The sequence below is a fragment of the Larimichthys crocea genome, chromosome XI (assembly GCF_000972845.2).
Source record: "Larimichthys crocea isolate SSNF chromosome XI, L_crocea_2.0, whole genome shotgun sequence".
NCBI lineage: Eukaryota > Metazoa > Chordata > Actinopteri > Sciaenidae > Larimichthys > Larimichthys crocea.
In genome coordinates, this window is record NC_040021.1 from 1,174,665 (window position 1) to 1,302,095 (window position 127,431).

General features: G+C 41.0%; 8 protein-coding genes and 1 long non-coding RNA gene across 13 annotated transcripts; 4 read left to right on the top strand and 5 right to left on the bottom strand.

The window, feature by feature from the left end:
- Positions 1 to 6,944: 6,944 nt before the first annotated feature.
- On the top strand, positions 6,945 to 14,452 carry unc93a (unc-93 homolog A). Of its 2 annotated transcripts, none has more exons than XM_019265741.2 (9): positions 6,945 to 7,229; positions 8,505 to 8,633; positions 9,749 to 9,930; positions 10,181 to 10,410; positions 11,927 to 12,058; positions 12,237 to 12,448; positions 13,355 to 13,490; positions 13,582 to 13,713; positions 13,796 to 14,452. In XM_019265741.2, the coding sequence occupies exons 2-9, from the start codon at positions 8,544 to 8,546 to the stop codon at positions 14,095 to 14,097; spliced, it is 1,416 nt and encodes a 471-aa protein (XP_019121286.1). In that variant the 5' UTR covers positions 6,945 to 7,229; positions 8,505 to 8,543; the 3' UTR covers positions 14,098 to 14,452. The 2 variants fall into 2 exon arrangements, with proteins under 2 accessions (XP_019121286.1, XP_010748142.2); XM_010749840.3 differs by lacking the exon at positions 6,945 to 7,229 and adding an exon at positions 7,458 to 7,551.
- Positions 14,453 to 15,825: 1,373 nt separating this feature from the next.
- LOC104934225 (serine/threonine-protein kinase D3) lies at positions 15,826 to 48,200 on the top strand. Of its 3 annotated transcripts, none has more exons than XM_019265751.2 (19): positions 15,826 to 16,088; positions 18,100 to 18,687; positions 30,947 to 31,085; positions 33,052 to 33,183; positions 35,242 to 35,399; positions 37,802 to 37,991; positions 38,081 to 38,158; positions 38,693 to 38,876; positions 38,953 to 39,076; positions 39,686 to 39,763; positions 41,500 to 41,776; positions 43,774 to 43,826; positions 44,793 to 44,865; positions 45,006 to 45,112; positions 45,196 to 45,357; positions 45,969 to 46,067; positions 46,150 to 46,417; positions 46,494 to 46,579; positions 46,846 to 48,200. In XM_019265751.2, the coding sequence occupies exons 2-19, from the start codon at positions 18,373 to 18,375 to the stop codon at positions 47,017 to 47,019; spliced, it is 2,697 nt and encodes an 898-aa protein (XP_019121296.1). In that variant the 5' UTR covers positions 15,826 to 16,088; positions 18,100 to 18,372; the 3' UTR covers positions 47,020 to 48,200. The 3 variants fall into 3 exon arrangements, with proteins under 3 accessions (XP_019121296.1, XP_019121297.1, XP_027140455.1); XM_019265752.2 differs by having other exon boundaries at positions 18,103 to 18,687; positions 46,846 to 47,019; XM_027284654.1 differs by lacking the exons at positions 15,826 to 16,088; positions 18,100 to 18,687 and adding an exon at positions 30,313 to 30,417 and having other exon boundaries at positions 46,846 to 47,019.
- Positions 48,201 to 49,223: 1,023 nt separating this feature from the next.
- On the bottom strand, positions 49,224 to 56,749 carry ndufaf7 (NADH:ubiquinone oxidoreductase complex assembly factor 7). Its single transcript, XM_010749843.3, has 10 exons — positions 56,493 to 56,749; positions 55,998 to 56,164; positions 55,427 to 55,507; positions 55,082 to 55,192; positions 54,791 to 55,004; positions 54,636 to 54,694; positions 54,386 to 54,499; positions 51,941 to 52,084; positions 50,236 to 50,409; positions 49,224 to 50,051 (listed from the first exon to the last, which is right to left on the bottom strand). The coding sequence occupies exons 1-10, from the start codon at positions 56,551 to 56,553 to the stop codon at positions 49,827 to 49,829; spliced, it is 1,350 nt and encodes a 449-aa protein (XP_010748145.2). The 5' UTR covers positions 56,554 to 56,749; the 3' UTR covers positions 49,224 to 49,826.
- Positions 56,750 to 57,565: 816 nt separating this feature from the next.
- cebpz (CCAAT enhancer binding protein zeta) lies at positions 57,566 to 65,148 on the top strand. The gene is made up of 17 exons (XM_019265762.2): positions 57,566 to 57,763; positions 58,430 to 59,910; positions 60,532 to 60,763; positions 60,850 to 61,015; positions 61,104 to 61,192; positions 61,306 to 61,359; positions 61,892 to 61,994; positions 62,078 to 62,128; positions 62,220 to 62,286; positions 62,365 to 62,471; positions 62,653 to 62,713; positions 62,800 to 62,996; positions 63,089 to 63,115; positions 63,195 to 63,284; positions 63,380 to 63,447; positions 63,702 to 63,783; positions 64,943 to 65,148. Exons 1-17 carry the CDS (start codon positions 57,581 to 57,583, stop codon positions 65,107 to 65,109), a joined length of 3,225 nt encoding a protein of 1,074 aa, XP_019121307.2. The 5' UTR covers positions 57,566 to 57,580; the 3' UTR covers positions 65,110 to 65,148.
- LOC113746941 (protein CEBPZOS) lies at positions 64,753 to 66,039 on the bottom strand. Its single transcript, XM_027284685.1, has 3 exons — positions 65,925 to 66,039; positions 65,795 to 65,839; positions 64,753 to 65,229 (listed from the first exon to the last, which is right to left on the bottom strand). Exons 1-3 carry the CDS (start codon positions 66,037 to 66,039, stop codon positions 65,147 to 65,149), a joined length of 243 nt encoding a protein of 80 aa, XP_027140486.1. The 3' UTR covers positions 64,753 to 65,146.
- Positions 66,040 to 67,979: 1,940 nt separating this feature from the next.
- On the bottom strand, positions 67,980 to 73,845 carry LOC109140071 (protein CEBPZOS). Its single transcript, XM_027284684.1, has 4 exons — positions 73,711 to 73,845; positions 69,148 to 69,262; positions 69,018 to 69,062; positions 67,980 to 68,452 (listed from the first exon to the last, which is right to left on the bottom strand). Exons 2-4 carry the CDS (start codon positions 69,260 to 69,262, stop codon positions 68,370 to 68,372), a joined length of 243 nt encoding a protein of 80 aa, XP_027140485.1. The 5' UTR covers positions 73,711 to 73,845; the 3' UTR covers positions 67,980 to 68,369.
- Positions 73,846 to 78,081: 4,236 nt separating this feature from the next.
- Positions 78,082 to 80,406, top strand: LOC104939834 (forkhead box protein A2). Its single transcript, XM_019265735.2, has 2 exons — positions 78,082 to 78,308; positions 79,196 to 80,406. Exons 1-2 carry the CDS (start codon positions 78,213 to 78,215, stop codon positions 80,294 to 80,296), a joined length of 1,197 nt encoding a protein of 398 aa, XP_019121280.2. The 5' UTR covers positions 78,082 to 78,212; the 3' UTR covers positions 80,297 to 80,406.
- A 12,590-nt stretch (positions 80,407 to 92,996) lies between these two features.
- On the bottom strand, positions 92,997 to 106,683 carry LOC113746943 (uncharacterized). 2 transcript variants are annotated; one of them, XR_003463250.1, is made up of 3 exons: positions 106,352 to 106,683; positions 105,949 to 106,023; positions 92,997 to 93,264 (listed from the first exon to the last, which is right to left on the bottom strand). It is a non-coding gene; the product is annotated as an uncharacterized LOC113746943 (long non-coding RNA). The 2 variants fall into 2 exon arrangements; XR_003463249.1 differs by lacking the exon at positions 92,997 to 93,264 and adding an exon at positions 97,376 to 97,437.
- Positions 106,684 to 116,031: 9,348 nt separating this feature from the next.
- Positions 116,032 to 123,798, bottom strand: pax1b (paired box 1b). Its single transcript, XM_019265743.2, has 5 exons — positions 123,728 to 123,798; positions 121,771 to 122,361; positions 120,086 to 120,219; positions 118,289 to 118,517; positions 116,032 to 116,905 (listed from the first exon to the last, which is right to left on the bottom strand). The coding sequence occupies exons 1-5, from the start codon at positions 123,729 to 123,731 to the stop codon at positions 116,838 to 116,840; spliced, it is 1,026 nt and encodes a 341-aa protein (XP_019121288.1). The 5' UTR covers positions 123,732 to 123,798; the 3' UTR covers positions 116,032 to 116,837.
- Between the last annotated feature and the right edge of the window lie 3,633 nt (positions 123,799 to 127,431).

Sequence of the window (127,431 nt, forward strand, 5' to 3'; positions counted from 1 at the left end):
AAGAGAGGTTTTCCCATGACTCGGACAGGTCGGGGTCTGCTGGGATTACAGAGTGTGACCCGGCTCCACGTGGAGGGAGGCGAGGCTTCAGAGGAGAGACAAACATCTTCTCCTTACTCTACAAATGTAACGCCAAAGTTTGAATCTGCAACATTTCTTATGAATAAATGTATTATGATGATATTTATAACATATATCCACATACATACATAGAATTCTGATGCACATGCAAGATCTACAGTGCGTTCTCCTCAGGAAACGTTAAATAAACGGCGTAAAATCGCGTTAGCTGGTTGCAGCTGCTGGTGATCCTCAGTTCATAAGTCATTCAGTGTCGAACATCGGACGTCTAGCAAAGGTTGGAGCAAGTTACGATAAGTTACGAGCGAGCGGGAGAATCCCAGACGCTAATGTGCTGAAAGTTCATCCTGTGGGGGACATGAATGTTTCATAACAATCTAATATTCTAATAATTCTAATATTTGTTGGTACATTTCCATTTAAAAACCACAAAAATCAACCTTGGAGGATCACTAAAGTCACTGCGGTTCATCCTCTGGGGATCATGAATGTCTAAGTGTAACATTTTAAAGGTCCAGTGTGTCACAATAAAGAGTATCTACTGACAGAATGTTAATGAGTTTCAGTTTAAAGGATGATTTAAGTGTTGAAGTATGAGACACAGTTAATGATTAATATTGACACACCTCTCTTTGACACACACACACACACACACACACACACACACACACACAGGTGTATTATTAAAGTAAGCCCGCGGAGCTCACGGAGCTTTCAGCTCATATGTGAAGCAGAGCAGACATACCTGTCTGTCTGCCACTCTAATACCTGTAATTCTCCACCTCGGGGTCCGACAGTGTGTTTATGTGCAGGAGGGTTAACTCTTCCTTCCCATTGGTCCGTTTATTTGGCCAATAACACTTGAGTAAACTGTAGTCAGAGTCAGAGCAAGCAAGCAATGAACCACCTGCTTCACTGTGCAGCCAGCTGTCTGTTGTTGTTGTTTGACTGTTTGACTCCAGTCATTTAAAAGGAATGTGTGTGTGTGTGTGTGTGTGTGTGTGTGTGTGTTTGCTCTGTTCTCTCTGCACAGTTTGTAAATGTTTGTACAGTGACGCATCATTAATTTCAGCTGATGAATAACTCAGATCTGACATCAGCTTTACTCGTGATCATGTGATGAGTATTAAAGTGTAACTAAACCTTTAAGACACTTTATGTGTTGTGTGTGTATGTGGGTATGTAGCAGTACTGTTGATTGATTCAGGTCCAGTGTTGACAGTTTAAGTCTTTGTACATATTGTGCTGTACAGATGTACAGGGAGCTCCCTCTGTTGGTTGAAATTGGGGTATTGCAATTGAATTTAGCGATTGGCTGATTTTGGAGCCAGATGATGTGTATGGTAGCTTGTCGTTAGCTTGTTGTTAGCTTGTTATTAACTTGTTGTTAGCTTGTTGTTAGCTTGTTGTTAGCTCATTGTTAGCTTGTTTTAGGTTGTTGTTAGCTTATTGTTAGCTTGTTTTAGCTTGTTGTTAGCTTGTTTTACCTTGTTGTTAACCTATTAGCTTGTTTTAGCTTGTTGTTAGCTTGTTATTAACTTGTTGTTAGCTTGTTGTTAGCGCATTGTTAGCTTGTTGTTAGCTTGTTATTAACTTGTTGTTAGCGCATTGTTAGCTTGTTGTTAGCTCATTGTTAGCTTGTTTTATGTTGTTGTTAGCTAATTGTTAGCTTGTTTTAAGTTGTTGTTAGCTTGTTTTAGCTTGTTGTTAGCTCATTGTTAGCTCATTGTTAGCTTGTTGTTAGCTCATTGTTAGCTTGTTGTTAGCTCATTGTTAGCTTGTTGTTAGCTTGTTGTTAGCTCGTGGTTAGCTCGTTGTTAGCACAGTACAGTTGTCATGAACGGGGAAATTAGCTACAGAGACCAAAACTGTTTTTTGTACCAGGCTGTAAACATGTTTATTTCTGCTGTGAAGTTGGACATTTGGACATGGGGACTTATGGAGACTGACTCACTTCTGGAGCCAGCCTCAAGTGGACGTTAGAGGAACTGCAGCCAATGAGGTCGTCTCTTGGGTTTCCCATCAGTCAGGTCTCGGTGACTCTTCTTTAACGGCGTCACCTGACGTGTTGTTCACATGAACACTTCAAACCGAACGTGCGGCAACATGAAACATAAAGAGTGAAAACATGGTGGAAGATGAGGAGCTGCAGAGACAGATGGTAAATAACACATAGATGCAGAGTGTCTGTTTCTGCAGAGGATTTATACAAGCTGGAAAAAAGATGTGTGTGTGTGTGTGTGTGTGTGTGTGTGTGTGTGTGTGTGTGTGTGTGTGTGTGTGTGTGTGTGTGTGTGTGTGTGTGTGTGTGTGTGTGTGTACACTGACAAAGAATACTGATTATTGCAGGATGACGTCTGGAAAAGTTGCAACACTTCAAGAGAAGCGTTCTGTTATCTGGAGCATTTTGGCTTTGTTATCTCACTCCTGTTATTTATATTATTTTACATCTGGCAGGGCGAGGTCTTCACACCCTGTTCTTGAGTAAAAGAAGCAATAAAAAAAAGTCAAAGTTTCCAACTTTAAACTTAAGTCGTGCAGAACGTGAGAGTTATTATCCAAGACGTGTCGTAGCTGGTTGAAGTGGAGCTAATTTATACACTCTTAAATAGTTAAATCTTTAACAATGCATCATATATATTTGTTGTAAAACATAAATCTGCCAAGTGGAGTAGAACGTCCAATATGTCCAGTACAGAAATACTTTACTGTACATAACTTATAGATATTTGAGCACAGGCGTTGTTTCGCTGAAACATGTTTCATGTTTTCATGTTTTTGCTGGAAATCCTCAGTGTTTCAGGCTTTATTTGTGGACTCTGACTCCATCTACAGGTCAAATAAATACTTACAGTAAATAGTAGAACATCAGAGTCTATTTATATCAATAAAGAAGAGGGATGTCTACATGTCAACCCGTTTCCTTTGGCTGAAGTTGAATATTTTTACTTACATGTCTCGTCTTGTCTGGTTGCGGTTGCGGTGAGAATGCGGTTTGTTCCCATCACCTACAAGCCTAGACTAACTTTGCATGATCTATCTGGTCTATCTGGTGGAAACAGAGGCTCTGACCTTCTGGTTTGAAGGCAAATACCAACCCCCTGAATGTCAGCAAGACTAAGAAGGAGATGGTAGTGGACACTTGCTGGTAGGCCTAACCACAGAACTGGTTTCAAGGAGCTTAGCTCAGTTGGAAGTGTGAACTATGAGTTAAACTCTGTATGACTAAGAAAGAGTTTAATATGTTTCTTTATAAATCATCAATCTAGGAATTCAGGATACACCATCAGTACGACCCCATGTGACCGCGATTAACCTTAAACTTGACGAGAAACCTTAATGATGGAGGATGATGTGCATATATCATAAAATAGATAAACACAAGGACCAGCCTAACCAATCTGTATCTTAACAACAGGGCGGAGAAGTCTATAAGAAGTCTATAAAATATAGAAATGATAAAACCGCACCCCAACACTGCTTTCAAACTGGCCTTAGACCGTTAAATAAGAGTTTCTGTATGTACGTAAGTCTAAAATCATGTTTGGTCTAAGTTTGATTTTAGTCCTAGACCAAATGGGCTGTTTATTTTACATCATCTATATAAACCATCATTATAACCTTTTATTGTAAACTGTCAAAGATGTCGTCAGGGTGAAACACGTCATCCTCATAGCTGCTATCGTTTTATGGCCCTCAATCACAGCTGAGTATGTTTCTTTATAAATCATCAATCTTGATGATTGCTCAAGTCTGTCACCACTGTTTTTAAAAGACATCGCTGTCCAGTTGATGTCCAATGTAACCGACCTAAAGTTCAACTGTCACCACTCCAAACAAACCTGTATCCATTCTGTCATGTTCACGATGATTTATTGTTTTGTTGATTGTCACTCAGTGTCCTAATGGCGTTTTTCCATACATGTCCCAGTCCAACGTCCACGTTAGACTGGAGTTCTCTTAGTATCAGGAGGCCGAACGTACTGAGTGAGTTCAGGGTAGAAACAATGATGTTTGGACAACCTCTCCTTATTTTGGGGTTGATGATTACTAAATCTCATGTTTGAAAAAAATGACTTGTCCAACCATGGTGGACATCAAAAGTCTGTCTTTCTGCCTTCAGCCCCGGATTTACTCTTGTCCAATGTCAACGTCCTCTTCACTCTCTTCTCCTCTGCCATTGTGTCCATAGAGGCTGCTGAGCCCGGCTACACTGCCCACTCGCCCAGCTCCGGTTCTTCTTCTTCCCAGTGGTCCAAAACGCCTGCATTACAAACACTAACACTCCCCGCTGGCTAACAAACTGAACATTTAATTTATATTTTCAAATGTAGTCTAGTTGTGACTGTCACTGACATAAAAGCATGTACACCAATCAATAATTTATCTGGAATATATGGCTTTTCTGCACTGATATGGACAGCTCCACATAGTAGTCTTACATGATAGCACAGTTTTTTGATCTGTTGTAACATATTTGTTATCTTATCTGACTATCCATTCAAAGAGCTTTAAAGAAACATTAAAAATACAAGACTGACATCTTTCAGGTTGACATTAAACTTGAAAAGCCTCGACACAAACACTTCAGTCTGAAGTTATTTGGCTTCATTCTGAGTGCAGCTGAGACAACAGAGAGCGTGGGCTGCTGTGTCTTTGTGTTTTTGCCATATTCTTTAAATAGCAGCAAGCTATCGCGTTGTAAAAAATGACAAGGCACCGTCGTAAAAGTGAAGAATCAGCAATAACACGCAATAAACCTTTGCTCAGTGCCGCTGCTTCTTGATTCTATGTAAATGTGAGGTCCCATTTTATGTAATTTTGTTTGTTTTATTTTGAAAATATTATTTCTGTGAAAGAAATGTGTTAATATGTGCCAAAATGGTCAATTATTACCTCTTGGTAAAAGCAGAAGTAAAGAGAGCTATTCAGTGTTACCAGTAGGAGGCGGTGTGGCGACTTGCTTCTCCTTTTGGACCAATAGTGGGCTTCAATGGGATCAAGGAGCTCATCCCAGGGCAGGAGAGTGGACGGGGTGTTGTCAGTGGTATTGCCAAACTGCTGGAAGATGCCATGCAAAGCGACAAAACAGAGGCAACTGTGAACTTTATACAAACCCAGGAGCCCACTCATGGCCATGCACTGGTGAGAGTTGGTCAGCATGAAGTCATCCTGGCCAGGTGCCCCGCATCAAATGTAAGGTGTCGGCTGATTTTACCTCACCTGTGGCGCTGTTCGTGGTCAGCCATCCGGACATAAAACTGGAACGGTTACACCTCGGTGATGGCCTGGTTGAGGTTCACCACATTTCCGCCTCGTGGAAATCCCCATACCCAACATAACATCACGCTGGGCCCCTTCACTGTGTTAGGCAGGATCCAGCCCATTGACAAGACAGTGGAAACAGACCAAGCAGACAGCATTGAGGTCAACAAAGTCGACTCACCTGTTCCTGACTGCGGGGGAGACAAAAGTGAAACAGAGCAGCCGCCCCAGCTGTCGCAACCCCGCCGTCAATCTAAGCCATTTAAATGAGAAACAACAAGAACTGGTGAAAACGATGCTCTCTGAGGAGTCAAATGCATTTGCTCGGGGTGATAATGATATAGGATGTTCCAAGCCTCCAGATGAGTATAACGCTGAAGTATGACATCCCAGCACAGCGATCCTATGCAGCAGTCCCCAAACCCCTCTACCAAGAAGTTAAGGAGTATATTCAGGACTTATTGTCAAAGAAGTAGATAGTAAAATCAAAGTCCTCATACTCTGCCCCAGTAGTTTGTGTTCGCAAGAAGGACGGGAGCTTGAAGCTGTGAATTGACTACAGGCTTCTGAACCAAAGGACGGTCCCAGATGGACCGTATTCAAGATTGATACGCTTAGTGGGTACAGCTGGTTTTCAATTTTGGATCAGGGAAAAGCCTATCATCAAGGGTTCATTGCTGAGGGGTCACGGCACCTGACACCGTTCATCACTCCATGGGGCTCGTACGAGTGGGTGCGTATCCCCTTTGGACTTTCGAATGCACCAGCAGCATTTCAGAGGAGCATGGAGGAGTGCTGTATCTACTACTTGGACGACGTCCTCTGTTATGCTAAGACATCTGAAGATCATGTTGAGGTTCTGAGACGCATCTTAAGGGCTCTTCAAATCCACGGTGTGAAACTCAGGCCAACCAAGTGCAAGCTCTTAAAAAAGAGTTTTGTTATGTGGGAAAGCTGGTCTTGACTGATAGAGTTAGGGCTGACCCCAAAGACCTGGAAGCCATTCAGGCACTGAGGAGCAAAACCCCCAGCACTGTTGGAGAAGTTCGAAAGCTTCTTGGATTCCTCAGATATTACCGGACGTACATTCAAGACTTCTCTAGAGTCGCCAAACCGATGCATGAGCTCTTACAAACCAAAACCACTGCCACTGTGATGCCTCAGCCCAAGCAAAGGAAAGGGAAAGGGGCACAGCTGACATCCAGGACTCCAGAACAGGGGCTGGGTGCTGTCCTGTACCAACGCCAGGAAGGGAAGCTCAGGGTGATCGCCTACGGGTCCAGAACAAGGAAGAACATTGATGCCTGCAGAACGAAACTACAACCTCCACTCAAGCTCAAATTTCTGGCCTTAAAGTTGGCCATAAGTGAGAAATTTCGAGATTATTTGTTCTTTGCACCCCACTTCATCGTCCACACGGATAACAATCCGTTAACCTATGTGATTTGCACCGCTAAGTTAAATGCTGTTGGCCACCGATGGGTGGGTGAGCTTGCTGACTTCTGGTTTGAGGTGAAATATCGACCAGGAAAAGTAAACATTGACGCTGACGCTCTTCTACAGTATGTTGCCCTTAGACACTGACAGTTATGTGAACTCAGGAGCTGCCCAGAGAAACCATTCTGGCAACCTGGGAAGGCAACGACAACACTTTGACCAGCGACATGAGAGGGGGAGTTAATGGTCTGACCAGGAAACTTCTGCATGAGTCGGGAAAACTTCATTTCAAAGATGGTCTGCTATACCAGCTATAAACCAGTCAAAGGAGTCAACTTGTCCTGCCCAACCAGTATTGGTCCTGAAACACCTCCATGATGACATGGGTCATATGGGGACAGAGAAGGTCTTGGGCCTAGCTAGAGATCGTGTGACGTCCATGAAATGTAAGGTCCCATTTTATGTGATTTTGTTTGTTTTATTTTGAAAATATCATTTCTGTAAAAGAAATATGTTAACATGTGGCAAAATGGTCAATTATCACCTCTTGGTAAAAGCAAAAGTAAAGAGAGATACTCAGTGTTAGGAGGCAGTGTCTCCTTTTGGACTCTCCTCATGAACAGACTTTTGTTTACTTCCTGAATCTACTGAGTGAAGCTGCACCGAACAGAAGCAAACAGTTAATAAAGTTTGGAAAAAAAGAAAAAAGAAAAAGAAAAAGCATAGAAGCAAACGGTTGTATGTCTCATTCTGTCTTCTGTTTTACAGGTTGGTGGTGTTTTTAGAAAACGTATATAACTTCCCACATTTGTGTTATAAATTTAAATACGATGTGAGGTCGGTTTTGTTCTGAAAATGTTTGGATGATTTTCGGAAAAAGCAGCAAAACTAAAAAGTTTGGTGTTTGACCCAAGATGGCTCCGCCGTATACTTGTTTTTCTGTTGTGACCAAACCATGTCGTAGCTTCTGGCTCCAGCACGTTTCACTTTGGGTTAAAAACTATTCTTTTGGGTACAGTCTTTTGTTACATGTGTATATAAACTGAATGTTACAGTTATAGAGATACATTTGGTTAATATCGTCAGCAAACCTTGCAAGTCTTCAGCTCAGGCATTTATCATGAACCAACAGTTAAGAGCAATATGCAAGTTTCTTTTCATTGGCACTACGAGTGGGGTTACATAAGGGAACCTGTGAGGGCCTGTATATTTAATATTTCTGATATTATGGATGTTGTACAGCTGCACTGAACAGAAGCAAACGGTTGCCTGTGTCATTCTTTCTCCTGGTTTACAGGAACCCCTTATCTGCATACAAGTACTCAACATGGGATTATAAATCTTAAGTAAATGGAGGTTAAGTGAAAGGTTGTATAGATAAACACTGAGGAGGAAGAAGGAAACAGATGGGCTGAAGAAGAAGTGTTGAAATATGTTGTTTATGGTGACGAAGAGGGGCGTTGTTCAGCCTCATATATGACCTAATTATGTCGAAATTTTACATGACAGAGGCAATTCACAGACCCAATGATAAGAGATCCTCCATGTAACATTTAAAAAACTGTGTGTGAGGGCTGGACTTTGCTCTCAACGAATTCCAGTCCAGGAGTTTATCACTTCCAGCAGAAAGAAACTCATCTGACTTTACTCTGGAGCTGTACAGCTGCTGTATGAAGCCATTCATCCTGAAATAAAGTTATTGTTTTCTTTTTTATTTTAAGGTAGAGAACCCGTGGAGGTTTTCTTCTTGAGAAGCAGCCATGATCAGCCGCAACTTCAAGAATGTTTTGGTGGTTTCTATCGGGTTCCTGTCTCTGTTCACAGCGTATGGAGGCCTGCAGAGTTTACAGGTAGGTTTATTATTTATTATATAGAAGAAGTATTGGTTAGTGTTCAGCTTGAACTTTGAATTGGAACAACCTTCAAATCTTTCTTTTGGTATTTTTCAAAAGTAAATGCTTAAGAGTATTTTTCTTTCCTTAATCATAAATACAGAGAATGTTTTAATGTATCCTTTGTACTTTCACGGCGCTTTTCACACTACGTATCTCATTCACCCATTTACACACTGCTGGCATTGGCTGCTCAAGGTGCGGACTTCGGAAGCAATTCGGGGTTCAGTATCTTGCTCAAGGACACTTTGATATGAATGGAGGATTAATGGATGACCTGCTCTACCTCCTAAGCCACAGCCAAGGCCACGGCCAAGAAGGTTCTTGGTTTGGACTTTCTCGGCCACCGCGGCCAAGAAAGTCCAAACCAAGAACCTTGTTGTCCGTGGCCTTGGGACTTTCTATATCTGTTTGTTCAGCTGGATGCATGTGACACAGATAACTGAAAAACTTCTGTTTTTAGACATGGTGCTGATCATACTGCATATAACCCTTGTGCTTAAAAACAATGACTCACTAACTTTAAAGATAAAGCGTTTACTCATTCCACCATATTCCCATAGCTTACTTTCCAATCTTGCCCATAACGAATGAAGACAGTGTCACTGTTGTTGTTGGTATTGGAAAGTTGGCTAAAGAAAATAGAGACGTCTTGATTACAATAAAACTATTATTTTGGTCCATAACCTCACTAGTGTTAATGTAACTAGTCCAACAGCAAGAGTACTGTTTTAAAGATAACTCATCATGTCTGTATTTCATTGCAAATCCACTCGTTCCACCACATTTCCATAAACGTCCATTAAGAACTTTGCTACCTACAGAAGAAATTTTGTAAACAATGAAAGTACCCTTTATTTTTTATGTTTACTTAACCACAAATGGTCCCATTAAGAGCTCTTTTTCAGAGCAGTTCTGGCCAAGACAGGCAGCGGCTCAAACTAACTAAACTTCTCTTTACTAACACTGGGTTTCATGCAAAAACCACCTTAAATACCTATAACAGGTAGGAAACTGTTCTTGCATGAAGCCTTGTTTGTCCTCTCATGGAGTGCCTGTCCCTGTTTGTACAGAGCAGTCTGAATGCAGAGGAGGGGATGGGTGTAGCGTCTCTGAGTGTCATCTACGCCTCCATCATCATCTCCTCTATGTTCCTGCCTCCAATTATGATCAAGAATCTGGGCTGTAAATGGACCATCGTTGCCGGCATGGCCTGCTACGTGTCCTACTCCTTTGGAAACCTGTACCCCGGATGGTAATCAATCAATTAGGTTAATGGTGGCTATTGGATGTGTTATCGCCTTTTATCTTATTATACCTTTGCATTACTAATAAATTCCTGTTTGTCAGAGTACCAAGATACGAGAGATGCATGACACATGCTGGAGATATACAATAACTTCATTGCAAAACAAATTAATAAAATAAATATTGGTGAAAAAAGTGGGTTAAGGTTGATTTGGGTATATGTTAAAAAGTAAAATGCTCTATGCTCTCACACACAGGTACACCCTCATGCCCACTTCGGTGATTCTGGGTTTGGGTGGTTCTCCTCTGTGGTCGGCTAAATGCACCTACCTGACCATCGCCGGCAATTCTCAGGCTGCCAAGGATGGAAAGAAGGGCTCTGACGTCATCAACCAATATTTTGGCATCTTCTTTTTCATCTTTCAGTCGTCTGCTGTGTGGGGAAACCTCATGTCGTCGCTCATCTTTGGGCAGGACGCCAATATAGGTAGGAACTGGGACTGAATTGTGTATTTATTTTACGTTAGTGCACTGTAAACTGAATTTCTAGTGGTTTATTTTCAGTGAGGGCTTTGTAGAGAAACACCATTATTTACAGTGTTCCTTGAATTATTATGATCAAAAAAGTGACGATAGTGCGGAGAAACACTTAATTTTACAGTTTCTCTAAATCAAAATAAAAAATGTAATAATGCCATAATGTTTAAAGTAACAGATAATGTCTGTTATCTGTAATAATATGATTTAACTGTTGTTGATGTTTACAATAAAAAAACAAAAAAAATGAAAACCACTGTAATAATTTAGAGTTATTTTACATAAATGAAGTTAGAGTTTGAATGTAAAGGTAATGAGAATAAGAAAAACATTATATTGTTATGAACATAAACATTTATATAATAAACCATTTACTTTACTTCTTTATTTTTTATGTACATTTGTATGTAAGTTCAAGAAAGCATAAGAAATACTGTATAAATAATATAATAATTATCTGTATAAAAATGAGGAATAACTGTAATTTGTCATTATTGGCATAATACTTAAAATAATAATAATAATGTCTGTAATTTTAGTTGTCTAAACAATTTAAAAAACAGAATTGTAAAATTTAGTTATTTTTACAGTGGTGAAGTGATAAGTTCATACGCTTTAATATACACGATAAATTATTTTTTAAATTATCTGAACTCGTACTGAGGAGCTGGTTTACTGGTTTAATCTACTTTACTTTCCTCCACCCCGATGCCGTCTGTGTTAATGTGCAAGGTCTAACTCAGAAGACAATAAGACAAGGTGTGTGCTAAGGTGTGGATGATGTTGCAGAGTATGTTTTATATCATTTTATTGGTGTTTTTTATGCACTTCAGGTTATCAGCATAGAAGATGATTTCTCCGAAGGACAATATGACACTAACGATTTATCACCTTCTGATTTCCATACTGGCTGTTTAGATGGAAATGGCGTTTAGTTGTTTTATTGTAGATTTGTTTTATTTGAGCTCTCCAGTGTCTGTGAAATGTCTTGTTTATTATAAGTGTTTTCTCTTTTAACTGGAATAAAGCATTACACTGTAGCACCGTTTACAATAACAATAACAATGTTCATTAAAGTTTATGGGAATCCAAACAAAACGATCACTTGAGATATTCATATCCAGAGGAATATTTTCATTTTGAAAAATTGTTTTGCTTATGAGCTTAACATGAACGCCTATCATCCTTTACAAGGGTCTGCATATGTTTGGATTTTGTTATAGTTGTTTTGTTTTTATAGTTGTGTTTCCTCTTGTTTCTTGGGAAGGAGTGGCAGTGGTGGACGAAATATTCATATATTTCACTCAAGTAACAATAGCACAATTTAAAAATACTCTGTCTGTAAAGGTCCTGCATTCAAAATCTTATTAAAGTAAAAGTCTGTTTTATATGCTCCTTATATCTTAACCTGCAAAGTAACATGTAACATGAATTTTGATGTTTGATTGTTGATGTTTTTCTGACAGTTGACATCCCAGAGGAGCAGCTGCAGACCTGTGGAACGGCCGATTGTGGCCTCAGCATCAACAGCAGCAGCAACAGCACCACCACGAGACCTGAGCAGAAACTAGTGTGGACGCTCGTCGGATGCTACATCGGTAACGCCAAGCATTCACTTTGGTATCACTACGAAGTCTGAAAGGCTTCATGAGGGTGTTCTTCCACAACAGTGATGCAAAGATGAACACATTTCTGCAAACAGACACACACAAGATGCAAGCATCTACCAAAGTTACCAAAGTAACTGTCAGTTATCTGTCCTGTGTTGTGTGGTAGGCGTGGGTGTGCTGGCCATGCTCATCGTGGCGGTGTTTCTAGACAACATTGACCGTAATACGACGAGTGAGTTTCGTGGGAACCGGGAACCGTTCTGGCACACGTTCCTGGCCACGTTTAGACTGCTGAAGGACTGGAGGCTGGTCACCCTCATCCCTCTCACCATGTACAGTGGTTTTGAACAGAGCTTCCTCTCCGGGGAGTACACCAAGGTAAGGTATTGTTTAATAACCATGCCCCTAGCTCACAACATAGCTGCCAGTGTGGTTCTTGTGATTGCGTGTCCTCGTAATCCTGTAGGTCCACCTGCCGTGCACGGTCAGTAGTCCTCACAAGGCCTGTAAACATACTTTAATGTGCAGAATCTGTGCAGCTCCCCTTTAAATAATCCATCGAAGAATCGTGCTATTATCTGAACGTCCTCTCTCTCATTGACGTCTGAGACAGATGACTGTACTAGCAGGAGATAGAAGCTCCGTTCAGTCTCTTCAACTTATCCGGGGTCGGGGCGCGGTGGCAGCAGGTTTAGCAGGGCGTTCCAGACACCCTTCCAGAGGCGTTCCCAGGCTAGATGGGCTATGTAGTTCCTCCAGCGGGTTCTGGGTCTGCCTCGGGATCTCCTCCCAGTTGGACATGCCCGAAACACCTCCAAAAGGAGGCAGCCAGGAAAGATCCTAATCAGATGCCCGAACCACCTCTGCTGGCACCTTTGGACGTGAAGAAAGCTCTACTCCGAGTTCCCCCCTCAGTGTTTCCTGAGAAAGGGTCTTCCCTTCTTTTGGAAGCTCATTGCGGTCGCTTGATCTCATCCCAAAGCTCATGAGCATAGGTGAGGGTTGGAACATAGATGGACTGGAAATTGAGAGCTTCACCTTCCAGGTCAGTTCCGTCTTCCCCACAACGGTTTCCGGAAATAGAAGCTGCTGGTTGATGCTTCAGCGGTTCGACCAGATTTATGGACAGCAATAAAATCAAGAACATTAGGAACTTTTCAAACACCCGTTTCAGAGCGACCTTCAGCGTTCTCGTTGGCCAACTCCTGAGATGATCTTTTACAAACTATAAATCTCTAATATTCGATATATATCAAATTTGCTTTGTTGTCTTTGTCTTTGCAGAACTATGTGACTTGTGCTCTGGGGATCCATTTCGTCGGCTACGTGATGATGTGTTTCGGAGCCACCAATTCTCTCTGCTCGTTTCTCTTCGGGAGACTCGCTCGGTACACGGGGAGAGCCGCGCTCTTCTTTCTGGGTCAGGATACTGTTTGTGTCTTCTCGAGTCAGATCTTATGGCTGTCTTGGAGGATTTCGTGCATTTGATTTGCATATCTGTTTATTTTCAGCTGCTCTCACCAACTTTGCGTGTATCATCGCTCTCTTGTACTGGAGACCTCATCCCAACCAGCTTGGCGTCTTCTTCGTCTTTCCCGCTCTGTGGGGTATGGCGGACGCTATCTGGCAAACTCAGACCAACGGTGAGCTTGATCTCTTCGTTAACGTTAGACACAGATTGGACGTGATTGCACCTGAACTCTTTGTCTGCTTTCTGTCGTGCAGCTCTTTACGGCGTCCTTTTCCCCCGGGAAAAAGAGGCGGCATTCGCCAACTACCGCATGTGGGAGTCGCTCGGCTTCGTCATCGCCTTCGCCTACAGCACCTTCTTGTGCCTGGAATACAAACTGTACATCCTGCTGGCCGTCCTGGTGCTGACAGTTATCACTTACCCCATCGTGGAGTACCGCGAACACAAGAATCCCACGCTGCCCGTGATCGACGGGACCAGCGACGACTCCGAGAAAGCCTACGAAAAAGGACAAGAGGAGGACGAGAAGAACGTCATTCGTCAGACACAAATGTAGAGACTGAATTTTAAAAAAGGTTTTTCTGTTGGATTTTTTTCACATCCTGATCCGCCGAATTAAATAAATAACGCGACACAGAATGACGTAAAATGAAATAAAACAATCACACGAGATGTTTCGGGATCAGTTTGCACACAGACAAATGTACGTTCTGACTTACGTACACGTAACTTCTGGATGTGGTTATCAAACCGACAGATTTTTACAGCTACAAAGCAGCGTTGTTTCATGTCTGTACTGCAAGTTACAGTTGAGTAGAAATGTCAGTTACGGTCTGTAACTAGCTGGAATTATATTACTTTAAATTTTAAGAGGCTGAAAACTGTGAAATGCAAAATAAATGTGTTAATGTTCTAAAGTTCTGTGTCAAAATACTGCATGTACTGCATGTATATATGTAATATACAGTACTACCCCACAATGACCCTGTAGCTGAATTGCACTTTGGGTAATGTAGTGTTTCCATCGGAAGATGGCGCCAAAGATTTATCATGGCACGGAGCAGACAGGGATCGTCTATAAGGCTGAAGGATGACTCACTCTCACATTAAAAACTGTCCACAGGAATTTGAAGAAACGATTGATCAGAAAAGTTCCTCAGTAGTTTGTGTTAGCTAAAGTTAGCTTAGCATTAGTCTGTGTTAGCTAAAGTTAGCTTAGCATTAATCTGTGTTAGCTAAAGTTAGCTTAGCACTAATCTATGTTAGCTGAAGTTAGCTTAGCATTAGTCTATGTTAGCTGAATGTTAACTGAGCATTAGTTTGTGTTAGCTAAAGTTAGCTTAGCATTAGTCTGTGTTAGCTGAATGCTAGCTAATGTTAGCAGAGCATTAGTTTATGTTAGCTAATGTTAGCTGAGCATTAGCCTGTTAGCTAATGTTAGCTGAGCAGTAGTTTGTGTTAGCTAATGTTAGCTGAGCGTTAGCCTGTGCTAGCTAATGTTAGCTGAGCGTTAGCCTGTGTTAGCTGAGGTTAGCAGAGCATTAGCCTGTGTTAGCTAATGTTAGCTGAGCAGTAGTTTGTGCTAGCTAATGTTAGCTGAGCGTTAGCCTGTGTTAGCTGAGGTTAGCAGAGCATTAGCCTGTGTTAGCTAATGTTAGCTGAGCAGTAGTTTGTGCTAGCTAACGTTAGCTGAGCATTAGCCTGTGCTAGCTAATGTTAGCTGAGCGTTAGCCTGTGCTAGCTAATGTTAGCTGAGCATTAGCCTGTGTTAGCTAATGTTAGCTGAGCAGTAGTTTGTGCTAGCTAATGTTAGCTGAGCGTTAGCCTGTGTTAGCTGAGGTTAGCAGAGCATTAGCCTGTGTTAGCTAATGTTAGCTGAGCAGTAGTTTGTGCTAGCTAACGTTAGCTGAGCATTAGCCTGTGCTAGCTAATGTTAGCTGAGTGTTAGCCTGTGCTAGCTAATGTTAGCTGTTGTTAGCTTGAACATTGATAGCGAGACAAAAATGTTCTCTTGATTGAAGATTTTTATAAATAAAACATAATTTATTTATTATTTTGACAGCAGCCAAAAACAAGTTATTGATATTTTATTTACATTTCGTGTATTTATGATATTTATTACTCTACATTATGTTTTTCTGTGGTTATCCGGTCTGTGGAAAGGATGTCAGAGTGAGACCTCCTCCTGTCGCTCCTCCTCCTCTCCGGTGTGTGTGTGTGTGTGTGTGTGTGTGTGTGTGTGTGTGTGTGTGTGTGTGTGTGTGTGTGTGTGTGTGAGCGGCACTTTGTTTCTGCGTGCTCGTCTCGGTGTTAATCAGATCCGCATGAAGCTCGAGCTGCTCGGTTCAACTTTGTTCCCGCTTCACTTCTTCTCCCTCCAACACACCGAGGAACCGAGCACACGGCAGCCGACCGACGGGGGACTGAGCTCGGGCAAATTCAGCCCGTGGAGCCGGTCCGAGCTGCCGCCGCTGGAGGAAGTTTAACGGGGAGTTTTCTGCTGGTTTGTCCGCCGATGGAAGCGGAAAAGCCGCCCTGCTCTCAGAGGTAACGGTGCCTGGAAGTTCCCTTCACATCTGCGGAGGACTAACTTTATCCAGTCTAGATATAAACATTTATTTATTTGTTTATTTAGATATGATCAGCTGTTATTATTATTATCATTATCATTATTATTATTATTATTATTATTATTATTATTATACATTATGTTCTATGTGTTTGTCAGCTGAGTAACATGCACAAATATGACTAACATATATAAATGTAAATATTCAACATGAAGTCATTTCTGTTCATCATTATGACTAAAATACATTTTAATGTGTATTATTGAACTAAAACTGATCAAATTAAATGATCCAGGTGAGCTAATTTCATCCATCTTTAAAGGCAAGATTCTGTTTATATATTTATTTTAATTTCTTTTTTAAATATCTGCATTTATGAAGGTTTATATATCTTTAATTTCTCTAATTTTGTCTCTAATTTATCTGTTGCCGCTCGTAAAGTCTACTTTAACTTATTTAATATTCATATTTATGATAGTTAATCTGGATTTTATTGTTTTGAAGCCTCAATTCACCCAAATTAGCCTAAAAAATGCTATAAAATCTGTTTATTTGTCTTTTTTCTTTCAGAGCAGAGGTGTAAACACTTTATGTTTTTTTTATTTTTTTATTTGAATGTTGAATTTATCCTGAAGTCTCATTGCAGTGTTGTAGTCAAAGGTCACCTGAATGATGATGCAGCTCACAGGTGAACTCTGTGTGGCGTTCACTGTCTGTGGATGCACGTGGACAGATGTGGAGGGGCGTTCACTGACTTAAAACAGAAGAATGGTCACTGACACGGGACCAGCACGGCGCTGAAGTTTGTGGTTTGAAATCTTAGAAATGAAGCAAAACGAATGAGGCGTCAGGCCTGAGTGATGTTTTGATATTTATCTTTTTAATATTCATACAGCATTCCTGAGATTACTACAAGTGTTTAAAGACCTTTGACCAAAGTCCAAAAAAACACTGGTGTACGTGAATTTATCATCAGTGGACCTGAGGTGGACTGAATGACACCTGGTTCTTCAAACAAGCCACCTGTAACCACACCCACCTGTCAGTCAAAGCGTCCACGCTCTTAACCCTGCATAACTTTAAGTCTTAATATAATGTGAACAGGTGAGTTGTATATAAATTCACCCTCAGTACAGTTGTCATGCACAACTTTTTAGCTTGTTGTTAGCTTCTTTAAGCTTGTTGTTAGCTTGTTGTTAGCTTGTTGTTAGCTTGTTTTAGCTTGTTGTTAGCTTGTTGTTAGCTCGTTGTTAGCCTGTTGTTAGCTCGTTGTTAGCTTCTTTAAGCTTGTTGTTTAGCCTGTTGTTAGCTCGTTGTTAGCTTCTTTAAGCTTGTTGTTAGCTTGTTTTAGCTGGTTGTTAGCTGGTTGTTAGCTGGTTGTTAGCTTGTTTTAGCTCATTGTTAGCTGGTTGTTAGCTTGGTGTTAGCCTGTTGTTAGCTCGTTGTTAGCTTCTTTAAGCTTGTTGTTAGCTCGTTGTTAGCTGGTTGTTAGCTTGTTGTTAGGTGGTTGTTAGCTTGTTTTAGCTCATTGTTAGCTGGTTGTTAGCTCATTGTTAGCCTGTTGTTAGCGCGTTGTTAGCTTGTTTTAGCTCGTTGTTAGCTGGTTGTTAGCTTGTTGTTAGCTGGTTGTTAGCTGGTTATTAGCTGGTTGTTAGCTTGTTGTTAGCTCATTGTTAGCCTGTTGTTAGCTCGTTGTTAGCTTGTTTTAGCTCATTGTTAGCTGGTTGTTAGCTTGTTGTTAGCTTGTTTTAGCTCGTTGTTAGCTGGTTGTCAGCTTGGTGTTAGCTGGTTATTAGCTGGTTGTTAGCTCATTGTTAGCTTGTTGTTAGCTGGTTGTTAGCTCATTGTTAGCTTGTTGTTAGCCTGTTGTTAGCTCATTGTTAGCCTGTTGTTAGCTCGTTGTTGTCAGTTTTTGGGACTTCGCAGGACATTGTTGCTTTGTGCCACAGTAATCGACGTCACAGTAAAGTGTTGTGTTTGTTCCTCAGCAGATGCAGTCGGTGAACTCGTCGCAGATCCAGCCGGACGCCTGAGGACTGAACCTGAGCAGGTGTTCGTGGTGTTTCTACCTCAGAGATGCTCGGCGTTGATAGGAAACGTTTCTCGCTTGGTGATAAACGTGAGTCGAGACAAACGAGTGGACCCGAATCGCTCTGCTGACATCGAACCGGAGCAGTCGACTCTCCTTCTTTTTGTTTTTTTGGATGTCGTTCACCCACGACGCCTTTCTCCCGCCCGGACGACGTCACAGATAACAGCCAATGTCGGCCGACAACAGCCCGCCGCCTCAGCTGCCACCGCCGCCTCCGCCGGCGTCCCCGCGGTCTTTCTCCACCCTCCCTCATCATGCAGCACCTCCCACCCCATCGCCATCCCCGAGCCCGCCTGCTACACTCTGCAGCCGGCTGTCCAACGGCAGCCAGACGATCTCCAGCCGCACGAACTCGCGAGGCTCCATCCACGGAGTGTCCTTCCTGCTGCAGATCGGACTCACCAGGGAGACCGTCACCCTCGACCACGGAGACCACTCGCTGTCGGCCGTCAGGGAGCTCGTCTGCTCCATCGTGGACCAGAAGGTATGTTGACCTCTCTGTGATCTTCATGTTGGCTACGCTTTGAGAAAAAGAGATCTTTAACTCAAAATTCTGAGATATTTCTTACGTAATTATAGAAGACGCATCCGAAAAGCCGCGGGGTATTTGTGGCATGAACGGCCCTCCATACAAACTGAATGTGGCACTATGAACCTCCCATACTGCGACTCATACGGACCAAATCTGTACAGTTCTGTCGTTGTTGTTGCTGTCATTGTTGCTGTCATTGTTGCTGTCATTGTTGCTGTCGTTGTTGCAGTTGTTGTTGTTGCTGTCATTGTTGCTGTCATTGTTGCAGTTGTTGTCATTGCTGTCAATGTTGCTGTCATTGTTGCTGTCGTTGTTGCAGTTGTTGTTGTTGCTGTCAATGTTGCTGTCATTGTTGCTGTCGTTGTTGCAGTTGTTGTCGTTGCTGTCAATGTTGCTTTCGTTGTTGCTGTCGTTGTCGTTGCTGTTGTTGCTGTCATTGTTGCTTTCGTTGTTGCAGTTGTTGTCGTTGCTGTCAATGTTGCTTTCGTTGTTGCTGTCGTTGTCGTTGCTGTTGCTGTTGTTGCTGTCATTGTTGCTGTCGTTGTTGCAGTTGTTGTCGTTGCTGTCAATGTTGCTTTCGTTGTTGCTGTCGTTGTCGTTGCTGTCAATGTTGCTTTCATTGTTGCTGTTGTTGCTGTTCCTGTCATTGTTGCTGTCATTGTTGCAGTTGTTGTCGTTGTTGTCATTGTTGCTGTCATTGTCGTTGTCGCTGTCGTTGTCATAGTTGTCGTTGCTGTCGTTGCTGTTGCTGTCTTTGTCATCATTGTCGTTGTTGTTGCTGTCGTTGTGGTTGTCGTTGCTGTCGTTGCTGTTGCAGGTTGAGGTGAACTTTGCTCTCAGGCTTCAGATGTATTTCAGCATCTGTTCTCAGGTTTATCTCTCACCATCTACTGGTTTTTACCGCTCGCACTGAACGCACCACCTGTCTGTACTGCACGAAACCAGTTTCCCAGCCACTGACACGCACACGCACACACACACACACACACACACACACACACACACTTTGCAGCAAACCAAACAGGTTCACCTGTTTTGCAGAGCATGACAGCGGAGAGAGGAAACCCTGAAGATGCTCTCACTTCCAGTAACTCTGTTAATACTTTTCCCGCCTTTCGGTCGATTGATCGATTAATTGATTGATCGGTGGATTGATCGGTTGTTAGGACGGGTCATTGTGTCACTGTGTCGTTGATATCTCACTCAAAGTTTTGCTCAGTCGTGGTCGGACTTTCACTCGTTGCATCTCGTCACCGGTGGAGGAAAAAGTCTTTTCACATGGAATGTCACTTCCTGTTCGGTGTTGCTGTGTCAGCGCTCTTCACTTCCTGTTTCACAGCTGTGTGCAGCATGGGGGTCAGTGTGTGTGTGTGTGTGTGTGTGTGTGTGTGTGTGTGTGTGTGTGTGTGTGTGTGCGTGTGTGTGTGAGCTCCAGAAGAAGTCGTTTCACCTCCAGACGTTTGAACTTTGTGTTTTCCCGTTCACTTCAATGTGTGTGTTTCCTGGTGGTCATCAGAGGAACTGCAGCTCAGGTGTGTGAGCAGGTATCAGCACAGATTTAATATTTCCCAGCGCTGATCTGATGAAATCAAAATCACGTTTGAAAAAAGTTTTAGTTAATATTAAAACATAAATTTCACATTATTACCACACAGATTATCGGCCATGATGTTCCTCCTTAACGTGACGTTATGAATCATCATTGATTAATATGAAGGATAAATATATATAAATATAAACATATATTTCATTTCCTAACACCAACATGTTTGTCTGTAAATGTCCAAACAAACTGTCTAAACAAAGATAACAACAAAATAATCTTTATTAATAGATATTTTAAAGTTTGTCATAAAATCATGAAGAAAAGTAAAACAAAAGAAAAACATTTCAACTGAAACAGTTTATTTTATTTAACTGTCCTGATGTTTGTTCCAGAGCCAAAGTATTAATACCTAAACATGAAGATCAATGAAATGAAACAAATAACAAGCGTTTACACCGAACCAGAAAAACAGCATCTCTCTCTCTCTCTCCGTCGTCCTCGGCGATGATGATGATGATGATGATGCGAGGCACCTGAATCCTCCACTCCAGTGGTTTCCACGGTTACCAAGGCCAGGTGGCGATTCAGGTGGAGAAAGTGAATGATGGAGAGAGAGAGAGAGAGAGTTGTACAAAAGTATTAATACCACCTTATAAAGAATACTTAAATACTCAGTAACAAGCAAAATGTACTTGAAGTATCAAAGAAAAGTAACTGTATATATTATATATATATAGATATAATATAATATATATATAGATATAGATATATATATATATATATTATATATAGATATATATATACTAGGAGCTCTTTAAATCTGATGTTGTAGCTTTGAGGTGGAGCTACAGAGTGGTTCACAACATGAGGGGTCGGCCACTTAAAAGGGTCGCCAGATGAATGTAAAGGTTTGATTAATAATTAATATTTAAGTTTTTAAACTTATAGAAGCCTGACTGAACTTTGAATGTGCTGTAAAGTAACTGAGTGTTTGAGTCAAAGTACTCAGTTACTCTGAGCAGTGCCAGATGTTTGTCTGAGCGTGGAAATATCACGGGTACGAAAACTTCCCAGAGTTCCCAGCAGTCGGACAGTTTGGCCTACAAAATGACATCATCACTGGAACTTTTATTTATTTTCCTGCTTTTGTGTGAACATCACGGAGCGAGCGAGCGAGCGAGCGAGCGAGCGCTGTCTGTGGGAGGATGGAAGCTTCAGGTCTGATTTACAGCTGTGTGTGTGTGTGTGTGTGTGTGTGTTGTAGGGAGGTTGTAAGGAAGTGGGGAAGTTCCCCTCCCCTGTAGGTCGCCACATTGACCACCCCCACCGTACACACACACACACACACACACACACACACACACACACACACACACACACACACACACACACACACACACACACTCAGTCCCATCCTGGGTTGTGTAATGAAACTCTTCACTCACTGTTGACTCAGATCTGTAATGTGAAAGTGGAACTGATGAAACCAGCTCTGCGGAGCCTTTCAGCCTGTTTTAGCTCGTTGTTTTGGAGACATGTGTCTCCATCATCTGCACCGACAGTGACAGAAAGTTCAAGTTTCACGTGTTAACTATGAGCAGCGAGCAGACACCGTGTGTGAAACCTGGACGTAGTCTCCGTGACGTCGTCCACGAGTTTCTGAACGTCATAAAAAATATCTTTTAAAATGAAGTGATGGGCTCTGAGTTCCAAATAACAGAGATCACTGAATGTCTGTGGGATTAAATGACTTTTTAGGATGTTTAATAATGGAATAATATAGAAAGACAAAAACTCGGATCATTAAATTAAACATGAAGATCAACAAAATGAAACAAATCCAGAGATAAATGGAAATAACTCTCTCTCTCCGTCGTCCCTGGCGATGATGATGGTGATGATGATGCGAGGCACCTGAATCCTCCACTCCAATGGTTTCCACGGTTACCAAGGCCAGGTGGCGATTCAGGTGGAGAAAGTGAATGATGGAGAGAGAGAGAGAGAGAGAGACACTCGACCCGCCTACAGAAGTTTTAAACGCTCTGCGAATGTTTCATGGAAACGTTGTGAGGACGTTTCAAACTGGATCATATTAATGACAAAAATATGAAATGGGACCGCTAAGCTCGTCCAGAATGAATAAAAGTAACGTGCACGTTAAGTGAGGAGCTTTGATCTATTATCTCAAATGTTCAATTATCAACCATTAAAATTCTCCAAATCCGGCTTAACTTCTCAAACTCCATTTGTCGTCTCGTCAGACAAAAAAAAAAAAGCCAAACAGCTGCTGTCTGAAACTAAATCCTGTCTCATTTTGGGTGAATTAGTAAATACACAACCAGTCTTAACCAGTCTTATCAGTCTTAACCAGTCTTATCAGTCTTAAAGAGTCACATGTAGTTCCTTTTTCAGCCACTAGACGAAGCAAACTTTAGGTAGAAAGTCAAAGACGGCAAAATCTTTATTTCTTCCTGCTCAGGTCGTCGTCCTTACGTCAGCTTTTGGTTGAATATATTAGATTTTAGTTTCTTTGTTTGAAACAGCTCTACAGGAATATGAATACAAGCTAAAACTGGCAAATGTTTTGTTTCTGTTGACGGGGCGAGACTTTAATAATAATAATAATAATACATTTTATTTGGAAGCGCTTTTCAGGGTACTCAAAGACACTTTACAGAGAAGAACAATAAATCATCATAACAAACAAAGACAGTGCACTAAAAACATATTAGACATTTAAACATTAAAAGCAATTTTAAAAAGAGAAAACTTTAAATTGTAAATCTATGGGCTAAAACAGAGGTAGACAGAGCAAATATAAAATGTGGTGAACTAGACTAAAACCGATCAAATAAAATGATTCTTAAGTGACTAAAACCAAAGACTGAATCTACACTGAGTGACAGGTTGAGTTATTATACCACAGCATCACTGAAGCATTTACAGCGCCGTACCTTCATTAGGAAAAGTTTCAAACCGCTCCACAGGCAACGCAACATTTATTCCAGTTGAAGAACTGATGCTCTTTTTTTGTTTTAGGATCATTTCAAAGTTTCTAAAACCTGGTTTCATGTTGTTCTCGTTGATTGTACAGTGAACTGGTTGTAAACACATTATCATGACTTAAAAAGATCTATCAGAACTTTTAACTTGAAGCTTTAGAAAACCTTTGGTTGGTTTTAAAACTTGAGCTTTTTGCAGGTTGTGTAACTTTTTTTTTGGCGGCAACACAAACGGCGTGCAGCTTCCTGAAAGTCGCCTCCTTTCTGAACGGCAGCGGTGACAAAGTGACATTTAAAAGCCGACGTGCAGCCTTTGAATGTCGACGTTTGAATGACCTCTGGCCTCGCTCCTTCCTTCACCTGCTCCCGCTCTGCTCGGGGTTCTGATAAGAACCAGGAAGCTGATGTCATCTCATCGAAACAGGAAATAAGTCGGGGTTTAATATTTACTTTGCTCGCCTGACGGGTCGAATCTAATCAGGATCTGATGCTCATTTACATCCAAATTGTCAAGTGGAGTGATCGGTCACCGTCTGATGTGGGTTAGGCAGCTCTCTTCTTGTGGTCGACCATGTGGGCGTGAGAGGTCGTCACTTCCTTCATTAACAATGTCGTTACAGAGTTCACACAGAAGTTCTTTATTTCTTTAAGCTCCATTCTTTTATCCTGAGTGTCTTATGATAAGAAAACAATTAAGAAAGTCTTTATTTCTAAATTTAAGAATCACCTTTTTACGGCTTTTCCACTGAAGTCTTTAATTATGAGTCATTAACTTAAAAAAACAATAAAATTTAATTAATTTAAAATCATTTATAAATGTCAAACTTGTCAGATTTTGAGGATAAATAAGTTTGAGGGTCAGTTTCTGCTGATGGAAGCTTTTCCAGAGATAAATCAGGTAATTAAGAGTGATGTCTTTAAGAGTGGGCAGGCAAACATGGATGTAAACAAAGTACAAATATTATAAGAAAAGTTGTTTTGGTAAGAAATATACCCATATGTTGTCAGTCATATACGAGATAAATACTATCTGATGCAGTTTAGTCACAAACCATTAAAGTCCATATAGAATAAATATCACACTGGATGTCCTGCTGTTATACTGAATATCAGCACGGCTGTGATTCGGTCATAGATTATTACAGCCATGCTGATATTCAGAATAACAGCACAGCCTCGAGTTTGATATATCTTTTATACAACAGTTCTACAAACTCCAGTGGAAATATCAGTCCGTTTCTTGTCTTCACGTTCTGATAAAATCAAACTTGTTTAATATCATCAGACAGTCGGTGCGCTCTCTTCAGCACCGAACAGGAAGCTGGCAACCAGGTAAAAAAAAAAAGTGTAAAACCCGTCACACACACACACACACACACACACACACACACACACACACACACACACACACACGCACAGTGAATTAACAGTGTTCAGTTCGGCGTGTCTCTAATCCACCAGGCAGTTCTTATTTTGGAGAGAAATCTTCATATTTGAAACGGTTCGCTTCATTCCTATTATCGCCTAACACTGAAATAACGTTCGCCTAACACTTAAATAACCCTTGTCTAACACTAAAGTAACGTTCTTGATTTGTGTTCTTTTTGTGCGCAAACACAGTTTATCTTTGTGGATTATATTAATGCTGAATTGACATATGACGTCCTTTATCTCGTGTTTTTACGGACACGTAACGATTCTGTCAACGCTACAGAAACACCAGGTGACTGTTAGAGCATGACAGGGTTGTCTGAGTGTTAGTTTATGGTTTGATTAATGGTTGTGTATTGATTACTGTCGGTGGCTGAGCAGGTTTATTATCAGCTGATCGTATTCAGCTGTGTGTGTTTTTAAACTACTCGTAGAAATCTGTTCATGTTTCTTTAAGACAGACGACGACTGTTAATGTAACGATAATGGAACGGCTGCACCTGCACAGTGTAGTCAAAGTACTCAGTGCCGTTATTCTCTATATCAGCACTCATGGAACGACTCTCAGAACTCTCAGTCGTTTACTGACTAATAACTTCAGTAGTGTGCTAATACAACATAATAACAGGATCCTGTTGGGAGGTTTGGTTTACCGTTTGCATGAATCAGTTAGTGTCACACCTGTCAGGAGTCTCTAACGTCTCCGTAAACTCCTTTTCTTAAACGGAGAGACAGTGTAGCTGAGGTGTGGTCGAACAGGGTGGATGCGTCTTCCCTTCAGCTGGAGTCTGCAGAGCAGTTTGTTTTCTTCCTCTGTGGTTTCTCGTGCAGCGGATGTGTTGTTAGTTTTGGTTCCCTGTTTTTTTGCTCCGGTTCAACCGACACAGTTGCAATAGTTTGTAATTATGATAATGTGTGATAATGTGTTTTTAGATTGAACACGGTCAAACGGTCACAGTTAGGAAATCAGTGTTGTTGCTGAATGAATCCAGAGGAAACACTGAGGTCACTTTAACACACACACTGAGGTAGGTCTGTACATTGTTGTGGTCACAGTAACAGATGTAGAAACAAAGCACTGTGTGTGTGTGTGTGTGTGTGTGTGTGTGTGTGTGTGTAGTCAGTGATTTATTCAGTGTGTATTATCCTGATACTGATGTTGTAACACTGAGATGTTTCCTCTCTGTGAGTCGCATGTTCTGGCTCACCAGTCGTTGGATGGTTTCAAATTGTACGTTCGTGTTCCCCTCAAGACGGATTGTAATGACTTTGGTGATCCTCTGACTTTTTGTTCATTTCATTGACTAATAATTAAAAACATTTTCTGCTGGTGAAATTCATAAAATGTATTAAAACCTGGACGTGACGTCACCCACTCTAAAATCTAAAATATAACTGATGCCATCAGTCGGTCAAAGTTTAATCAAATACCTGCAGAACTAAATGTCTCTAAGTGCTCAGGTTTGGATTCAGGTGTGTGTGGTTTCTCAGCAGTGATTTCAGCCTTTTTTTTTAAACGAGTGGATGAATGAAACTCCCACACACTCACACTCCGACAACCTTGACCCACTCAGCGCCGCTTCCTGTTGTTTCCTGAGCGAGGTGGCAGAGCGAGCGGATGCTCTGAAAACAGGCGCTGCTGTTTGCCTCCATGTTTCCCCCGTCAGTCCCTTTCAGCGCTCGTCCCTTCGGGCTAATTGCACGCGTACGACGAAACAGTTGAAGAGTTTTATTGCAGCTGAAAGCCTCTCGGCTCTCCGCGGCAGGAAGAGAGCGTCTGTTTTATCTGTTCGGGCTCTCCGGGGTGTTTTAATAAACTGCTGTCAGATGTGTGGGGAACAAATGAAATGAGAAGCTGCTGTTTGTTCGACTCTATCCAAAGAAATGAGCCTCACAGAGGGTTTTTCTACACTGTAAAAAAAAACAGGAGAATTATACCACGATAAATAAGGTATAACTTCTTCTAATATTACGGTACAAGGATGTTAGTACTGTTGATTTCATGTCATATTTTAAAATGTGCAGATTTTACAGTGAAACTGTTTTACTGTACAATTAACAGTCTCTAATATAAAGTTTGACTTTACTCTATAAATTCCCTTAAAATGTCATAAAATTAAAGGTTTTTAAATATTTTTTAACGACCTTTTACTGTCATGATTTGGCGTGACAGTTGTTTTTACAAATAAAATAAAAAACTGGCAGAATTTTACCGTAATAAATACGGTATGACTTCTTCTAATATGGATGTTAGTAATGTTGATTTCATGCTTATGTGAAATATCTGTACTTACTGTACGCTAGATAAAATATACCATTTAAATATTACGGTGTTTTAGTGTATACAGTCTCTAATATAAATTATGACTTTATTCTCTATAAATTCAGTCATATAAATAAAGGTTTTGAAATATTTCATGGCCTGTTTTACTGTCATGATTTTCATCACCTGCGTGAATTGTTGTAAAACTTGGCAGCCGTTAAAGAAACGTGCACATGGTTTAACCTAAACTTCGGAAGCAGTTTCATGTGTTTGCGTCCCCCCCCTCTTCAAACCAGGATTACTTGGCTCCATGAACACTTCGCCTCCCTGATAATAGCAGGAGTGCTGCACAGATTAAGACGTGGCAGGGATCCTTCCGGCCTGAAGTTAGAGATGGAGACGTCTTTCTCCAGGTCCTGCATCGGGGGGCAAAGGTCACGACAGGGCCTGGAGGTTTTGACCTCTTTGACCCTGAAGACCCAGAAGTAGACGGCGGAAATGTGGATTCAGTTTGGTGAGGCGAGTTAGAGAATGTGGAGGGATTGTGTGTGTGTGTGTGTGTGGAGGTTAAGCCTGGTTAATGGAGGATTAACCATAAAGAGGGGATGAGTGTGTATTAAACACACACTCTTGTTGTCCATTAACAGAACTCTTAGTATGTTTCTCTGTTCACCTCACAGCAGCCCACGACTCCCTCTAACGTGATTGGACGGAGCCCGAATGCGTCGTCATGGCAGCTGAAGTGTTTTCACTTCTGGTTCAGACCTCAGCGAGTCCTGACGGTGTTTATGTGTCTTTTTTTTTTCAGCTTCCTGCTTTGTCATGGTTTCATAGCTGCTGCAGAATGAGGCGACAGACTCAGGACCGTTTGTACCCGTGTAGTTTTTATTTACTTACTTCTAAAATTGTCCTTTAATCAGGCAGCTGTGGTTGATGATTAATACTGAAGCAGAAATGACTCCTTTGCATGTGTCAAACAGGATAAATGATAAGATGATGGATGGTAAAAGTTTGCTGGAGGAATGACCATAAAAAGACACAAATCCACAGAGTGATGCAAAATGACTAACGATACAGAACGACCGCAGAGATGACCACAGATGACCACAGATGTAGAATTACTAGAAAGAGAAACAAAATAATCATAAAGAAACTGAAACACAAAACGAAGGAAACATAATAACAAGAGACACAAAACAACCACAAAGAGACACAGAACAACTACAAAGAGACACAAACAACTACAAAGGGACACAAACAACCACAAAGAGACACAAAACAACCACAAAGAGACACAAACAACTACAAAGAGACACAAAACAACTACAGAGACACAAAAAACTACAAAGAGACACAGAACAACCACAAAGAGACCCTAACAACTACAAAGAGACACAAAACAACCACAAAGGGACACAAACAACCACAAAGGGACACAAAACAACCACAAAGAGACACAAACAACCACAAAGGGACACAAAACAACCACAAAGAGACACAAACAACCACAAAGAGACACAAAACAACCACAAAGAGACACAAACAACCACAAAGAGACACAAAACAACTACAAAGAGACACATAACAACCAAAAAGAGACACATAACAACCAAAAAGAGACACATAACAACCAAAAAGAGACACATAACAACTACACAGAGACACAAACAATCACAAAGAGACACAAAACAACCACAAAGAGACACAGAACAACCAAAAAGAGACACAAACAACTACAAGGAGACACAAACAACCCTAAAGAGACACAAAACAACTACAAAGAGACATCATATCTACAGATACAAAGCTCCTGTCATGTTTTGTAGCCGTGTTGCGTCTCTTACAAACACAGCCATGTTGACGTTTGTCGTCGTCTCTTTCAGTCTAGGTGTCTTGGTGCTCGTATGTTGGGGGGGGGGGGGCCTTCGTGCATCCTCACAGTCCGTCCATGTGCTGTAGTTTGAAGGAGGACACGGTCACAGAGTCCTGGTCCTCCTGGTCACACTGTCCCCGTGTTTCCTTCTGTCATTGTCTATTTGTCTGAGCGGTGGTGTGTAGCCACATGGCTAATGACTGCTGGTGTCAGTGACAGGACCTCAGCCATAATTCATGACTGTGTGTGTGTGTGTGTGTGTGTGTGTGTGTGTGTGTGTGTGTGGTACGTCTAACGTGATCCTGTCACCTGATTTCCTGCCCCGGCGTGCGCTGCAGGATCCATGCTGCATGCTACCTGCACACTGCTACCATCCTGCTAACATCCTGCGAACACGGAGAGCGGCTCAGGCAGGAAGCTGCCTCGCCTGCCCGCCCGTGTGCAGGCTGCAGAGGCTGCAGAGGCTGCAGAGGCTGCGGAGGCTGCGGAGCCCGCGGAGCCCCAGATCCAGTTCACACACTTTACCATAACAACACACACTGCTCAGCATGCCAGAAAAACACATCCTCTTCACTTCAACAGTGTTCATGCTGACTTATTTATGTAGATGTTTAAGTTTAGTGGAAAAATCTGAAATATTTTCAGCAGTACAGACATTAAAGCAGAATATTTTTCACACCGAACTCTCTGAATTGAGGATTTATGTTGACCGAAGCAGAGCTGGTGACTGTTGGTGGTTAAATAAAACGTGTTTTAAGACGAGTTAACGAGCTAATAAAGCTGATCTTAGTTCTGTAAAAGAGAAAAACTTTCATCCGGAGGTTGGTCGTAGGAGTATTGTTATATTTTTTTATTAAGAATGAAAATATATTAGCTCCACATTTTGTGGAATGAGGCAGAAAACTTGAAGTGTCGGCTCTCTGATGATACAGTGAGCAGTTAATAAACACAAAGACGAGACATGTTACGCTGCTGTCTGTTTCCTTTCTTGATAGTTTATGACTTTATTTATTACACTGAACGCAGTAAAGGCTCCGGCTGAGGTTTGGTTTGTGGAGGTTTTTCACGAGTGGTTCGCAGAATGAATTGCACAATAAATGTTGCAACCACGACCGATTCAAATCAAATATCAGGAAAGCTGACAAACTCTGACCTGAGATAAGTTTACGGATGTAACACTTCCATTCTTGGCATGTACTTTGCTACTCCTGGTTATTTACAGGTCAAAATACATCAAGGATACGACGTAGGTTACATGAAACGTTTGTTTTAACATAGTTTGAATGTTACGGAGCTCCAAAAGTCCAAACTGAAGCCAGATTTCAGGATAATTCATGAATATTTCAAGTTATCTTCCATGTTAAGGTGTGTCTTCATTAAACTAGTTATTCCCTCATTGTAACCAAATAATATTAACCTAAAATATTTAAGTGTTGGTCGACTACAGGCTGAACCTCGAGGAGTTTCAGATCCAGCTGCTGGGAAGCCGTCATGTTTTGGAAGCTGGTGTCGCTGCGGCCGGTTCCTGCAGTGGAAACTGATTCAGCAGCACACACGAGTATTCAGTGTGCGTGTTGTTTCATCACACATCATGTGTTCCTCATGTGAAAAGGTTAGGTAATGGTAACTGTGGGAACACGGACAGAAAACTGAATTTATTTAAACTGTGCATCAAGGAGGCGTCACTTTGAGCTTTGGGAAACATTTTGGACCAAACAACTGAAAGATGAATTCAGAAAATGATCGACAATGAGTGTAATCGATAGTTGCAGCTCCCGTTGGCTTGTGATGTGATTTTTGTGCTGCATAGATATAAAACTGACTTTATTAAACGTGCAGAGAGAAGAGATTCCCAGAGGATGAATCATTTAGAGTTTTATTGGCGTCACTGAGTTTTATTTCAGTTCAAACAGAGATTTGCATCTTTCTTCTTCTCAAAGCTCAGACTGAACATGAAGCCACATTCTGTGTTTGTACAGTGTTATTGTACCAGTTAATCCTGGCTATCACATGCTTTTAATATCAATGGATGAAATAAAACTTTGTGGACAAAGCTCTGACCTCCTCCTCCTCCTCCTCCTCCTCCTCCTCCTCAGTTTCCTGAATGTGGATTTTTTGGGATGTACGATAAGATCCTGCTCTTTCGCCATGACCTGAACTCGGACAACATCCTGCAGCGTCTGACCTCAGCGGAGGAGATCCACGAAGGCGACCTGGTCGAGGTGGTGCTGTCCGGTAAGACGATCTTTCAAAGTTTTTATGAAGCAGAACTCATCAGGAGTGACGATGGAGGTCAGAGAGCGAGGCTCAAAATCAAATTCAGTCTGTGGCATTGTCTCCTCTCCTCTCCTCTCCTCTCCTTGTCTCCTCTCGTCTCCTCTCCTCTCCTCTCCTCTCCTCTCCTCTCCTTGTCTCCTCTCCTCTCCTCTCCTCTCCTCTCCTCTCGTCTTCTCTCATCTCCTCTCCTCTCCTCTACCCTCTCCTTCTCCTCTCCTCTCCTGCGCCTCTCCGTCTCCTCTCCTCTCCTCTCCTCTCCTCGCCTCTCCTTGTCCTCCTCTCCTCTCCTCTCCTCTCCTCCTCCTCTCCTCTCCTCTCCTCTCCTCTCCTCTCCTTGTCTCCTCTCCTCTCCTCTCCTCTCCTCCTCTTGTTTTGGTTTGTACAAACTGAAGCTGACACCTTAAACAGCTGAACGCCCGGACGCTGAGCGGCAGCGGCAGGTTTAAATTACACGAGAGGAAGAAAACAAAGTTGCACCCTGAAACCACACCGGGCTCAAACCCACGACCACTTCCTCCTCCTCTTCCTCCTCCTTCTCTTCCTCCTCCTCCTCTTCCTTTCTCCTCCTGCTGCAAACTGCTGCACAGCTCAGCCAGTTTATTTCTCAATTAGAGCGTCTGTTATTAGAAGAACTCAGACCTGACTCTGAGAATCAAAAAGAGGAAACCAGCTTTAAATGATCTTAGTCATCGAGTCACGTTGAACTCCTCTGGTATAGATATTACAGTGAAACGTATGGGCGTCACTCTGTGGCCAGCAGGCTTGAACTGGATCTGGATGTTCAGGTCGGATAACTAACCTGGATGAACTGTCTGAGCTGAGGGCTGCTGTGGCCGTACGCATGGATCCAGAAATATCTCAGCTGTTAGATTTCCATTCAGTTTGGGGTTCATGTTCCCTATATGATGAACCCTAATAACTCAGCATGATGTTAGCATCGAGCACAGACTCTCTGGTTTCTCGTCCTGATGCTGTTCGTTTCCTCGTCTCGCACCCAGAAGCGTCCTCAATCGATGCAAACGTACAACCCACATGAAAACATCCTCAGTAGTTCTGATCTGTGGGACGTCCTCAGGCGATGTGCAAAGGCTGGGATAAGGATCAGAGCCGACCCAGAGATCACTATCGTTTATGTAAAACCGGATCATGTTTGTCTGCTCGCTGCAACGCTCGTCTGGATTAATCAGTTTAATTAAAAGGCATTCACTGTTTAAGGATTCTGTTATTAGGCCGTGTTGAAGTGAGGTCGTCTGCATTTTGTCTTTCCTTTACCAGCTGCAGTTCCTCAAACGTCCACCTGAGGCTGGCTCCAGAACTGAGTCAGTCTCCATAAGTCCCCATGTCCAAATGTCCAACTTCACAGCAGAAATAAACATGTTTACAGCCTGGTACAAAAAACAGTTTTGGTCTCTGTAGCTAATTTCCCCGTTCATGACAACTGTACTGAGGGTGAATTTATATACAACTCACCTGTTCAGGTTATATTAAGGCTTAAAGTTATGCAGGGTTAAGAGCGTGGACACAAACTAAATCTGAGGTCAGGTCGGGAACTGTTCTTTGTGTTTTCGTTCATCCTGAGGACGAATGGAGGCGTCTGACCAAACTTTAACAGATCATAATAAATCTTTGGAGTGAAAGAGAAGCTGGCACAGAGGTTACTTCTTATTTCAGGACTCTGCTGGATTGGCTTGTAACTCATTTTATCGTCTTTTTTTAGAAGAAGCGTGTCCCAGATCAAAGTCGGTATCAGCTGATGCTGAAGATTAAAGACTCTGAAATGAAGTCCGACTGACTCGCGGGATTGGTCTTAAGTTGATCAAGGCGCTTTTTTAAATGAATCAGCGGCAACAAAACTTGGTCGGTGTTTCCAGAATGAGCTCTGATTTCATCCACGTAAAACACAGTCGCTTCTTTTTTCTTTCAGCTCTCGCCACAGCCGAGGACTTCCAGATCCGACCGCACACCCTGTACGTCCACTCCTACAAGGCGCCGGCGTTCTGCGATGACTGCGGGGAGATGCTGTGGGGGCTCGTCAGGCAGGGCCTCAAATGTGAAGGTAAGAATGTGGTAACGAGGTCGACGGCTGGGTGTTGTTTTTACTCCTGCCGGGTTATTTAAGGTCATGTTGACTCCGAGCTGCTGCTGCTGTGGTTTACACCTGCAGTCACTCGCTGTGAACAGACTTTATTCAGACTCAGATTAAAGACGTGGAATCGATCTGAGATGCTTCTGGTTACGTGAGCGGAAAGAGATGTTTTATAGTTTTTATCGAGCTGTAAATCAGGTTGTTGTGGTCGACGCTGTAATGCTCATTTAACAAGTTCAAGTTTTTAGATCTTCACCGCAAGTCGAGTTTGTTCTTGAAGAAAGGTCACGCTGTCTCCTGAAACAAAGTCCACATCAGAGCCAGACGTTTTCTAAGCAGGCCGTAAATATTCAGACATAATTAGCACAATATTGTTTTAATATTTCTTTCAAAATCAGTGTGAATCATAAAAACACTGGAGATCAATCACAGTAATTAACCAGTGACGACGTGAAGATTAAAATCTGTAATTCTGGAAACTTAATCGCTGAATGTCGTCCTGATATTATTATATTAATCAACTTTAAAACTTCATGTTGCAGCACAACAACCTATTTTTATTAAAGAAGCCTTTTTTCCATCATCAGCTGTAATCGTTGTTTCATCACTCCCAGAGCTGCTGTCGATAAATGTCTTATTTTGTAGACGCATGCTTGACAAACTTCAAAATAAAAGTCAGCTTGTGAGTTAAAGATTAAAATACGTTCATCAGTCTGCGGGCCGGACGGGAAACTGATCTACGCTGACCACGAATAACTCAGATAGCACACCAACATCGAATCACTGTCTTTGAATTTAGCACTGATTCAATGTTTTATTGAAAAAGACTGATCAGCATTGATTCAGTGTTCTCTGTCCTTGAATATTCGCCCTCAACCAAAACAATGATATCTGGGAAGTTCTTCTGCAGCTGCACTTTAAATAAAACATCGTCTGAAGATGCTGCATCGTGGCGGTTGCATATAAAGACGGTTAAAGAAGCCGTCTGGAGGAAATAACAGAAAGATCTGGAGTTCCTGGCGAGTTTCGTAAACACACACAGCGGTCACTGCGCCGCACACACTGCACAAACACTGAAAGGGTTAAATCAGCTGAGATCTCTGACAGAAATCAGAAGCACACCTGCAGGTGTCGGCTGATCCGATAGGGATCTGTAGACTGTCAGGATATCTGGCTGTTTAAAACAATTCAGACGAGCTTCCTCTCAATTAAACTTTATGAGAGGAAGTGATGTGCGCTGCCAGTGTTTCTGCGGTGATGTAAGACGAATCAAATGTTAACGAGTATAACAGAGACGAATAGGAAGCGGCGCGATGACGAGGGACTGAGAGCCGACCTTCACGCACATGAAGCCCGACCGTTCTTCGACAGATCTGATGGTTTTATAATCAGGTTTTTATTTCACGACCTCGGCTTCGGCTTCCGGCCACGTCCGAGCTGACCGAGCCGTCACCTCCAAACTCCAGGCTCAGGCTCACGTCCAACACACACACAACCAGATTTTCACACACTTTGGTTGTTTCAAGCCTTTTAAAAGCTGCAGCGACTGTACGGCAGGATGTCTTCATTGACTCTGCGACTTCCTGACACTATTTTTCACATCTTTCAAGTCCTCGATCTCGGCGTTTTGGAAAACCTCAAATCTTAACTGTAGTGATGCCAAGCAGAGAAGAGAGGGACGTTTGATGTCGTGAGCAGAAATGCAGCAGCTTCCTACGGCTTATGTAACCTGTGTGGAGCTTGACATGGTTAAAAAGGCAGGAGTTTTAATAAAGACGGCTCAGAAGACTTTTGTGTAAATCTGAGCTTTGTAAGATTTAATTTGGTAAACAACCTGAGGCCACATCCTGAGCTCATGTACTTTACCTGCATGTTCAGTCACTGCTGCGGTTTCCTCGTAGATAAAATGTCTGGGGTTCAGATCTCGGTCTCGAACAAACCACTTTATTTATCTTCATATCTCAAACATGAACGTCCCTATTTAGACTCATTAGTCTGCTGTCGATTAACGGTTTTCTCCTCCTTTAGGATGTGGACTGAACTACCACAAACGTTGTGCGTTCAAGATTCCCAACAACTGCACCGGCGTCAGGAAGAGACGGCTGTCCAACGTCTCGCTGCCGGGCGCCACCTTGTCCATCGCTCGCCCGCCTTCCACCGAGTTTACGCCGACGCCGCAGGAGGAGGTATGTTCAGCAGCTGATATCACTGACTAGTCCAGCAGCAGTCAGCCCAGCTCGGCGTCTGTCTTTCAGCCTTTTATTTCACCAAGCTCTCACCAACCACTAAAAGTCAGTCCCACATTTACTCTTCTCCTCTGCCATTATGTCCATAGAAGCTGCTAAGCCTGGTTACCTCCTCTTCTTCTTCCCGGTAGTCCATAACGCCTGTTGGTACAAACACTCAGTTCGTCAGCTCACTGCCAAGTTGACGGACTGAGCTAACAGCAGCTACAGCTGTCAGCAGTTTACTTCAGCCCAGCTCGGCGTCTGTCTTTCAGCCTTTTATTTCACCAAGCTCTCACCAACCACTAAAAGTCAGTCCCACATTTACTCTTCTACCTTTTCTCTTCTTAGCTTCCTCTGTCTGCGTCCTCTTCACTCTCTTCTCCTCTGCCATCATGTCCAAAGAGGCGGTTGCATTGCCCAGCTCCTGTTCTGGCATGACACTGGGCCTGAAAACCCTCCTCTTCTTCTTCCTCCAAAACGCCTGTGGTACAAACACTAACCTGACCTGAGTCTTTTGCCTTCTGATTCAGTGTTTTTAAAGTTCTCCCCTCCAACTAAAAGTCAGTCCCACATTTACTCTTCTCCTCTGCCATCATGTCCATAGAAGCTGCTGAGCCTGGTTACCTCCTCTTCTTCTTGTTCCTGGTCGTCCATAACGCCTGTTGGTACAAACACTCAGTTCATCAGCTTGGCGGTGAGCTCAGAGCGACGGGTACCCGTCGCTCTGAGCTCACCGCCAAGCTGACGAACTGATCTAACAGCAGCTACAGCTGTCAGCAGTTTACTTCCAGCCCAGCTCGGCGTCTGTCTTTCAGCCTTTTATTTCACCAACCACTAAAAGTCAGTCCCACATTCACTCTTCCACCTTTTCTCTTCTTAGCTTCCTCCGTCTGCGTCCTCTTCACTCTCTTCTCCTCTGCCATTATGTCCATAGAGGCGGTTGCATTGCCCAGCTCCTGTTCTGGCACGACACTGGGCCTGAAAACCCTCCTCTTCTTCTTCTTCTCCCCGGTGGTCCCAAACGCCTGTGGTCCAAACACTAACCTGACCTGAGGCTTCTGCCTTCTGATTCAACGTTTTTAAAATTCCCCCCTCCGACTTTAAAGCGACTGACGGGAAGCGGAGGAAACAATCCGGGTTCAGGAGGTTCAGCTGAGACATCAGATTTGCAGGATTGTTTCGCCGGTCGTGAAAGTAGAGCACAGATGAAATCTTTTCTATCCGCTGGAACAATGGCTGTCCTTGTACGGCAGAGCGGCTAATAGACCGCGGTGCTGGCAGGAGCAGGAAGCATGTGACACAATGGGCCTGAATAAAGAACACAGCGGTTTGATAATCCACCTCCTCACAGCGCGGGATGATTTATCGCAAACCTCGTGACGCCTGATCAAAAGTCCAGATGACCCGCGAGGAGCCTCTGACAGGAACAACCTGTTTTTGTTTACATACGTGAAATGCCGGCAAGTGGAACACGCCTGAGCAGGCACCGTGTGCAGGCTGACAGTTTAAAGAATGGACAGCGTGTCCGTGACGGTACCCACAGGTTTATGAAGCTCAGTGTGGTCTGCCATGTTTGTAGTCCTGCTCCTTCCACCTCTCGGCTAATTTAAAAATCGGCAAACACGTGGATCATCGGTGGAGCCGAGGCTCTAATAAGTCACCTGTCAATCAAAGCGTTCTATTATCAACATACCGGGAACTTAACCGTAGTTTTACTGGAATATTTCAACAAGATGTGATTGGTTGTGTTTATAGGAATGTGTGTGTGTGTGTGTGTGTGTGTGTGTGTGTGTGTGTGTGTGTGTGTGGATAACAGCGTGATGGAGCTGATAAAAGTCTGTTTGTTCCAGTTAGTGTGAAGCAGCTCTGACTGTGACTCATTTTGTTATAGCTGCTTTGAACAGGATGGAAAATCCAGTGGTTCGCCTCAAGGCATCAGAGAGTGTGTGTGTGTGTGTGTGTGTGAGAGAGAGAGAGAGAGAAACTACTGGAAATGTGTCGCTCGTTGCACAACGTAGACGGTGCAAGCGTGGAAAGTGTGTTTTCATCCACGTCACTCGTCGCCTGTCAGAAATAAATCAAACCGACCTCTGAACGTCGGTTCGCTGTCGCTGACACGCGTCTGTTATTGTCTGAAAACCACAAAGTTCCAACAAACACTTATGAGCCCAAAACTTGTTATTCGATATGATGTCGAATGTTGTGTAGCTTTGCCTGTCCAGTGTGTCCTGACAAACATTTAGGTCGACACAATCACAGCTTTCGTGTTTGGACGAGTTTGTTGGAGGAAACACGAGAACATGTTTCAGGCCGATGTTCGACCTCTGCTCCAACTCTCTGCCCTCCTCTCTTCTTTACAGCGCCCCCTCCTGGGCGCCGGGAAGCGCAACTCCCTCCTGAGCGGCCGTCCCATCTGGATGGAGAAGATGGTCCTGGGTCGGGTCAAAGTCCCTCACACCTTCTCCGTCCACACCTACACCCGTCCCACCATCTGCCAGTACTGCAAGCGTCTGCTGAAGGGCCTCTTCCGTCAGGGGATGCAGTGCAAAGGTGAGCGCGAAAAACCGATCAACGAGTCGCTCTCTGACTTAACGAACCAACGTTTGGTGACGTTTTTTTTCGTGTTTCTTCGACTTCAGATTGTAAGTTTAACTGCCATAAGAGATGTGCGGCCAAAGTACCTCGAGACTGCCTCGGTGAGGTCGACTTTAACGGAGGTGAGTTAGTTCCACACACCTGAACACCTCTTATCCTCACTGTGAAGGCCAATATACATATTTATACATATCTTCTATTAAAGTTTGGTGAAATATGTACATATAAGGAGCCATAAATGTGGTAATAAAAACATCAGTCTTATATATTGAAGCCGTAAAATCCACTTTTGGGTGAAGAAGGTGGAGTTAAAGTGGGATGACATCCACTGTGGCTTAGTGTGAATGTTTGAGTCATTTTAACCTTTGAAATTTGTTATTTTTAAACATTTCTAACACCGGAAGTGAAATTCAGCCCTAAAAAACAATGAATCTATCATATGTCCTGCGTTTTATTATTGTTTTATTATCTATTTTATTAACTGTTTATCAAAAGTTTATTATTATTTATTATTTCTGGAGGTTTTCCCATTCACTTCAATGTACTTTCTTTTGGGGGTTGATTATAGCCACACCTAGTGGACGTTAGAGGAACTGCAGCTTTATAAAAAAGTCTGTCAGTCTTGAACTCGTGTGGCTTTGTGTCCGTCCTTGCAGAACCAGCCAGTCCCAGCCTGGACTCGGAGGCGACGATGGAGGTCGACAACTGTGACATCAACAGCGACGGCGGTCACAGCATGGACGAGCAGGACGAGCTGTCCACGCCCGAGGACAAACTCTTCTACATCGAGGGTCCCTGCACGGACGCCGACAAGGACGACGAGACGCTCAGAGCCATCAGGTGAACTTGGACTGATGGATTTGTGCATGGAGACACTTGTGTGTGTGCACGTTATTAACGTTGTCTCTTTGTTCAGCCCGTGCACCAGCAGTAACATCCCCCTGATGCGAGTGGTTCAGTCCATCAAACACACCAAGAGGAAAAGCTTCACGGTGGTCAAAGAGGGCTGGATGGTCCACTACACCAACCGGGACAACCTGGTGAGGACGAGTAATGAAACCTGAAATCAGGGCGAGGACGGCGGACTCTGCCACCAACAAACTACACAACCTTTATATGAACGTAACTGGACGGCTGCTGCAGAACAAAACATAAATAGTATCTTTATATCTCAATTTTTGACCCAAAGCTGCTAATTTATAGATCATAAATGATCCTTTTTAATTGTAATTCATGTATTATTGTTTACAAACGCATGAAATTCATTCAGGAATCAAAAAATCTGTTATAAATAAATAAATTATGATAACGCCACGCCTTTAAAAACGAGGTTAGACGTCATGAAAATCGATTATTTATTGATTAAAACTTTAAAGTGTACTCACTGTGCAGAATGCCTCCCATAACTGTTGTTTTATATTTATATATTATGTGTTTATTATGTATTATTGCATTGTTATTATTGAGGTATTAATACGTAGGTGGTACTTTGATGATGCTGCTGGTGGAGTTTTGGTACTTTACGTAGTGTCGGGTGGTTAAAAGTACAATATTTAAGCAGTATGAATGAAGTAAAAGTACCTCAGACTGTGAAAGCAGATCTCTGTCTGTGTGTATGTGTTGTAATAAGACTTGTTCTGTGTTCGCAGAGGAAGAGGCATTACTGGAGGCTGGACAGCAAAAGTCTGACTCTGTTCCAGAATGAAAGTGGAGCCAAGTTTTACAAGGTAGGAGAGCGAGCGAGGGATCGGATCTGGTTTCAGCCGCTCGGCCAAACAAAGCAGCGACACTGACGAGAAGAGTGAGAGGGGAGGGAGTCGGGACATTAACGCACATCACTCTCTAATTATTCACCGTAATTATTCGGATCAGGTCTGGATGTTTGCAGGAAGATGTAACCATCCTCTGAGGACAAACTTGAGAAACGAAAAGTTTCAAACACGTGTGACAGTTTTCTGTCGAGGTTTTTGAACGTGCAACGTCAAATTTTACGACTTCATCTCCCTAAAAACACCAAAAAAACTGAGTTCATCAGCTGCAAACAGGAAACAGTTCTGCAGGATTATCGCGATGCTGAATTCGTACATTTATCTCGTGTTTTTCGGGTGATTTTTATATGGACACGTGAGGAATTGTTCAAATGTTTAAAAATCATATTTCTTAAAGGGACATAGACTTTTCTCTCAGTGTGAATACACAGATAAACAGCTAAAAACAAAGAGGTGAGCATAAAACTGCATGTACAGATACAAAGATATATAAATATGTAGATCTATATATATTTATAAACAGTGAGAATAAACATTTACAGGTACAGTCAGTGTTTGTTCCTGATAAATGATGTTTCAGGGTAGCTTGCCTCTCTCTCTCTGCTTTGAATGTCCTGTCCGTCTCTGAAGCTGTCACTGTCTGATAAAGCATAAAATGTCCCCCAAAAAAAAAAATCTATAAAAGAAAAGTGACGTTTCAGGAGCTCTGTATAAAACAATGTGCAGATTTTCACATTTGAGCAGCTGAAAACAAAAAACAACAAAGTATTTTCTGACGTTCTCAGCAGGAGCATCGATCCTGTCTCTGTACTTTCCTGTAGTCGACTCTATATCGAACGCTCGTGATCGGCGTGTTTTTTAGCCGTGTTATAAGGCGACATCAGGAATCAAACAGAAGATTTAAACTCCACAAAGGAGAATCAGTTTCCTCGAAAGTATCAAATGATCACATCTGAATTCAGGTCAGCTCGGCTGCAGCTCTGTTCACCCTCCATCGTTTTCCTCCCTCGTGCTCCACCTCCTCCTTTCATGTCGTGTCTGCCAGCGACCTGTTGCCCTTTCGCCACAAAGCGCTGCAGAGACCTTCCTTTGAAGAGAAAGTGAGAGGTGGGCGAGGCAGAAAGGGGGGAGAGAGATTTGTGGAGTTTTCTGGGACCTCGGGTCGCTTCCCTGCCGTCTCTCTGGCTTGCCGCCACGCTGCCTCGTGCCCAAAGCGGCTGAGGCACGTCCTGCCTTTTAATCAGAGCGGCAGGATGAATGGATGCTGATCGGAGTTTGTGGTCTGGGCCGAGGAGGGAAGGGGAGGGAGAACTTGGCAGAACACAAAACGTTCAGATGACACCGAGGGGGCATGAAGACACCACTGGACCGATCATTCTCCTTTATATGTTTGATCTGGCAGGGTGCAGGGTTTTTTCTGGGGAGGAGGAGGAGGAGGGGGTGTACTGAGGAAGGAAGGGAAGTTTCAAACACTGAAACTAAGAGAGTGTCTCGCAGTTCAGCAGAGAGAGGAGAGGTGTTAGGATGGAGTCCTGTGGATCAGTTTAAAACCTTCTCATTGGCTGAAATCACTTAAAATGATTCAAACAAGTCGAGTTTGAAGAGAGGAGATGTTTTACTTGCACAGATGTTTGGGTTTCTGAGCTGAAAGTGGAGCTACGTCCAACAAGAGGAACTTCTTTTACCACCCACAGGAGATCCCCCTGTCCGAGATCCTCCAGGTGGAGCCGGCGCAGGACTTCGGCAGCCTCCCCCAGGGCAGCAACCCTCACTGCTTCGAGGTGATCACAGCCAACATGGTTTACTATGTCGGGGAGGATAACGCTGTCCTGCACCACAACCCGGCACTGGCGGCGACCGGCGTGGGACGGGATGTCGGCCAGAGCTGGGAGAAAGCCATCCGACAGGCGATGATGCCGGTCACACCCAAAGCCAGCGTCTGTGCCGGGCCCGGCCAGGGGAAGGACCACAGTGAGTAAACATTTGACTAAAAACATTTGCATGCATGCTGCACCACGTGATGGTTCAAGACTTTAACGATGTATCGCTGAAATGTGGAGTCAGAGGTTCAAACTGTTTTCAGGATTTTGTGGGCGGTCCTTAAAGGGTGGCTCGATGACACGCTGAGGCCGCCCTGAGCAGAGAGACAGAGATGAATTCATCTCAGCTCAGAGTGTTTCAGAGTTAGTCATGTTCATTTTCTGAACTCATCTGACTGCTCCCATGAGTGGGCGTGGCTTCAGCACATTCAGAGGACACGCCCCCTCAAAAATCAGGAATATTTCCATCTGGCAGCTGTACTACAGGTTCTTAGAAATCCATAAATGTGACGTGCAGCTTACAGAAAAGACAGAAAAGACTAAAACTAACTATATGTTAGTCCGTCTCTCAATACTTTGACTTCTCTACTCTTCTCCTGAAGACATAAATCTGGTCACAAATGTTCAAATATTCATTTTTTTTAAAAGGTTCAATAATTCTCTAAAACAGCTGGTCGCTGTAGTTTTTTAGCAAACGTTACCCAAATCTGTGTTTGTAGGGACTTTTCCAGATGCAGATTTGTTGCACTAGTTATTTATTAGGCAGAACGACGGTGTTGGTCTTGGTCTTTGATTTGTTGACAATAAGAAAACATCATCAGACTTTTAACTTGTAATAAATAAATGTTATGCCTACATTACGACACGTCCTTCGGGAAGCATTAAGAGAATAAGAATGGGCCCAGGATTGATCCCTGAGGAACTCCAGCAGTCTGTTAAAGTCTATCATTTATATATGCACATGACAAAAGTCAGACTTTGTCTCCCGCTCATTAGAAAGCACTACTTATTAAGCTTAACGAGGAATTGAACCCACGACCCTGTCAGCTTTATTACACTTTGACACAGTAATGGACTCAAATCAGATTAGACTCCTGTGTTTTAATGGATGTGTGGATTTATCTGTGAAGCGCTTCCAAATATTGTTTTACAACCCCACCACCTCCACACACACACACACACACACACACACACACACACACACACACACGCTGACATTTTAACCTAATTGAAGGATTTCAGAGGATTTTCCGTCCTCAGGTTAAAATGTCTTTTTGTCTGAGTTTTAAGCTTCATCCCAAAATGAGATCTCCAACTCTAAAAACCTAAAACGGACGATTAACTTTTAATGAACGAGCCTCTTTATTATAAAACGGTTGAATAAAAATAGAAGTTAATGGACAGATGACAAACGAGGCTTCATGTTTTTTATCATGACGGTGATGATGGTTAGATTTTCAAAGTAAAAGGGTTGGGAGTGGCTTCTGTTCTTTGAACCGTTGGAAGTCTTTTAATCTGAAACTGTTTCACTAAAATCTGATTATATATAAAATGTGGAGTAACTTCCTGTTTTTAAAATAAAAAGATCAATAAGTTTTTGCTATTTTTAACCCACTGAGTTTACATTTCTGTCAATGCAGTGACATAAACTCTCTACCGGTGACCTGAATATCAACAGGCTGCCTTCACCACAGCAGACTGTCGGTATTGATCGCAGAGAGGTGACCCGGTCAAACGCTGGCCGGCGATCTGAAATCGATGTCAGCTGATCAGTGGAAACAGAACGCGCCCACGGCTTTTTAATGTCAGGTTACATGAGCAGCAGTGTGCGTGGGAGTTTCCTCTACGCATACGCATCCTTAAACATAAAGGAAATAAAGGCTTTAATTTGAAATGTGGAAAATGACTTGGATGGCGGCGGCGGCGGCGGCGGCCCAGCTGGAAACATCCTCAGCGTTCTTTCATCACGTGTTGAACAAACAAATCGGTTTGATCACAGCTGGAATTCTCCTCCGTCATCTCTTTAACAAACAAGGAAACGTAGGAAATGAGATTTTAATGATTTGAAGGTTAGAAAAATAAAACCTTGCATGTGTCGCGCTGTAAGCGAGGGGCTTTACGCTCACACGTGTTTTTTTGTCTCCTCAGAGGAACTGTCCATCAGCATATCAGTGTCCAACTCCCAGATACAAGAAAATGTGGTAAGTCCTCATGTGATAATTACTCTCTGTCTCATGATGAACCAAACCCAACATGTTCGCTGCTGAATTTAACCACACTGGAAAAATACTCTACTTTAGTAAAAGTACACAAGTAATGCCAGGAAAGTGTACTCAAAGTATCAAAGGTAGAAGTACTCACAGTGCAAAATGTAATTAGCCTTCAAGGTCCTAAAAATTATTATTTCATTTTCCACTCTGTATGTGTGGTTCCCACTCTGTGTTGTTGTTCTTTTTGTACATTTATGGTTACAGTCTCTCTCTTCACCTCCCTACACTCATATTTAAAGTGTAATATTTGATTTTACCCAAAAAGTAGAAGTACTCACAACGCAAAATTTAGGTCCCAAAAATAATTTTGCATTGAGTACATTTTCCTGATTTAACAAACAAACTTTTATTTGACGTATAACACAAAATGCTTTATTGGAGAATTACAAATAAAAAGTAAAAAATAATAACTACTTACATGACATCCTGTGTGTCCACATAGAGAGGAAAATAAAATAAAATAAACACAAATACCTTAAAACCTCGAACTGTCACGTGTAGAACTGGTGGAGGAATTTAAAAACATAAACTACCAAAATACTACTCAATTAACAAGTTTGGCATTTTCTGTAATATTTTATTTCAGTAGCAGAGATACACACTTAAATATTGATATTATGCTCCTAACACACATATAATAATAAGTAAGTAAGCAATCCGCCTCTTTCCGCTCTGTATGTGTGGTTCCCACCCTGTGTTGTTGCCTCCATACACTCGTATTCAAACTGTTAAATTTATCAGCCAGAAAAGAGACAAAACAATAAAAGTTAAAGATGAATTTGACTTTATTTTCTGTACTATAAATAATCTCTATCATGGATTCTTTTGTCCTTTGTTTTTATTGGTTAAATTAGTCGTCACGTGACTCCTGTCCTGCTCTGATCTCTTTGTTTTCAGGATATCAGCTCGGTGTATCAGATCTTTGCCGACGAGGTCCTCGGCTCCGGACAGTTTGGGATCGTCTACGGAGGTGAGTCACGTGGTTCAAAACCAACGAAAACGTCAACCTGAGACGATCACGTCACCGTTAAAGCTGCGGGAAAATAAACTGTGGGTGGCTCATCGTCGTGTTTCAGTTCCAGGTTAATAAAAATATCTCGCTGTCTGCAGGTAAACACAGAAAGACGGGCAGAGACGTGGCGATCAAAATCATCGACAAGATGAGGTTTCCCACCAAACAGGAGAGCCAGCTGAGGAACGAGGTGGCCATCCTGCAGGTACGACACGCCGACAGTAAGCAGATCAACACAACGCTGAATGAAATGATATAAAATCTGATCTGACGGTGCTTCTCCACCAGAACCTCCACCACCCGGGCATCGTCAACCTGGAGTGCATGTTCGAGACGCCTGAGCAGGTCTTCGTCATCATGGAGAAGCTTCACGGCGACATGCTGGAGATGATTTTATCGAGCGAGAAGAGCCGACTGCCCGAACGCCTCACCAAGTTCCTCGTCACACAGGTCAGGTTTGATCAGTGTCTCGAAACTGACGGGGATGGAGCTCAATGGTGATAGAGCCCATGACCCTCTGATGAAGACAGACAGCATTTTGTTCGACAGAGAGAGGAACGAAACAGACTCGATCTTCAGCTCACTGACTCATCGACTTGTTACTTGTAGCTCATGTTAAAGGGTGCAGTCACCCTCAGTGGTTTAGCGTTTTTTAGCTCTTTATTTTGTTTTTTCGAGCAGCAGATAGCTCAAATAAACCCGACTGTTCACGACCCGTCCAGCACCAAACAGCAGACACACAGTTAGAGAACAAGTGGTGAAACATTTATCAGCTAAAGAGACAGATATCTCTCTCAGGAGGTGGAGGAGACCAAAAACAGAGCAAAAACAGGACGCTAACTGAAAGATAAAGTTGCCATAACAACTTTATAAAGTGATTAAAAACAATTATTGTTAATTGCATGCCTAATTAACACAGTTGATTTATAGTTTTATCTATAAAATGTCAGAACATTTTCTAAGACCAAACCGTCACAGATCTGTATGATGAAGCAGAGAAGTGTTGCAGGTCTTTGCAGCTTGTCGAGTGTTGAATCATCTCGTGCTTGTCGTGTCCGTAGATCCTCGTGGCGCTCAGACATCTTCACTTCAAGAACATCGTCCACTGCGATCTGAAGCCTGAGAACGTTCTCCTGGCCTCAGCAGAACCGTTCCCTCAGGTCAGAACTCGTCATCAGTTTCTTTCTGTTGCTTTAAAATGTTTGTTGGACATCACAACTTTTAATATTCGCTCTTCTCCAGGTGAAACTCTGCGACTTCGGCTTCGCTCGGATCATCGGCGAGAAGTCGTTCCGGCGCTCGGTGGTCGGGACTCCGGCTTATCTGGCGCCCGAGGTGCTTCGCAGCAAAGGCTACAACCGATCTCTGGACATGTGGTCGGTCGGCGTCATCATCTACGTCAGCCTGAGCGGGACGTTTCCCTTCAACGAGGACGAGGACATCAACGACCAGATCCAGAACGCCGCCTTCATGTACCCGCCCAACCCGTGGAAGGAGATCTCAGAGGAGGGTGAGTGGACGGCGTGGACTAAAGTCAAATCAAAGATTCAGATTTCCTGATTTTAACGTTTTGTTCTTGGTCACAGCCACAGACCTCATCAACAACCTGCTGCAGGTGAAGATGAGGAAGCGTTACAGCGTGGACAAGTCGCTGAGCCACCCCTGGCTGCAGGTGAGCAAACCTGGAAACACTGCAGCAAGTGTGCGACACCCTCGAGGTTTTAAAGTGCTGGAAGCTGATTTATTCAGACGTCTAGAGCCGCTGCTAATCCTAATCCCTGTTATGGAAACCTGATTTTTACACAATGTGAGATCGGCCGATTACAAAATCTAACGTCCGTAACAAATAAATCTGTCACGTGAGTTCGCTAAAACGATTCAAACTTGTTGCGTTCATGCTCGAGCTACGTACGATTGATAATCTTTGTTCTCGTGCAGGATTACCAGACCTGGCTGGACCTCAGGGAGTTCGAGACCCGGCGCGGCGAGCGCTACATCACCCACGAGAGCGACGACGCCCGCTGGGAGGAGCACGCCGACGAGCGAGGCCTGCACTACCCCAAACACTTCATCATGTCTCCCAACCTGGACGACATGGAGGAGGACCCCTAAGAGCCCCCCCCCCCCATCGCGGAGGGTTAACATTCCCTCGGAAAGGAAAGCAGCGTAATCCCTCGACGGCTGTCACCGTGGAAACTGTCACCATGGAGACCGTGAAAACGCGTCCACGCGTCGGCGGGACACGGCGGTCAGTCGGGTCAGCTGTTTGAGGCTCACTGCGGCGATAATTCAGGTCCAGAACATTTTAAAATTTCAACACATCTTAAACTTTTATTCCTCTTTTTTTTTTTTGACGTTGACTCTCTTTTTCTTTTGACGTTGACTCTCACGCGAGTCAACGTCAACGTCTGCAACCGCCAACCGAGCCGCAGAAGGGCTAACGAAGAGAATCGACACTTTTTCAGCTCACATAGAATATTTTTATGACGTTGTCGTTGTTACGTTTTAGATCTGACGTGAACTGGAACTCTTGATTATGTCTGATGATGATGATGATGATGATGTTCTTTCATTCCCTCGTCGGGATGTCTTTGCACTATTGGGAACTCTTTGAAATTTCACTGATGACTTTTGGTTTGTTCGTCTGCAAAAGTTCTAAAAAACAAAAAACTTTATCTGTCCTGAGGATGGCACCAACGTTAAAGTGGTTTATCTTCTGACTTAGCTCGTCAAATTTTAGATTTGACTTTTCAGGTAACGTTAACACAACACAGGACAGTTCTGGTATTTTTCAACGTCGGTCTTAGTTGTAGCTGTTTTAGTTAACGTTGCACTCAAAGATTTGGGAAACACGACTGGAAACAGAAAAACCAAACATATCATCAGGTCCAGCAGCGTAGTGATCTACATACAGGACGGTTACACGTGTCTTTTGTTACATTTCGTCCTCTGAAGATCAAATAATTCATCTCATCCGACTAAAAATCCAGATGTAAGACTCAGGACTCATCAAACTTTGGGCTGCCGAGACTTTTGCAGAGGAACAAACTTTTAAAAAGTTATTCTCAGCGATTTTCTGAAACTTTGGATGAAGACGAGCTGGGAATTGAGCTGCTATTGTCTTTCTGTGGAAACCTGCCTGAGAAAAGAAAAAAAACAAAAAACTTGTTTGACTCGTCGTTGATCCTGATCCGACTCCAGCCTGAGAATTTATTTCACATGTTTTATATTTTTGCAAGAAATGTCATGTCATGTGATTTTATGATGGAAAATATTAAAGCTGAATAAGTTTACTTTGGGAAAATCTGGTTATTCAACATAGCAACCTATGGATACAACAACAGAAACACGTAGAAACTCTGTCACACAAATGAAATCATGAACTTCAGATGTGAAACAAATTCACTCCGTTGTTATTCAGTCACACCTGTTGAAACAAATAAACACATTTTAAGTTTTATTTAATTAACCTGTTGTTAAAATAACTTTAAATTTAGTGATGAGTGTTGTGACTTATTTAGGACTGGGGAAAACTAAATTGCCAGTAGGGGGCAGCCTTCCCTCCGTCCTGTCCTTATAAATCCAAATGTCCCCGTAACAGTAACGTGGATCCTCATTGCGGTCCCTGCTCTCTCCATCCGGCCACCTTAATCATCTCCAATCTTCTCGACCTCGAGCTGATTACGGAGATTACGGAGAGCCGTGCATCACCCAGGTTGGTGGTTGAGGTGATTTTCACAGATACGTGAGACAGTTATTGGTAATTATAAAAATAACAGAAATCAAAATTGCGCTGACCAGGATAGAGAGAAACATCGATGACCGACTCACCTTCTCTGATCACGCTGCAGTTTCCCAGTCGTGTATCGAACCAGCTCGCTGTGCAGCTTTGCATTAACCAACACGGTGTCAAAATATTGATTTTAAAATGATTTTATTGAATCCGTTCTGGTCCTCCAGAGTTTGTCTGTCTTGATCTTGAACTTGTGTGCACAGAAACGCCTCGTTGCCACCTCAGTGACTAAAATCAGGAACCAAAAGTTCCCTCTGTAGCCTGAAAAGGTTCCTGTGGTTGGACACAGGCGATAACTTTTGGCCTCATAAAGCAGAACTGACTTTTTAAGTCTCAAACCTAAAACGTCAAGTGGTGCAAGTGAGAGAAAGTTCCCGTTGACATTAATAAAGTCTGGAAATCTTTCAGCTCCGTTGTTGCGCTGCAGTCTTTTGTTGTGGAGTTAATAATTCACTCATTATGTCACACAGGAGTTTGATAGTTAACGTGCTGCTGAGTTACAAACAGACAGAAACTCTGAGAAATCTTTATTAAATCGTGTTTAATCTCAAACTGAAGTCGTGCTTTCAAACAGCGGTTCAGTTAAATTCTCTAATTTCTTCCAAATGTCCGAGTCGGCTCATCAAACCTGGTCAAGAAAGAACAAAACACCACGACCCTCCTGAATCAAGGAAACGCTGATAACGATCCTCGGCAGGATGTTTGGAAACGATCATTTAATTACCAATCCTGAACATGATCGCCTCGCTCCGCCGCTCCTCTGGAGGACGGCTGCTTGTCTTGGCAGCGCTGACCCCCCCACATGTGTAACCCAATCTTTTAATTGCTACCGAGAGGAGCGGCGGGCCTCGCTGTGAATGGCTGCTGCACAACTAGTGAGCTCAGCTAACTGCTTCAAGATGTGGACGACGCAGGCCGACGGCCGAGCGGCGGCGAGGGAGCAGGGGAGGGGCGGGGAAAGAAGAGATCCTCCTGCTGTGGGATGACCTCCGACCTCGAGCAGTGTCACAGTTTGCACCAGCCGCTCGGTATCAGGTGACGCAGCGGGCCGGGAGAAAGGTGGATTTGAAATGTTTTAAAGACAGTCTGACTTCTTATTTCACTTCATGTTGAAACCTCGCTCCCGTCAGGAGAAGCTGAGCTCGGTGAATCCGGCCACAGGCAGCGGCGCCGGGCTTTTCTTCTTCTCCAGCTTCAGCCCGTCTGGTTTCTTGGGTTTGGCCAGCCGGCTGTGGTGCAGCAGGCTGAAGAAGTGGAAGCGCTCGCCCATCTTGGCCGGGTTGGTCAGCATGTCGTAGCTGCTTGTCAGCTGCTTCCTGGTGGTCGGGTCGCTGCAGTTTCTCAGCAGAACCTGCAAAGAACCACAGGGCGGTTTAAAAACCTCTGAAGGAACCAGTTTGAGTGAGGACCTCGTTTGCATCTCTGCACACTGCAGCAGCTTCTAACTCTTTGTTTAACCACGCTTCGTTAAATCAGCTTCAACGAGTCCAAAATAATCCTGGTCACAGCATCTTAACGTCCCGAGCTGAACTCACCTGTAGTCGTGAGTCGATGCCCATGTTTTTCAGGAACGTCCTCTGAGTGACGGGTCCCAGACAGGCCACGCCCCCTCCGGCCATCCTCCGCAGGTAGCTGAAGTCCACATCGGCGGTGAGGTCAGCCGAGCCCGGCGAGGACAGGACGTCGTGGAGCTGGTGACCTTTAAAACCCTGAAGAAGAGGAAAGAAGTGAAGCCTCAGATGTTTTTATTTTCTCTCTCTCGGCCTGGATCCGAAAAGATTCAGCTGAGCCAAGAAACGCTCAGACAGCGACCGACTCTGTGATTAAAGCTCCATCAGCTTCATTTCATATTCACATACTTCAACTTAGATTTACAGCATAATGTTCGAATAATAAGAACTCATTTCTTTTAGTAGTACGGATGTGGAAAATTATTCCTGATGTCAAAGAAATTTATTCAGATTTAGTCAAATTAATTTAAAATCATGAGGTGGAAACTGAGAAAATGAAAATATCAGAAGCAGAAGAGAAAAAACTCGAGCCGGGTTTCCTACATCTGTTTCCTTCAACTGTGAATGAAGACACGACCGGACAAACTGTCTAAAAACTGTCCAAAACTGTCCAAAAACTGTCCAAAACTGTCCAGAAATGTCAAAAAACTGTCCAAAAACTGTCCAGAAATGTCTAAAAACTGTCCAGAAACTGTCAAACTGTCTAAAAACTGTCCAGAAACTGTCAAACTGTCTAAAAACTGTCCAAAACTGTCTAAAAACTGTCCAAAACTGTCTAAAAACTGTCCAAAACTGTCTAAAAACTGTCCAAAACTGTCCAAAACTGTCCAGAAATGTCAAAAAACTGTCCAAAAACTGTCCAGAAATGTCTAAAAACTGTCCAGAAACTGTCAAACTGTCTAAAAACTGTCCAGAAACTGTCAAACTGTCTAAAAACTGTCCAAAACTGTCTAAAAACTGTCCAGAAATGTCTAAAAACTGTCCAAAACTGTCTAAAAACTGTCCAAAACTGTCCAAAACTGTCCAGAAATGTCAAAAAACTGTCCAAAAACTGTCCAGAAATGTCTAAAAACTGTCCAGAAACTGTCAAACTGTCTAAAAACTGTCCAGAAACTGTCAAACTGTCTAAAAACTGTCCAAAACTGTCTAAAAACTGTCCAGAAATGTCTAAAAACTGTCCAAAACTGTCTAAAAACTGTCCAAAACTGTCCAAAACTGTCCAGAAATGTCAAAAAACTGTCCAAAAACTGTCCAGAAATGTCTAAAAACTGTCCAGAAACTGTCAAACTGTCTAAAAACTGTCCAAAACTGTCTAAAAACTGTCCAAAACTGTCTAAAAACTGTCCAGAAACTGTCCAAAACTGTCTAAAAACTGTCCAAAACTGTCTAAAAACTGTCCAGAAATGTCTAAAAACTTTCCAAAACTGTCCAGAAATGTCTACAAACTGTCAACAAGACAACAAAATTATAAAATCTGCAGAGAAATCTGGTTGATTTAGATGAAATCTTCTATCTTTAATGTCGTTTAAGTCGTTTTTTATTTAATTATTATTTAGGTATAAATGTTCATCATAGTATTCAACGTTCCATGACTTTAGTATGTACACCTGTACAGTTTTAATGCCATAAGGTTCTATGTTATGATGAACACAACGTATTCCAGTGCAACCACGACCTCGTTTAAAGCTCCAGGTGTCGTGATCAGCTGTTAACAAAGCGTCCGTCTCACTCTGAACGTGTCCGTCTTCGTCCCGTCGTGGCCGTAGTCGGCGATCAGCGCCGCGCCGCCGTCCGCTGCGATCCGCCGGGCCAGCTGCTGGACGATGACTCCGCCCTCTGCACACACCTCCACGTGACCCCGCCTTTCATCTGCCTGGCACACACACACACATATATAAAATACACAAGTACCTGAGGGTTACACACTCATCTTAACCTTTAAACAATCGATAGAGCGTCCCCGTAATTCAGGAACGTCCTCTCTAACGCAGAGATGCAGATAAGTCCTCGTTACGATGGACACACACACACACACACACACACACACACACACACACACACTATAACTCGATCAATAATGAATGGCTTCACTCTCAGTTCATCTCTGCTGGAGACTCCGACCTCAGTCTGACTGTTGTGAACCCCCCGGCCAGGTTTCCACCTTTTTTTTTTTTAAGGTGGACTGAATAATTCAACATTTCAATCACGCTGATTTTTTAATAAATCATTTAGCGATCGGTTATTTATCGAAGCACAAATGTCAAACTGGATTTTCTCTGTTTCATCTGAGTCGACTGAACAAATTTTAGACGATCGTCATCAATAATGAAAACAATCATCAGCTGGAGCCTCGATTCATAATTTATGATCCATCGATTTAAATGTTTGTGACTGTGTTTGAGTTTTATTTCAGTATTTATTAAAAAGTCTGTAGCTGCTCCTCGTCTCTGCTGGAGGCTCAAGGCTATATTAACTACTAGCGAGGTGCATTGTGGGTAATGTAGGCGCCAGGAATGAGTGATTTTTCTTCTGTAAAACAGCGAGTGATTGTCGTTTGATTGAGTGTTCGTTCAAGACGGCGAGTCTGGATGAACTTTTCACTCCACGTCACAAACTAACGACCTCTTTTAGAAGCTCAGTTAGAAACGAATCCGTCTTTTCTTTAAACTGCTCTCTGAAGTTTCTGGTTTGATAATACGGAGGCTGAACTCTCAGGTTCTTCATCCAAACAGACTGAAGATGATGATGAAGATGATGATGATGATGATGTCAGGCCTCTGGCAGGACGTTCAAAGTGTCTTAAGTGAGCCAGAGAGGCCAAATCAAACAGGCTGTGAACGTATAGATGGTATAAACGTGGGCCATAAAAACCAGATGGAGGCTATAAAACAAACCGCAGAGTTTATCTGAGGAGGATTAAAGGTCTCCATGTTCTGCAGAGTGAACGTGAAGCTCGTCTGCATGTTTGAAACTTCTTTTGTGTTCGAGGACGTCTGTTTGTATTTCAGATTATTTCTCCACCTGCACACAGAAACGTCTGAATACAAGTTTATTTATTTAACACGGCGCTCACGGGTCCTTGAACCCGTCATTCAATAGAAATAGTATTTATGAAGTTATTCTGTCACTGGCTGGAACGCGTCATAGATACCGTCCACTGATTGGTTAAAAAAGAAACGATCCCGCCTAGTAACGTTTGTCCGTTCGTCGACTGGTCGGTCTTTTTTACGCGGCGGAACAGAACAACAAGGAATCGCTCTTCCTGCAAAGCCAGCGGCGGGAAAAAAAGGGCGAGTATCGACGTGTTGATGTGTTGATACTCGCGGCTGAAAAATCTAAACAAAATATCGATATATATCACAGGGTCAGCCTTAATGAACACTAGTTTAATTACTAGTAAAAGTTTTTTTTTTTGCAGGTTCATTAACCTCAATCCGTGTCTCAAACAAAGCTGTGCTGGGGCCTTGAATTCCTTGAGGGAACTGGGTCTGGAAAGCTGTTGGAAAAGTCCTTAAATTTAAGAACATGTGGGAAGCCTGATTTGAAAAGGTGCGTTTCAAAACATGAGTTCAGTCAGAAAACTGATTTTTGATCATTAATTATTGGAAAAAAAGCCAAATATTTTCTGTTTTATAACACTGTGCATTAAATATGATGAACTTCAGACTGTTCATCGTTCCTCTGTATCATCTGATTGTTCATGTCTCCGTCTATAAAACTGTTTTAAACTACAAAACGCGTGAACTGGACTGACTCGTGTTTGTGTCGGGCCACTGCTCGTCCTCATTAATCAGCCCAGTGAGCTCCGATAAAGCTGCTGCTGCTTTTAACGCCGTTTAACCGGAAATCTGTTACACAAGTTTGCACTCCACTAATTGAAAATCCAGACAGACGGCCTGATCCTGATCCTGATCCTGATCCTGCTGGTCTGCCCGCTTCTATTTCAGAATCTTTGACCTGTCAAATGTTCTTATTGGATCTTTTAGAGTTTTGAAGTTAAACTATAAACACAAAGTTCTAGGTTAGAAGAAGATGCTTGATGAAAACTTCCACTCAGTCGTGGTCGTTATAAAAATAAAACATAATATTAATTATATAAAACATATTTTACTTTGTTTACACATGATGCCAGCTGTGCTGGGTCACATGACCGAGTCGCTCAGGTACTACTGACCTGTACGAGCGTGGACGAGGCCGGAGTGGGAGACGGTGCCATGACGAACCTCAGCCGGTCCGGTTTCTCCGGGTCGATGTCCACCATCACCTCCCTCCAACCTTTCGGTGTCCGCTGCCCAAAACAAAGAAAACTCAACTTTGATTCTTCAGAATCAGATCCTCACTCGGCTGCTGCTTCTTCTTTCTCTTCACGTGGCCGTGCTGCCATCTGGTGGTCGTGTTCATAACAACAGAGACTTTAAACTGACCTGAAACTTGTGGATCGGCAGAGCGTCGAAGAACTCGTGAGCGAGGAAGATGCTGAATCCTGCAGAAAGAAATTAAACTAAGATCATTAAACTCTTTAAGACGATGAGGACGTGTGTGCTCTGTGATTCAGGTGTGTGCACGTTCGTGTCCGTACCTGCAGGGACGTCGTCTAAGCGGCGGTACCAGGACACCGGCAGCCCGGCTGCAGTTTCCCCGTGGCGGTAAACGGGCTCGTCCTCGCTGTCGGCCTCCTGGCTGCTGTTCCCGGTCAGACTCTGGGCCTGAAGACGACTCAGCACCGGACTCACCTCGACCAGGTGGACGGACACCGAAGCCCCGCCGAAGACGGACCGCAGCTGACTGAAGACCTGAAGACAGAAACAAACACGTCACTGCTTCATTCTGCAGACGACACGATGACGACTGAAAGAATAACTGCTCGTACTCTGAGGACGTCGCTGGACAGAGATCCTCTTCCAGGCCCGAGCTCCACCAGCTGCAGCTGTTTGGGTTGACCCGCTCCCATCCACTCACTGATGATCCACACGCCGATCAGCTGACACAGACAGACACGTTCAAGTTTTCCAGGACTTTGCAGGATTTCCATGTTTATTAATTAACCATCTAACAGTGACGCGGAAAACTGAATTAACTGTAGTGGGTTGAAATCAAGGATTTTTCAAGGACCTTGAATTCCCTTACATGCATCACCTGGAATATCAAATTAACTTAAAGTTCTCAAACTCACAAACTTTCAAGGATTTCAAGGAGCCGTGTGTTCTCGCCTCACCTCTCCGAAAATCTGACTGATCTCAGGCGACGTGATGAAATCTCCGTCCGGTCCGAGCATGTCGTTCTTCACGTAATAACCCTGAGGGAGTCGTTCACGTTAATAAACTTTTTACAAACTTTTATTTTCTATATTTTACATTTTAATCCGGATGTGATGAAGCTGCCGGTTGGTCGCTATGGAGATTTGTTGCTAGGTGGTTACTAGGGTATGTGCAGTGGTTGCTATGGTGATTCTTGGTGGTTGCTAGGGATTGGAGAGTGGTTTTCAAAATAAAAGTGTTTTGACAAAATTTAAATCAATGAACAATGATTGGGTTTGTTGCTAGGTGGTTACTAGGGTACGTGCAGTGGTTGCTATGGTGATTGCTAGGAATTGGAGAGTGGTTTTCAAAATAAAAGTGTTTCCACAAAATTAAAATCAATGAAATATCAAACAGAGGGCAGACAGGACGGGGTATCTGTCTGTCGCCCCCCAGTGGCCAAACTCGATAACGACAGAGGGGGCATTAAGCTTAATCTATCATTAGTACTACAAAATAAAAGTCAGGAGGACGTCCCTGCAGACTCACCGTCACCGGGTTGGTGAGCACCTCTCTCATGTACTCCGCCACTGTGACTGGACCTGTGGCTTTTATTTTGGAGGTCAGGTGTCTGAGCATGGAGGCTCTGGGCTTCTCCTGGTCTGATGATGATGGAGAGCTGCAGAAGAGTCTGGACTGAGCTGCTCGCCATCGCCCTGACAACCACACGGACAGGAAGCACAGAGATTAATGATGATGAAGAAGAATCACAGTTTAAAGAGTTTAAAGTGACTTTATGATTATTTGAGTTTTAACATTTTAATGGTGATAATTCAGTGTTAACAGGAGTTATAATTTAGTAAACAGACTTCATTCTTCAACAAAACGTGAAATTATGTCAAAACATCACAAAAAAACATGAAAACATCACGTGACATTGAGGCTTCACAGCATGGACAGTGTGTCTCATGACACGTGGACACAGATGTGACTGTTGTCATGACAACCTGAGCTCAGGGGACAGGTGAGCTGTGCTGCACTCACCTGCTGCAGGTAAACTGATGAAGACTCTGCTGAGCAGCTGCGTGTTAAAGCTGAACCTCATGCTGCTACCTGTGCACGTGCAATAACAACAACTACACTTTCTACCGTTTCCGGTACAGACGACATAAATAAATAGATAAATATAAATAAATATATTAGTGTGTGTTTGTAGTTTGAAGCAGCTACAAACTACAAAGTCCTCGTGAAGGAGACAGATGCTAACGCTAACAGCGACAAACGTCACGTGAAGTCAGTGAGACGAGTTTCCGGCTTTTAACCTTTCACAATAAAATTATTTTGTCGGCCATATTTGTAGTTTTTTTACACTGAATATCAAACAAATCAGATTAAATCTGAAAGTTTTTATATTTTTCGTTTTATATGTGTGTTTATTCATCAACAAGACGTGATTGTAACGTGTAATCCATAGAAATCAACATTAAATGGGTGTAATTGCAAAATGTAAATAGTAAAATTTTATTTTTGATGTATTTTTAGTACAAAAAAGCAGAAAAGAGCAGAAAATATAAACAGCAGTTAAAACTACAGACATTAAGTACGGGAACAAAACATATAAAATAAGATAATTATCCAAATATTTTGTTTCATGTGTAACATTTCAAATAAATTACAATTGATTTTCTTGTTTCTAATCTTAAATTACAGTAATTAGGTGTCATATAAATAGAATTATTTTTTTTTTATCTTATTTTGAAAGATGTTTCATGCATTTCCGGTACCATCCATTCAGAGACGTTCTTTAACGGCTCGTCCAATCAGAGAGTTTGTTTGTAGCTCGGGAGCTACAAACAAACTCTCTGATTGGACGAGCCGTTACAAAGTCACGTGTTCCGTCACCTTCTCGTATATCTGCTGTACGACATTTAAATTTTAAAAACGTTAAATAAACAGATTCACGGTTCACGTGAATTTATTATTATTCATTTATCTATTATTTATTTATTTATTTGTTTATTATTTGTCCACGTTTTATTAAAAAATTTAAAAAAAAAAAAAAAAACGGAAACCCTGACGTGACGTCTCCTTCCACATCCGGGTCACGTCTTCCTCATGCTGTAGCATCAAGCATGGCAGCCAAGAAGAAACAGCGACAGAGACTGAGAGAGACGAGGAGGCCCGAGGAGGAGGACATGGAGGAGCAGGAGGAGCAGGAGGAGCAGGAGGAGCAGGCCGGGGGTGGAGGCGGCGACAGACCGAAGAAAGAAGAAGAGTTCAGCCTGGAGGAGGTGCTGCGACTCGGAGGAACTCAGGTGAGTTTGAGCTCAGGTAACAAACATGACGCAGACACAGGTAAACATCTGAGAAACGTTCAGGTAACGTTAGAATAACCCATCCACAGTGCGCCCATCACCAACATCGATCAGCTGATCAGTTTACCTCAATGATCGATTTGAATTTCAAAATAAAAGCTCATAAAACTGTGAAAAATGTCAGTTTTTAATAAGAAAAACAGAGAAAGTGAAAGTTTCTCTATTTTATAGATTAGATTAGATTAGATTTACTTTATTCATCCCACCATGGGGAAATGTACGTGTTACAGCAGCAGAGGAAAGTGAAGCAAACACTACAGAGTTAGAAACAAACACAATAAACAGACAGAAATATCTATAACCTACAATAAACAGACAGAAATGTCTATAACCTACAATAAACAGACAAATATCTATAACCTACAATAAACACGAAAAATAATCAACCTTCAAACAGACAAGTACTGAGGATAAAAGTGGCATGATGTATAAAAAGAGTATTGCGATGTAAAGTGACCATAGTGTGAGAAACATTGCAAAAAAAGTGACCATGATACAAATAATAAATATTATTGCAGGAGTAGTAGTAGTTCTAACTTTTTTTGTAGTAAAAAATCAATAAATTTACAGTTGTATCATCTTGTTTGTGTTTGTTTTCATCCGCAGGCCGATTACGTGATGCTCGCTGGTCTGGACGACTCCAACGAGCTCGTGGACGGAGGCAAGAAAGGAGCGATAGACGACCTGGAGGAAGGCGAGTTGGAGAAGTTCATCACCAAGCTGGGCATCCGGGCGTACGGCGGCGTGCAGGTCATCGCAGACGAGCCCGAGCCCGAGGGCGACCGCGGCGAGGAGGAGAGCGAGGAGAAGAAGGCGGCGCAGGCGAATAAAGAGGAGCAGGCGGCGAGCTCTCAGCAGGAGGTGAAGAAGAAGCAGGAGGTGGAGGTGAAGAAGGCGAAAGACGTCGGGAAGAAGGCGAAGCAGAACGTGAACGTGTTCGAGTTCCAGCAGCGGCAGGTGCTGCTCATCAAACCCGGGGGGAAGTGGTTCGACCTGGAGTACACCGCCGAGGGCTCGTTGGCCCAGCAGGACGCCTCGCTGGTGACCCGGTACAAGGCGCTCGCCCAGCAGCTGTTCGACGCCGAGGTGGCGCTCTACAAGAGCAAGAAGAACCTGCAGAAAGGAGCCAACTCCAACTGGATGAAGACGGTCGTCTCCTCCGGCGTGCTCGCCGACAGGATGGCGGCGATGACGGTTCTGATCCAGGACGCTCCGGTGCACACGCTGGAACACGTGGAGAACCTGGTGGCCATGGTGAAGAAGAAGGGCAGCCGGCGGATGGGTCTGATGGCGCTGGACACGCTGCGAGAGCTGCTGCTGTCTGACCTGCTGCCGGAGAACAGGAAGCTCCGCACCTTCGCCCAGCACCCGTTCGACGAGCTGGAGGAGAAGGCGAGCGGCAACCGCGACTCCCGCGACCGCCGCCTCATCCTCTGGTACTTCGAGCACCAGCTGAAGCACCACGTGGCCGAGTTCGTGTCGGCTCTGGACACCGTGGCTCACGACACGGTGGCGGCCACCAAAGCGAAGGCGCTGGCCACCGCCCACGAGATGCTGTGCAGCCGGCCGGAGCAGGAGAGGGCGCTGCTGATCCAGGTGGTCAACAAGCTGGGAGACCCCGAGTACAAGACGGCGGCCAAAGCGTCGTACCTGCTGGAGACGCTGCTGCACAAGCACCCCAACATGAAGGTGGTGGTGTGCTGCGAGGTGGAGCGCCTCATGTTCCGGCCCAACATCAGCCCGAAGGCGCAGTACTACTCCGTGTGCTTCCTCAGCCAGGTGATGCTGAGCCACGACGAGGCCGAGCTCGCCGCCAAGCTCATCACCATCTACTTCTCCTTCTTCCGCGCCTGCGTCAAGAAGAAGGACGTGGAGTCGAAGATGCTGAGCGTGCTGCTGTCGGGCGTGAACCGGGCGTATCCCTACGCCGGCACCGGGGACGAGAAGGTGAAGGAGCAGCTGGACACGCTGTTCAAGGTGGTGCACCTGGTGAAGTTCAACACGGCCGTGCAGGCGCTCATGCTGCTCTTCCAGGTCATGGACTCCCAGCAGACCTGCTCGGACCGCTACTACGTGGCCCTGTACAGGTAAGACCGCCCTCACCTGTCGGATCAGCAGTGTTTGATCAGAACTGTTTTAGATCTACCTGACGACAGGTGAGCAGCCTGAGACAGGAAGAGTTTTTAATAGGGTTGCAAGCTCGGGAATTTTGGAAGTGATCAAAGTTATTATTCTGAAATTTTATAAATTATTTATATTTATTGTTTTATTTGTTACATTATTTTTTATTATATTGATTTATTTCTTTTTATTATATTTATTGTTTTTGTTTATTATCTGATTCTCTTTTATTCCTTCTTCTATGTATTTCATTTTTTGTTTAATTTTTATTTATTTATTTAGTATCATTTATTTTATTATTTTATTTGATTTTTTTCTTTTATTATATTTATTGTTTTTTTGTATTTTTATTTTATTTTTTATTATATTGTTTTTTTATTTATTGTTTTTAATTTTATTTCTTTTGTTATTTCTCATTTCTTTTTATTATTTATCTATAATTAATTATTGTTTGTTATTACATTTATTAGTTGTATTTATTTATCCTTATTAATTATTTATAATATTATTTGACATCATCTTACGTTTCATAAAGTTCTAACTCCAGCTGATGACTTCACTTCCTCTTCCTCTTCCTGTTCCTGCAGGAAGCTGCTGGACCCCGGCCTGTCCTCGTCGTCCCGTCACAGCATGTTCCTGAACCTTCTGTATAAATCTCTGAAGGTGGACATCGTGCTGCGGCGGGTCAAAGCCTTCGTGAAGCGTCTGCTGCAGGTCAGCGCCGAGCAGAACGCCAGCTTCGCCTGCGGGGCGCTGTTCCTCGTGTCGGAGCTGATGAAGGCCAAACCGGGTCTGAAGATTCTGCTGCAGGAGGACGCGGTAAGACGGACGCAGCGCGGCGAGTCCCGGCACAGACGAGCTGCTGGAGATCGCTTCTAAACGTGTTTTATGTAAAATTCACACAGGACGGCGAGGAGGAGGCGTTCAAAGACCTCGCCGAGGAGAAGGACGATGATGACGACGATGATGAAGAGGAGCGCTTTGTGGACGCTGATAAACAGGAAGGAGTGACGGCTGAGACACAGGAAGCGAAGCCCGCGGCATCATGGGTACATCACCAGAACCTGGAAGGTCCGTGAGACGATGCAGAACGTTGGAAACATTTTTAATGTTCAGATTCATATTTTCTGCTGAACATTAACTTCCTGTTCACCTCCAGGAGGGAAGAGCGTGCAGAGCTACGACCCGCTGCACAGAAACCCGTTATTCTGTGGCGCCGACCACACCACGCTGTGGGAGCTGCAGAGGGTGAGACACACACACACACACACACACACACACACACACACACACAGTGTGACCTCATGAGAATCAAAAGATCAAATCATAAAATAAAGTTTTGTTTGTCTCTGTTTCTGCAGCTCGCACTTCACTTCCACCCGTCTGTGTCCCTGTTTGCCAAAACCATCCTGGAGGTAACATTACCGTAACTTTACTGTAACTTTACTGTAACTTTACTGTAACTTTACTGTAACTTTACTGCAACTTTACTGCAACTTTACTGTAACTTTACTGCAACTTTACTGTAACTTTGCTGTAACTTTACTGTAACTTTAGAAGACGAAAGAAGAAAAATGATTGAACGAGTAAATGAACGCTCAGTGTTTACTGTCGCTGCCTGACTGTACTTGTACTTCTCTCGCTCGAAGCATCGTCTCGTTCCGCTTCACGTCACTACATGGCCGAACTATAACACACTGACAAGTCCAGTCACGTAGCGACAGTAAACATTGACCGTTCATTTACTTGTTCGTTCGTTTTTCTTCTTCTCTCACATAAAAAACACTGTGCACCGGCATTAATAGTCCCCGGTAATTCACTTCCATTATTTGCATTGTTGTTTTATTTGCAGCAGCGTCTCTTTTGTTTGCAGGCTCCCGGCCACCGTACTTTTTAATTTGAAGGTATTTTTTGTTCTATATAAAGACGTGTTGGTGTGTTTCACAGGGAGAGTTCATCTTGTACTCCGGGGACCCTCTGCAGGACTTCACCCTCATCAGGTTCTTGGACAGATTCGTCTTCAGGAACCCGAAACAGCAGAAAACCAAACGTGAGACAGATTCAAACATTCAAACATTTCCTGACGTAATAATTATTATCTGTTTATTTCATGTTCATGTTTGTTTGTTGCAGAAAACGCAGCGTTGATGCCCAAACAGAGGTTACCTGGCAGCTCGTTAGCAGGTGAGTCTTTATGTTGAATTCATATTTCATGGTCACATTAAACATGTTTTTGTTTTTCATGATTTTTTGACGTTATGTTTGTGTCCGTCAGTGAACAGCGAAGAGTTTCTGTCTAAAGACGAAAGTCAGATCTCTGTGGACGAAATCTTCTTTTACCGGTGAGAACAAACTTTTTATTTATATGTTAACACGTTAACGAGCAGCGAGCGTGACGAACGTGTGATTGTGTCTGTCAGATTCTTTAAGAAGCGTCAGCAGGAGAAGCAGCTTCGTCGGCCACGACGGGACGGAGACAACGACAGCGTGGAGGACGTGGACGATGACGAGTTTGAGAAAATACTCGGTGAGTCAAGACGCTCAGACAAAACAACGTTTGAACAAATAATCAATAATAAACTGAATCAATCTATGCTTTTATTTTGAAATTTAAGGATCAAATGAGTCCTTTGGGTCCTTTCTTTAATTTCTGAATGAATAATAATGATTTTCTAAATGTTTGAACTCATCGTGGTAACTTTGTTCAGATTCCTGTGAGGGAGACTCGTACTTCACTGAGATGGAACCAGGCGATCTGGACTTTGCAGGGTGAGAACTGACAGACGATCAGCTGCTTTTCACTCTCATGTATTGATCAGTGATTAATTAGTGCGATTCCCTCGTCGTGTCTTCAGGAACGTGAAGAGTAAAAAAGGGAAGAAAGGCGACAAGGACTCGGACGATTCGGACGACTCGGACATGGACGACCTGGACGACGAGGAAGTGTCTCTGGGCAGCATGGACGAGGAAGACTTTGGAGACGAGCTGGAGGACGAAGGAGGGACGTTCATGGACCCTGACGGAGGCGGAGACGACGAAGATGATGATGAAGGTTTGTAGTTTTATTTTGTTGATTATTATTAAAATCACTGCAAACCTAAAAACTTATTTAAAAGGTTTTTAATGTTTTGAATCTTGTTTCAGTTCCAGAGCTGGACGAAGACTTTGACGGTGAGTTCCAGATAAATATGACGTGTATGTGATCGAACCTTTAAATCAAATATTAAACCTTCCGTGTTTCTCTCTGCAGCTTCAGACGACGACGTTCCCGACATCACGCCTCGAGCCAAGAAAGGCAAACGGAAATCCTCAGAGGAGCTCGACTTCTCTGGATCTTTGGGTCAGTCGAACTTTTCTTCACATTTATTATATTTCAGTTTTCTGATGTTCCAGCTGTTTTAACGTCGTCTCATTGGTCGCTACTCCCTCTCTCAGGGTCCAATCAGGGGAAGAAGAAGAAGAAAGGAAAGAAAGACAGAGCCGCATTCGCTTCAGCTGAAGAGGTGAGAGCGTGAAAAGACTTCTGGAAAAACATCAGACTGGCTCATACTTCAGTTTAGGGCTGCAACTAATTATTCATTACACTAGAAATTAATCTGTCAATAATTTCTTGTTGTCTGTAAAATGTCAATTTTAAAGTTTTGCTACTTCCGGGGCGTTTTGCTGAAGTTTGGATTAATCAGCTGATGCTTTTGTCTCTTTAGTTGATCAGATTTTTAAACCTCAGATCAACTAAAATGTGTTTGTTGTTTTTCAGTTCGGCTCTCTGCTCGACGAAAACGCCGGCTCGAAGTTCGACAACATCGGGCTGAACGCCATGGCCAACACCGACAAAGCAGGTCAGTGACCGCGACCTTTGACACGACACACAAACAAACAAACAAACACAGACCGTTTTCAGTTCAAACTCTGACTCTTTTTTCCTTAAATTTCTGATTTTTTCCTTAAAATATAGATTTTTTTTTTCTTAAAATACTGATTTTTTTTTTCTTCAAATTCTGATTTTTTTCCGTCAAATTCTGATTTTTTTTCTTCAAATTTAGATTTTTTTTCTTCAAATTCAAATTTTTTTCCCCCCTGAAATTCTGATTTTTTTTTTCCCCTAAAATGCTGATTTTTTTTTTTTCTTAAAACATTGATTTTTTTCCTTAAAATTCTGATTTGTTTTCCTTTAAAAGTCAATTTGTTTTTTGAACTTTTTTCCCCCTAAAATTCGGACTTTTCTTCCACTGAAATTATGATTTTTTTCCTTCAAATTCTGTTTTTATTTTCTTAAAATGTAGATTTTTTCCCCCCTAAAATTCTGACTTTTTTCTCTTAAAATAATGTTTTTTTCCTTTAAAATTCTGATTTTTTTCCCCTTAAAATTCTGACTTTTTTCACCCTACAATTCTGACTTTTTTTCCCCCTTAAAATTCTGACTTATTTTCTTAAAACACCGATTTTTATCCTTTAAATACAGATTTTTTTTTCCTAATTCTGTTTTTTTTTTCTTAAAATTTAGATTTTTTCCTCCCATAAAATTTCTGACTTTTTTCCCCTCAAAACTCAGACTTTTATGACCTTTTCAAGCTTTATTGTATAGAGACAGCTGAAGAGTGACAGGAATGTAGAGAGAGAGACAGTTGTGAATGACATGCAGGTCAGATTTGAATCCTGGGCCGCTGCAGCACGGACGGAGCCTTTGTACACAGGCCGGACGCTCTATTGACGCGCCTTAAACATATTTTCTTTCATAAATATTTTAAGTGTAATATAAATGTTGTACGTGTCAGTAAATCTTAAAACTGAAGAAAAGACGAGATGAATTCAGACACCTTGACGTTTTATTCAGTTTGCTGGATACCAGCTTCGTTCAAACTTCTCCACAGAGACAAAAATCATTTTTCTAAATAACCGTCTTCAGCTCAGTAGCTTCAGATCTTCTCGGCCGTTCTCTGTAGAGAAACATGAGGACGAGCGTCCTCGTCTGTTAACTCTTCCTGTCTGTCCCTGCAGGCCTGAAGCAGCTGAAGTGGGAGGCTCAGCGTGACGACTGGATGCAGGACCGCGACGTGAAGACGCTGCGCAGGAAGAAGACGATGTTCAACAAGAAGAAGTCGTTCGGCCGAGCGAGGACGGGAGGAAGAGGAGGGAAGACGTTCGGGAACAGGAAGAGGAAGTAGCAGCCGTCCGTCTGTCGTGGGTTTCTAACCACCGGCTTCAGTCCTGTTTGGACGCCCAGGCCTCCTGGTCTCTCTCTCGGATGCCGTAGACGCCCGCCCACTCGTTGGACTGGTAGTAAACTGAGAGGAAACAAAGAAGAGCTGCTTCAGATCAGCTGTTTGACTCGTTAACCATCTGAAGACCAGCCTGTTTGGACGTTGTCATGGTTACATGTGTCTCATGTGTACAGATTATTCATATTCAGACACAACAATAACAAAGAAATGTGAATGTTTGTTTAAATATGTAAACAACTTTTTCAAATCTGATTATTAAACAAAATGTTTTCTGTCTTTACTCGTCTGTTAATTATTTCCAAATGTTTTAGTTCAATGTTTAAATTAAAGATGAACTATTTTTAAAAATCTATGAAACGTTTGAGGAACAAAAAATAAAATAAAAATCAGTTCGAGCATCTTAACTATGACATTTAGTGTTTTTATGTTTTGGACTTTTTTTTAAACATTTCAGGGGTCAAACTATAAAACTAAAATAATCATTAGTGGCAGACTGATTTCTATTTTACAGCTGACAGAAAAAACAACATCCTGAGAAGATTTTCAAAATAAATCATAAATCAGCAGATTCAGGATCAAATCTGCCTGATGGTTGAAAGTTTTATAAATTTTAACAGTCTGTGCTCACCTTCCAGCACTGATGGAAACTTCCTGCTCATGGTGCTCCTGAACTCTGCAGGTCGGGGAGAAGAAACAGGAACTTTTAGAAACATTTAACAAACGTTTCCATAACCTTCAGCATGTCATGTCTTGTTCACCTGGACTGTCGTTCATCTTGTGGAACAGACCGTACACGCCGAACACGCCCAGCAGCTCCACGGCGATCACGGCCTTCATCAGCTTCTGGGCCAGAGGAGCCAGAGAGGAAGACATCTGATACAAACACAAACAACTTTATTTACACACACACTGGTACAAACACAACTTTATTTACAAGCACTCATATTAACACAACTTTATTTACACACTTTTCAATTTATTTTAGCACGTGATGAAAGTAAACACGTCTACTTTTGTCTCAATCCAACTTATAAATATATTAATAATATATGTTATATATAATTTTGACTTAAACTGACTTTTAATCAGATTTTTTTTCTTGAAACACCGATTTTTTTCCTTAAAATTCTGATTTGTTTTCCTTAAAATTCAGGGTTTTGTCCCTCAAATTCAGATTTTTTTCTTAAAATTTAGATTTTTTTTTCTTCAAACTGATTTTTTTTCTTAAAATTCTGTTTTTTTTCCTTCAAATTCTGACTTTTTTTCCCCCTAAAATTCTGACTTTTTTTCCCCTGAAATTATGATTTTTTTTTTCTTAAAAATTCTGTTTTTTTTTTCATCAAATTTAGATTTTTTTTCCTTCAAATTCTGATTTTTTTTTCTTAAAATTCTGTTTTTTTTTTCTTAAAATTCGGACTTTTTTTCCCCCTAAAATTCTGACTTTTTCCCCCTGAAATTATGATTTTTTTTCTTGAAACACCGATTTTTTTCCTTAAAATTCTGATTTGTTTTCCTTAAAATTCAGGGTTTTTTCCCTCAAATTCTGATTTCTTTCTTAAAATTTAGATTTTTTTTTCTTCAAATCCTGATTTTTTTCCCCCCTAAAATTCTGACTTTTTTTCCTGTGAAATTATGATTTTTTTTTCTTAAAATTCTGTTTTTTTTCCTTCAAATTTAGATTTTTTTTTTCTTAAAACAATGATTTTTTTCCTTAAAATTCTGATTTGTTTTCCTTAAAATTCATTTTTTCCCCTCAAATTCCGATTTTTTTCTTCAAATTTAGATTTTTTTTCTTCAAATTCTGACTTTTTCTCTTAAGATTCAGATTTTTTTCTTTCAAATTCTAAATTTTTTTCCCCCAAAAATTCTAACTTTTTCCCCCCTGAAATTATGATTTTTTTTCTTAAAATGCTGATTTTTTTTCTTAAAATTTTGATTTTTTTCCCTTACAATTCAGATTTTTTTTCTTTAAACACCGATTTTTTTTTCCTTCAAATTCTGATTTTTTTCCCTTAAAATTCAGTTTTTTTCCCCCTCAAATTCTGATTTTTTCTTAAAATTTTCATTTTTTTTTCTAAATTTTTTGCCCCCTGAAATTATGATTTTTTTCTTTGAATTCTGTTTTTTTTTTTTTCTTCAAATTCTGACTTTTTTTCCCCCTAAAATTTGGACTTTTTTCCCCCTGAAATTATGATTTTTTTTCTTCAAATTCAGTTTGTTTTCCTTCAAATTCAGATTTTTTTCTACCTAAAATTCGGACTATTTTCTCTTAAAATGATTTTTTTTCCTTAAAATGCTGATTTTTTTTCTTAAAATTCAATTTGTTTTTCTTTCGATTTTTTTGAATTTCTGATTTTTTTCCTTCAAATTCTGACTTTTTTCCCCCTGAAATTATGATTTTTTTTTCTTAAAATTCTGTTTTTTTTTCTTAAAATTTAGATTTTTTTCCCCTTAAAATTCAGTTTGTTTTCCTTCAAATTCTGATTGTTCTCTTTCAAATTCTGACTTTTTTTCCCCCTGAATTATTTTTTTACTTAAAATTTAGATTTTTTCCTCCCATAAAATTTCTGACTTTTTTCCCCTCAAAACTCAGACTTTTATGACCTTTTCAAGCTTTATTGTATAGAGACAGCTGAAGAGTGACAGGAATGTAGAGAGAGACAGTTGTGAATGACATGCAGGTCAGATTTGAATCCTGGGCCGCTGCAGCAAGGACGGAGCCTTAAACATATTTTCTTTCATAAATATTTTAAGTGTAATATAAATGTTGTACGTGTCAGTAAATCTTAAAAGTGAAGAAAAGACGAGATGAATTCAGACACTTTGACATTTTATTCAGTTTGCTGGATACCAGCTTTGTTCAAACTTCTCCACAGAGACAAAAATCATTTTTCTAAATAACCGTCTTCAGCTCAGCAGCTTCAGATCTTCTCGGCCGTTCTCTGTAGAGAAACATGAGGACGAGCGTCCTCGTCTGTTAACTCTTCCTGTCTGTCCCTGCAGGCCTGAAGCAGCTGAAGTGGGAGGCTCAGCATGACGACTGGATGCAGGACACGTGAAGACGCTGCGCAGGAAGAAGACGATGTTCAACAAGAAGAAGTCGTTCAGCGGAGCGAGGACGGGAGGAAGAGGAGGGAAGACGTTCGGGAACAGGAAGAGGAAGTAGCAGCCGTCCGTCTGTCGTGGGTTTCTAACCACCGGCTTCAGTCCTGTTTGGACGCCCAGGCCTCCTGGTCTCTCTCTCGGATGCCGTAGACGCCCGCCCACTCGTTGGACTGGTAGTAAACTGAGAGGAAACAAAGAAGAGCTGCTTCAGATCAGCTGTTTGACTCGTTAACCATCTGAAGACCAGCCTGTTTGGACGTTGTCATGGTTACATGTGTCTCATGTGTACAGATTATTCATATCCAGACACAACAATAACAAAGAAACGTGAATGTTTGTTTAAATATGTAAACAACTTTTTCAAATCTGATTATTAAACAAAATGTTTTCTGTCTTTACTCGTCTGTTAATTATTTCCAAATGTTTCAGTTCAATGTTTAAATTAAAGATGAACTATTTTTAAAAATCTATGAAACATTTGAGGAACAAAAAATAAAATAAAAATCAGTTCGAGCATCTTAAATATGACATTTAGTGTTTTTATGTTTTGGACTTTTTTTTAAACATTTCAGGGGTCAAACTGTAAAACTAAAATAATCATTAGTGGCAGACTGATTTCTATTTTACAGCTGACAGAAAAAACAACATCCTGAGAGGATTTTCAAAATAAATCATAAATCAGCAGATTCAGGATCAAATCTGCCTGATGGTTGAAAGTTTTATAAATTTTAACAGTCTGTGCTCACCTTCCAGCACTGATGGAAACTTCCTGCTCATGGTGCTCCTGAACTCTGCAGGTCGGGGAGAAGAAACAGGAACTTTTAGAAACATTTAACAAACGTTTCCATAACCTTCAGCATGTCATGTCTTGTTCACCTGGACTGTCGTTCATCTTGTGGAACAGGCCGTACACGCCGAACACGCCCAGCAGCTCGACGGCGATCACGGCCTTCATCAGCTTCTGGGCCAGAGGAGCCAGAGAGGAAGACATCTGATACAAACACAAACAACTTTATTTACACACACACACTGATACAAACACAACTTTATTTACACACTTTTCAATTTATTTTAGCACGTGATGAAAGTAAACACGTCTACTTTTGTCTCAATCCAACTTATAAATATATTAATAATATATGTTATATATAATTTTGACTTAAACTGACTTTTAATCAGATTTTTTTTCTTGAAACACCGATTTTTTTCCTTAAAATTCTGATTTGTTTTCCTTAAAATTCAGGTTTTTTTCCCCTCAAATTCAGTTTTTTTCTTCAAATTCAGTTTTTTTCCCCCTAAAATTCTGACTTTTTTCCCCTGAAATTATGATATTTTTTTTTTAAATTCTGTTTTTTTTTCTTAAAATTCGGATTTTTTTTTCTTAAAATTCTGTTTTTTTTTTCTTCAAATTTAGATTTTTTTTTTCTTAAAACAACGATCTTTTTCCTTAAAATTCTGATTTGTTTTCCTTAAAATTCATTTTTTCCCCCTCAAATTCCGATTTTTTGCTTAAAATTTAGATTTTTTTCTTTCCCCCTAAAATTCTAACTTTTCCCCCCCTGAAATTATGATTTTTTTTCTTAAAATGCTGATTTTTTTTTTTTTAATTTTGATTTTTTTTCCCTTAAAATTCAGATTTTTTTTCTTTAAACACAGATTTTTTTCCTTCAAATTCTGATTTTTTTCCCTTAAAATTCAGTTTTTTCCCCCCTCAAATTCTGATTTTTTCTTAAAATTTACATTTTCCCCCTTAAAATTCAGATTTTTTTATTTAAAAGACCGATTTTTTTCCTTAAAGTTCTGATTTTTTTTCTTAAAATTTTGATTTTGTTTTCTTAAAATTCTGATTTTTTTTCTTCTCAAAATTCAGTTTTTTTTTCTTAAAATTTAGGGGTTTTTTTTCTTCAAATTCTGACTTTTTTTACCCCTAAAATTCTGACTTTCTCCCCTGAAATTATGATTTTTTTTCTTAAAAATTCAATTTTTTTTCCTTCAACTTCTGATTTTTTTTTCTTAAAATTCTGTTTTTTTTTCTTAAAATTCTGACTTTCCCCCCCCCTAAAATTCTGACTTTTTTTCTTGAAACACCGATTTTTTTCCTTAAAATTCTGATTTGTTTTCCTTAAAATTCAGTTTTTTCCCCCCTCAAATTCTGATTTTTTCTTAAAATTTACATTTTCCCCCTTAAAATTCAGATTTTTTTTCTTAAAAGACCGATTTTTTTCCTTAAAGTTCTGATTTTTTTTTCTTAAAATTTTGATTTTGTTTTCTTAAAATTCTGACTTTCCCCCCTGAAATTATGATTTTTTTTCTTAAAAATTCTATTTTTTTCCCTTCAACTTCTGATTTTTTTTTCTTAAAATTCTGTTTTTTTTTCTTAAAATTCTGACTTTTTCCCCCCCTAAAATTCTGACTTTTTTTCTTGAAACACCGATTTTTTTTCCTTAAAATTCTGATTTGTTTTCCTTAAAATTCATTTTTTCCCCTCAAATTCCGATTTTTTTCTTCAAATTCTGTTTTTTTTTCTTCAAATTCTGACTTCCCCCCCCCCCTAAAATTCTGACTTTTTTTCCCCTGAAATTATGATTTTTTTTTCTTAAAAATTCTGTTTTTTTTCTTCAAATTCTGATTTTTTTCTTAAAATTCTGTTTTTTTTCCTTCAAATTTAGATTTTTTTTTTTCTTAAAACAACAATCTTTTTCCTTAAAATTCTGATTTGTTTTCCTTAAAATTCATTTTTTTCCCCTCAAATTCCGATTTTTTTCTTCAAATTTAGATTTTTTTCTTCAAATTCTGACTTTTCCCCCCCTAAAATTGACTTTTTTTCCCCTGAAATTATGATTTTTTTTTTCTTAAAAATTCTGTTTTTTTCCTTCAAATTCTGATTTTTTTTCTTAAAATTCTGTTTTTTTTCCTTCAAATTTAGATTTTTTTTTCTTAAAACGATATTTTTCCTTAAAATTCTGATTTGTTTTCCTTAAAATTCATTTTTTTCCCCTCAAATTCCGATTTTTTTCTTCAAATTTAGATTTTTTTTCTTCAAATTCTGAACTTTTCTCTTAAGATTCAGATTTTTTTCTTTCAAATTCAAAATTTTTCCCCCCCTAAAATTCTAACTTTTTTCCCCCTGAAATTATGATTTTTTTTCTTAAAATGCTGATTTTTTTTCTTAAAATTTTGATTTTTTTCCCTTACAATTCAGATTTTTTTTCTTTAAACACCGATTTTTTTTTCCTTCAAATTCTGATTTTTTTCCCTTAAAATTCAGTTTTTTTCCCCCTCAAATTCTGATTTTTTCTTAAAATTTTCATTTTTTTTTCTAAATTTTTTGCCCCCTGAAATTATGATTTTTTTCTTTGAATTCTGTTTTTTTTTTTTTCTTCAAATTCTGACTTTTTTTCCCCCTAAAATTTGGACTTTTTTCCCCCTGAAATTATGATTTTTTTTCCTTAAATTTTTTTTTTCTTCAAATTTAGATTTTTTTTCTGTCAAATTCTGATTTTTTTTTTCTTAAAATTCTGACCTTTTTTCCCCCTAAAATTCTGACTTTTTCCCCCTGAAATTATGATTTTTTTCTTTGAATTCTGTTTTTTTTTTTCTTCAAATTCTGACTTTTTTTCCCCCTGAAATTATGATTTTTTTCTTCAAATTCTGTTTTTTTTTTTCTTCAAATTTAGATTTTTTTTTTCTTAAAACGATTTTTTTCCTTAAAATTCTGATTTGTTTTCCTTAAAATTCTTTTTTTTCCCCTCAAATTCCGATTTTTTTCTTAAAATTTAGAATTTTTTTCTTCAAATTCTGACTTTTTTTCTTAAGATTCTGATTTTTTTCTTTCAAATTCTAAATTTTTTCCCCCCTAAAATTCTGACTTTTTTCCCCCTGAAATTATGATTTTTTTTCTTAAAATGCTGATTTTTTTCCCTTAAAATTCAGATTTTTTTTCTTTAAACACCGATTTTTTTCCTTCAAATTGTGATTTTTTTCCCCTTAAAATTCAGTTTTTTTTCCTTAAAATTCTGATTTTTTTTTCTTCAAATTTTGATTTTTTTTTCTTCAAATTTTGATTTTTTTTCTTAAAATTCTGATTTTTTTCTTCTCAAAATTCAGTTTTTTTTCCTTAAAATTTAGGGGTTTTTTTCTTCAAATTCTGACTTTTTTTTACCCCTAAAATTCTGACTTTTTTCCCCCTGAAATTCTGATTTTTTTTCCTTAAAATTCTGACTTTTTTTTCCTAAATTCTTTTTTTTTTCCTTAAAACTTAGACTTTTATGACCTTTTCAAGCTTTATTGTAAGACGAGAGACGAGATGAATTCAGACACCTTGACGTTTTATTCAGTTTGCTGGATACCAGCTTCGTTCAAACTTCTCCACAGAGACAAAAATCATTTTTCTAAATAACCGTCTTCAGCTCAGCAGCTTCAGATGTTCTTCAGATGCACGTGCCGCTGCAGCTGCCACTACCTGAGGCACGTGCCATGGCAGCTGCCACTACCTGAGGCACGTGCCGCGGCAGATGCCACTACCTGAGGCACGTGCCGCGGCAGATGCCACTACCTGAGGCACGTGCCATGGCAGCTGCCAGTATCTGAGGCACGTGCCGTGGCAGATGCCACTACCTGAGGCATGTGCCATGGCAGCTGCCAGTATCTGAGGCACGTGCCGCGGCAGATGCCACTACCTGAGGCATGTGCCGTGGCAGCTGCCAGTATCTGAGGCATTGATTAATCTCTTAACCACTGTGTGACGCAGCTGCCACTGACCTGCAGCTGTGCGTGTGTGTATGTGTGAGGTAGGCAACTAAATAAAGTGTGAAACACATTGTTAATATAAAGAATAAATGTTTGAATGGCTGCTAGATTTGTGTTTTTCACTTTGAACCCTGAATAAAAAGTTTATTCAAAAGTGCAATGTTTTGTGTTGGTCATTTGTTTTCACTTAATTCATCTATAAAAACTGAAAATGACCATAAAAAGTGTTGAGAAATAACACCTGTCACAGGATATGACGCTTTAAATGTTGTAATTTTACCTTTTATGCTGGAACATTTCAGGTTGATTTTAGGATCGTTTTTTTAAATTAGCTTCCATACCTGACAGTCAACTCAGTGAACATGTAGAATTACTCTCTGACAAAGATGAGGTGATTAACTGAGAAAATAATGACATGTCGACATTTAAAGACTCATTTTATTCTTTAATCATTTTATTCCAACTCATTTGGACCTTTATTTTGAAAGGTCAATAATTGTTTTAATTATTATTAAAGTGAAATGATTCACAGACTGTGACTGACAGATGAACATGATCGTTGTCGAGTTAATTAAAATAATTAAAATATTATAATTAATATTTAACATTCATTCTAACGTTAGCACCGAGCTAACAGTTAGCCGCGCAGTGTTTTTATATTTTTAAACGTTTTAAACTTTTCAAACTCACCGTCAGCGTCTCAGAGCAGCTCGGCGACTCTTCAAGAACTCATGTGACCTCTGACACTAATTAAAACTAATTAAAACTAATTAATATTCACAGAGAAGCCGCGCGTGCCCTTCAGCACTTAGCAACGAGCTAACAACAGGCTAACGGCTACTTCCGGAGTACGGAAGCTCGGTGCGGACAAAAACCATCGACAACAAACAGCGACATGAAAAGAATCACAGACTGTAATAAATGTCATATTTTTCTCTAATATATTATATAATATGTTATTATTTATGTATTTATATCTTTATTTTATTAACACATAAAATAATAAAATTGATTTTGTTCAACATCCTTTAGAAAAAATACAAAATATTTATTTTATTGCTGAATTTTCATGATTAAATAAATAAGTTGCTGAAAATATTATTTATCATTTAATATCAGAATTATTCTCAAAATATTTGACTTTTTTTTCTTTGTTTTTTAAAGAAACCAATCAGTGTGTTTTACTATTTTACTACTATTCATAATAATTATAATGATATCAGCTGTCATTAGAATGATTCCAGTCTGAACTTTGATTTGTTTTTTTTATTTAAACTCCTCCTGACTCTGAATGATTTTTCACTCTGCAGCAAAGAGACAGAACATGAACAAAAATATGAGACAGTGAAATGAATCCAAAGACTGTTTGAAATGTGACAGAGGTTTTCACACACTTCTTATTTTTATTTTCTCATCATTTCTCTTTGTTAGATGTTTTTTTTTTTTTTGCAGCAACATTATTACATTAATACATTTATGATTTCCTTCAGCTGCAGTTACAGCTGATCACCTGCAGGTGTCAGCGCGTCACAAACAGCTGCTTCACCTGCAGAAACAAAGAAAATCAGAAACATGTTCATCACTGATCAGCTGTTCTCTCAGGTGAGTGAACAGCTGATCACACAGAGACTTTTACACTAGAAGACAAGTTTGTTCAAAAACATGTCAGAAAATATCATATATATATAACTTTAATGTTTCACACTCAGGAAATATAAAGACACTGATGGATTGTTGAATGAATTAGAGAGAAAGTAACATCAGCTGTCCCTGTTTTAGTTTTTAGTGAGTCGATTTATCAGTTAAATATTTTCTGACGTTTGAATCTAGACAATAATCTTCAGATTAATCCAATAATTCAAATTCAGTAACGTCAGAATCAGCTGATCTGAAATGTTTGTTTGAAGTTTCATCCGTCGAATGTAACTGAGTACATTTACTCCACAGTTCCAGAGACACATAATGACTTTTTACAGCTTTAGTTACAGATTACATTTTCCATCGTGTTGAATCTGAATATTTGTGATAAACTGAAGAATTAAGATAAAAATTCTTCAGATGAATAAATCTTCTTTTTCAGCCCCTTGGACAAGAGACAAACAGAACATGTGATTATTTATTATGTGTGCATGTCAGCTTATTAACCTGCTCATATACTATGGGTTATTATATGTATGTGAGCTTGTGATTGATGAAAAAGTTCATGCAGCTTATTATTGTATATTAATACTTGCAGTTTACTGATTATCTTTTCTTATATATTTCACGGAGCATAATAAAGTTAAAATGAGCTCAAACATTAAACATGAATGCAAACATATGATGTTTACCTCTCATAGTTTAACTCGTGAAGTTTCAGGATTTTTGACTTTTGGGTGAAATTTATGGAAAATATAAAAAGTTCATGCTGCAGTGATTTTATATGATGTTTAATTATGACGTTTAATTAGAAGCATGTGATGGTCAGTGTCTCAGTAACTTGTCATGTGACCCTGACCATCGATCACATGTCGACTTATTCCAACCTCACACTGACAGGTGCTGAAGGACTGTCAGGTGTCGTCCCGGTGTCATGACGCCACTGAAGCAGAACATTGATGGAACATTCAAGGAACATTGATGGACCAGAGAACAGCATGTTCACAGAGAAGGTCAAAGGTCAGTTCACCTGCACAGGTTACAGCACTCTGACAGAACTCTAATGAAGCTTCAAGACGTCCTCAGACTGCAGACTAACACACACACACACTAACACAGTGTTCATTTGTTTAATTGGAAATGCAATCAAATTAAATTTGATGTCATCCCTTTCTACCTTTAAAAAACTTGTAAAAACCTTTCTGTTTCGAGAATGCTTCCCTGCCTAACAAACCTAACAAAACTAACAACTATTCTGTGCTCCTTTACACCTTTCTCAGCTTATGTCCTCCTCTGTAAGTCGCTTTGGATAAAAGCGTCTGCTAAATGCAATGTAATGTAATGATGTGATTTAAATATGCAAATGAGATGATGTGTCTACACACGGATTGGTCCTGCTTGACGTCCACACGTCCTTTAATTAAGACGATCATCATTACTTTAAGTGACGCCACATAAACAGAAGTGTGTGTGTGTGTGTGTGTGTGTGTGTGTGTGTGTGTGTGTGTGTGTGTGTGTGTGTGTGTGTGAAGCTCGTAGAGACGTCAGAGATCTTCATGTTAAACTCTAAAAAAACATTTTCATCTTTCCTTGTATTGTTTCCTTTGCAGCAGTGGAGGCCTGTCCTCTTCCTCTGTCCTCTGTCCTTTGTCCTCTGTCCTCTGTCCTCTTCCTCTGTCCTTTGTCCTCTTCCTCTGTGACTCTCTGAACCACCACAGAAGATAAATATGTGGAGGACGATGTGTGTGTGCAGAGAGCACGGTGGTCCTGACGCCTCTTGTTCCTTCACCTCGGCTGTGTGTACCGTCTGTCCTGACGTCTTTTCACATTCATCACCAGGTAAATACACTCAGACCACAAACTGTCCAGGAGGAGGAGGAGGAGGAGGAGGAGGAGGGGAGGGAGGAGGATCCCCCACTGTACTCCTATCTCTGCTGCAGAACAGAAGACCAACACAAAAATCTGTGGAGAGGTTAAATTCATCCCCAGGATCGATGAAAGCTCTGACAGAACGATGAAGGTTCAAATCCATCCAGGACATACAGAGACAAAAACTTGAATTATGGATCTCTGTTTAAAAAAGCAAAAATCACTTTAAAGTAAACTTTGAAATTAAACTCATTCATCGTCTCTAATTACAAAATATATTTGATATATTTGATTTCAGACGTCGTCAGTGACGTAAAATGATTATTAAAATTATGATCCTGTTCTCCTTAAATCATTGATTTTAGTTCAAAGTGATTCAGAGAAAAAGTTATCAGATATTGTTTCAGCTGTATTAAATATATTATATATATATATATATTATATATTATATAATATATATATATTATATATATATATAATATATAATGTCGGTCATGTTTAATTAATAATCAAACATCAGATTTTATTGAGCTCACTTTGTGTGCACATTAATAAACCATTCTGAAAAAAATGTGGAAAAGAAGAAAGAAGAAGAAAGAATGAAAAGATAAGTAAGAATATTTAAATATATAATAATAAAATAGCTTCTTCTCTTGCAGGCCATATGAAACAATGTTCCCACATCTCACATCTGTAATTATGTCATTTTTCTCTGTGGGTTTATAATTATTATACTTCATTTATGAGGTTTTGCGCAGTGTTGAACTCATCAGGACTCTGCAGCTTGAATCCAACAAGCTCGGACTGATGATTAAAATCTGTCAGATAAAGTAGGAAGATCAATAACTTCAATAATTATAACTAATGACACATTAAAGTGTCACTGATGGAGCTGGTTTGAATTATTCATAAGCAGGTGAGGGTGATGGAGCTCGTGCCACCAGGATCAACCTGAAATCAGTCTGAAAACATTTGATTGACTTGTAATTAATAAATATAAATATATATGTGTATATATAAAAATATCTTTATATTAATTAACAGCATCTTCTTAAATCTTTTTTTTCCTGTTTGTTATTTTGCTGTTGACCTTTGATTTTAAAGCTGCAGTGTGAATAAATTATTATTATGTTATTATATTATTATATTATCATGTTATTAAACTTTCCTGGTTTTTAAATCATTTGAATATTCCTAACAAAGTTTTTTAAACGCAGTGAAGCGTCACAGTCTAATTAACTGATGAAATCATCTTTGTGCATTATTCTAATTAATAGTTCAGTGATGAGCTGCTGTCAGCTGTGATTGGTCCGCCGTGACCCTGACGAGGATACATGTATCCAATCAGATCAGAGTACTGAGTACTTTTACTTTAAAGTCCATGATCACTTCAGAGTACTTTTACTTTGAAGTATCGGAGTACTTCCTCCGCCACCTCATTAAGTATTCAAACATGAGCTCGAGGAGGGGCGGGCGGAGGCAGCTGATTGGCTCCTGGCTCCAGCAGCAGCTCGCGCGCAGGTGCCAGCCTCTCCTCATTGAGCTCGAGCCGTCTCCGGTGTCACAGTCCGTGTTCAGGTATGAGCCAGGCCCGGTTCTGAACGTCCAGGAGGGGAAAGCAGCGGACCGACACCGGCTGAGGACAGGTGTGTGTGTGTGTGTGTTTGGATGCTGGAGCGCGCACGATGCTGAGCGCCGTGAAGATGGAAGGACACGAACATCCGGACTGGAGCACCGGCACCGGCACCGGCACCGGGGGAGGATACTACGGAGAGAGCGAGGTCCGTGCACTTCACAGAGGGATGGATCCGAACTCAGCACCGCTGACAGATAAACATTAACATTCATAATAATCAGAATGTTTTATTTAATTCATTAAGTTTGATCTTTGTTCTAAAATGAAACATCAAAGGAGAAATCCAAACTTCATATTTTAATGGAACAAAGTTGATTTAATGAATTATTCTAATAATTAGTGTTTAAAATGTTAAATATGTTTTTATGATCTTTGAAGAATTCATGTGACAGGAACAAAGAAGATCAACATCCATCATTATTATAATGTTATTAATAAATAACCAAACACCTTCTGTTTTAATAACACAGAGGAGTTTTTAGTTTGCAGCGTTTTTATGTTTTAACAATAATAGTAATAATTTCCTTGAAAGTTTCCTGAAGAGAAATATAATAAACATAAATGAATTAGAGGGTTCAGTCTGATCTGTGACATGAAGGCCTGCAGACACATTCAGACATGAAACCAGATGAAATATGAGTCAACAGATTTATTCATTAAGGGGATTAAAATGTTGGAATATGACACTTTTAATTTAATCCGTCTCTGTAAATGAAATTATTGTTTGTGAGTAAAAATGATAGCTGCAGAGTTTTAACATGATGCAGATTAATTATTCATTGAAATCAGTTTTTAAACATAAATATTAAATATGACCTCAGATTTCTGACTTTAAGAAGCTGTGATTTATTTTTTTAAATCATTTTCATGCAAAATGAATCGAATAATCCAAAAATAATGAGAATAATCGAGACCTGCAGCCAAAAAATAATTTATAAGAGTAAACAAAAATAAAATGTTAGTTGGATTAAATGTGTTTTTAATATCAAACATCATTAATAACTCCTCCTCCTCCTCCTCTCTGTGTCTCAGTGTTACTCCGCAGGAGTCAACATGAACTCCTACATGAGCGCGCCTGCCATGACCGGCACCGGGCACATGAACGCGCACTACGTGAACCAGGTCGGGGTCAGCCACGGCTCGATGCCCGCCGGGGGGTTGTGTCAGAGCCCCGGGGCCGTGGTCCAAGCCGGAGCCGGGATAACGAGCCTCGGCGCGGGGCTGCCGCCGAGCATGAGCCCCATCAGCCCGCCGCCGTACGGGAACATGCCGGTGATGAGCCCGGTGTACGGGCAGGCGGCCTGCGGGATCCGGTCCAGGGAGCCCAAGCCGTACCGGCGCAGCTACACGCACGCCAAGCCGCCGTACTCGTACATCTCGCTGATCACCATGGCGATCCAGCAGTCCGGCAGCAAGATGCTGACCCTCAACGAGATCTACCAGTGGATCATGGACCTGTTCCCGTTCTACCGGCAGAACCAGCAGCGCTGGCAGAACTCCATCCGGCACTCGCTCTCCTTTAACGACTGCTTCATCAAGGTGCCGCGCCTCCCGGACAAACCGGGGAAGGGCTCCTTCTGGGCCCTGCACCCGGACTCGGGGAACATGTTCGAGAACGGGTGTTACCTCCGGAGGCAGAAGCGGTTCAAGTCCGGGAGGAAGCCCGACACAGGTGACAAGGAGGCGGCCGGAGGGAAGCCGGGCTCCTCGGAGGTGGGCTCGGTCAGCAGCACCAGCGACTCCGACTCCCCGCACTCCTCCTCCTCACCTCCTCCACCTCCTCCACCTCCACCTGCGGCCTCAGAGGTGAAGGCCGCCGGGGTGGAGCTCAGAGCGCACCGGGCTGACCTGCTGCCGTCCAGCCCGGTGCGCATGCCCTCCCCGCACCTGTTCTCCCACCACCACCAGCACCACCACCACCACGCGCTGCTGCTGCACGAGGCCGCGCACCTGAAGCCGGACCACTACCCCCACCACCCCCATCATCACCCCCACCACCCACACCTACTACTCCTTCAACCACCCGTTCTCCATCAACAACCTCATGTCCGAGCCGCAGCACCACAAACTGGACCCGGTGGTGCAGTACGGAGGGTACGGCTGCCCGGTGTCCGGAGCGCTGGTGGCGGCTAAAAGCGGCCTGGACCCGGGTCACACCGACACCGGCTACTACCGAGGCGTGTACACGAGACCCATCATGAACTCCTCCTGAAGCGCGCGGGACTTTTTCTACCTGTTTCCATCCGGTGTGTGTGTGTGTGTGTGTGTGTGTGTGTGTGCGTGTGTGTGTGTGTGTGTGTGTGTGTGTGTTTGTTTATGTGACACATATAAAAAAGTTTCTATAAAACAAACTGTCATGTTTATTTATTGTCTGTCAGCTGTGAGTTAATTAAAGAGTTCCTCATTAGCACTAAATGAATCATTATCAGCTGCAGGGTCACGTGATAAACTTCATTTATCTGTTTGTGTGAAAACACTTCATATAAATGTTTTATTCATTTTCCACCAAATAAATCATCTGAATTTTAGCAAAATCCAACAAATACAAAAACAATCAAACTTTATTTTATCATTAAAAAGTTCCAAATATCAATATTAATGATTATCTCTGTTAGTTTGGTTTATGACATTTATTAATGTTGAGATTTCTTAAAACATGCCGTACCTTTAAATCTGAATATTTAATGAAACATTAGAGAGAAGCTGGAAACAAAATATATATATGTGAATCAATTTTCAAAACAGTTCCTGATTTCAGGCGATCCATAAAATAAAAAATAATCAACAATTATTTCAGCTTCAAACTGAAAATTTGCTCAAACAACCTGAAGACGTCACCCAGACGTCGTCATCATCAAACGATAAATATTTAATATAATTAATCAGATTAATCAACGATGAAAGCAGCCTGAAGATAACCGACAATAATCAAAACGTTTCACTGATTTAGTTTTGTGTCACAGACACTTTACAGTTACTGTAAATTAAAAAACAGTTTCACAGCAGTTCACTGTGTTTCAGTAATTACAGAGTAACTGTGTGATAATGTCCTGTAGAAAATCACAGTAACCAAATAATGTGCTGTTACTTGTCAACAGCTGCCAGTTAATTACAGTAACGGGTTTACAGTGTGATGTTTAAATATGCAAATGAGGTGTTATCTAATGTAACACAAGACGTGACGACGTGTTGCCCAAACTTTAAAAATGTTCAGATTTGTTCCTGCACCGACGACTCGTCACCAGCTCCAAACATCATTTATCAAATGAGCTGTAGTCTGTGTTCTTCTCTAAACTAAACATCTCAAATCTGACTGACATCTCTGAGTGAAGTAACGGTAATTAACCATTAAAATAAAATCTTCAAATGTTGATTTACAAATTTAAAAACACACGACAGGTTTGTGTTCTTCAGACGCCGTGATGAGCAAATATCTTTAAATATCTTTAAATATCTTTAAATATCTTTAAATCAAATGTTGAACTGACTTTTTAAAAAACTGAAATGTCACATAAATGCAAACTGCACTTCAGTGATGAAGAGCTGATGTATGTCCTCCACCGACAGACAGACAGACTCAAAGAAAATGATTCAAATGGACTATTTGAATATTTACAGACTATGAACGTCCATTTAAAAAGCACTTCTTAAATATTTTAGACAAAAACAATCGAGTAACAAAACCTGACTTTGAAAATGTCATAATATCTTAAAATGAAAGGAACACAATCACTGAACAGTGACAGGATTTCTGTTCATTGTACCTTTACTGAAGTAAAACTCTGAATGCAGGACCTGTACTCGTGCAGTAACAGTATTTTTACAGTCTGATATTTCTACTTTTACTTCAGTGAAATACTTCTTCCACCTGGTCACTGACTGTCAACAACACGTGTGTCAAACTCTGATTTAATGAAATAAAAATATAAATGAATTCAAGTCAACAGTGATGCAACAACAACAGTAACACTGAATCAAGAGCTCGTCACTGTTAGTGTCGCAGCATGTTACAGATACTTGGACTGTAATTAATTAATGATTCATTCAGCGTACTCTAATTATTCAAACTGAGCTGAAACATGAACTTATATTTCAGAGAGAAATTTACTTTTAAAACATCTGAACTTATAAAATAATCAAATTTAAATAATTAAACAAAGATGAGTTCAATATTACATGCAGTACTTTTACTTTTGATACTTAGTTATACTTTAACGTGTACTGAAGTGTTTTTTACATGACATCATTAAGTAAAGAAACACTTCCTCTACTGCTGCTGACAGTAATCTGATTACCTGTTTAGATTACCGAGAATTACGTATATATACGTATATGTTCAGATCTTTAAATGAATGAACTCAGATTACATGTTCAGCCCGGTCAGAGTTTGCAGATCACGGACTGTTTATTTCAAATATTTGACTTTTTACGTTTTGTACGTCACTATTTTACTATTTTCATTTAGGTTTAGTCCAGCAGCCCTGTGGGGAAATGTGTGTAATCTATAATATAATATAATATTTTACATATCAAAATAGTTTTAATACCAGTTCTTTGTCCGTGTTGCCAAAAATCTTCACATTCTTTAAAGATCAATTATTGGTTAATAATCGTCTTTATAACTCTGCGACGGTCATAAAATCTGCATGTTTTTGTCACAGCTTTTATTGTTTTATTGTATTTTTGTTCATCACCGACCGAAGACTAGAAATGAAACATGATAAATGTTATTAATATGCACAGCCTCTTCCTGTGTAGTATAATACAGTATAATGAAATGTGTTAGCTCAGCGTTAGGGCATTAGTTTCAGTAACAGCATCAGACAGAAAATAAAATGTAACACACTTTTAATTAAAAACTGGAGTGATATAAATAAAATATAACAAAATTAAATAAGACAAAAACAAAATGGGACAACAGGTCCATTGTAATCGTGTTGAAAGGCGTTTTTAAGGTTTAATTATCCATTTAAATCAACGACGTGTTGGACTGAACCACGAGGCACAGTCTGAGGGGGGGTGGAGGGAAGATGGAAGATCTACAGGACTGTGAATATTTTCTTATTTATGCATGTGACTAATGCATTGAACGTAAATGTGTGTATGAGAAACATGAACGTACTAGAAGAAGAATAAAAAGATAATATATACTGCAGCCCTCGTGCAGCAGCAGCAGACGTGGTTGCATATTGTCATATTGGATTATAAGTTAAGAAGTCTGATGGTCTGAGTCGAGGTGAGCGTCACCACGACTCAGCGGCCTGAAGAAGCGACCCAGGTCGACCTGAACCAGCCGACTCTTATCGTCAAACATCAACCTTTACTGGGCAGCGACAGCAGAGAAGAACGCTGCTTCACGAGGCGTCTGGGAAGCTTTCAGAGAAACGCCGTGCACAGACACGGCAGGTTGTTCATTAACTTTACACACAGAGATCAATGCGTGATGTTCAAACAGCCACCACGCCGCCTCACGTTGAATATTAAACACTTCAACCCTTCCTGCTGCGAGTTCGAGCCGGGAAACTTTATTCACATCCGGTCAGACGTCATTCATGACAGATGGGAACTCAGAGCAAACACGCCGTCGTTGCTGAATGCTGGTCTTAGATCTTAGATCTTCTTTTGTGACGAAGATACCGAGCCCGACATTATAAGAATCAACCAGTCAGAGTTCTTCAGTGGATAAAGTCCTTAGTGAAGCCTATAAGCCAACATATACTAATATCAGCTGATATATATCAGTCTAGAATAATTCTCCATCTTCATTACGACCCACTTCAAGGTCTTTCCGTGATTCCGAGCTCATCTTGAGTCGCCTTCTTTAGCACCGTTTACTGTTGCACTGTTCAACGGTCGTTGGTAGCCAGCTACGTATCATCGTGGATTTTCAGGCTGTGACGCCTCTTCCTTGGGAAACAAAGACGACGAACAAAGGATGACGAATAAAGAATCTAGAAGAGGAAGCTACCGTTCAGTCAATGATGACGTTACTGCGACCTGCTTGGAGACAGATAGACCTGAGAAGGTTCATCTCGAGTGCGACTCAGCGAACCGATAATGGAAATGCCAATCAACATGGCAACGTTTGACTTAACGTTTCAACCTGCTTGGAAGTGGTTGACCCAACTCCAGGTTGGATGGTTCATCTCAAGCTCGACTTTGAGACTGGTAACAGAATCACAGGTCAACACTGCACGGTGTTAAAGGAAACGCTCATGGACGCCTGAACCAGATTTCATGACTCTGAGTCATAGTTCAAAACGTTTAATTCAAAATCAACCTCATGGGGGCGCTACAGGAAAAGTTGGGGGATCACCAAAGTCAGCAAGATTCATCCTCTGGGGAACATGAACGTCTCTATAAAATTTCACGTTGATCCATCCAGCGGTTGTTGAAACGTTTGACCACATTGTTGGGCCATCCATCGAGTACCGTGAATACACCGTGTAGCTTACATGCAGAATACATACGTGTTGTCTGACTGACATACGTAGCTCACGGGGACACTGAAGGTAAGATGAAGGGGAAAAACAAAGGCAAGGATGGACGTCGAGGTGTGAGGAGGTTCTCTGGACTCGCCGCCTCGCTGAGCGTCTCTGTTTGCTCAAGAAAGCAATCAGCCTGTTATGAATAATAATGACCTTTTTCTGACCAGGAATAATGGGAAGGCTGCATGCCGAGCGGCTCGAGGTCAGAGCTTAGCCAGCGACGCCGTGTTTGGACAAGGAGCTTTTACCACACATACACACACATGCATGCATATGAGGGATGTGTAAGTTAAGCTTCATGTGCACTATTATTCCTACAGCGCTGCGCAAAGACAAAAATCTGAGAGCCTTTCAACATGTATAGAACAAGTGTATGTGTCTCTATATCGCAGAATATGAAGCTAATTTCCAAACACTGGTTTGTGTTTCCACCTGTGATATTTGTGTCTTTACAAGCTGAATGTCGGACAGTCATTTTCTTATTGTTTCTTTTCCACCTCCTGCAGGTTTAGAGCAGCGAGGCTGAAATGTCTCAACACAGGCTGGATGTTAGATTTTGCACAGACCCCCTGTGACTTCAGTGATCGACTTTTCCTCCAGCAGGTCGAGGTTCAAGTGCTAAACGGTGAACGGACTGTACTTATATTCCAGATTTCTAATCTTAACTTAAACTAAACATTCATACACCGAGGGCTCAGCCTTCGTTTGGGGTTCAGTATCTATCACGACCCAAAGCCACTCCAGAGTTTAACACTAAAGACAAAGCGCCTCTAAAACTAAAGACTGAACCGTTTCAACCTCAGCTGAGATAAACGCCAAATGTCGCATTGAACTGAACGCATTTGTTCAACACCCGGCAAGTTTGCCTGGAGCTTTTTCGGACCTGCAGGAATGGACGATGTCAGGTGACCTTTGTCGTCATGGTAGAATTAATAAGCATGTGGAGGTTTTAGACTTTAGTCTAGATTTTAGACACCAATACTGCTTCGTCAAGTGTTGGAAAACATCACGGCTTGGGTTAAAATAAGAATGTTAGTTATGTCTGTGACTTGAAGTCACGTACGTAAGCTGGTTGATGACACAGTGTGCCATGGGGGCTTGTTTTCAGTCCAATTTTTTGGGGTCGTCAGAATGATGGCATGGTATCACTCCATGCAAAATGTTGATCCTTAGAGTTAATGCTCAAGTCCAACTTAGACTGAGTCTGAAATCTTTTAAAAATATGAGATAATAAGTGTCTGTTAGACCATAAAGACTCAGCTTAAATGTATTTTGGTGACAGTAAATTAAAATAAAATGCACTTCCTTTAGAATCGACACCGTCTTGAACAACAATCCTGTAACTTCATGTGTGATTTATATATTTTTTTGTGTTTCTCTGCCTCCCCTCCCTCCTCAGAGCTCCTCTGCAGAGCTCGGCCTCTCCTCTCCTGCTGCCGTCAGAGGATGTGTACACTGAGCAAACCTCCACATGCCGATGACCATCTTCCTCATATTTGCGCTCGGCTTTATCGAGCCCTCGATTGGTTCTTTGAGCAGAGGGAGAGGAAAAACACTGCTGACGGGGTGAAAACCGGCGGACGTGTCTCACCTCAAAGGGCAGGGAGTGTTTTTATTTGGTTTATTTAAGGATGTCAGAGAGACTTGACGAGTGCTGCTGGAGGTCGAGGTGAGGTCATGTGAGTCGAACAGCAATCAGAGTGAGAGCAGGATTCAGGGGGATAAATAACACTGTCACCTTCCTAAAGAAAACTGCTTTGTGTCTTTGAGCTGCTGGGAAAGTGAGGAGGTGACTCCCAGCTGGAACGTTGTATCACACCTGATACTGTGGCGTTTAGTTTGTGCGGCGGTGACTCGGCAATGACTGCAGCACCATGCAAGGCCTGGTTTGGTGTGATCGAACGGTGCTTCAGGACTGTTTGGCTGGGCTGGAAGGGAGCAGTATTATTTATGCAACACTTGACTTAAAAGGTCCAGTCTGAAGGACTCGCCTCACGCTGTGTGAAGGAGAAACTACCACAAAAATCCAGATTCTGTGTTTTGTTTGTGTGTTATGGGCTGAAGAGGACCTACTGTAGATATTAAAGTCTCATTCTACACTCAGAACAATTAAATGTTGACTTTAATTTATTTTGTCAACAGGTTCCACTTAATTGTATTAAGTTATTTCAACTAAAAAATGTTATATTCGGGGTTTAAATACATAACTTTCCCCCCTTGTATGTTATGTTATTGTCAGTTTACACACATTTAGTGTATAAACACATTTATGATCTGATTAATACAGCATAAGAGTATATGCATAACAATAGGTAATTAAATAATAAGCAGTGTAAATGGACATAAATTAATGGATTCAAATAAAATAAAATAAATAATAATAAACTTGACTTTTACTGCATTAGTGTGGTCATGGCAGGTCTCCATCTGTTAACACATATATCGTTGGAGGATTTAACTGTAAAACATTAAAAAGCTGCAATCAGTAATATTTATAATATTTATAATATTTATAAAAGGTATTTTCCCTCTTTCAATTATGTCATTTGGTATTAGTCCTAGTGTTGAGTTTATTCCAGCATTTATCTGAGTGTGTGGTTCCCATGTTGAATATGATCATTGATCTGATTATTACCGTCCACCTGAATTCAAGTATATAACATTGAGTTTAAATAACTTAATTAATTAATTGGAACCTGTTGACAAAATACATTTAATTCAAGTTTATTTTTTACCAACAAAAACATACGTAATTAGATTATACTAAATACAGACAGACCAAAATCTGGTGAATCTTAAACTCCAATAAAACTTCTGTCAAAGAACAATAAGTAAAACACAGAGCCTCTTAGCACGGCTGCAGCACCGTCAGGATAACTTTGTTTATCTCGTTATTTCCTGACGTTTCTCCTGCTAATTATGTTTAGACGGTTAATTTGCAACAGCAAATACATCCTGAAGGAAACATGAAGCTGGATGTGTTTTATTTTAATTACCATAATGAGGAAATGTTGATTAACATATGTGGTGACGAGCACAATGACGATCCTGAATGTGAGCTCAGAGCAAAGTGTCATTCAGCTGTATCGACATTTAACCAGAACCAAAGTCAGCGGCTTAAAAATTCAAGAAACATCCCTGTGAAAACGATCCCGGCAGAAGTTTCCCATCAGACTGTGGTAATTGAAATTTAATATCAGCCTTCAGTGTTCGAGCCCGAGCCTCAGGAAGTGTTGTGGGTCGGTGTGTGTCGTCCCTGACTTGCAGCCACCTGTGTTTGCTCAGCAGCTTTCCCTGTCGGGCCTGCAGGCAGCGCGAGATAACCCGAGGCTGCGTCCTTCTGCAGCGTTTAATACAGTTAATCATCATCTCTGCTCGGCTCTGTCCAGAGGCTCAACGTGGACGACGAGGATCTGCGATGTTCTGTGTTGGCTTCAGGGGAGACGCGAGGGACGCGGGTCCAAAACCCAGAAGCTTTCGTGTTGATCGATTTGAATGCAACTCTAACCAACTCCGACACACACCGTTAAAAACTGCTGAACCACTGTAAAGAGACGTAATAATAAAAAATCCACATATGTGCCTCCTATGATGAATATTTAAAACATTAACGTGCATGGTGGAAACAAACTTTTTAAACCGCATTTATTTTTTGGTCACTAGGGGGCAGCGAAAGTTTTAAAGAGGTTTTTGTTTTAGTGTTTTTTAAGATGTAAACTAAATGAAATGACTGTATGTGATGAAACACATTAACACTGATGTCAACATCATTGTTTGAAGGCCAGTGCTGACATAAGTCAATGATTTCTGACTCATTTACACCGAGTGGGAATCCGTGAAACTCATTTTTAAATATATACAGATCGAGATTCACGTTATGCAAACCCTCAATATCTTCTAAATCTCCTTTGATGCATCATTCAGTCGTCTGGCGAGCTGAATTCTTTTTCCTCGGATGTCGAAGGCATGAAGTTAAGAATATTTATGAGTAATAATTACCTGCAGCTCTTCTGTGGCTGACGATGATTTCACAATGATCTTTACTCTCTGAAGTCCAGCAGCAGAAGTTAAGTGACGATGTGTAAAAACTGCTGGTTCATCTGTGGGCTAGTTAAATGTTACAACACAGTGCGTCCGTCCTCTGCTGGAACATATATCTGGATTTGTTGGATTTGCCGGTCGCTAACGTTCAGTTTGATGTTTGGTGCCGGTCGGGCGGTCGTGCACAGAGACGAGACTTTAAAGAGCAGTAAAGTTTAAGCCATAAAAACAAAACAAAGAGCTGAAAGACGCTAAAACAGGGGAGGGGAACAAGAGCCAGGTGATAAACCTCTGTGGAGCCTTTCACGTTACACATAATTATTAATACGAAACTATTGATTAGTGCAGCTTAACTGACTACATGCTGCTGTTTAGTTAGTTTGACGTTATCAGATGATTTGAGAGACTTTGAGGATATATATATATATATATATTTATTGATTAATCGTGTCCAACAGACTGTTAAGATTAAAATCATGCCAAGTACAACGTTAAAGATCATCTTTGATGTTCAGACAGTTCCCCGCTCAGATGTCAACGTGACGAGAACAAACGTGGATCCGTGGCCTCGCAGCAGAGCGACGCCTTTGAACCGCAGATACTTCAGTCCATCTTAGATAAACAGCAGTTTGCCATTCATGGAGATGTACAATGACGCTTTCTTAAAGGTGAAAAGAGCTTAAGCGTCAATCTGGATGCCTTTCAGACCTCCAGCACGGCCACCCAGAGAGCTCTGGATCTGTTTTTTTTGTTTTGTTTTGGGTGGCGAGGATAAAAATTTGGCGGGGTAACGGTCAACTACGACTAAACGTCAGAGCTATCGGCCTAAATGTCGACTTCACCGTGTGGAAACACTCGAAGAGCGCTGAGAATATTTAGCTTAAAAAAGTGAACTGCAAAAGCGCCACGTGCGGCGCCAAAACTCAGCCAACCGTCGCCGATGTCAACAGGGCCAAATAAAACAAGCCCAGAGCGGGTCACCTGACGGTACAGTTTCACAGAGAAAAGGCTTTAAATGACATGAAACCAGTTATATGTAGTGAGTGTTGTCTTAATAGCTGGCGACGCAGAGCCGCCACAACAAAAAGGACGCCTGAGACGGCGCCTTGATTCATGGGAACGCCTCGGCTCTGCCTTTGTGGCTGCTCCTCCACTGAGCAAATACTCCAAACTGTTCATTCCCCGCCGGCCCTTTCTCTCCTCCGGCACATTGTTTGCGCCCTCGCATTTCATTCAGGCTGGAGGTGGGGACGAGGCGGTGGGGGGATTGCTCTCAGAGCCACTGAGCAAACAGTGGAGAAAGGAGCCTGCCATCTTTACTCTGTTCCCAGGAGAACTTGCCTTTTTTTATTTTTTTATTTGAGCTCCAAGCTGCCGAGCTGAGCTCAGAGTTTCATGTCAGAAAGCTGAATTAATTGCTTTAAGCCAAAGGGGCGGGCCACCCATCACCAAAAAAAAAAAAAAAAAAAAAAAACGCTCCCCTGAAATGTTTTATTGGAGATTATTAAAGCTTTCCCAACACACAAGGTGTACAAATATTTGGTCCGCAGAAAGAGTCCAACTCTGTTTTCAGCCTTTTATTTATGGTTTTCAATCATTTCAAGGAAAAATTGTGGATGTTTTGCTCGCTCTTAGTCGCAGTTTTTAAAGGATTATGTCTAAAGATTATTTTGGTTGTGTCTTTTCTCCAGAGAGAGGCTCAAACTCAACAGAGTGGCAAAGGACCACGCCGATGTGTTTCACAGCGAGCGCCTCGCACCGCTTTCTTCTTCTTCACGTGTTTTGGCATCCAAACCTCAAAATGACTTTTTTTATCAGCAGCCTCAAAGGAAAACTTAGTGTTGTGCTTAAGTTGAGGTATGAAGTGAACAAAGACGGACTTCAGTTATTTCAGTAAATACTTCACTCTTATAATAATCTGTACACGATCAGCTAAAGATTCAGATATTTCCTTCAGGAGGTGGTGGAGACCAAAAAAGGAGCTAGAAGAGCGAAAAACACTTAAAAACTGTCGTGATATGTTCATGTGTCAAAAAACTGCAGTTCCTCTAACGTCCACCTGAGGCTGGCTCCAGAAGTGAGTCAGTCTCCATAAGTCCCCATGTCCAAATGTCCAACTTCACAGCAGAAATAAACATGTTTACAGCCTGGTACAAAAAACAGTTTTGGTCTCTGTAGCTAATTTCCCCGTTCATGACAACTGTACTGAGGGTGAATTTATATACAACTCACCTGTTCACATTATATTAAGGCTTAAAGTTATGCAGGATTAAGAGCGGGGACGCTTTGATTGACAGCATTTTTAATACATAACGTGAAAGATGAGAAATATTTTTACCATTTTTGAACCATGCTCTCACAAACAATATGAAAACCATTTGAGTGCTAATACATAAAATACAATTTAAATGTTTTCCAACTATGAAATGTTCAAATTTTGAAATAAAAGTTACATTTATTTGATTAATCAACATTAATTTATGGTAAAACTGGTAAACTCTTGATAATTAATGTGATCTGCTGGTTTTGGCCTTCATCTAACATGAGAAACTTTTAATTATTAATTCTAGATATAAATGTCGGCATGACTTAATGATAACAACAAGACCTGCAGAAATCAAACTTCACCTTAAAACCTTCTTGACACTCTCATGTTTTTTTAAAACACCTCGGACATGTTAAAGAGCTCATTCCGCATACAAACACCTTCTCATTAAAAGCAGCTCCAGCCTGCCGTGGCTCTGACCTCCACTTAACATCCATTCAATGTAAAGCACCCGGCGGCCTGATAAACACATCTGTGCCGTGTGTTATCAGCAGATTAGTGGCTCTTTGTTAATGAGGCTGCAAACACTGAGCGAGCTATCAAAAATCCTGAACAAAGAAAATGAGAGCGTGCGAGATAAACCTGCATCGTCCGGGGTTAAATATTAAAGAGATCCATCGCTTTGCCTCCTTAAAGAGAAGAAACGTGATTTTCTTTCATGCAGATCTGAAAATAAACTAGAGCGTTTTATGAAGCTGTAGGACTCCAAATGTCGTCCTGTCACCTATAGATGAAGTGTTTTCACCGTTTTCTAGTGTTTTTTTTTTTAAGGAAAAGCTGGAGGATGGTGGGACTTTACTGCGAGCACCTTCTTGGATTTAACCTTCAAAACCTTCAACTCTTCGAAGGATCACTGACAGAGAAATCTGTCCAGATGCCTCCTGACAATGACAGCAAACCAGCTGCTTCATGCACAACGTCCCCAAAGATTTGATCCTATAAATGCAGCAGTGTGTGGAGGAGGAGGTGCATCACACACCGAGCAGACCTGCATTAACATTCCTCAGTGTTTCGTGTTCGGACTGAAGCTGTTTGCTGAAGAGACGCTAAAACGTGAGCGAGGAAGAAGAAGAAGAAAAAAAAAAGTGGATTTCCAGATGAGCGGCGGCTCGCTGAGCCACAACAAACAGTCTGTTTATCTGCTGCTGCTGGAACACACACACACACACACACACACACACACACACACACACACACACAGTGTCCCATGATGACCCCGTGCTGTTTTCACATGTTAGATAAGGACAGGAAAGAGAGAGTGAGGTGAGGGGGTTACAATGGGTGGGAAACATTTATTTACATGTGCAGAATAATAATAATAATATATATTCTGTTTGAAATGCCAAATCAACACCGTATTTATGTATACACTGTACATAACACACACTTCATGTGCATAAAGCAGGAGTTTATTTACTTTATTCACCTTTTGTTTTTCACCTTATTAACCTGGTTACATACTGGAATATTTATTTTGTTGCTTTTTATTGCACTTTACTCAATATCATTTGTTATTTTTTTAATTCTCGCAAATTATTTTTGATGAAATTGTCGATTATTATGACAAAAATCTGCCGGACCCCCTGCAGTACCTCTGCGGACCCCCTAGGGGTCAAGGACCCCTAAAAAAAGTAATCTATTACATTAATAATTTATTTCTTTGTATATTTTTTGTTTGTGATGACAGAAACATTTGATATGTTTCATACAGATATAGAAGTATGCTGTTCACTATTACTTTGTGTACATATTTAAATACACAGCAGTTTTTCTACCTGTTATATGATATACCTGTAACTGGATATAATAGTTACATGTTTGGTTACATGTTTACATTTCTGTTAGTTGTTAATTAAGCAGATTTTATTATTTATTTATTTTTATTTAACCTTTGTTTAAGTGTGATGGTCTCAGAGAGAAATGTGACTATTAATAATAATAATATTAATAATAATAATAATGTATTTGTTCCTATAAACAGCAGAGTGCCGTCATGTCATTCAGAGACTGAACAGGCTGAGGAGCAGACCTGTGGCGCCACCTACAGGCCAGAGTACAGTGACACAGCCTGACTGCAGTGAGAAGATCACTGGAGATTACGTAAGGCTCGTCTCAGTGGAGATTAAGAGAGGGAATTCAGATTTTCTCTGACATGTGCTTGATGTTTCAGTCAGTAGTGCTGCTCTGGTTTTACAGGAGCACATGCACGAGGACTGAAGTGAAGCCGACTGCAGGGGCAGAAACACCTGAAGGACGCAAAGAAGAACAAGAGGCAACTGTCAGATAACAAGCAGCTGTAACGTCTTATTCCATGATCAGCTTTTGGACAGTAACCAGCGAGGCCGGGACACAGATGCATAAAACCATGAGCTCCTTTCCTAAACACTTTTCCTTGACCTCGATGGAAAACGTCACAAGGTCAAGGAAAGATGTGAAGGAGAGGTGATGAGGAGTCAGGAGAAGACGACTGCACTTACACTAGACTACGTCACGATGCGACGGCGAATGTTACTGACGTGATTTTCATTTATTATTTGAATTCTGACGTTAATAATGAAGTCAGATTTTATATTTCCTGCATGAAACAACACAGGGAGGATCTAGGAAGTATGTCAGATGAGCGTTTTGTAGTCCATCTTCTGGACTTTGTAGTTTTACCACAGATCACGTCAACAACTTTTTGTGGTTCATCAGGAAATGACAAACTCTAAAATACCGTGAAGAACACCTGAAAACACTTTGTGTCAGTGTTGGACAGAAACAATCAAAGCTCACATCAGTTTTAACTTCATGACGACTTTAAGTTTCTGATTTGTTATTCCTAAAGGAGACCCACATTTTGTTTTGGCATGTTTCCTTTGACAAATCCTCCTTAAAGGAGATCCTAAAGCTGTTTTAATCAATCTCCTACTGTTTTAAAACAGCACTTAGGAAAGGGAACGAGGAAAAGAGGAGGCAGGGAAGCATGTGAGGAATATTCTCAAGTGAAAGAGATCACACTCAGAGTCTTAGATTTCATCTCTCATTGTGCATTCAGCAGCATGACGCTTCTGTCTGCCTTCCAAATGGGAATCTGGGAGAGAAATCCCTTTAAGTCTGAAACCCTGAGAAGTGATCGGCGGGTGAGGCGGCTCGTTACGACGACCAGCTGCTGTGTCAGACTTCCAAATCCAGACTTAATGTTCCAAAAGCCTGCGAGTCATTTTCTGCCGCAGAGAGTAAAGCTTCTGTAAAGCCGTCAGCCTCGCCATACTAAGCCGCCATGACCATATGTGCAGTACAGAAAAACTAAATATAAATGGAGGTTGACATCAGCCGCACCGGCATAGCTCTCACCTGATGAGTCGTTGACGCTTTGGCCTGAAATAAAAATGTTCAAGAGTCCAACAGAAAGGACAACATGTGAAATTCACACAAGAAGAACCAAGGATGTCCGTCATGTGATGCCCACAAGCTTCAATCTACGTCGCTCAAACCTACTTTAAGTGTCCAAAAGCTGCAGTTCCTCTTGTCGTCCACTTGAGGCTGGCTCCAGAACTGAGTCAGTTCCCATGTTAGTTTTAGAAGATACCAACCTTTACCTGCACACCGTCATGGTTTATACAGTTAGTCCATAGTTTTCTATGTTACCATTCTGATAATCACTAAATCACATCTTAAGTGCCTCCAGTGTTACACTGGGACCATCTCACAAACCACAAACGGGACAGAGACAATGAATGTGAGCTGGAATAAAAACCTCTTCAGGTCTGTTGAGGTCAGTGTCTGTTCGGGCCGTCCGGTTTTGGATCCGGAAAATTCCACTTGGTTACCGCATTTGTGAGCTTTGGAGTCAATATGTTAAATAGCACCAGAGGGAACGTGCAATGTATTGCACCCTCGATGTGCTGCGCGGCCAAGGAAAACATACAGTGGGAGGTATTGCCATGTGGTTCGAGGCGAGGATATTTGTGTAGATGACTGGACTGTGCGGTTAGGTTCTGGCCGAGTACGAGCCCAGAATTTTCCCTCACAGGCCGCCGTCACGTAGTCAATGCCGATGGAGAAGCTGAGGCATCAGATGAAAACAGTCGGCAGAATTTATCCCTCTTAACTGACTCCCCCGAGGATCACTAACTCACACTGTGTGGACAAACCTGCAGGACTGTGAACACAAAGCTTCTGAACGTATCAGACATGTCCAGTCAGATTTTGGTGGAAATTAGTATGTTGTATAAAAAACATGGATTATTTTAACCTATAGCTTCAATTAAGAGCGGCGGTGATATCAAAGTCTATGTTGTCCCGTCAAACCCTTCTATAGACTCTATAAGAGCAGTGGACAAAGCCACTGCGACGTCAAACACTTGTTTGTGGACTACCGTTTCAAAGTCTTGAGTTTGAGCCAGAAGTGAGACCATAATTAACTAAATGAACATCATGCTGCATGGAAGAAGACTTGAAACTAGGCCGAGACCTTGAACACACAAGGAAAGGTCATGGTCATTGATGTTCTCATAGACTTCCATAAAATCTGACTTCTTTTTTCCAAAGGTTGTGCCAAGTTGATAACCCCAGATTTGTGAAACTCTCCTGAGATTGGTAACCTGAAGTTTGCCTTCAGGGCTTTCAGACAGAACGCTGCTGTTCTCGTCCCATAAGAAACCAAAACTGGAAAACTAAGTCGTCTAAAAATACCAAGCCAATATCAACCCTTGGTTTGTTTTCATATGAAGCCCATTCTTTAGGATATAAGTCCTGTTATGGATCCATTAATCTGCCACAACCACCTCCCTGTACGGACTATGTTGTTGCTATGTATATCATATCGCTTGACTTCCTAAAGGCTTTGTCAAGTGTGCTCGTTGTGTAGTTCTTTGTCTCCTTGTCCGACTGCAGATGTGCTTCAAATCTCAACAAGACAAGAAAACTTTGAAGCGGAAACAATGTGTTCAAATCTCACGAGAGTTTCGCAAATCTAGGGTTACCATCCACACACGCCAAGTGGAGTAAGAAGCATGGCAACATTGATCCGATGTTGAAATTTCATCAGAATCATCGTCGTCCATCAACTTTGACTCCTCTGATAATGTCATTTCCATTGAACTTTCTTAAAATAAAGACTTTTAAAGACCAAAATGTGGCTCACAGGCGTCCATCTCACGAGTCCATTACAGCTCCTGTGTAAAGTATTACTCCTCTGTGAGCAGAACATGCATCAATTGTAAAATTAGAAGCTCTCCTGGTCTATCTTTGGTCCATAATCCCACTGACGGGCTCAAAGTGTCTCAAACAGATGATAGATGTGAAACTTTCCCTCTAAACATAAACACAGTCAGTGTTTTCAGCTGTGGACGATCCGGCCGGGAGGAGCACAGACCACTGCTGAAGGAACTTTTTTTTTTCTTTCCCCCCTTTTTCAACTATTTTTACTGCGTCCATTTAAACTCCCAGTTGGATCATTTGGGCTGAACGTGAAGAAAGATAGCGCTCAGGCCTCACAAGATGTTTGCTCGTTTCTCCTGCAGGTGCTTTTGCAAGAGTGTGAAGGCCATAAACCGGGCTGAAATGTGTCGTGTCGATGTGCTTTTTTTATTATCACGTTAAGTTATGTGTCTGCAAGAGAAACGGCCACCGTGATGAAAGACGGTCATGGTTAAACGCTCATCCATTTTCATTTATTTTAAACCTGCTTTTGAAAGAAAATTCTTTAAGATTATGGCTCGTTAATTACAGTGTGAACATTTGGTATGTTTGGGATGGATAAAATACTCACTGTGTACCTGTACAAGGTCAAATATGTACAGCTGCATTGAAAATTATTGAAAAACTTAGCTCAACACAACTGTTATTTCAAGTGGTTTCTCCAAATCCAACACAAAATGTCACTTTTAATGACGACTGCAGTCTAAAAATGATTCAATCCCTTCATGACAGGCGTCTTTAGTACTTTAGCACAGCACCGTGTTTCTGTTATGACCTGCTGCAAGCCTCTGGTGGCGTTCCTGAGAAATCTTTCTTTCAATGAAGGGTTGAATCATTTCGATTGCAACTGTAGGTGCAGGGTAAGACGACAAGAGGTTAGGGAATAAGAGAGTTACTGACGTTAATGTACACACGCCTGACACCATTTGTTTGCCTAGTGTCGAGAGCACAAACCTCGTCACTGTATTTCAGACTCACTTTTACACGCAGTTATGTATTTTGGCACTAGGTGGCATCACTCTGCAAGCCATCTCCTTGATTCGGGTCAGTAAAGAAACGGTATCCATCATGCTGTTTCAGTTTCACCGCTGCTGTCTGTTTATACAGCCTTTAATATTTTTCACATCAGACACTTTAAACACTGAATCTGTGTGTTTTAATATACTTTTCTTCCCCTTCCTCTCTTTCCTTCAAAGAGCTGCTGTGGCTTGAACTTCTGTTCATTGTAATCGTCTCTAAAAAACAAGAAAAAAATCACAGGACAAGTTCAGATCTTTATGCTTTTTTACAACAGATATGGTGGGTCTCTGTAAATAATATTAAAGAGTACAATGTAGACCTGCTGGTAAAATGTAATAGAAATATCAGAGCTGTGTTGAAACTCATCTTTTCATTTGTTGTCAAGACAAAGGGACTTTCCCGAGGGACAAAAATACTTTGTGCAAAGACAAAAACTCAACAGCAATTGTATTTCCCGTAAAACACATAGAAAAACAAATTAGTAGTAAACATAATTTTGATAATCTATTCTACAGAAGTTAGATATTCAGTTAAAGTGTCGTTATGTTTGTTCAGTCCAACAGTTTTACAGTGCTGGCAAAAAAATGAACAAATTAACATTTTTCCGAGTCTAACCGCCTCCAGGAAACAATCACATTCTCGTACTTCTGCCTACTTAGTTTTTATATGCTACCAAACTAACTGCCGGTGAAAAAATAAAAGCATTGCAGCCGTGAACTGTATTAAAACTCACTCCGTACTGTGTGACAAAGTTTAGCTTTAACGTTAAGCGCTGCAGGTTGTGACTGAATCATGTTTTCCCCCCCTCAGGGAACCATTCGCACTACAAACACTCCTGTTGGCTGCTGCTGATATCAGCTCTCGTGCATGCACGCTGCCCTTGACATTTCCTGTACACGCTGAATTGCATCCCGTACGTCGTCAGAGAGTATCAAAGAGACCGCTCGGCAGGCCTTCGGGACGATAGACCCGGAGCCTGAGGGTGTTCGCTGCAACTTGCAACAAATTCAACATGTTTATGAAGCCTACAGCTGAGTATTTTGGGAGTATAATGAAGTATGTTGCTTTAGCCCTGTGGCCTGAACAATGCCCAACACCCCGGGTCTGGGTTTACCGAGGAAACAAAGCGCTCGTACCTTCAGGCGTGGCAGTTTTGTACATCGCAGAATGTACTGTTCAAGGCTGGTATTTGAACTCAGCCAAACAAATACACGCCTATCTTCCAAGCTTCTTCAGAAGTTGCTGAGGCAACAACACCACCAACAACCAACCTTAAGGAATTTAAGCATCTCAGGAATGTTCACGAGTGATGCTAAAATAGAGCATGAGATGGACTTCCCCCCCGATGATGCAGATTCAGTAATGAGGACGTTGTACCGGACCGCTGTGGTAAACAGGGAGCTGAGCCAGAAGGCAAAGCTCTTTATTAACCATCGATCTACAATCCAACCCTCAGTCGTGTGGTCATTAGCTTGGAGTATGATTGAGAACTGGATTGTGGGTACCAGCGACCAAAACGGATTTACTCCGTAGAGTGGCTGGGCTTAGCCTTATGGCCCCTTCAGACACAATGTAATTTGTGGTTCACTCATCAATCTGCATGTTCGCCGTGTTTGGAAGGGCCATTAAGCAAAACGTCTAGCCGTCGCAGATGTGAGGATTGTTCATAGAAAGCGGTAGGTGTGGCTGTTTGGACGCCCCGGGCCTGAAAACCTCCTCAACTTCTTCCCAGTGGTCCAAAACGCCTGTGGTACAAACACTAACACTCCCCTGGTGCCCTGAACTCACAGTCCGGCTAACAGACTGAGCTAACAGCAGCTACAGCTGTCAGCAGTTTACTTCACTGTCCATCATAAACTCTGTAAATCACAGAGAGTTGAGGCGGAGCAGCCGGAGGACATCAGAGGGAAAACCAGAAAACATTTCCTCCATAAAATATGATCCAGTTTCACCAGAATCAGTGAAATAGTTGCTGCTGTGTGACTTAGTGCCGTAAAGCGTTACGTACTTCTCCCGACCCGGAGCCCAAAGTTACATAGTGTGAGAACAGACGTACGAATGACAGAGACACCGTTCACCTGATCACAGGTCAGTGTGGATCAACCGGAGTTAAACTCTGTAGAAAAGTTACACAATGTTGCTTGTTTGTCGTCACATTGAGTCTCTGACTGCTTGCATGTTTAAAGATTTGAGATTTCTGCCTGTGAGAAACTCGACCTTCAGTCTGCTCTCCTCTTCAGGAGCCTCTCTGTTGTTTTTGCAGCAGAGACGAAGAAAAAGACCCACATCTCCATTATTCCACCATGATGTCATGAAGCCAGCTCCACCCATGTGTGTTATTACTTCTGCCTGTTGTGTATAGTGAAGCAGCCCAGCCAGCGATTGGCCGTCTTTGATCTCGACCTCACAACGTACCGCCGCTCTCCGAGGCCTGTAACTGCACCCCCGCCCTGCGACGTCAAACTAAGACCCGCCGGTCCGCCGTGACTGTACACGAAGAGGACCGCAGACAAAACACAAGGCTGACGAGTCCAGCTCCTTCAGATCTGTCACTGTCCGTCTCCGACCCCTGTCCCGAACCTCCTCACCTCTGGATATGGACCAAGCACACCCGGAGGACCACGACCGCTGATGCAACGCGCTCGAGGCGAGTTTGGCAGCCATCTTTGTTTTTACAGCCTCTCCATCTCCATCTGGTCGAGTCACTAGACTCGCAGATTTAGGCCGACTACACATGAGCAGCGTTCTTCAGAACAGAAAATCTAAATGTTCATGTTACAGCTGAAAATGTGGCTCCAGCAAATGATTATTTTCTCACTAATTTCTGTTTTAATTATTTAGTCTATAAACGTCTGCAAAGCTCGTCACCATTAAGAGCCCAAAGTGGCGTCTGAAATGATTTATTTTGTGCAACCAACAGTCCAAAGGCTAAAGATATTTATTGTTATATCGTTTTCCACTAGTCATGTCTGTTCTGATCACACCCAGGTGACGATCAGGTATCAACAAAGATACATAAAGTTATGACTCACTGACGTTTGTGAGCAGCATGAAAAAGTAATCTGGTACACGTATCCTGGGATCGTTCGTCATTATTTTGATGTCAAATCCAGATGCAACAAAAAAACAAAACAAGTCACAGATTCGATCATTTGTAGTTTGTAATTTCTTTTCTTGTTTGTACGTTTTGTCCAAATTTTTTAGGAATTGTTTTGTGTACAAGACGTGTACAGTCTTCCAGGGATGTACTCGTACTCGAATATTATATTAAAGTAAAATTACTGATGCAAAAATGTACTTCAATAAAAGAAAAACGTAGGTCAGTTAAATTTAACATAGATAGATAGATAGATATACTTTATTTATCCCAAGCTGGGAAATTGCATTAATAAAAGTTACATTCTAAAAAACAGCAATTGATGATATATGATACCTGCTGTTAAATTAAAAGATTTACAATAAAATATATTTAATGTCACGTGGAACGAGCTGTCGCCACTAAACTTTTCCTTCATCTCTGCAACAGATGTGACTTGAAACAGAGAAAATTAAGTAAATACTTGTAGTAAAATGAACTTAAGTTAGAGCATAATTACCATATTTTATTAAAACAGTCAAAGAACAAGCACACGAAAAACCAAACTCTGTTAACGAAACATTAGAGTAAATATTACAGTAAGTGTAATTAGTTACTTCCGCCCCTCGTGTCCTCCTGCAGATTAAGATTACAGGCATCAGGGATGAAAAATAGAAATCCATCTACACGACATGGACAATCAAAGTTAATAAAGGATGATCTCTACAGTAGGTAACGTTTATACTGTTAAAGTACCAATGACAGTACATTAAATGTTATAAACGTACTCCGACCTCTGAAACCAAACCTACATCCCTGTAACTGTTAAAAATTCAAACATTTGTCATATTTTTGCAGGGATTGTAGCTTTTTAGAATTCACACATCAGAAAACATCGTCATGTAACGAAATCTGAATTTTAGCTGCAAGAAAAACCTCTTTTCTTCTCTGGTGAATTCAGGCTCACACGTCACGTGTCCGAGAATGTCAGGAAATCCTCGGTGGGACTGTTTCTTTTTGCGTGGTTGGATATTTTCCATGAGCTATAGCGTGATTGTCTTGGCTGTTTTCACATGCCAGACCCCCTCGTCCAAAACACCACCTCGTCCCTGAGCTGCAGTTAACTCATCTCAGAGGAGATTTATGACCCCGTGCTCGAGTCACAGTTTTTGGGATTTAACCAACGCGCTATAACTCAAACTGTTGATTAGAACACGCGAGAAGATGTTCGTTTGATTCAAGCTTTGAATTTGAACTTGTATCTGTCCTGAGCAGCTCACATCTTTTCGTCAAACTGCTGTAGTCTGAGCTCGCACACAGATTTAACAAGTCGGACGCGAGTGACCTGTGGAAACAGAGTAACTGCACTCTGTGGACCCTGTTTCAGCACCGGCAGGGTGGGTGGTCCGGCCATATTTCTCCAGTGCACGTCTCTTTACAAGAACTTCAATGTGTTTAACAAATAAAGAAACAAATCTGCGCATGAGTCTGACTTTAAATCTGAAGGGTTTTAACATTGTGATGAACTCATCATCACAAAAAACATTTTATTAGAGCTCAGCGAGATGACTTTTACACGAGACATTAACATTCCTGACGAATCACTGTTTTCCACTGCAATAATCTGGGATAATACTGACTCAGTCTGAAGTTTTAACTATCTGTGTCTCCCCAACAATCATTTGAATATGTTACTGTGAAGGTACTACTCTGATTCAAAGACCTCAAACAACCGTAAAGGTGTTCATGGACGTTTGAGTCCACAGCTGACTCTGTATAAGATACGTAGGGATGCGTGCCACCATTTAAATTAATTAAACACACAAATGAAATAAAGTATTAGCTCTGAAGGGGAACAAGCAACAACAGGTCTCATCAAGCCAAACTCAGAGAAGACACAAAGTCGGCTCACCCACTTCCCGAACGCCCGCGGTCCTGGAATCAGGATCTTGTCTAGGTGCTCTCCATCAGCCCAATCATTCTTTACAACACAATGAAAGATTGGCAAAGCAATATGATTTTTTATATTTTACAACTGAAGCTTTCACTGTACAGCAGGTTAGATGCCATTGGCATTGACATGTAGTTGCCTGAATAAAGAATTAAGAATATTTCTGTTTTTTGATTGACAAAATTTCTCTATGTACGTAAATCTGTTGTGCTCAACTCAGGCTCTTTGTAACTGATAAAAACCTTTATTTTGATATTTGATACAGTAGGACAAAACATCATTAAACTTATTTCAGACTTTGCAATTTTAAGATTTACTTGTGCCACCAAAAAAGGCTAACCCAGCAGATTATATCGGGCTACGCCTGTTACGTGAACGTTACGTTGAAGTCAGTCATGGTGTAAACACTGATCTTAGAAAGATTTCTTGGTGGAGGGTTGATGATTGAAATGTGGTGAGATATAATTGGTTATTGTAGCTTCTCTCAGTTTAAAAATTTGGTATTCAGACGATTTATTACCTCCACCAAGCCAAGTGTCTGCATGATTACGGAAAAACTTGGAAGGGTGTAGCGTCCCAAGAAAGATCCAAATCACAGGGCGGATACACGGTTTATTTTCCTAAAACATTGCCAGATAAGTCAATTGTAACATCCAATGAACAGTAGTCACCTCATACATCAATGCAGAAACGTCTTGTGAGTATTGCAATGAGTAAAAACTACAACAGAAATCCCAAATTTGTAACACGCAGATGTTTCTTTCCAAGTTGTAGCCTTGTGTTGATGGTAGTCCAACATGTGCACCTTTGTCAAGTCCAAGACCAGGACTAGACAGAAAAACAGAAACTTCTTATAATTTTTGTGACGCTAAAGAAACGGTACATCTTCTATTTTAGGATGATAATGATGTTTTGATAGCATACGCAACTAAACAACATCTCGAGAAGCGTGTCGTACTATATTTGTGATGATCAGACGGTCTCTTGGTTCTTCTTAACCAATATATTTTTGCTCTTGAGGTCTGGGCGATAGCCGGTTTACCCTGAGTGACGAAGATCCTAACACGGAGATGTGCCAGGCCACCTCCACTCGCCATTGCACTTTAATAATAAATAAATTAAGGTTCTAGCTTCTCCTGGACTGCCAATGGAAAATGTAACAAACAACGGGCAACTGTTAAGCAACAAAGAAGTCACTGTTTTGAAGGGAAAAAACATGTATTGCTGGAGTTGGTCGAGACCAACTAGAATATTTGGCGAGACCAATGGCCAAGTCCAAGATGAGTCCAAGTATGAGTACCAACGGGTCCAAGACAACAGAAGAGACGTCTCGAGATCGGACTAGAGCACTACAGCACTGTCTAAACGCAACACGAGTTATTGTTTAGCCTCAGAAAACCGTCAGACATTCGAGTTGGTCTACTGCACCGAAACTACAAAGAGATTTATGGTTCTCCGTTGGGACGGTAATTCTCTTCAACAGCAGTTAGCGACTCATGTTGTATGTTTGATTCCTAGTTACAGTACATACATTAGACATTCAACCCCCCAGGTCCAGTGTTTAGTTACTGTCCTGCTGATTTATGAGATCAACGGCGCCGTATTTCTGGGCTTCGCTCGCCTTTTTAAAAGCGGTGACATGCAACGTTGGATCAGAGCGTCCTCGTCCTCATCTGCTGTTGATCAGTCGCCTCTTTTAATGTCGGACGAAAGGTTTTTACTGCCGAGAGTCAGGTTCACCCAGACACTGGTTGTAAACAGGTTTCAAAATGTACTCACGAAGACGTAACGTGGGCGAAAATGATCAACTGCAGACAGGTTGAAAATGGATCACGCCACAGCAGCTGAGATTAACGGATTGAGAAAAAGAAAAATGCAGCTCCATGAAAGGTTTTTTGAATCTGGCATGACTTAAAAATATTGTTGGTGCGTGCATGTTAAGTCATGACATTTATCTTTAGATTTAAGGGGAATTCAGTCAAAACTTCTGACCTCTCAAACATAAAACACGTTAATGCTGTTTGCCTTTGGATGATCAGGTCATTTATTGTAATTAAAGTATTAAATCAGTTAATTTTATTGTGGTTCTTTGTATAAATTGGTTCGTTTAATTGATTATATTTTAGATTTTGGTTACAGTATCAAAGCCTGTAAAGCCATAAAGGCACATCATCTTTCAGGTGTTCCTGTTAATAGTTGATTAAATGCCGTTTTCTATCAGCAGACATGATGTTAATGTTATAGATGCAGTTGACGTACAGTACATTCACTGTCACATTAATCTGTTTTATTTCTTCTAATTGGTGCCACTGTACTGCTTTACTGCAGATGAGGAATTTTTATTGTTTTTCCAGACTTCAGAACAAGGTGACAATACATTAATGGCCAAGCAGAGCAGGAGAAGTTTCAAAGTGTGGTTAAAACACAACACTGATCACCTGAGATTTACTGTGCCATCATACAGTCAGTGCTTTAAACAGGACCCGGTCCAAGAGCTGACACACAGATTCCAAAAGAAACATCTCCAGCACTCTCCATTTCGACAAAAGCATTCGACAAACATTTCCCCAACTGTCAGACTGTGCTCTGAATTCATCCGGATGACTGTGGCATCAGGAGAGAACAGCTTTTCAAAGAAATCAAGAACTATTTGCACGCATCAGTGTCTCAGGACAGACTGCGTGGGCTCGATATTCCATCAAGTGGAAAGGACGTCGCATCCGCGATGAATTACACAGATGTCACTGCAGCTAAGAGAGCGAGAAAAGTGACTATCGTGTAATTAACTCCGTTCACTCACTTATTTACACAACATGACAGGATTTCTCACAGCTGACCAAAACTTTTGAAGAGTTGTGAGTTTCTTTGGCATCAAGTATATGATTTAAAAAGCAGAGATTTAAAAGTCTGAAATTTATTACGTTGGTGCATTTTTATTGTAACTGTAGAGAAAATTCAAACAGTAATGGATCGCTCTCAGTCTCGGTAAGTATCGATATTCCTGCCCGCATTAGACAACCGATGTAGTTTTGTTACGTTTGTTACGGATACGTGAAAGCAAACTACAAGGTTAATATCAGAACACAGCTACGTATCAATAACTAATAATGTGTCTGGGTCTCCACAACACCAACTTATTTTGTGTTATCGTTTATTATATTCTCTAATCTTTCTCTGTTCTACCCACAGATTCATAAATATAAGTTTGTGGTCCGTCATACGAGTATGAATATATATATACAACCTATATTTACAAAAACAAGTACACAATATCTGTCTATATTTCTTTTGACAGTCTAGTTTGTCATTTTCCAACACACTGATTCACCGAGGTCTTCAACCTGAAATTCGCTCTTTAAGTGAAAGTAAACAAATGTAATTTTCTCCTCCAGGTAAATCACGTGTACGCAACAAAAATGAATTGCACGCCAATTAAATTGATAAACTTGTAGTTGGACTGCGGTTCATGTAGTGATCAGGACCTTTACTGCCTTTATATAAAGTTTGCTCGCGGCCTCGTAACCTTCCCGCAACAGCTCGTTCCCGTAAGGTCGAGGCAAAGTAAAGTAACCCGCCCCACCTAACAAGAAGTCAACTACCGTACACGAGACGTGAATCTAACCGCTCTGTTCTCCGTCCATGGGAACGCATCATGAGCTAACAGCACCTATGTCACGTTAGCTGTGTGTCAAAACTTACCGGAAACTCTCGTTCCTCTTTCCTGTTTTCTCGACTTCATGAAGACGCCTCGTTGGTTGGTTTTCACCCTGAAAACTAAAAGAAAAAAAGTGACTTCAGTATCGACCTCTGAGTTCGGGACATAATGTCAGATAAACATTTGATTTTTAGCATAATATAGGCGACGTTTAAGTTTCGGTTCTTCAAAATACAAATTCAACATTTAGAAGCCCAAATGCATGCACTGGTAATGACACGTTGATTTGCATCATCATTTAATTTAATTTTAACTTGTTGCTTTTTGCATCAGTCGTAGCAGCAAGAAGTTAAATCCTGATATAAAGATGTTTGATCCCTGTTGGAGCTCAAATGTCTTTATATAAACATATTTGGACCCTGGACTCATAAATGTTTTTCTCCATACACATTTTGAGATGCCGTTGGTGTTCGTGTGCCGTTGGTTTCCATCCTTTGTGCTTCCTTCACAAACACACCAGTTTCCCCGAGCTGAAGTCTTAACGGCTCGGAAGCAGACAAGCTTCTGAAAACAAACAGCCGATGTTAAACGGGAGCTGAGGGTCTCGGTACATGAAGATCCTCATATAAAAAAGCCTGTGACATCTGTTTCCTTCCCCTGGTGACCCCTGGGATGTCACGGCGGGGTCAAAGGCACCAGCAGAGGTCACGTGGAGGGGAAACCTTAAGACTGAGGTCAGCGGTAGACCACCTACCAACCTACCAGACGGCAAAGACGGTTTCTGCTCTTTACCTTTAGAAGTCAATCAAAGAATCATTAAAAAAAAAATCTAATCGACTTATCACAAACTGAATTTCTACTGATTACAAAAGATTAATGAATTGCTGCTATGAGTTGTAAAATCCAAATAGTTATTGACAGAAAGTTCTTCAAGGCCAGCTTACTGCACATTTCTGGAGCTTTCAGCCACATCTCCTGGCTTTCACTGGATGGAGTGAACCAATGAACTAATTAGAGAATATCACACATAAACTAATAACTGAACCATGTAATGATGAAAAGCAAAAGAAAAGATGTGGCTGAAAGCTCTTTGCATCCAGTCCGTCATGGACTAGGACGTGTTTGTCAAACTGTGGTCAGTAATCAGCGGTGGGAAGTAATTAAGTACATTTACTTAAGCACTGTATTTAAATACAAATTCGATTTACTTAACAAAGATTGTGGTAGAATGACAGATTCATATCTATGAAATAAAGTCTGATCTACTTACACTTTAAATGTTTGTCAGGCAGTTCTTAAACGTCGAGTGTCCGGCCTTTGTTTCTACCTGCCACATGTCTCTGTAAACCACACAGGTGTTTTCACCTGTTTCTGCTCTGTATGGAAAGTGAGATAACTTGTGTTATAAATTAAACTGAATTGAAAAAGTGACTGGGATTCTCAGAAAAAGGTTGGGCTGACGTCAACACGACAACATCTTAATGGTTGTTTTGTTGGAATAGTTGCCTTGTTGTGATCCGGTGTATACATAATTTGTTCTCAGTGAGATTTCCTGAATAAACAAAGCTTAAATAATCTTCAAAAAATCTGGACTATCCCTTTAAGCTAAGCCCTTATGTCTTCTGCAGAGCTTAAGCGCCTCACCCTGACTGCTGAGCTCCAGAGACAAACAACCCCATGCAGGTTTTCAACGGACCCTCATTCAGATAAGCATTGTTTCATTTCTTGGTTTATACAGACGGTCTATTCGGTCCGGTTGAGTCTGGAGGAAGTGTGATCCAACTTATCTGTGACTGCAGATCAATCAGCAGCCGTCCCACGGCTTTCTCTGCTCTTTGAAAGAAACGATTGTTTGGGGCGTCATGGCTACGAGTTAAACACTGTAATCAGTTCATCGACACCAACTAAACTTTCTTTCACCTTTTGTCTCAAATGTTGATAGATCTTGAGTCTTCCTAGTTAAATGAGAAAATACATCGTTGGTCATTGCTCTCCGGACCCTGCAGGTCAAATCAACATCTATGCGGACGACACTCATGTTCACGTTCACCATGCAATCCTTCAATCAAATAAAGACGAGACAGAAATGAGTTTATCTGGCAACAAGAAGGAGAGAATGAGAGTTATTGCTCAGCTTGTAAATTACAGTCTTCTTATCTGGCACTGCTATGGTTGAGGTTGGCTTAGCTTAGCTTAAAATAAGCACTCTCTTATGGTTCAGGGACCTTTGTTGAAGTGGTTACATAACGTATTTACGTTGACTACTACTACTACAATAATACTACATGAACGTGTTGTTTTGGAATATTTGGTGAAACAGCTGATTCTGTCATTTTTCTTGGGAGGATGGTCTTGTTTTTTTTCATTCATTCATTTTATTTACAGAAAGGAGAAATAAGTTCAAACTGTTTTAAATGGAGCCACGGAAAACTACAGAACACGAACAGCGGCACTGTTTCAAAAAACACAACAGTAAAAGTAAAACCCACAACTTCAAGCAATACTTGAAATAAGTATTATCACCACAAAGCTGCACAACTACAATAACAGAACTAAAAGTAATTAGTTACTTCCTCCCTTTCTCACGGCGGCCTGACCAGCTGCGACATACCTGGTGAGAAGCAGAGCACGGCGGGCGCTCGAGACGCTTCACTGGTCCTTTAAAGAGGAAACCTGTGCAGGTGAAAACAGTTGTATGTCTTTAAAAAAAAAAAAAGAAGTCTGAGGAGAAAAACAAAACAAGCTGAACTGAAAATTCTCTCTTGATGATTTTTAAATTTCCTACCCAGTGATTTAAACATTCAACATGTCAGCAGCGTGATGCCTTCAGGTACCAAGGGGAAAGCTCCATCACCTCCATTTTACTGTGAAACCTGAGATTTTTTACTTAGCATAGCTTAACCTCTCCTCCCACTCTGCTCAGCTATTTTAAAAGCCTTCTGGTGTTAATCCTCAGGTCAAATATTATGAGGGTTTCTGTTGATGTGTCTGAGCCCAGATCCTCCCTTCAGATCTGAAGGCAGCATTAGCAGATCAACGGCGCGGGTCAAAGATCTGGGATGGATCCACGGGGTCTTTAGTTTACGACCTGTTGGACAACGTATGAGCCGAACCATCAGTTACAGTCAGTTGGGGTGTGAGTGCATGGGATGAAAATGGAAGTTTCCATTTCATTGCATCTTTTCAAACAACAAACATCTACTACATTTTACAGACCGACGTCCTGGTCCAGCTCTGACCTTGATCTCCACACATGATGGATGTATTATCTCCCAGCATGTTTTCATCTTTACCATGAACCTACCTGCTCGTCCAATAGACTAAAGACTCCGATCCTGCCAGTCTGTACATGCAGGCTGCTCTCCAACTTTAATCTCATCATGGAGCTAAACTGAATCTTAAAACACGGGAATGATCATCAGTTCACTAACAAAGACCACACCAGTATGGGTTTAGAATAGTTTATATCAGGGATGAAGGTGAACTGAGATGACGAAGAGAAATCAGGGTTGTAGTTGGATGGAGGAGTTCGGACATGGACCGGCTGGTGTTGGCTGGTGTTGGGAAAATCAGAGGGAACCAGGGGGGAGCTGACACTCTCAGTGGGGGAGCCGTCTCCTCTTCACTCTATGGAGATTAAAGCCTCGTGGTTCTTCAAACAAAAGAGAGAGAACAGAAATAGAAGAAGGGATTTGGGGGGAAGGGACGTGGAAACCGAATCAAAGAGGAAGTGAACGAATAAGGTGTGCTTAAGTACTTTAGGTACGGAAACGGTCTTTGTTCCCGAAGATAGTTAGAAGACTTCATCTCTTGTATTGTTTCTCTCTGCAGTTTGTGCGGTTGCAGAAGCAGAAGTGGCAGCAACCGGTCACTAACTGAACGCTTTCTAGATCAAGTCTAGACTGTACTCTTTATAATATTATTTACAGAGACCCAACAATTCCCACCGTGAACCTTTCCTCGAGCAGAACCTGGATCATGGTGGACGAACATCTGACCGGTTGGGTTTAGAGCGAGATAAAGATGCACAGCAGCAATAACAAAGATAACTACAACTATACATTTCAATGCAGATATGACTAATAATTATAACAACATCAACAGTATTTGCAGTGGGTGTCAGGTAGCACCACAGCTGGAGGTGCAACCACACTTCGAGTGTCTTTGGCTTCTGTTCTCACTTTCCCTGCATGAATCGTGTCCTTTGCACTTCGTGCTTCACCACGCCTAAAAGATGTCATTACACCAGGCAGACTCTGATGGAGATCTGCACCGAGCTACTCACATGGCACTATCACCAGCCGTCATCAGCAACAACACAAAAACATTCAGAGGAACACAAAGACGAGCTGACGGGAGGAAAGCGTCGGCCCGGCAGAACCTGGGTGGCGGCGTTTGAAGTTAAAGATGGCGTGTCAGCAGGGTGTGTGGCAACACGGACGACAGTCACATAGTTCAGATGGCATTCGTGATCGCCCATACAGCATGAACCTGTTCACCTGTCCTCGCTCACGGCTTTGTTGTGTCTGTCAGTCAGCGTCCTACAGCATGAAGAGCTATTCATTAGAGATGCTATCAGACGGCGAGAGGCACCGTTCCAGCATGGGGTTAACGAGGTGAGATCTGTGGGAACCATCTCTGAACCGAGCCTGTGAGCCAACGAGTTCACCTGAAATCTGATGAACATCACTTGTCTTTTTACGTATCTGAAGGAGGAATGCTTTCTGGGTCTTCAAACTTTGTAGTGTTGTGGTCCCACAAAGGGAAAACCTTTGAAATGATACCTGGTTTTAAAAGGTCAGTGTAATGTTTTTGTTTCCGCAACAGCTGAACGAAGTGATGTCATTCAAAATCACGGAAACATGAAAACAAGAAAAACTTATTTTTGTTCTTTTGTCAATCCGTCCTATTGAATTGTACGGACAGGTGAGCAGATTTATATCAATAAACAGCAGAAGCACCTCTAACTCAATACAGTTGCATGAACACTGCTGTAAAATTCATTAGCGGATGTTGGAGCCAATCCCAGGTGGGCAAAAGGCAACTCCTAGTTTACCTTTCCTACCAGAGAACCCACAAACTACACAGGAAGCAACGTCGCATACGACCCAACCTGTTGTACTGTAAGGTGACAGTGTTAACTGTCATTATAACTGTCATTAAAACTGAACATTATAATGTTAATGAAGGGAGGATTTGTCCCAATGGCCCATTATTCCAATAAATGCCAATAGACTGATAAAATGTCACAACGGACTGAAAGTCCATCTGTCCAACAGCCTGTTATCCCCAAAACAAAACCCACAAACATATTTGGTTAGGTTTAGAAAAGGTCGTGGTTTGGGTTCAAATAGAGTTAGTTCCAGTTTTTTGCAGTGGGGTTGTATGAGCTACTCATTCATATCCATAATTATAGTAGACGGCGGTCTTTACGTCTTCAGTTTGTATAAACAAACAGGAGGACCAGCATTAGGCTCAGCAATGTTCTGTTTTCGATTGGGGATTTTTAAAAAGGTGAAGTAGATACAGGCTTTATTCAAAGTAGTCACCACTTTACCTTCAGTCAGACGGTCCATGCTGCCTTCAGAGTTACCAAACTCCTACATGACACAAGTAAAAAATGTCATGGAAGTTGTATCAGGCTGGAGTTTGTTTTTAGTCTGTTTTTTGAACTACTTGGGTTTCTGAATATCGGGCCCTCAGAACAATGGCATGGCTCCATATTACTGTTGTATTAGACTATATCAGCCTTAGCTTGGTGTACCTAACAAACTGAAAAACGAGTGTATATAAACTGGGTTGCACATACAATGAAATGGGCCAAACAGGACTTCCTGCAGCGCTGACTCTCATACTCTAGTAAAAGCTGTTCTGGTGGAGGCGCCCCGGTACCACAGCGGCCCAGGTTTAATTCCAACTCACAGCACTTTGTTACAAGGTATGAACCCCACCTCCCCCATCAAAGAAGAGATTTATATTTAAAAATAAAATAGATAAAAGTTGTTCAGATGAGGAGAAAAAAAAAGGAGATTCTCCATCTGACAACTTAAGCCGTTGTAATTGATACCTGATGTTCGCAGGGTTGCAACACAAAGCGGAGTTGTTGTTTTGAAGTAATTAGCCAGGGACGGTCTTTGTGCGAGGACACGGTACACTGACAAAGACTGCAGCCAAGCATTGAGAAAAAAAAACCACACGGCGTTCAGTCACGAATCTGTGTGAGGTGTTAACAATGCAAGATCCAGCGGTGATTAATGGCTGTGGAGATGATATCAGCGAGTGCGAACGATAAGCTGTACAGAGGCTCACACATCATGTGCCCAACTCCACGGATTCTGTAACACCGTCTGTCAGTTTTATTCATTTTTCTACATCTACTTTGTCAGCAGTGTGTTCATGCATGACCTTACAGTTGTACAATTTGTTGCATTGGACTCTTATCAAAGATCCGCAATCAAATATTTCATGAAACCTTCACACTAATGTGAAAGAAGCTCGGTGCATTGTGTAGTTATTGTAACTGGGCGTATGAGCCACGCCTGGTGCAATTACGTCTGATTCAGAGTGCATGTTTCGTGCAGCTCGCTGTGGTTTCACGCTCAGCCAACGCTCTTCTTCGCGGTGGCGCCTCGATTCTGTCGGCGTTGAGAAACAGAAACAGAGTTTGGCCCGGTCGGTGCGTGGGAGTGATGAGGTAACAACACGTATGACCTGGCAGAGATCACCCAGAGTTTGAAGAACAAATAAGCAGAAAGGTGAAAGCATGTCACATTACAAAACATCATCCTAACAGCTGCCAACGTCCGTGAACACGAAGGAGGTTTGATGTTTGTTGAAGGTGCAGCACCAAGTTTAAGACAAACCACTCAAGTACAAATTCAACGCACTTGTACTTTATTTATATTTTTATCTTCTACTCCACGATTGTACTTGTACTACTTTAGTTACTAGTTATTTTTCAGATTACAATTTTTGACGAAATGTAATGTTGATTTTGAATGTTTGTGATGAGCGTCCCTTTACAAGTCTCAATTCTGTATGTTTTGTTTATTTATCCAATAATTTTTTAATCTCAGATATGTCGGCTGGTTCTGAATTTATAAATGACTCATGACACAACCATTCATTTTAATGATCTAACTTCAAATTGAAACTTTATCGATTCAACTTTTTTATTTAATTAAGATACGTTTAATCTACTTGAACATTTTTAAGTTTTAGTTGAGTATAACTATGACCACATATTAAACACATGAACATTAACATCATGTGTTTTGGGATATTTCACATATGAATTTTTTTTTTTAACATTTGAAGTTTAATCTACTTAAACATTTTAATGTTTAGTTGGGTATACTTTCTTTCTAACTATGACCGGCTGATGTAAACAACAAAAAGGTTTAATATCTGTATGATGTACTATATATTGGTGTATTAGTTAACCGGTGTTATCTTAAATGACTCATGATACAATGATTAAATAATTATTTATTTATAAACTTTATCTATCGACTTATTTCTATTTAATTATATTTACTGGTTTACTTTTTTTTTTATTATCTTTGTTTATGGTTGGTTTTATTAATTTTTTCTTCCAACAATACACTTTAACTTTTCTCATTAGCAGTGTTGTAATCGAGACCAACAAGACCAAGACTCTGAGAGTCAAAACCAAGACCAGACTTCTCCTCTATGTGGTTAACGTTCTTTTTGGGTGAGGCCGTCTCAGTAAGCAAATTTACAGACCGCTGTGTTTTCTTTAGGATGCCGTTTTGTTTTTGAACTTTTTGTCGTCTACGAAACAGAATTTTCTTGCAGTTTTCAAAATACGTTTATCTAATTTGGTGATTTTTCGCCGTTGCATTAACTTGTTCATTATAACTGGTAAGAATGAAACCCAGTAACCGGACTTTAAAGTCCTTCTCCGTGGGTCCTATCAGTGACACGAGATGTTTGCAGACAGAAAGCTGCTGACTCACTGATCAACACAAAGCGGATCACAGAAGAAGGACGAGGACTTAACCCGCTTCCTAAACGTCTCCAGCGCTTCCCAAAGAGACAGTTTGAAACAAAGACGTGATGTTTGCTCTGTCAGTCCACTTCTCAGCACGACTCAGATGGTTCAGGCATTAATGGACGGCCTCTGTTTACTTTGGGCTGTTTGCTGATGGATCATCTTACGCCTTTTTCTTTACCTGCAGGAAGCTTCTCCTGACCCGCAGAGGCGACACATAATGAGTCCAGAACTGGAGCTGGTTTTCCAGGTTAACACAAACATCTTTGAAAAGCAGCGATGGAGAAAGTATACAGAGATTTAATAGAGTAAAAGTAATGACACGTACTCGGTACTGTTCTGCTGTTAGATCTGGTCTCATTCGATGGTTCATTAATGTGAAGGCAGGATTTACTGAAGCCGTCAGATAAACCAACAATATTATTACAAATATATTAAAAATATTAAAAACAAAAATCAAATGTCAAAAATTACTTAATCAATCTTCAGTATAGTTGCCAATATTTCCTCGTTTCAGCTGTTTTGTGTGCAAAGATCTTAATTTGTAAAGTAACTAGTAACTAAATCTGATGTATAAGGTTCAAAGTTTTCCTCTGAAATATTGTAAGTAAGTAAAACGTAAGTACAGGTACCACAAATTTGTAGAACTTCAGTTAATGTACCACAACTTCATTGTTACGCTTATGAAAGAATCATATCAGTCAAAATCCATCTATCCTCGGGCCTGTTCTGTTTTCATTGCACATGCTACCTCCGGGATCAATTATAAAAAAACACAACCTGTCCTTTCACTTCTATGCCGACGATCTGCAGATATATTTGCCCATGAGACCAAATGAAAACACTGCACTTACTGAGCTGCTGGACTGCATTACAGATAGAAAACGGTGGCTCGCACAGAACCTTTTGCACTTAAATGAAAAATGAATGTTTGGTTCAGCATCTATGCTGAATGTTTTCACTGCAGACTCCGGCCCCTCTGTTTAAAACACGGGGTAACGTTTGATAAAGGGCTCGGATCTGACAGACAGCAGCTCTGTTGTCAGCACGAGCTTCTTTCAGCTCCGTCTCTTGGCCAAAGTCTTTTCTCAGTCGGCAGGATCTCGAGAGGGCAATCCACGCTTTCATCAGCTCCAGACTGGACTACTGCAATGCCCTCCATGCTGGCCTCAGTCAGTCCTGAACTTCTCTGCCCGATTCTTAACAAGCACGTCCAGACGAACACATTCCCCCCGTGCTGTCGTCACTCCGCTGGCTCCCGGTCCATCTTAGAACTGATTTTAAACTTCTGTTTGTTTTAACCGGCATTAATGGCTCGGCCCCTCTTTTAACTTTTCGCGGTTGTCCCTGCGCTCTTCGGGTCAGCTTCTGTCAGAGGTCGAGATTTAAAGAGCGGGGCGATCGGAACAAACTGCCCCCTGACATCCACACCACCGCTGATCTCAGCCTTTTTAAATCCAAGCTTAAGACCCTTTAATACTTCAGTGCTGTTTCTCAGGTGCACTCACTCTGTCACTTTTAATTGTATTTCTTTGTTATGTATCTGTTCTGTTTTGTTCTGTATTTGGCTTTGTTGTAAAGATCTTTGGGAACCATTCAGCTGTCGTAAAGGGTTATACAAATAAATTTGATTTGATTTGATTTTAAAATCACGTTAAACAGATTACATGTTTGTGGATTTCACACGTGATAAATTCACTTTAAAAAGAGGAAGCTTTTTTTATATTTTTTAACACTTAAATACTTTTTTGTGGCATTCTTGTAATTTAGTCATTTTAAGTTTAATCTGCTCAAACATTTGAAGTTTTAGTTTGGTGTAACTATGACCAACAAAAAAGATTACAAGTATTTCAATTGTTGTATTAAATATCATCTATATGATGTATTATGTTTGGGTAGTTTAAATAATTGGTTATTAGTTATCTGGACTCTTAATGACGTGGTAACGAGTCTGCAGAACGCTGGATTACTGTCAGTGAGTATAAACATGTGTATGTATGTGTTGGACACGTATATGATCCTATAAAAACTCTGAGTGTTTAACAGCTGAAGTTTAGGTTAAAAATATATTTTTATTATCCGACCATCTGTTATTTTTCTCTGCTCCAGCATCTGGAAGACGGTTCTTGTAAATGCTCCGATACCTTTTCTTTTGCATGTCTTTATTAAGCGCATTTATAGAAAAATATATTTACAGGTTTTTCCAAATATATTTTACAAGATGATACAATCCCAAAGCAATTTAAATGTTCCCCCTCTCGTGGTGAGAATATGAAAAAAAGATGAAGCTTCAAGCAACAGCTGAGAGAAACACGTTAGATCAGAAGATTGATGCCAGCTCAGCTTAGAGAAAGAAACGGGCCCGGCAGAACAAAGTCTGGCTACCAGATGACGGGTCAAACAAACGCAGGACTTTAATCCAGCAGTCTAAGGTTCCGAACCCAAACTATGACCAAACCAAACCCCAACCCAGTTACCCACACATTTAACGTCACATGACTTCTATAACGTAATTAACCTGTCGCTGGTACTCAGTCTACATCAACCGGTTCTGTCCTGTGAGCCTGCGGACGTGTTGTTCATCGAGTCAAAAACTAAAGCCGTCATGTGCAAATCTTTTAGTTACAGTGCACGACCCCCAAAAAATAAATGTGGTATCAATGTTTTAATTTAACGTTCTGCGAGAAAGTGAATAAGTTTATTATCAAAAAGTGGAATTATTCCTTTAAAGATCAGATGTTTCCTTCACCTCGTGCCGCTCATCCTGGGAAACAGAAATAAATCACTAGATGAAGGACTGAGAAGGAGTTGGTCACGGATGAGTTGTAACAGTTTCCTCCTCTGTGTCTTCAGCAGTCAAAGTCACTTTGAGTCTTTCCTCTTCGTCGTCTTCGTCCTCTGGTGTTTCCCTCAGCGCCGTCATGAGGCTGAAGACAATCTGTGAGCGTCGTGATGTTTGTACAGAGGACTCTGAGCCTTCCTGTCCTCTGCAGAGGAGACAGCAGACACACAATCATTAATTATCCAAGATCTGGACTGTTTCATAAAAATGAAGCACAGCTCAGCAAAGATCTCTGCACAACAAACAGGTTAACATTCAATCTGTCAACTTTTTAAACAGAATATTTAAACTTTAATCCCTCTTATTAAACTAAACGTACACTTTAAAGCAGCTGAATTATTCCTATCATGTACTGGACGTGTTATTTGTCACATCAGTCACCCGAGCTGCAAAGTGATAATCCATCCTCCTGTGAATATTAAATTAAATCAACCTCATCACAGGAAATATTCACTTATTTGAATGAAATGCCACGCGTCTCCTCAGTCGGGAGGAAATGATTTGCATTTGTTGGGAACTATTTTGAGCGGTGGATGAACCCAGCAGGATGGTGTGTGTGGGATTATGTCAAATATAAACTACAGTGTGTTTGTGAGTGTGTGTGTGTGGCCGCACCAGACTTATCTTAAAGACAAAGATTTACCAAAAAAATAAGCAAACGTAGATGAGAACTGTTGAAAAATCAGACGGAAGAACGTTTATTGCCCATATTGTTTTTTATTTAATATTATTATTATGAGCCTATTTTAGTCTAAATTATTTAATGAGATTACAGAAGAAGCAGCTGTTCGGGCTCAGGCGCTGTGCAGACGTTAAAACTTGTTCCCGTGTTTACAGACTCTTTTCTTCACCGTTTAAACGTGGACTTGTTGAACTCGGCGATCTTTATCTGTTTGTTGAGCTCGGTGAAGAACCGGTTCTGCCCGCTGTGTGTTTATGAGGAGCTGTAATGAGGCTTGATGCTGCTGGTTGGAGATCAGATGAGTGTGATCATTATTTTGAACTTTCCCCAGTTAAAATAATAATAATCGAGATGACCTTCAGTTAAAGTTAAATGAGTGTATCGGTTTGTTTACACGCAGGTGAATCAGCTGATATGTTTCTGTGTTTGTGCTCGGACACAAACTTCAGGCAAAATCTGATTTAAAAAGAATCAGAAACCAGGAGCTGTTCCTCCTGTGTAATTTAGGACCATTTTAATCTCAACACGACCAACCCTGTTTCTTAAAAACACAAACATTGGTGGTTGTCGAGCAGAGAAACGCAGCATTTAGCAGAAAATAAAGCCCCTCTGGTCCGTTTCTGTAGTTTAAAACACAGGATGCGAGTGCTGCGGCTTTGCAGATGACAGTTTCTTTAGATTTGTAATTTTCAGTCAGGCCACAAAGTCAACTTCCCCTCCAGCGTCCAAAGACTGAAATACAACTGTGAATGTCAACAGTGTCTGTTTATGTGGTGTCAAACAGAAGGCAAATAATTATGATTCATCAGCTCATCGTTAAATCAGTTTTAAAAAGCCGTGTCTCACCGTCTCTTTGTGGGAGTTTAAAAGGAACTGCCGTGTGGAAATCTGCAGGCCCCGGCGGCGCCGCCGGGCCGGGCCGGGCCTGAGTCTGAGGAGTCAGACTGGAGGACTGGGGCTGCCAGTGGTGGTGTCCGGTGCTCATGTAGTTGGCTGCTGGACCGCCGTACATGCTGTACTGGTTTGGTGGAGCGTACGCACAAGCTGAGACGTAACCAGGCAGAGTGGACGAAGACTGAGGACGAGAAAGAAGAAAAGCAGGACTGAATTCAACGACGAGGTTCTTCAGAAGACAACGGTAGTATGTCTAAAGTTTGACCGACTTGTGGGTCACCAAAGTCACCAGGATTCATCCTCTGGGGATCACGATGATGCCACAAATCCACAAATCCACAAAACATCCTCTCCCAGTTTCCAGAGACGTCGTCGTATCCACAAAAACACATTTCTTTCCTAAAACGTCATGATTTGAAATATTCTTGACTTCCAAAACAAACTTTCTTACTTTCCAAAACATTTCCACACTCCCTGACTTTGTCTCACTTATATACAGATTTCTATTTGAACACACACTCTTGTTTGTAAACCTTGACTTGTGAGGACCATGAATACCAACGATTCATAGACCAGAATTATGACGTAACATCTTCAAAAACCAGATCTTAACCTACAGTCACCCTCACTTTAATTCCACTTTCCAAAAATGTTCTTAAATTTAAAAAAAGTGTCCTCACTTTGGACAAACGTCCTCACTTTGGACAAACGTCCTCACTTTGCACAAACATCCTCACTTTGAAACAAACGTCCTCACTTTGGACAAGCGTCCTCACTTTGCACAAACGTCCTCACTTTGCACAAACATCCTCACTTTAGACAAACGTCCTGACTTTAGACAAACGTCCTGACTTTGAAACAAACGTCCTCACTTTGGACAAACGTCCTCACTTTGGACAAACGTCCTCACTTTGCACAAACATCCTCACTTTGGACAAACGTCTTCACTTTGGACAAACGTCCTCACTTTGCACAAACGTCCTCACTTTGAAACAAACGTCCTCACTTTGGACAAATGTCCTCACTTTGGACAAACGTCCTCACTTTGAAACAAACGTCCTCACTTTGAAACAAACGTCCTCACTTTGGACAAACGTCCTCACTTTGGACAAACGTCCTCGCATTGAAACAAACGTCCTCACCTTGGACAAACGTCCTCACTTTGGACAAACATCCTCACTTTGGACAAACGTCCTCGCTTTGAAACAAACATCCTCACTTTGGACAAACGTCCTCACTTTAGACAAACGTCCTCACTTTGCACAAATGTCCTCACTTTGGACAAACGTCCTCACTTTAGACAAACGTCCTCACTTTGCACAAACGTCCTCACTTTGGACAAATGTCTGAATCCCCAAAAATCCACATTTCTAAAAAAATAAAAGTCTTTCCAACATATTTTTTAGTCTTTGATTGGCCGATTAGTAAACTGTTAAAACCACCTCTCTAAATCAGGAATATTAAACCACAGGTAACCATAGCAACCATGAATTAAACTGATTGCACACAGACTTTATTTAAATGAATGAATTAAAGTCGTTCTGACTTTCCAACACGTTTAACAACCTGCAGCTGTTTGTAGTTTATTTCTTAAACTCCAAGTCGAACATCGATTTGTAGCTGAACCTGTTTTTAGTTTTAATCAGTCTTTGTTTTATTGTCAGATAAATGTGTGCAGCGTTGAGTCAGGATCTTCTAACAGCGGAAACACAAACAGTTCGGTTTATATTTATATTTAGATTTATTTACCTGCTGTGGGTATTTGAGCTCCGGCTCGTTGGCGGTTTTCTCCACTCCGTTTATTCCAGAAGGAAACGGCCTCATACTGGTCACACTGGTCCAGTCCTCCATCTTGGTCGTGTGTCCATCAGGTCCAGACAGTGCTAAAAAAAATAATTAAACATTAAATATTTAACATTTTGTGACATTTCCACATTTTTGGCTCATAGCTGCAGCTGTTTTTAAGAACAAACAAGTCCACCTTAAGAGATCAGAAGTGTCTTTAAATGAGCAGTTTGCCTGTTTCAATGTTGTCAACAATTTTAATGTTTTAATTTTCAACAAATTAAAATATCTAATCTTTTATCTGATTTTCTTTCTCATCAGATTTTCAGCTCTCAGATAAAACACAGTTCATGTTTTCTGACTTCATTATTATTAATTCAAACTTTAAAATCTGTTTCCGTTGTGTGTGTCAGATGCTGATGTATAAAACCTTTCAACCTGTGACCAAACAGATCAAATGAAGTTCGTCCTGCAGCTACAAGAACAAAACATTTAATAACTACCATTAAATCAGTGTTCAGGCTCATTCTGATGTCAAATTAAAACATGTCATGTTCATCAATGTGTAAATTAATTTAGGTGAGAGTTAATAAAAGTTCAATACAGCAGTAAAAATGAAAGACGACTAAATCCAGGATTTATACTGTCCTCACATCAAACACACGATAAGATTCATTATTTCATAGCAGCAGATTAATCCAGGATGAAAATAATTATTATATTTTATAACAGTTCAATGATTTTACATTAATGTACACACACACACACACACACACACATATATAAATATAAATATATAGAACAGTCATAGGTGACATTTTACTGATTATACTTTATATTTACTTATTACTTAAAGTTACATTTGTAACAGAGTATTTTCACAGAATGGTATTAGTTATTTTACTTAACAATTAGAATACATCCTAAACCACTATGTGAAATATATATAAATATTATATTTATATATATGTATATCCTATAAGCAGACAGTTTGTGTCTCTTTGTTGTAAATTATGTTTGATCAATAATGTAAAAAAGATTTTACAAAAAATAAGTTCTGTAGATTTGAAAGTTTGTAAATATAAAATACATACATACAAAAAAACAAAACAATCTAAAATCAATTAAAGGAGATTATGAAGAACAATATTTACATTATTTAATGTTTGATTCAGTTTAAAGCCAGTTCATATTTTTGGACAGAAATGTTTCATTTGTGTTTTTTTTCCTTCATGCATCAGATTTTAATAAACCATCATGTTTGTTTGTTTGTTTGTTTGTTTCAGAGGTCACGACCTTTCTGATTTCAGGAAACTTCACCTGGATATTTTTGATATTTTTGATATTTAAGTTTTTTTTTTTTTACATTTGGCAACAATAACTGAATAAAAACTGAATAAAAACAGAACAAAATGATCAATAACTGAATGTTTAAAATAGTTTAAAATAAATAAATATTTAACATTCTTTACAGAATAAATAGAATATTGTTTTTGCTTTTAAATTCAGTTTGAACTTTATTTTAGTGAGATCATAGTTTTCTTTGTATAAATGATTTTTAATTTTTAATATTGTTGTTTTAATATTTAATAGTAAACATGACTTAATATAATTCAGCAGATTATGAATCAGGATTTGTCTCCACCGACCTGTCGGGTCCATGAAGGCTCGGATGCCCAGGATGTTGTGCCAGCTCCGCGGCAGGCCGACGTGTCCTCCCGGGCCGCTGCCGGTCCTGGTCCCGGTGTGTGTGACTCCGGCCCCGGTGTAGGAGGAGTACGGGTAGACGTGTCCGTACTGCAGCGGGGCCGGGGCCGGTTTGCTGCCGTCATACGGCTGTGAAAGAGTCCCGATCTTATTCCTGAGGATCCGGCTGATGGAGCTCACGGACGGCACGTTGTACTTGTCACACACCCCGTCCGACAGCAGCCGGTCCCGGATCTCCCAGGCGAAGATGCCCGGGTCGTCCTGCTTGTAGTCCCGGATGCTCTTCACCACGGCCGGTGTGGTGACCCGGGGCTTGCTGCCGCCGATGGCTCCGGGCAGGATGGAGCCGGTGTCGTGGTACCGGGCCAGGATCTTGGACACGCAGCCGTGGGAGACCCGCAGCTGCCGGCTGATGTCGCAGGGCCGCATGCCGAGCTGCGCCAGCTCCACGATCCGCAGCCGCACCGCGTTGGGAAGCGGCCGGCCGTTAACGAACACCCCGCCGAGCTGGTTCACCTCCCCGTAGCTCTGCTCTGCACACACCGGCAGAAACACGGTGAGTCCGGACATGATCCACCAGCAGGTGATAATTTATTTGGAATTAAAGCAGGTTCAATGATTTGTTTTTATGCATTCATGAATTTAAAATAAAGAATAAAGAGAATTATTATTACATAATTAATATTCAAAGATTGTTGCAGTTAAATTAAATAAATTAAATCTAACCTGTGTTTAATAATGACAATAAAACATTAATTATGTTCATTTATTGTTTGTTTTAAAACAAGTAAGGAGGCAGCTCATCATTAAAGGTTCATTAGTTCAGGTTCATTCACATTAATCTTTGAACAGTTTAAAGGAAATTACAGGCGCACATGTAATTTACATTTGATTAGAACAGAAAACATTCATGTAAATAAAACGTTAATAATCAGATTTAGCTGCTCTAATTAAAAGTCTAATAAATTTACGGTGATTAACTTTAATTTTTACAGTATTTTTCTGTTTTTTTAAACTGTACACAAACATTTCAGACTTTTTCTGTCAATAAACAACCAACATGTTATTTTAAGTATTATGCAAATGGACAAATTACAGTTATTTCTCATTTTTGTACAAAAAATGATTAATAATACAGTATTTTTCTGTTTTTTTAAACTCTGTAAGATTACAGACATTTTCTGCAAACAGTTTTAAGTATTATACAAATAGTGATGAATTACAAATTATTAATTATTTCAAATTTTGTACAAACGACTTCAAATGGCTTCAATATACAGTTTTTTACTGTTTTTTAATGACATATAAATGTATGTAAAATGACAACAATCAGCTGTAATTAAAAATGTGGCCAACACTTTAACATTCATCTTTTTTTGTAATTTTATGGTAAATCTTATTAGTTTCAACATGAACATGCATCTTTCACTCAAAGTCCTCGTTGATAATTAGGAAATTTTTGATATTTTTTTTGAATTTTTTACGGTTTTTGTTCATTCAGGTAGCTCAGCAGTGACACACAGAATAAAGTTTGTGTTCTCATGAGAAGTTTAAACTTGTGGACGGCTACCTGCACAGGTCAGAAGCAGAACTAATAAAAACATTATCTGCATGCACAGTATTTACTCTGTTCTAACTTATTTATCTGACTTCTGTTTCAGCCTCTGCAGTCTGATACTTCTACATCATCATGAAGCTGAAAGTTTGATCAGTGAATCAACCTAAAGACAGAAAATCTTTTCAGAAGTTGTATTTTGAATTCTGCTGTCGATGTCTGGAAGAACTCTGATCTAAGAAAACTTTGTCAGTGAATCAGACGTCACAGTGACAGTGACCTTCCTCCTCTCCTCACATCAATTCATCTTTTTTGTGTAAAACTTTGTGTTTTTGTCGTCTCACCCATCAGCGGCCGTCCACAGCGTCTCACTGCTCCACCATCCAGCGCTCAGACTGCAGCCTGCAGAGGTCTGAAGCATCTCCTCCTCCTCCTCCTCCTCCTCCTCCTCCTCATGTCATCGTTTCCTGTTTGCAGAACAGGAGGATCATTTGGCGTCAGCACCCAGAAAAACGAGCGCCCCTGAAGGGCTCTTTGGTGAGTTTTAAAGTCTACATGTTGACACTGAACGCACCATCTGGACCCAGATGAAGCTCTGGCTGATCCGGACTGAGACCTCGGGGAGAACCTGGTGCAGTTACACACAGCGTGAGATCTGAAACATCTTGTTCCATTACAGACAAGAGACTCACCAACCAATCAGAGCGCCGCCCTGGTGTTGGTTCGGTCCAGTCCAGCTCAGGTTTGCAGCCCACACATGTCAGAGCTGCAGGTTGTCTCAGGTGTGATTCACCTGAACGCCTCATTGGTTCAGCAGAGACATGCGCTCTGTGTGTGGAGACATCTCTGGGTTATTTCTGATGCGGTGGCGCCTCCTGTTGGACAGATCTCTGCATCACAGTCAGCTGTGACACTTCAGAAAACATTAATGTAAATAAAATAATAATAATCAGATTTAGCTGCCATCTAATTAAAAGACCTGCTAAATCATAAATTAACGGTGATTAACTTCTAATGTTTACAGTAAATTAATTTAGCTGGGCGTGTCCTCACACAAACAAACAATGAAACATTTATGTAGATTAATCAATCAATCAATAACTGATGGATTCATGGAGCAGTGTATGAGGAACACTCAACATAACTGTAATCAGATTACATGTTGGTGTTTGTGGGTAATTAAAAACGTTACAGTGAAGAAAAGAAAATTTTAATTAATGAATATTAAATTATTTAGATTTTTATGTGACTATCTGCTGCTATAACTTCCTGTTAACCCTTTCAAAATAAAACATTTGATGTTTCTCTGTTTGTCTCTAATAAAGGTGAGCTGCAGTTCTTCAGTCTGACAGCAGGGGGCGGGGTGAGCTCAGGGTGGACACAGGTTCAGGTGTGATCTGACCACCACACGTCACTTTTTAATCCACTGAGCATGCGCAGATGAAGCTGTGTGTGTGTGTGTGACACCTGCAGTCAGAATGACAAAGAAAAGTTCAGATCATTTTAAATTATTTTAAAAGGTTTGAATCATTTTGAAGAATAATGTAATTATGTCCACAGGAGTTTATATTAAATTAATTAAATTAAATTAATTAAATTAAATTAAATTAAATTAAATTAAGTGCACCTGTGATGTTTGTTACATACATCTTAAATCATTTCTGTTCATTTAATTTGCTTTTAATTATTTGATTATTTTTATTTATGTATTTATTTATATAATCCAGTTTATATGTGGCTAATAAACTCTCACTATATTTAATTTATTGTTTTGTTTTCATTTATTTCATTAGAATCATTTATTGAATTTATTTTGTGTTTTTATAATTTTTCTATTTTTAATTCAGATTTTTTATTGATTTTCTCATTTAAATGTTAAATGTTTGTTTTATATTTATACAAACATGTTTGATATATTTTATATTAATTACTTTAATTTAAATCAATTGAGCTGCTGAGCTCTGTGTGTGTGTGTGTGTGTGTGTGTGTGTGTGTGTGTGGTCATGAATATAAAGACAGTCTATTGAAGGCAGCGGGCTGAATACCATGACAACTCCAGCAGCCTCACATGTATTCAGTGTGTGTATGTGTGTGTGTGTGTGTGTGTGTGTGTGTGTGTGTGTGTGTGTGTGTGTGTGGGGCCATTATAAAGTGTTCAGGGGGAATAAATGGGATAAATGTGGAGGCTGTGCGAGCTTTGTGGCCGCCGGCTCGTCGTGTGTTTGTTTGCAGAGTTCGACCACCCAGCAGGACACACACACACACACACACACACACACACACACACACACATAGCAAAGTGGAAACTGAACCCACAAATCAAAAAATTCAAAAATGTCCAAAAATCCTGGAGGAGTTTGTTTTTATTTTCTGACACTGATTAATTAATTAATCAATTGATTAATTAATTAATCAATTGATTAATTAATTAAATGAGTGACGTCATCAGTTCGACTTATTTTGGATCAGAACCACAAATAAAGATCAGAGAATGGAGCGGACTGATTCATGTTCAGTTTGTCATGTTCTCTTTAGATGAAGGTCGGCTAACAGTTTCCATCCGCTTCCAGTCTTTATGCTAAGCTAGGCTAAACACAAAAAAGTATTTATACATTTTATACAGAAACATAAAGTAATCCATTACAAATACAGGACATGTAATATATTACTACTGTAACAATAAAGTGTGTGAACACAATACTGAGGGTCAATAAAGTTGTGAACTGTGTGTGTGTGTGTGTGTGTGTGTGTGTGTGTGTGTGTGTCCAGCTGGTGTGTAAACACTTTGACTCCTTCAGTTCATCTTCACAACACACACCAACACACACCGACACACACTGAAACACACAGTGACACACACTGAAACACACACTGACACACACACTGAAACACACACCGACACACACTGAAACACACACTGACACACACTGAAACACACTGACACACACACTGAAACACACAGTGACACACACTGAAACACACACTGACACACACTGACACACACTGAAACACACACAGACACACACTGACACACACTGAAACACACTGAAACACACACTGACACACTGAAACACACACTGAAACACACACTGAAACACACACTGAAACACACACTGACACACACAGTGACACACACTGAAACACACACTGACACACACTGAAACACACACTGACACACACACTGACACACACTGAAACACACACTGACACACACTGACACACACCAACACAAGAAAGCTGAGAATCATATTTACGTGGTTTGACTGTCACAGTGTGATCAGCTTTTAACAATCTACAGACAAACCACCCAACGGGTGTCAGCTTGTTTCAGTGTGTGTGTCAAGTGTGTGTTCAGTGTGTTCAGTGTGTTTCAGTGTGTGTCAATGTGGTTGTCATGTGTTTCAGTGTGTCGTTTCAGTGTGTGTGTCATGTGTGTGTCAGTGTTGTGTGTTCAACGTGTTTCGTGTGTTGTTTCAGTTGTGTGTGTCATGTGTTTCAGTGTTGTTTCAGTGTGTGTGTCAGTGTGTGTCAGTGTGTGTGTGTCAATGTGTTTCAGTGTGTGTGTCAATGTGTTTCAGTGTGTGTTTCAGTGTGTGTTTCAGTGTGTGTGTCAGTGTGTGTCAGTGTGTGTGTGTCAATGTGTTTCAGTGTGTGTGTCAGTGTGTGTCAGTGTGTGTTTCAGGGTTTGTTCAGTGTGCATGTGTAGTGTGTTTCAGTGTGTGTGTGCGTCGTGTGTGTTGTGTTTTCTGTGTTTAAATGGGGTGTGTTTCAGTGTGGTGTTTCAGTGTGTGTGTCAGTGTGTGTCAGTTTTGTTTTAGTGTGTGTAGTTGTGTGTCAGTGTGTGTTGTGTCAGTGTAGTGTTTCAGTGTGGTGTACCAGTGCGTGTTCATGTGTGTTGGGTTATTTCAGTGTGTGTCTAAGTGTGTGTGTCAGTGTGTGTCAGTGTTCAGTGTGTGTCAGGTGTGTTTCGCTGTGTGTTCAGGTGTGTGTCAGTGGGTGTCAGTTGTGTGTTAAGTTTGTGATGTTTCAGTGTGGTGTTCAGTGCTGT

Excerpts from the sequence above, each read along its gene's own strand:
- LOC104934225 (XM_019265751.2), top strand. The coding sequence starts at position 18,373 with ATGTCGGCCGACAACAGCCCGCCGCCTCAGCTGCCACCGCCGCCTCCG. Across the intron at positions 33,184-35,241 it reads GCAGGGCCTCAAATGTGAAG|GATGTGGACTGAACTACCAC; the intron begins GTAAGAATGTGG and ends CTCCTCCTTTAG. Across the intron at positions 44,866-45,005 it reads GTTTGGGATCGTCTACGGAG|GTAAACACAGAAAGACGGGC; the intron begins GTGAGTCACGTG and ends CGCTGTCTGCAG.
- ndufaf7 (XM_010749843.3), bottom strand. The coding sequence starts at position 56,553 with ATGAGGTTCAGCTTTAACACGCAGCTGCTCAGCAGAGTCTTCATCAGT. Across the intron at positions 52,085-54,385 it reads CCTCGTCCACGCTCGTACAG|GCAGATGAAAGGCGGGGTCA; the intron begins GTCAGTAGTACC and ends TGTGTGTGCCAG. Across the intron at positions 50,052-50,235 it reads GCATCGACTCACGACTACAG|GTTCTGCTGAGAAACTGCAG; the intron begins GTGAGTTCAGCT and ends GGTTCTTTGCAG.
- LOC104939834 (XM_019265735.2), top strand. The coding sequence starts at position 78,213 with ATGCTGAGCGCCGTGAAGATGGAAGGACACGAACATCCGGACTGGAGC. Across the intron at positions 78,309-79,195 it reads GATACTACGGAGAGAGCGAG|TGTTACTCCGCAGGAGTCAA; the intron begins GTCCGTGCACTT and ends TCTGTGTCTCAG.
- LOC109140071 (XM_027284684.1), bottom strand. The coding sequence starts at position 69,262 with ATGTCTTCCTCTCTGGCTCCTCTGGCCCAGAAGCTGATGAAGGCCGTG. Across the intron at positions 69,063-69,147 it reads CAAGATGAACGACAGTCCAG|AGTTCAGGAGCACCATGAGC; the intron begins GTGAACAAGACA and ends CCCGACCTGCAG. Across the intron at positions 68,453-69,017 it reads GTTTCCATCAGTGCTGGAAG|TTTACTACCAGTCCAACGAG; the intron begins GTGAGCACAGAC and ends GTTTCCTCTCAG.
- LOC113746941 (XM_027284685.1), bottom strand. The coding sequence starts at position 66,039 with ATGTCTTCCTCTCTGGCTCCTCTGGCCCAGAAGCTGATGAAGGCCGTG. Across the intron at positions 65,840-65,924 it reads CAAGATGAACGACAGTCCAG|AGTTCAGGAGCACCATGAGC; the intron begins GTGAACAAGACA and ends CCCGACCTGCAG. Across the intron at positions 65,230-65,794 it reads GTTTCCATCAGTGCTGGAAG|TTTACTACCAGTCCAACGAG; the intron begins GTGAGCACAGAC and ends GTTTCCTCTCAG.
- cebpz (XM_019265762.2), top strand. The coding sequence starts at position 57,581 with ATGGCAGCCAAGAAGAAACAGCGACAGAGACTGAGAGAGACGAGGAGG. Across the intron at positions 61,193-61,305 it reads CGCTGTGGGAGCTGCAGAGG|CTCGCACTTCACTTCCACCC; the intron begins GTGAGACACACA and ends CTGTTTCTGCAG. Across the intron at positions 62,997-63,088 it reads CGACGAAGATGATGATGAAG|TTCCAGAGCTGGACGAAGAC; the intron begins GTTTGTAGTTTT and ends ATCTTGTTTCAG.
- pax1b (XM_019265743.2), bottom strand. Across the intron at positions 120,220-121,770 it reads AGCCTTCATGGACCCGACAG|CACTGTCTGGACCTGATGGA; the intron begins GTCGGTGGAGAC and ends TATTTTTTTTAG. Across the intron at positions 118,518-120,085 it reads AGCTCAAATACCCACAGCAG|TCTTCGTCCACTCTGCCTGG; the intron begins GTAAATAAATCT and ends TCTCGTCCTCAG.
- unc93a (XM_019265741.2), top strand. The coding sequence starts at position 8,544 with ATGATCAGCCGCAACTTCAAGAATGTTTTGGTGGTTTCTATCGGGTTC. Across the intron at positions 8,634-9,748 it reads GAGGCCTGCAGAGTTTACAG|AGCAGTCTGAATGCAGAGGA; the intron begins GTAGGTTTATTA and ends CTGTTTGTACAG. Across the intron at positions 10,411-11,926 it reads TGGGCAGGACGCCAATATAG|TTGACATCCCAGAGGAGCAG; the intron begins GTAGGAACTGGG and ends TTTTTCTGACAG.